General features: G+C 44.5%; 3 protein-coding genes, 1 long non-coding RNA gene and 1 pseudogene across 16 annotated transcripts; 4 read left to right on the forward strand and 1 right to left on the reverse strand.

Moving 5' to 3' along the window:
• Positions 1 to 2,212: 2,212 nt before the first annotated feature.
• On the reverse strand, positions 2,213 to 33,317 carry Ube2n (ubiquitin conjugating enzyme E2 N). The gene is made up of 4 exons (XM_048418267.3): positions 33,161 to 33,317; positions 6,845 to 7,091; positions 6,539 to 6,679; positions 2,213 to 5,944 (listed from the first exon to the last, which is right to left on the reverse strand). The coding sequence occupies exons 1-4, from the start codon at positions 33,188 to 33,190 to the stop codon at positions 5,904 to 5,906; spliced, it is 459 nt and encodes a 152-aa protein (XP_048274224.1). The 5' UTR covers positions 33,191 to 33,317; the 3' UTR covers positions 2,213 to 5,903.
• On the forward strand, positions 7,473 to 13,282 carry LOC125389654 (prolyl hydroxylase EGLN2 pseudogene; annotated as a pseudogene).
• Positions 33,318 to 45,097: 11,780 nt separating the features above from the next.
• Mrpl42 (mitochondrial ribosomal protein L42) lies at positions 45,098 to 66,858 on the forward strand. 9 transcript variants are annotated; one of them, XM_087901934.1, is made up of 8 exons: positions 45,098 to 45,247; positions 46,836 to 46,984; positions 48,348 to 48,419; positions 53,733 to 53,796; positions 56,721 to 56,801; positions 57,309 to 57,445; positions 61,831 to 61,994; positions 66,674 to 66,858. In XM_087901934.1, the coding sequence occupies exons 4-8, from the start codon at positions 53,733 to 53,735 to the stop codon at positions 66,717 to 66,719; spliced, it is 492 nt and encodes a 163-aa protein (XP_087758060.1). In that variant the 5' UTR covers positions 45,098 to 45,247; positions 46,836 to 46,984; positions 48,348 to 48,419; the 3' UTR covers positions 66,720 to 66,858. The 9 variants fall into 9 exon arrangements, 8 of the variants coding, with proteins under 8 accessions (XP_087758060.1, XP_087758057.1, XP_087758061.1 ...); XM_087901931.1 differs by lacking the exon at positions 57,309 to 57,445 and having other exon boundaries at positions 56,717 to 56,801; XM_087901935.1 differs by lacking the exon at positions 48,348 to 48,419.
• A 50,892-nt stretch (positions 66,859 to 117,750) lies between these two features.
• Positions 117,751 to 119,994, forward strand: LOC146889761 (uncharacterized). Of its 2 annotated transcripts, none has more exons than XR_014999723.2 (3): positions 117,751 to 117,991; positions 118,127 to 118,215; positions 119,492 to 119,994. It is a non-coding gene; the product is annotated as an uncharacterized LOC146889761 (long non-coding RNA). The 2 variants fall into 2 exon arrangements; XR_014999724.2 differs by having other exon boundaries at positions 119,904 to 119,994.
• Positions 119,995 to 130,318: 10,324 nt separating this feature from the next.
• Positions 130,319 to 136,512, forward strand: Socs2 (suppressor of cytokine signaling 2). 4 transcript variants are annotated; one of them, XM_087902131.1, is made up of 4 exons: positions 131,202 to 131,427; positions 131,878 to 132,051; positions 132,851 to 133,211; positions 135,018 to 136,512. In XM_087902131.1, the coding sequence occupies exons 3-4, from the start codon at positions 133,073 to 133,075 to the stop codon at positions 135,473 to 135,475; spliced, it is 597 nt and encodes a 198-aa protein (XP_087758257.1). In that variant the 5' UTR covers positions 131,202 to 131,427; positions 131,878 to 132,051; positions 132,851 to 133,072; the 3' UTR covers positions 135,476 to 136,512. The 4 variants fall into 4 exon arrangements, with proteins under 4 accessions (XP_087758258.1, XP_087758257.1, XP_087758256.1 ...); XM_087902132.1 differs by lacking the exons at positions 131,202 to 131,427; positions 131,878 to 132,051 and adding an exon at positions 130,319 to 130,337; XM_087902130.1 differs by lacking the exon at positions 131,878 to 132,051.
• The last annotated feature ends 6,867 nt before the right edge of the window (positions 136,513 to 143,379 follow it).

Raw genomic sequence — 143,379 nt, forward strand, 5'->3', positions numbered from 1 at the left:
ACTCAGGCCAGCAGGATTGTAGAGGAAAAGAACTAAGGCGATTCAGTTCTCTTAAGAATTAGTTGGATCTCCTAAAAGTGGTGTCTGCTATCTCAGCCCTCTGCAGTGTGCAGTGCTGAAACTGCTGTCTGTCTGTGCTTATTCGGGAAGTAGCTGAATGAAAATGGGCAGCTAAATTCTTCAGTTCCTGTGCCTCCTAAGTAAAACAAACACACACAAACAAAAACCAGAAAATAAGTTGTTATTGCAGAAAAGTAGCAACTGCCCTGTGTGGGGCTTTTGTAAAGAAATGGCGTTTTCCCACCAAGCACGTGCCATCCAGTTCTTTGTCAATCACACTGTAGGAAGCAGAAAAGGAAGATTGCTTTGCATGGTCTTGTAGAGATGGTCTCATTCTAACTGGTGTAAGAATCTTGACTTTTTTACATTTGGAAACATCAAATAAAAATGGAAACATAATTTGTGTGGATTTATTTTTTTATAGCATAAGTAGTGTTTTCAGAGTTAATCAGCTTTCTGAAAATTTGTGTCAGCTGCATGCTTTGCCCAGGAGACTAGAGATGACTTGGGTTACAGTGTTTGCTGCTCTTCCAAAGGGACAGACCTTGGTTTCCAGCACCCACATAAGAGAGGCCCATAACCTCTGTAACTCCAGCTCCACCATCCCTACCTCTGAGAACCTGCCTGGCACCTACAGTCAAACCTCTACTGTTTATTGAACCTCACATACCAAGGACTTGTGTTCTTCGTTTGTGAGTGACTGGGATCAGGGAGTTCGAAGGAGCTATCACGAAAGTGTTGCCAATCTTTTAGTTCATAGTATTTAAATAACTAGAAAAGTAATCAGAACATCAGCTTTATACTTTTGACCAACGATTAGATCAGTTTTGGAGGGCCCAGGTGGCGGCAGTGCACACCTTTAATCCCAGCACTCACAAGGCTACAGAACAAGTTCTAAGACAGCTAATAAGACTGTTAAACAGAAGTTTGGGCTGGGTATGGAGGGTAATGCACACCTTTAATCCCAGCAAAGGGAATCTGAGTTGGACTACACAGATAACTGCCTGCAAATCCAGCTGCAGGGGGGAGCCAACTAATGTGGCCTCTATAGGCAGGCACCTACACACATAAACTTTACAGGGAGATAGTCCGGTCGGTAATGTGTCTGCTAAGCAAGCATGGGACCCACATCTGTCTCCAGAAGCCATGTGAAAAGCCAGGTTGTGACAGTAATCCAGCATGGGATGGCAGAGACAGCCAGACTAGCCTAGGCTAATGGCAGCCTGTCTCAGAACAAAAACCAGTAGAAAGCAACTGAGTAGAAACAAAACCAAAGTTGTCCTGAGTTGGATCCTGAAGAATTTGAGCTAGAACCAGGCACAATGGCACACACCTTTAATTCTAACAGAGGCAAATGAAGTGGATCTTGCCTTGAGTCAGGCCAGTCTTGTTCCAGAACGATCCTGAGCCAGCAGGATCCCCAGCACTCAAGAGGCAAGCAAATCTCAATGGCCAGGACTACACAAAGAAGCCACCTCAAAAGAACAGAATCTTTGTGGTCATGAAGGATAGTATTCCCAATCACTTCAATAAAGCATATGCTCATGCCTGCCTGGCTAGCCCTGGAGTGGGCTCCTTGAGCCCGCAGTTCACTTACATACAAGCTTTCATGACAAGTGAATTTAGTAGCCAAAAGTACATTCCTAAAATCCAAAGTTTTATAGCATTTTTCCCTAGTTTCTTGCACTGATGTTATTTCAAATAAAAATTTAAAGACATGACCTACCAAATATTTTCAGCACATGAAAATCAAGCTACAAGTAACCTCCTGAGGCCAGAGATGGTTTGAGTTCAACGCTGGAAGGCATAGCCACTAAACCTAGCCTTTTCCCCATTTTAGTACCTTCCAGGCCAATGCCATTGGCTAAATTCCAGCAATAAGATGGCAGGTTCCTTAAGGCCTATGTTAAACTTGCATATCTTTTCTCATCTTTTAAAAGATTTTGTCCTATAAACAAATGGTTGACAGGACTGGAATGAAGATCCATAATAGTACTTGCCTAAACGTGCAATAAAGGTCCTGGGTTCAAGCCTCGGCACCACCACAAAAATGTGTAGCGGCAAAGGCTTATTCTTAGAACAAACACTATTCCCAGCCTCGGTATCAGAGAAACAATGAAGAGGAGGGTGCAGAGTGAAGGAAATAGACAAATTATCACATCCAATGGGTATAGATTTTTATTATTTATACTTCTTTGAAATTATTACATTCAACATGTTTTCCTTTTGTGTTACTTAAAATATAAACCCTGATAGAGTTCTTTAGGATAGGCTGCATGCTTTGTAGCTAAACAAAACGATGTTCCCAAAACCAGAAATACATTCCAATAAAATATAACATTTCTTATGGAATACTGAGTTAGGTACCCAATTTCTCATCTCATTTTGTAATTTGTATGTGGCCAGCTTTCCTATACGGTGTTCTAAAACTCTGCTGCTGCAGTAATACAAACTGATGTAGTCGCCAAAACTGTCAGAATGTCATACGGCACCACTTGGGTCTACCTGGCTGACTGGACACAAGCTATCTTACAGGACACCCGATGTTCTTCATCGCCCTCGAGAAATGCTGACCACAGCATCTGTGTGGTTTTAATATAGCAATTTGCACTGAGACTTATCTTACAAGTACATTCCTGGTCTAGTGTAAGGTTTTCAGTATTATATGCAGAAGACTTAAGATCTGAGAGAACCAAGAGTATCTAGTCTCACAGTGAGCGGAAAAACAGGTGACAAAGCAGAACCAAACCACAAAGCTCAAATTACACCTCAGGGCAGTGGTTCTAAACCTCTGAGTGGCAAGCCCTTTCCTGGGGGTCACCTAAGATCATCAGAAAACACAAATATTTGCATTACATTAACAGCACAATTGCAGTTATTAAGTATCAAAGAAAATAATTTTAATGGCTGGGGGTCACCACAACATGAAGAACTATACTAAAAGGTTGTATCATTAGGAAGGATGAGAATCCCTGGCCAGGGCTTCAAAATTGATTTCAAGATGCCAGTTGGGGAAGAGCTCTCTATGCAGTCTGCAGGTGTCTGTCTGGCCTGAGTCCTACACTGCCTTTCCCCAGGACAAGAGCTCCACTATTGTGCTGTGCCCAAGCCTATTGTTCCCATTGTCCCTTCAAGAAAAATGTCCAAGCTATTAATTCACATCCACATGCCCAACCAGTGAACTTGTCAAGTGAATTTCCTCCTTCAGCTGGGGCTACAAAGGTTTATAAGAAAACAGGTCCACACATGGGAACAGGTAGGCTGGGAATGACTTCAACCAACTCTAACAGAAAGGAGAGTGATACATGTTACCCTCGTGGGTTTCTGCTACTCGGTTCCTGCCAGTAGGCTCCCGAGATACGGTGGCTCAATCTACTACTGCCACATCGTCAGAGCATTCAAATGTTGCAAACTAGTTCTGTGTGAATATCCTGAGTTTCTGGAATACTGACATGTAACTCAAACCATTTTTAACCATTCAGTGTTGGCTAAGAAACCATGGGCCAGATGTAGTGGCTAGAATTCTACCTTGACATGTGGCCTATTATTAGTCTTTAAAGAAAAGTCCAGGCATATATGATGGTTCTGGCTTCTTAAAACAAGTTGAGTACAAGTCTCATCAAAACAATGGGGATTACAAAAAAAAAAAAAGTGATGCATGAAATCAGAAAATCATGATATAAAATGGAAGAACTAAAACCTCAGTGCATACTTGAACCCTATGTGTGGGTAACGTGTAAGTCACTGTGTGACACCAGCTGTGACCAGAGGCAGTTCTGGCTGCCTGATGGCTAATTACTTCAAGTCCTGTTCAGGTGGTTTGGGTTTTTTTTTTCTTTGTTCCGTTTTGTTTTTGAGAGAGAGCTTTCTTAGTTGTGGTCAAAGATGCCCTCTACCCAAGAATTGTAACATCTGCGTATAGAGTTTGAACATTTACAGTATCAGATAGGGCCATGAACAATTTTATTCTAAACAATATTTGTTAACGAAATGCATTTATGTGGAAAGATCCAGTTACCAGTCATCAAAAGCTCTTATATGTTGAAAATGTAATTTTAATAGATAATTCTTTATCGTACATAGGAACACAATAAAATACACCACATTCTGAAGAAACTCCAGAAGTTATGAGGTGGGGAAAATGCAGATGGGCAACAATATCCACTGCAGGAGACAAAGATCCTGACAGTAAGGTTAGCATTTACCTGGTTATGACTTAAAAATAACAACAATCAGAAAGTCAATGTGGAAAAAGGTGGAAAAGGATGATTTCACATGGGAAGAAAATTATTACTAATACCAAATTAAAAGATAAAAAGAAATAGCTGGGCATGGTGGCCTTTATAATCCTAGCAGAGGCAACTGGGTCTCTGAGTTGGAGGCTAGCCTGGTCTATATTGTGTGTTCTAGGACAGGAAAGGTTACACAGAAAGAAACATGCCCTCAAAAACAAAAATGAAGGAAGGAAGGAAGGAAGGAAGGAAGGAAGGAAGGAAGGAAGGAAGGAAGGAAGGAAGGAAAGGAAGGAGGAAAGGAAGGGGGAAGGAAGGGGGGAAGGGAGGGAGGGAATTCTCAAAGCAATGCACAGGAACTGAAGAGCTAACAAGCCTCCTGTAAGCTGGTTGCTTGGGATTCACTCATTAGATCTGCAAGACTCAAAACTGCCTCCACAAGGCTCAGCTGGCTTCCTAGTAGCACAAACAATACACACAGGTTTCCAGACAAGAACCAAGAGAAAAGTCATAACCTCCATCTGAGGCTCCATATGAGTCCTCTATGACATCCACTTGTCATTTTCATTGTGACTGTTGGGCACGCCCAACTTTCAAGCATGGCAAGACACCAATGATCACCTAATTAAATTAGGAAACATTTATTTAAAACTAGGAGGTTTTAGAAAAAAGGACAGATACTGATGCTTCATGCATGCTCAGAGCCAGTTTATAAATACTCATTCAGTAAAATCCTATCACAAATCTGCACCAGTGAAACAAACTGGTAAAATTCTCCATTTGCCAATCAATTTGTCAAATGAAGAATACCAAAACAGAATGTTCCATCTGTTTAAATTTTAAATACGATTGTCACATCGGGAAAGCGAAATAAACACAGTAAAATAAACTGTACAAAGGCAAAGTAGAATAACAAAAAATATTTTACTAAAACATAAGATTTACAGAAGTTTCCAGACAAGCCATACAAAATGGTCACAAGCTTTTTCTTCTTCTTCTTTTTCTTCTTCTTTTGGGGGGATGGGGCAGAGAATCTACACTTGACAGCAAAGTCACAATGTTATTAGTGAGGGCTGTGATGTTTATTTAATGTTCCCATTTTGGTTCAGACAATCAAGCTTGTCCATCTACAGCGTCTAAAGTTAGACCTGGCTAGAGAGCATATTCTAAGAAACTGGTTAGCTGCATTTAACCACTGCAATTAGATCCCATAAGAGGGGGAGGGAGAAAGGAAAACATAAAATTAAAATAAAACTTTCCCCCTAAAAAATAAAATAAAAACACCCATACCCTTGGCAGCTAACCCTGACAACTACCTTCATTCACAGTGCTTTGTACTTAAACCATGATGGGGAAATGAATCCAAGCAGAGTCACTGCTTTTAAACACTTCACAACAACCCGGATGACACTTCTAGCCTCTGCTCATGCTTTACAACAGTGAATCAGGACAAGACATAGATTTGCTAATGTGCATGTAATCACCAAAGATGAAAATGCCTGGGCTTTTATTCTGTAATGTTTCTAAGACTGTGTCCATTAAATGCAAACAAAAAAAGGAAGAGTCTTGGCAGAACAGGAGAAGTGATGTACACTTGATGATCTGATCGACTTAAATATTATTCATGGCATATAGCCTAGTCCATGCTCTCGCTGTAGATTAAAAACAAATAAGCAATTGTTAGTTTACTTAGTTCATTAGATTTCCAAACACCATAACCAGCAAACAAGCACAATTTGTAGAAATACTATACTATAAATACCCTCCTAAATTCATAGCACCTCCTATAAACTGGATCATAATCAGTTTTCTGAATGTCTTATCACCAAAGCAGTACAATTGTTTTCTAAGGTTCTCACTATTTAGACCAGACTAGCTCCAAACCTTTCATAAAATTCAACAGATGGACTGCATTGTTGTAGCTTTCCCTTCTGAATAGCTGATAATGTTCCTCACTGGTTTTGTTGTAACTGCAGCAGGAAGAAGTCTGTTGATTCCATACTCTACAAACTGCTATGTATTTTAAGTGGACCATAAAAATAGTACAAAACAGCTGCAAGCTTTCTATCTCTTCACATACTGCTGGTACAGTAGATACCCACTGTGAGATCCATGTGGTTAAACCCACAGTGCAAAATCACCTTTTCTAGATTATTTTTAATCTGAGCTCATTTTAAAAAAAAAAATCGAATGACAACAGACTTGTTTTGAAAAGCAGAAGCAGATAAAGAATAAATATGAAGTACCTGTTTCTATGGCTTGGGCTTCATTGGTCTTCCACTGCTCGGCTACATCATTTGCTAACGGATCATCTGGATTAGGAGCACTTAACAAAGCCTGGATTGATAGCAGAACTGTGCGAATCTGCAGTGCTGGGGACCATTTATCTATGAAGGTAACAGGCCCAATATAATATAATAAAGCATGAAAAACTTCCCTCCCACACATTGGTGTTAGCATAAAATGAGATTACAGTGTTTAGATTCTAAATATGGAATGCTTAAGACAGAGACGACATAGTAATATAGCGTAGGGTGACAAACAATACTTACCTTTCAAAATATCTAAACATATTCTTCCCAACTTGTCTACATTAGGATGATAAATTTTGGTCATGAAACGTACTTTAGGTGCTGCCATTGGGTATTCTTCTGGAAGGAATAGTTCAAGTTTAAAAGTCCCTCCCTCAAAGGGGGAATCCTGGGGGCCAGCAATGACCACATGAAAATAACGGGCGTTGCTCTCATCTGGTTCTGCTTTAATGCCAGGAACTGGTTCTGCCAGCAAACGCTGGGTCTCCTACAACAGAAAAACAAACACTCGTGAAACAAATGTCATTTCACTAGATACCAAAATTAAAAGTTCATCCTTTTTAATTAGACAGAATCTCCCAGTGAAACATTATTTATCAAACGTAAAATTCAAAAAAAAAGAGAATGTTTATTTGACCCCCAAACCATGCCAAAATACTATGTCATGCACAGGCACACACACAACACCCCAATAATAAATGCTAAAAAGGCGGTTTAAACTGGGTGTGGTGGTGCATGCCTTTAATTCCAGTACTTGGGAGGCAGGTGCAAATGGATCTCTAAGTTTGAGGTCAGCCTGATCTTCACAGTGAGTTCCAGATAGCCAGAAAATTGAAAAATTAAGAAAAATGACACCAGGATTGTTACAATGTACCGTAAGGCCACTTGTTTTAAACTTTACTAAAACCCAAGCCGCTGAACTCTCCCCTTCTAAATAAATTGATCATTTTTTGTATTTAAAAGCCAACTATGTCTAGAATGTTTAAGATTATCAAAATCTCTGGATTCTCAAATCTCTTACATAAAATAGTTCGGTATTTAAAGTACAGAAATCTTTTTATATATTCAAACCATCTCTGAATTTGCAGTGCCTAATACAATGTAAGTGTTATGTAAGTAGCTAGTACACAAACTAAGCAACAATGACAAAATTCTTTTTTATGTTCAATAAAGACATACTTTCCTCCCACAGGATTTTTTCCATCTGCATCTGGTGGAACCTATATACACAGACAGCTCACTATACTCAAGTACTGGAGATGAGAACAAGTCTAGGAAACCAGGTGTGGTGGCAATAGCACACTCGGATCCCAGTACTTGAGCAGATCTCTTGAGTTCAACGTCAACCAGACCTAGAGAGTATAATCCCTAGTGAGGTCTTTGGAGGAAGAGACAAAAACATGTCGAGGGCAAGCGGGGTTGTGGTGGCACACGCTTTTAATCCCAGTACTCAGGAGGCATAAGCAGGTGGATCTCTTTGAGTTCAAAACCAGCCTGGAGAGTGTTCTAGGACAGGCTCCAAAGCTACAGACAAACTTTGTCTCAAAAAGCCAAAAATCGATAGATAGATAGATAGACAGACAGACAGACAGAAAGAAAGAAAGAAAAAAATAAAAATAAAACTATCTAGGGCACCTAAAAGGGAAGAGAGGTAAGGGATGGAGGATACAAGGCAGGGTGCATTGATCTACACTGATAAGCCTAAAACTGACACTCCGTGAAGAGCCTTTAATGCTCCCCAATAATCATACCACCTTCTATTTTCCATGGCTATTAAACCTCAAAATACCCATCTTCACCCCTGCTTTAGATTGATGCTCCGCTGCCTACTTCATGAGAAGGTAAACATCTTTAAGTTTCCACGATGCCACCTGCACGCCTCCCCACATGCTGCTGGGCTTCTCACTTGTTCCTACCAGAGCATTTTGCCAAGGCCACCTTCTCCATTAGAGCACAGCTCTCTCCTCACCTCAACATGAACACAGTGCCAACATCTCTCTTGAATGAGTTTTCCTTTTTTGACCTTTCCTCAAACTATTCAAATTTCATGATATTTTTCCTAGCAGGTGGAGGTAACGAAGCTGGCTCTCCTCACAACAGACTGTTATAAAGTGAAGCCACAAGCTCGTCTTCTTCTGCACATGACCATTTTATATTCCAGCTTGTCTGCCATGTCGTAACACAGTGGGAAAGGTCCTCATGAAAGCAAAACACTGTCTGATCTTGCACTTTCAGCCTCTAAATGTGAGCTAAAATTCCTTTCTTTCTAAGTACTCAGCTTTAACACTTTAGTACAATGAAAGAAAATGGACTAGCACAGCAACCCAAACTCAACTTTCTGATCTTCCCCAAATATTAATATTCCCTATGTCAGTTAACCCATCACTGATCCATCTTCTCCTGTAGGCTAACTATCTAATCTGATTTAAACTTCCAAGTCTCACTGAGGTAATGCTCAAGAGCAAGAAAGAATATGTGTACCGCCCTGGGTTGGGTCCCCAGCAAAGACAGAAAAGATTCCAGAAGTCTACCGATGACTATGCTGTTTCTCACCTTCCTGCACCTCCGCTCAAGCCTTCACCAGCTCTCGAGCACAGACTAAAATAACCTATGTACTACCTCCTCCCCCGGCTTTTCACCTCAACCTTGCTTTCTTTTACTTCCTGGGTCTACCTTTCACACATATTTAAAAGTCAAAGCCTTGCAATAGACTTCTGCACTCTGCCTACCTTTCCAATTCCCCTTCAGCTATCCTCCACCCAACCTCTTGGTTCAATCCTTACAATTCCTCAACCTACTAAGTATACTTCCACTTCAGAAACCACACCATTCCTTTCCCCAGGAAACACAAGAGCTTGACCTTTCCTTTAAGGGGGGGGGGGGGGGTAGTAAAGATCAATGTAGGAGCAAAGACATGAAAAAGAACTAGATGGTAACATTTATTTTGGCCCTCCCTCAACCTTGTTTTATCCCAGGTTTCCATGACAAGAGAAGCTGGAAAAAGGGGACAGGGTCCAAAAATCTAAGGCACCACTCCCTGATTAGACATAGTAGCAGCTATTTAAAGCTCTAACAAGCGACCACCAAGACCAGATCCTAAAATAGCTCCAAAATCACTCTTCATCTTTGTCAGATGCCACATTCACACATATGTCATCAGTTTACCTACCCTAAGTCAGGCACTCTTCCCAAAGAATGCATTACTGGGGTGTGCGGTGTGTGCCTGCAGACTTCACACTCTCCAAGGTTAAGAGCACTTGCTGATCTTGCTTAACACCAGAGTTTGATTCCCAGCACTCAACCATCTGTCACTATTTCCAAGGGCTCCAATTCCCTCTTTTGGACTCTGTGGGCACCCAGAGACATGCACACAGATGTACATATATAACGACAAAAATAAACTCTTTTTGGTTTTTGCTGTTTCAAGACAGGGTTTCTGTGTGTGGCCCTGGATGTTCTGAGACTTACTCTGTAGACCAAGCTGGACTTGAACTTACACAAATTTGCCTGCCTCTGACTCCCAAGTGCAGAAAATTCATGTAAGCAATTTTCATACCTTAAAAAAATTTACTGAAATTACAAACTTTCACTGTCAATGTTTTTTCTCCCCCTTCCTATACTCCTGATTTGGGGCAAGGTCTCACGTAGTCAAGGATGACCTTGAACTTGTGATTTTCTTGCCTCTACTTCCAAGTTCTGGGGTTACAGGCCTGTGCTTCCATGCCCAGCTAATATGCTTGGGAACAAAGGTTTTGTGCAAGTTGGGAAAGCACTGTCAACTCCACTCTAACACAGCTTTTACCTTTTCACTAAGGAATTAAGGAAAACATCTTTTTTTTTCCTCTCTCAAACATTTTTTCCCCAGTGCTCTGGTGGCACACACCTTTAATCCATGCACTTGGGAGCCAGAGGCAGGCACATCTTTCTGAGCTCTAGGCCAGCCAAGGCTACACAGTGAGACTGTTTTATAAGGCAACAAAAACCTTCATCTATAGGTAAAATTGTGAAAGAAAAATAAATTTGCCAATTTTCCTGTCATACTTCAAATCATAAGTGGAAAAATTTCAAAGTTTAAGATACCCATATGAAATGAAATTTACATTTGTATTTTACTGAGACACACGGAAAAACGCCTCCCAACACACAAAAATATTTTTGTTTCATTTTGAGACAGGGTCTTATGTAGACCAAACTGGTCTCTAATTCGGAGATCAACCTACTTTAGCCTCCCAAGTGCTGGGATTAAAACTGGTGCACAATTTTAATTTTAATCCAACTGGCAAAACATAGTATTTTTAAGCAGCTGTTTGTTTACTTTGAAAGTCAGAGAGACAACATGTGGAAGTTGATTCTTTCCTTCCACCGTGTGAGTTCCAAGGAACTCAGGTCATCAGGCAAGTGACTCTACTAGCTAAGAGAACACACACAAACTCACTGTTCTTAGAATAGTAATTTATGTGAAAAATAAACTTCTAATATCTTTATCCAATCATTAACCCAATATATTCAAAATACTATCTGAACATGCTATCAATATAAATACTATCTCAACATGCATCAGTATAAAATAACTAACAGAACGGTTTAAATCTTTTTTCATACTGAGCCTTCACAAATTCGGGTTGTACTTTAAACTAAGCACAAATATCAATTCTCACCTGTCCCTTAGCTACAAGATGCTATCACCTACAGAGTAAAAAATCAAGATAATCTTATTACTGACATGCCATTAAGAATAAATTTACTGAATATAATGAGTAGGTAAATTTTTGTGGAGTAACTTAAATTATCACTGTTTTCCTTTCAAAGAATTGGAAAGTACTATAGAAGACTTGGAGTCACTAACAGGTACGTGTGAGAATTGCTGCTTCCTGCAGTCAAAACACTGTGTATAAAAATGACTCACATAAATAGGCAACTACAAAAAACACTGGTTAATTACCAAGAAATAATTTTAACTTTTCAAGTGAACACCACCCTCTAGTGGACAAAGACATCAACAGACAAAACAAAAACACAAACTACCCTTTAAAGCTCATTACTTCACCCCAGTAGCTTGTCTTCTTGTTTCTCTCCTCTTCAAATTGTAGCATATGGTCACTTCCCTATGCTAAGGGAAGGATAGCTCTAATTTAAGTATGTCCTAAAAAGGGACCCATTCTGATCTGGATTTCAAATGCACTTAAGAAAGCTAATGCTTGGGGGGGGGGGGGCGCAGCAGGCAGTGGGGGGCAGGGCATGGTGCCCTGTGAGGAGCCTAGGCTGGAGGAAAAAGCTTGCTACCCCCACCAGTCCCTTCTCAAGCTCCAAGGGACAACTGTGGACTTAGGGGCCAGCAAGCACCCCCAGGGCACTAGAGGAGCCCCTGCTGCCTGCCCTGCCTCACACCATGCCAAGTAGCCCCTGGCTGTATCAAGTGGAGGAAGAGAAGGCGGAGGAGGGTGACACCATGAGCCCAGGCAGTGCCCTCCATGCCCAGGGGATGAAGACACTGCTGCTGTGGACAGCCCATGGCCGCTGCAGGCCCTGAATCAGGCTCTTCCTCAGTTGCCAGGGTCTGTGTCAGAGCCTAGCCGAGCCAGGATGGAGATGGAGCCCTGCCCTCTGCTTCCCTTCTGCTACCGTCCAGGATCATCTGGTGAGGCCTCAGCTGGCAATGGGACCCCCAGAACCACAGCCACTGCTACCACTACCACTGCCAGCCCCCTTTGGGAGGATGGTGGTGAGCTGTAGCCACTGCAGAGTGAAGGCACTGCTGCCTTGGTCACCAAGGAGTGTCAGCGACTGGTGGCCCAGGGTGCCAGGCCTCAGACCCCCAAACGGAAGTGGGCCAACGGTGATGGGGATGCCGCTTTACCCAGCAAGCGACCATGGGACAGGCAAGAGAACCAGGAAGCCAAGGGGGAAAGTGCTGTGTGCTGTGACAGAGGTGGCGGCGGAGGCAGCAGCAACAACACTATCAGTAGCAACTGCTAGGCTGAGGGAGGAAGTGCAACCTTCTGCACCTGAACGCCTGGCCCTGGACTAGAATTGTATCTGCATCAAGGACAACTTCTTGGGGGCAACACTGGGTGGCCCTGTGCTGGCTGAAGGGGAGCGGGCATCTGCGAGATGGGCTATTAATGAGTCAGAGGGCGAACCCATCGGGCAGCATTCGTGGGAACCAGGTTGCCTAGGTAGAAGGCCACAAGCCAGGCTGCAGGAGCATGGTGTCCTCATGGCTCGTGTGTATACATATAGTACAGCTGAGCAACTAAGTCCTCAATGGGTGCACGAGGGCCACAGTGGCGTGTTACTCGGGCAATGGGCTCCAGGACGTGTGGCATGTTGACAATCCCCACCACTGACGGGCTGACAGGCGCTGCATCATCTCTATCTATTACCTGAATCAGAACTGGGATGTTAAGGTACATGTTAAGATCTTCCCTGAGAGTCATCCAGTGATAGCCAACATCAAGCCACTTGACAGGTTGCTCATTTTCTAGTCTGACCAACGGAATCCACATAAGGTGAAACCAGCCTATGTCATCAGGTACGCCATCACTGTCTGATGCCAAGGAGCGGGCGGCAGCCAGAGACAAGTATCTGCTAGCATTGGGTCAGAAAGGTGTCCAAGATCCTATATCACAGACAACTACCTGCTTCAGGAGAGCCCCGGGCCCAGCTGCAGCTCACTAGCTCGGTGCTGGCTCCCCACCTGTCACTACTGCTGCTTCTGGCTTGCCTCCGTGCTGTGTGGTGTGGAGGGCATAGGGGTCACTGAGGACCAACAAGGAGAGACCTCTGCTGCCCCGTGTTTGGGGCCAGGTTGTGACCTAGGCAGTGGCCGGTGTGGCTAGTGGCCTATGACCTGCCATGTCTGGTTCATTGTGTGTTGAGCAGAGAGAAGGCAGAAATTGAGGTTGAGGTCATGTGGCCTCACCAAAGGTCTGCTGGGGGGGGGGCATATTCATACCTCCTCCCCACTCCTCCAACCTGGAATGTGAAGTGACTCTCCAACCCATTGGCTGTGGCACTTTATGGACTGGGCTGCCATGGCTTGGGCAGACTAAGGTGCCATGAGGAACATGGGTATGGACGTCCTGCCAGCCCAGAAATAAAAATTTACCTCAGAGCTGTGGAAAAAAACAAAAACACGCCAGCGATCGCAATCTCAAAAACTAAGCTAAACCCTCAATTCCCTATGTGCTTGCCTTCTGTGCCCAGAAAAGCTACTGGCCCCAAAGGGATCCTGAATATGCTTATCCTGAAGTCAAAGGATGGTTCTCTCAACACACGCCCCATTTTCTTCTACCCCCTGGATGTTTTTAGGTGGCTAAAGAGACACTGACGCTCTTTCCAAGAGTTGGTACCAGGGACTAAATCTGAGAAGATTTTTAATCTAGTGTAAAGCTTTTCTCAAAATGTTTTATCTGGAGGCTGGAGATATGGCTCAGTTGGCATAGTGCTTGCATTCAGGAAGTCCTGATGTTCAATCCCTAGTATCATACACACCAGAGGGAAGAGGCTAGAGTAACAGGAATTCAGTCAGCCTGGGATACAGACCTTGTCTCCAAGCAAAATTCCCCAGAAATACAAATGATCTAGAACAACAACAAAAGGCCCTGTGCTCATTGTACAGTAAGTAGCAGGTAAGAAAGTATTCTACTCCACTTGAGTACTAAGCAATAGGTGGGGCCAGATGCTATTTATGGGTCAGAAACCTACACCCTAATTTTATCCCTCCCCAGTAAACTAAATCAATACTTCTGTGAGGTTCAAGGAAAAAGAAATGGACACTGGGGGAGCCAAAGTTAAGAATGTATAATCAGGTTGTTTCTCAGGTCTAAAACAGACCATCTCCACTTTCCTATTCTCCACCAGCACTCAAACTGGCACAATGGTTTTTGGCTCACTTGTCAAACTTTTAAACTATCAGATAACAAGAACCCCAGGTAGTAAATGGCATTAAATGCAAAATAAATGCAAGTGTCAATTGGTAAAGGCAGATGTGACTAATGCCTGTGATCCCAGCACTTGGGAAAGCTCAACCATGAGGACTGTTACAAAAGGGGCCCGAGTGGGTGAGGAGAGGAAGAAAGAGAAGCAGTGTAAGCAGCATTTATGATTAAACCAATCGTTGACAAGAAAAAGCCTAACAAAATGTCCTTGTAAATTACACTTATTTTCCTTGACTACCATCCCCAATTCTTTTTTCAACTAAGCATACCTAAACACATCAACTGCTATAGTTTACACACCTTATACTCCATAAGGACATGGATAATGCACTACTCCCAGATAAGAATGGATACAATGATCCATGCCAAATGTTGATGTGTTCTACATAAATTAATTCACTCAATCCTCATACTCAGTTAATAAATGAAGAACAGAGTAACCAGTTAAAACCAGGAAATAGCAGAACCAAGGCTTAATCCAGCTTTGGGCTCTACTCCATCTGGCTTCTTAATCTCACGGGTAATCACGGGTACAGACTAAACTATAAAGGTCCAACTGGCCTGCTGGGGCAGTAAAGCGCACAGGAGTTAAGAAGGGACTATTTTCTGGTCTTTATCATCACCAGTTCACGAAGGTATACACAGTAGTTACCATCACGGCAACAAAGAGTGGAAGAGTTCTAGCAGGAGCATCCTATACTGGACACCAGCAATCTAATGCATACATTCTATACATCAGCTCAATGAAATCTCTGCTGTCCAATTCTAAATCCTGTTACTTGGTCTTTGACTCTCCTGCAGATTGAGATGCCTAATGCAACAGATGATGCTCCTGCTTACAATACCTAAATAAAGCTGCCTTGGTTGCTTGGTAACGATATAGTCTAAAATTAGAGAAGTGAAAAGGGGACAAGCTGGCTAGTTTTTTTGTCAACTTGACACAAACGAGTTATCTGAGAAGAGGAACCTAAATTGAGAAAATGCCTCCCTCAGACTTCCTGAGGCAGGTCTGTGGGGACATTTTCTTGAATAATGATTGCTGTTGGAAGGCCTAGCTCACCTTGGGCGGGGGAGGGGGGGAGTTAAGTACAATCCCAGGTGGGTGGTCCGTGGTTGTATGAGAAAGCAAGCTAAGCCATGGGAAGCGACCCAGTAGGCACTGTTCCTCCATGGTCCCTGCTTCAGTTCCTGCCTTGGCTCCCCGCTTTCCTCCTCAAGTTGCTTTTGGCCATGGTGTTCACCACAGCAACAGAAACCAAAGTAGGACAGGAGGATAGCAGACTGGGAATAAGGAGAAAGAAGCACTCCTGTGGAACTGAATGGGGAAGAACAGATTATGTCAGCTACAGTCTTTTGTCAAAGACCTTCCGCGTAGTTTACAACCCTTTTTAAGATAGTACTAATTTCATAGTACAAAGCTGAAATCATCTAGGTAAAATGAAGTATTAAGGGGAGGGTGTCATAGCCAAAACACCTTAATTTTATTCCAATTTTAGTTGGACATGTTTGCTACAAAAACTTACACACTAGTCATCACCTTCTAAAATTGAGGCCTACCCTGAACAAAGACTCCCTGGCACTAAACTTACTAAGCATTCTATTATTAGAATGAATGATTAGAATGAATAACTGTTATTGGACACTCCCCTTTTGTAGTATCTCTTAAGCTAAGTACTGTTCAGTAGTCTTTCTGCCAAGAGGAAGAATATCATATATAGATTGTACCCCTAGTACATATATATATAAATGCTTAATATCTGAACAAGGAAGTAATTTATTGCTAATGAAATTGTTTTGGTATTTGTAGTTGCTGGTCTCTAAATCCTGACCCTGCTTCAGTTAAGTGAAGTACTAGATTACAGGCACATGTCACCACATCCAACTTCCAAGTTTTTTGTTTTATTAACCTGTTCACAGAATACAAGATTAATTTAAATAAAATCAGTCATATTCCTAGCACCAAACTCTAGTCACATTGGAGAATGTTATTCTTATACAGACAAAATCCCCAAAGCTGTTTAAGGTGTGCACTTGCTGGCAACTACGACACTGCCAGCTTCATACTGATAAACTGACATTTTTTGCAAACTGTACCACAAACCAATTTTCCTGGCTTAGGAGCTAGTGATCACACTTTCACAGGTAGAGCAGGGATGATGCGACTCTAAGCTTATCTGTACTGTTGGAGTTTCGGTCTATGCGCTACCAAAGCCAGCATAATGTATTATAAGTTCTTCTCTCAGCTCAATTTGGATCTCAAATGCAGCAACCACAGCACAATGTTGTACCTACAGATGTCCCTAACAGGTGCGACCTATACGTCTAGTAACAAACAGAATAAAAGAAGTAGGACAGCTCAATTTTTTGGTGAAGCATGAAAAGACACAATGGTCTAGCTCTGCACTCAATCCAATTATGCCAACAACATAATTTAGTTTCAGAAAAGAATTAAGAGCCCATGGGCTAATGAGATGGCTCAAAGGTAAATTCATTTGTCATCAAGCCTGATAATCTGCTCAAATCTGCCTTCCAGGACTTACAAAAGAAAAAAACTAACTCCTATAAATTTTCCTGATATCCACCCACCCCCAAAAATAAATGTAATAAAACCCAAAGCAAAGACTATGTCACACTAAAGATGAAGTAATATGGCTGAGTTGGTGGTGCACAACTTAATAGTCAAGGCTACAGAGAAGGCCTGCGCCCCCCCAAAAATTAAATTAAATAAATAAAAATAATAAAAGAGATAATAATGTAGGAAGCCCTAAGATTTTAAGGGGTTATCTCTCTCCAGACAAGTCCCCTTGGCAGGGCTGTACAACCTCAGGACAGTGACAATGTAGTCTGCAGGAATGGCAGCCTCTACTGGATGCCATTTTGCTGGTACCAAAGTCAACTTTTTTACAGTTTAACACATTAAAATGGATTTTACATGCTGATTTTTACACACAAAGTATCTCATTTTCCTAACTACTATTGGTAAGCAGGTATCATTGGCTTTCAAAATTGTTGGTTCATTTCAGAATTAAAGTTAGGGTTATATAGTCTGTGTAAACTGATTCAAAATTTTCACTCAGTAGGATACAGTGTATGTCTAGAGTGTAGTAGAATGCAAAAAAAAATCAGCTAATAGTAAGAACCAATACCACATAATGCTTAGTACTGTGTTAGGCTTTGTTTTTGCACTTTAACCACCCTAAAGTTAACAATGAGAGGGGGGAGAGGAGGAGAGAAGAGACAGACAGACAGACGCTGAGACTCAGTCAGTCAATCCATCCCCAAAAGGGTCAAATAAAGTTACTCAAGTACTACTTGGCAAAGGCAAAAGTCAAGCCAAAATAATCTGGCCCTGGGTTTTGTGTTTCTACTATACATAACAACAACCACAGAACATATTCCCTACAATCAGCATTTTGCTCTGGGGTATTAGGAGGATAAGGCTAAGTCATAAGTTGTATTTTAGCTCCACATATGCCAAAACTTCTACTATCTGGAAAATCTAATGACAGTTAAAATTAACCCGAAGTGCTGTTAAGTGCCATTGAGTGCACCTTCTATAGACCACCCCTTCCACAATTAGCTACTGTATGCTATATCTCCACCAACCAGCATGGGCCCAATCCCAAGTATTCACATATGTGTCTCAACCCTATACTAGTGGGAGAGATGAGTATCTCCATAAGGAAAAGAAAATGACCAACTAGGAATAGGTGATGTTCAAGAACTTATATGTAAGTCTAAGAATTTGGGAAGCCAGACAGTGGCTGTAAACGGTAGAAAAAGTGGTGGTAGGATGGCAGGAACAATGGGACACTGTTCAAACTTTCACAAATTTACACTTCTGCTCAATAGCTTTTTATAGTCTGCACAGGTTATACACTTACAAGAACCAAATCCAAGGACCAACAAAACCAGGCTCAATTTGTTTTTTGCTCTTCCACCAGCTTTAGTAATCCTTCTGCTGTGGGAGCTCCATCTGCTCCTTCAGCCAATAGCCTTTAAGATACCAGTCCACTTGGGCATGGTCTCTTATACTATAAATGGCACCTGTAAAGCCTGCCTGGCTCTCTTGCTTCAGGCTCTCTCTTCAGGCTGTGGACTGAGCTTTCCCCTTCCCCTAATTCTCATTGTCATGCCTCTACTGCCAGCCTGGTCGCCACCATCCAGCCTATACTTTCTGCCTGGCTACTGGCCAAGCACCATTTTATTAAAAATAATGCAAGTGACAGGATAAAAAAACATTGTCCCACAGAATCCGTCCACTTTCCTTCTCTCCTATCCCTCTCCCCATTTAGCTCTTTCCTTCCTCTATCATCCTTAGTTTTTTTTTTTTTAAGGCTATCTTACTATGTAGCTCTAGTTGGTGTCAAACTTAGGTTGGTCCTTCTCCTGTATCTCCTAGTTGTAATAACAAACATGGCCTCAATATTGACTGTTTATTTTATTAAAGATCTTAGGAATAGGGAGACAGCTTTGATCCCCTGCACTAGACTAAAGCCAAGCAGGTTCCAGGGTTCTCTCTCAACCAGCCTAGCCTAACAAGGCTTGTCTCAAAAAACAAGAGGGACAGTTCCTGAGGATTGACCCTTAAGATAAGCCCCTTGTTTCCACACAGATCACCGTTAACGTGTATACTCTACCTCAAAGTTTTTGTTTGGGCTTTTTGTTTTGTTTTGATTTTTTTTTAAGAATATGAAGGACTGGAGAGATGGCTCTGCATTCTCTTATAGAGAACCCAGGTTTGGTTCCCAGTATCCACATGGTGGATCACAAGCATCTGTAACTCCAGTTCCAGAGGATCTGATGCTCTTTTCTAGTCCCACAGGCAGTCCTGCACATACATTTATGCATGCAAAACTCATACATGTAAAATAAAAATAAACCTTAAGTGAAAGAATTGAAATGAAACACCATGAGAAAATCTGGAGCACTATCTGCTCTATTCCAACTATGGCAGGAGGACAGTAAATAAGGCCAGCCTGAGCAACTATCCTCATTCAAAGTAAAAGGAGACAATGGTGGGGGCAATGAAGCGGTTCAGCTCTTAAAGGCAAAGGCACAAGCCACCAAGCCTGACAACTTGAGTTCTACTCTGAAAATTCACATGGTTGAGAGAAATGACTCTTACAAGTTGCCTTCGGAGTTCCACATGTACACAGGGCACACACACAAGTACAATAAAATGTAAAAGAAAAGCATTTGAAGTATCAGGTTAAATTCAATCATGCCATGTGGATAGCCTAAAAATAACAATAACAAAGACCAACTGTGAAATAATTCAACAGTACATTTTAAAGAGATGAATGAATGTGGGGGTCAATGAGATGGTTCAGCAGGCAAAAGCACTAGCTGGTAGGCTTGATAACCTGAGCTGGATCCTCAAAACTCAGGGAGGAAAGCACCAACTCCCGAAGGCTGTCTTCTGACCTCCACAAACATGCCATGGCACTCACACACCTGCATTCACACACATAATAATAATAATTTTAAAATGGGCCAGTAGGATTGCTCAATGGATAAAGGGTGCTTGCCACTAAACTTGAAGACCTAACTTCAATTTCCTGAGCCCACAGGGTGGAAAGGGAGAACTGACTATCAAAAGTTCTTTTCTGCTCTCCACAAGCACACGAAAGAGTGTGTACACGCAAAGGTACATACACAAGTCAATAAAATGGACAAAATTAAAAATATAAATGTAGAACTCATTTCATGCTGCTTTTTTTTTTACAAAGTTGTAAAAAAAAATCACCCTTAGAATAATTTATTTAAGCCGGCAATGACAACGCACACCTTTAACCCGAGGACAGGAAGCAGAGGCTGGTGGATCCGAGTTTGAGGTCAGCCTAGTCTACATAGCAATTTCCTGGACAACCAGGGCTACATAGAGAACCCTGTCTCAAAAAAAAAAAAAAAAAAACAATAACAAAAATAAGTAGCTTCGGCTGCTCTTCCAGAGGACCCAGATTCAATTCCCAGCACCTATATGGCAGCTCACAAATATCTGTAGCTCCAGTTCTAGAGGATCAAAACATCCTCACACAGAGATACATGCAGACAAAATATCAATACACATGAAATAAAAATTAAAAACGTAGCAGCAGTTTGCAGCTGGTTTGACTCTGGAGTATTAGCACCTGGTCTAAGATAGTGTTAGATCTATCTTCTGTGACTCTACTTTTTTTTTTTTGTGCACACCCCCTATCTTCTGTTTGAAGTATGTAAATCTTACCAGAGCAGTTCCTAAAAGGTTCAAAGCCTATGCAAAACTTGGTTGTGGGAGGACTCAGAAAACTGAGATTTTTTTTTTTCCTACTGTGACTGGGAATTGCTTTGGCATTTGTCTCTTAAGGAGCTTCTGGTAAGAGGTTAAGGTGTCCGGAAATTGACTTGCCAAGGTGTAAATTGCATAACAATAAAAAAGCCTTTGTAAACTACAGTCAGTTCACCAGCCTCCAAAGGCTAAAAATCATTCTAGAGTGATCCTGTTTCTCCCACAGATCCACATGAGCAGAACATCCAACACAACATTTAAAAAAAATTGAAATAATATAAATAAAAGCAAAACCAAAAAGCTAGCTAGACTTAGCCAGAATACTTAAAGAGACCGAAGCTGGTTTAATCCTTGAAGCTGGCTTGTATCTTCAAGTTATTTAATCATCAGAACCATCTATGAAAACATTTGTTTACAAAAATGTAAATAAACACATCTACAATGGTGGAATATGGATTACATTAAGAGTCTTTAATATGTAATGATTACTTAAAGCTAGAAAAGCATAAACTGGGCATTGGTGGCGCATGCCTCTGATCCCAGCACTCAGGAGGCAGGAGCAGGTGGATCTCTGTGAGTTCAAGGTCAACCTGGTCTACAAGAGTTAGTTCCACAACAGGCTCCAAAGCTACAGAGAAACCCTGTCTTGAAAAACAAAAACAAAAAAGTAAAGAAAAGAAAGTATAGTAGCCTTCCCCTAAGCTTAACCAACATCCTACAGATCTCTACAGGACTGAAGCCAACCCAAGTACTGTAACATCACAAGAGCATCTTATTCCTATTTATTTATAAGCAGTGCCATGCATGTTAAGCACTTTTCTGCCTTTACAAAAGGCCTATACTGGAAAATTGGTGTTAGCTATAAAGTCAACATCTCTCACTTATCTTCCTATGACTGTTCAACTCTCAACAATGTGGTCAAGGGAAACAGAAAACTTGTTCCTCAAGGATTCTTTTCCTGTTGAGTATCACCTGACATTCATCCAATTTGGAATTTATCCAATATTGAAAGAACCAAGTAAAACATCATTTCCCACTAGACAGCCAGGAATGATTTAACTTAAGAGCAGGCAAATTCATCGCCGTGATTAATAAATATAGAAATTTCATAGGGAAGGAAGCACAGAAAGGACCTATCAATGAAATAAGATGACAAGGAAGATTGTGAGATTTTACATCTCACTTACTCTTTGTGTGCGCATGTCTGTGTATTGCACATGGGTGTGAATGTCAGAAGACAACTTGCAGAAGTCTGTCCTCATTCTTCACCAGGTTGGTTCCCAGGAAGTGAACTCAAGGTCACCAGGCTTGGCAGCAAACACCTTTGCCCACAGAGCCATCTAGCTCACCAGTCCAACTGTGAGGTTTAACACGGCAGATGGAGTTGGAACCCAAGCCTATCAACAATAGAGACCCCTTAAGATTACATTTTCAGATGTCTCACTGTGAAAAGTGTTTGTGAATGAAGAAAAGGTGATGGCGGAAAATGCAGAAGAGGACAAAAGCCCACATAAAAAAAATCTGGAAGAGCAATGGATCTCAGACACCTAAAACTAAGTTGGCACTGGTGAGGCTGGCAAAGAAAAGAAACACTAACAGTACTGATATACATATCAGAGAGGAAGTCCAGAAAATGTAAATCTTTTTCTGTAAAACAAAGTTGAATGAAATATACAAGGAAATGACATAAATCTAAAACCCAGTTTGTTCTATGTTTTGTTCAGTCACCCATAACCAAGGTCTGGAACTCACTATATAGCCAAAAATTACCTTGAACTTCTTTCTGGTCCTCTGTCTCTAATCCCTCAATGCTGAGACCACACGCATGCACCATGACATTCAGTATTTATATGAGCACCTGTTGGATTCATGGCCTTGTGCAAGCTAGGCAAGCATTTTTCCAACTGAGCTACATACATGTCCAGTCCTAGTAGATTTCTTTTGCAGGTTATGGAAATATTTCTTTTGGAATTAGTGGTATTGTTCACATGGCTCTGAATATATTTTAAAAAAAAACACTAAATTTCAAAACTTGAAAGTACTGAATTTTACATTATATAAATTATACCTTAAAATAAAACAAATGAAGTAGGCAGTGGTGGCACATGCCTTTAATCCCAGCACTCAGAGGCAGAGGCAGAATGATCTATGAGTTCAAGACCAGTCTGATCTACAGGGCAAGTTCCAGAACAGTCAAGGCTACAAAAAGAAACCCTGCCTCGAAAATCCAGAAAATAAACAAATTAAGCAATTAGTTTTTTCAATATTCAGTAAGAATATTGAATAAAAAATAGGATTTTCCCTATTACTACTTTTAGTATAGAACATTTGGTACAATAACTGGATTTTTAGCAATGTACTGACAACCTTCTAAAAGGAAAGAACTTTTTAAATTAAAATCTGAATATAGCAGCAGTGTATGTTGATAATGCCAACATACATAACTGGAGGCAGGAGGATCAGAAATTTAAGGTCATTCTATACAGCAAGTTCTAGGCCAATCTGAGATATGAGATTGAGGGTTTTTTTTTTTTTGAGACAGGGTTTCTGTGTAGCCTTGAACTCAGAGTTCCACTGGCTGAGTGCTGAGATTGAATAGGTGTGCCACCACCTCCTCACTAAGACCCAGTCTTAAAAACAAAGTAACAAAAAACCCAGCTGTGTAGAATATTCCTTTACATTTTGTGAATACATGTCACTATGACAGACTGGTTTAATAAAGAAGCTGACTGGCCAATAGCTAAACAGGTAGAGGTTAGGTGGGGCTGCCAGACAAAGAGATGGAAAAGAGGTGTCTAGAGAGTTGTGAAGAGATGCAGAGGAAGCAGATGGGAAACGAACTCGCTATACTGAGAAAAGGTGCCGAGACATGTGGCAGGGTGTAGCTAAGAAACATGGATTAGTTTAAAATATAAGAGCTTTCTAGTAACAAGCCTGAGTTACTGGCTGAGCATTTATAATTAGTAAGAAGTGTCCATATAGTTATTTGGGAGCAACAATAGAATACTTACATTCATGGGGTCCTAGCTTCAACTCTAGCACAATAAAAAGCAACAACAAAAACAAAGATAGACATGACTTGGGGGAGAGGGGGACTTAATGAGAATAGCTCTTCTACAGCCAACAGTAAGAAATGTCAAGTTTTTTTGTATTGTTTTGTTTCTTCGAGACAAGGTTTCTCTATAGCTTTGGAGCCTGTCCTGGAACTAGCTGTTGTAGACCAGGCTGGCCTCAAACTCACAGAAATACACCTGCCTCTGCCTCTGCTTCTCGAATGCTGGGATTAAAGGCATGCACCATCACTGCCTGGCAAGAAAAGCCAAGTTTTATAATTGTGAATCACTGTTTGCAACTGTGGAAAAAAAAATATCTCTAGGCTAATACCAAGAATTAGCTGCAGGCAGGAGAAAATTATAAGGAATGCAGTTTTTCTTATTCTCTCCGAATGGAAGTCAGATACAAATAAATACCTTCTCTGGAGTTGAAAACAAAATGGAAACCAAAAAAATAATCTGAATCCACTTTTAGACTTATTTTGTAGAACACAAAGGTGTTTTTGTTTGTTTGTTTTTTGGGGGGGGTGGGAGGGTGGTTTGAGACAGGGTTTCAACAGTTCTGGCTGTCCTAGAACACATTAGGTAGACCAGGCTGGCCTTGAACTCAAGAGGGATCTCCCGAGTAATGGGATTAAACCCAGCCAAAGACAGTTTTGTTTACAGTTAATATTCAAATGGTTTCATAGTGATATGACACTTGAATGTCTTCCTATTAAAAACAAAGTCAAATCTGGTACCACAGGGCTGTAATGAATCCTAGCATTTGGGAGTGCTGAGGCAAGACTCCTTGTTTGAGGATACTGGCCACACAGCAAGACCTTTTCTCATGGGGAAGGGAGGGATTCAAAGACAAGACAGGAAATAGCGAGTGACCTGGTGACAGCTGTTTTCTTGCCCAGTCTCAAAGAACCACAAACTGAATTCAGGGAACTCGAGCAAACCTACAACAAACTTCTATACTATATTAGGTAAAAGCCTGTGATTAAACAGTCAAGAATTTGATGGGGGGGGGCAAAAAGACAGAGCCTGGAGAGATGGCTCAGCAGATGAGCACTTGCTATTCTTACAGAGGAGCCAGATATGGTACCTAGTACCCGCAGAGCAATTTACAACTGTCCTTAACTCTAGTTCCAGGGGATCTAGCACCCTTTTCTATAGACACCACACGAGGTGCACATACTACAACATGTAGACAAAATACTCAAACACACACACAACTAAGATTCTTGTTTTAAAGCAAGAAAATGAAGTACCTAGATCCTTCACTTGAACATGTTTCCATTTCACTAGACCACATATAAAAATACATGCATTGCTATGTGTAGTACTTAGCCCAGTGAACTAAACCACTTGGGTTTAAATTAATACTCCATAAATCCCTGAACCCCCTGTGCAGGACAGCTATCTATAAAAAGGGATAACACAGTCACAGAATTATTGCTGGAATTAATGTATGTACTGTGTGCTTAGAACAATGACTAGTTTATTACCAGTAAGATACCACTATTATATAGAATAAAAAAACTGTATGGTCAACCTCATTTCAAGAATAGTTGCCACTGGGCTGGAGAGATGTCTCAGAGGTTAAGAGCACTGGCTGCTTTTCCAGAAGTTCTGACTTCAATTCCCAGCAACCACATAGTGGCTCATAATCATCTACAACGAGATCTGGTATCCTCTTCTGGAGTACACATATCAGCAGAACATTGTATGCATAATAAATAAATCTTTAAAAAAAATAGTTGCCACAATTTTGGGTATGGTGTCTCATGCCTATAATTCCATTATTTGAGGGGTTGACACTGGAAGGCTGCAGAGTTCAAGACCAGCTACACACTAAGTTCTGGGACAGCATGATTATGACAAATAAATATTGATTATCACTATGACAGGATCTGGTATCATCTAGAAGACAAATCTCTAGGCTATACCTACAAGAGATTATTTGGATTAAGTTAGCACATTGGGCATTCCCGTGAAGTATTACCTTCATTTGTTTAATTTGGTTGAGAAGACACACCCTAAAGAAAGGGCTTGCTTGCTTTCTGGGACATGTAAGCTAAGCATGGGATATTAACGGACCATGAACATTCACTGCTCTTGGCTTCCTGTGCATATACAACTTGACTAGGGGTCTCAAACTCCTGCCTTTAGCTTCCCTACCAGGATGAAATGTACTCTTGAACTGTGAGCAAAAATAAACCCTTTCTTGGGCTGGAGAAATGTCTCAGTGGTTAAGAGCACTGACTGCTCTTCCAGAGACCTGGGTTCAATTCCCAGCACCCACGTGACAGCTCAAAACCACGCTTAACTCCAGTTCCAGAGGATCTGACGCCCTCTTCCAGCTTCCATGGACACCAAACATACATACAGACAAAACACATGATGTGCAGACATACACATAGGCAAACACCTGTACAAATAAAATAATTTTTAAAAAATGAGCCTTTCTCTTTCCTTAAGTTTTATGGGGATTTTTGGTTTTTTTATCTGGTTTTTTGAGACAGGGTTTTTCTGTGTAGCCTTGGCTTTCCTCGAACTCACAGAGATCTGCCTGCCTCTGCCTCCCAAGTGCTGAGATTAAAGGCGTTTTGGTGAAATTTTTAATCACAGCAACAGAAAAAGAAACCAATACCCTGAGCTAGAGTATAAGAAAAAGTCATTGTATACTACAACTCTCTACTGAACATTATCCACAAACTAAATCTGAATTTAACAATCTAAAAATTGACAAAGCTTTGCCTGCCATGAGTTTGTTTTGTAGTACTAAATAGAGATCAAATACAGGGCCTCACATTAAACAAATACCGTACCCACTGAGCCACCTTCACCCCTTGTATAGCCAAGGTAGTACTCAAACTCACTATCTTCCTGGGAGGCCATAGCAGTGACACAGCACTATTTCTGGCTGCTCAACAGTGATTAACGTTCACTTTGACCGCAGTGACTAAACAGTAATGACTTTCAACAAATCCTAACCCTAAAGCTTTTAAGATGTTATACAATCACACAAACTGGACCACTGCTTTCTCTCTACCTTACTCCATTCGACTTTCCAGGAGAGGACATAAAGACAAATCAGTTAGGAGAGAACGAAATGTGCCCAAGGAGTCTTACTAGCCTACGAGTAAAGTTTTCTTAGCTACAATAGCTGTAATCCCTAAATCTGTAAAGACTGAGAATACAAATTGATTTGTCTAAAATTAACCAAACTGACAGAGACAAATGATAGCACTGAAAATTAAAGGAGAGCTTGCAAAGTTGAACAGCCAATTTTCTTTTTTAAACCAAGATGTATCAGTAATTAGATGCTGAAGTCAACATTTCAAAGTACGTTAGGGACTGGCTATGGATCAGCAAGTTTAAAATGTGTAAAGTGAGGCTAAACTACATAGTGAGCTGCAGGACTGAAAAAAATAAAAACGAAGAATGTGTCTGGGCAGGGCATACCTCCATAATCTCAACACTTAGGAAGCTGAAACAGGAGGACCACAAGGAAGAAACCATCCTGGGATACATTGCAAGGCCCTGACTCAAGAAGAAATAAAAGACAGTAAAAAGGAAAAAGAAGAGAAGAGAAGCAGAACACTCACCAAACAGGAAAACAGAAGGGAAAAAGAATGGCTAATCTCAAGAAACTGGCTTGCTAAGCCTATAGGCTGGCTGTTTGACAGGTTGGTTTTGAGACAGCCTTATGTATTCCAAGCTGGATGAAATGCAATGGAAGAGGATAACCTTGAAGTTCAGGATCTTCTGGCATCTACATCTTGAGTGCTCAAACTTACACCCCATGGGCCACCTAACCCAGGGCGTTTACAAGTTAAGCAAGCGACAACATCATCAGCTTATTAGATTTTAATCAAGTAAGTCAACTCCTTAAATCAGCTACCATTTTATCACAGTATTTTCTCATCCGTGACTAATTTTTAAAAGACAAAAGAATGTCACTATGGATGTTTCAGCATACTCGTGATCCCAACACTCTGGAAGCTGATGCAAGACGTTAAATTCAAGACCAACCTAGTCTCAAAAACAAATGGGATCAGAGATGGCTCAGTGAGTTGGCATAAACCTGCCAACCTAAGTTCTACCTCAGGACAGAACTCATGGTAGAAGAACCAACTCCCATAAATAGTCATCTGAGCTTCTAAATGTGCCATGGGCCATGTGAACACAAGCAAATACACACATACACACACACTTGAAAAAATTGGGGGGGGGGGGGTATCAAGACAGGGGTTCTCTGTATAGCACTGGCTGTCCTGGAATTTGCTCTATAAATCAGACTGGCCCAAAACTCAGAGATCCATAAGCCTCTAACTCCTGAGTGCTGAGATCAAAGGCATGCATCACCACACCCTGCTAAAATTAAGATTTTTAAGATCAGACTATCCTATCAGTGTAACATAAGGCTGAAATAGATTTATCTGTTCCCAATATCGTCAGTTCTTTATGATAAAAAGGGTGAGAGAAATCTCTCATTTTAGGAATACTTTTAAGTGGCCTTTGTTAGCTTTAAATTGAGAAAAAGTCTAATGCCAAATGATATGGTGATCTAGATCCTATAATCCCAGCATTCTGGAGGCTGAAGCAAGATCTCAAGTTTGAGAACCGTTCAGGGTAGTTAGCAAGACCTTGTTAGAGAGCAGCAAGGGGGTGGGAGTAGGGATTAGTAGCTTAAAAAAAAACTAACAATACCCAGTATCACTCACAAAAAATGCCATATAAATAAAACTATTAATACTGGAGAGCACAGTTTAAAAAGCTATCAACAAGCAAGTAGTTAAAATCCTACAAGGCAGCTCTATAGTGAATCACCTTGAAGCTAAATTGTTAACCCAGTGGGTGGAGAGGATATCAAGCATTTGCATGAGTAGAGGAAGAAGCAGAACACACATGAACTGAACTACTGTGGTCTTTCTGACAGGACACAAGTGTCTGTAGTGAAGAACTGAAATCCTGAAAGGTAGATGGGTGAATTTTAACTGTCTCTCTGCACACTTTAGAGCTTTTCACCTGTTTGGTCCTAGTCTTGTTTTTTGATGAACTGGGTGTGGAACACAAAAGACAGGTCAATTGGTAGAGGGCTTGTCTAGCATGGAAGCCTGAGTTCAATGCTCAGCACCACAGAAAACTAGGTGCAGAAAATTAGGAGGCAGGAAGATCAGGAGTTCAAGGACATCCTCAGCTAAAAAATGAAGTCTAAGGTCAGCCTGGTTTAATATGAAATCTTGGATACAAAGGAAAAAAAAGAATATATATATGAATATATATGAGGATACACACATATGTGTGTATGTATATATGTGCACATATCTTTTCAGACACTGCTGGTTCAAATGAACACTACTAAACACAGCAACATCAAATTATACAATCACAGTTCCTCTAAAGCATTTTCCAAACAAATTTCATTCATTGTATCAATTAGTATTGCAGTGTCTTATCATATATTTGCCAAAGATTCTCTTGACATTAAGCAGCAATGCTAGAATCACCCCGAAGTCATAAATACAACTTTAAGAAGTGCTAAGTGTCATACAGCAGAAAAGAGGGGACTATGTGGACACAGACACAAGACACTAAAATTAAGGTAGACCTCTCTTAGGACAGGATTTATGAGAAAAGAACACAATACATTACCAAAGTGAGCAAACCAACAACACTAATGAAGTCCCATGCCTGAAATAAGCTTAACCATTCGTTATCCAAGGTAGAGCAAAGCCAACACTGTAACTATAGGAAAATAACGTCAGTCAAGTACAAGAGGTGAGCTGACCCCAGACATGTGCAGGGCTTGTAGTTGGGGGCAGTTTGTCAATATGTTGTTCGTTTTATTCTGTGATGGAGAACAGCTATAGTTTTTGGCAGTACAGTATCTCTAAAACATAAAACTACCTGCTACTTACAAAGGCACTAATGCAACAAAGCAGGCAAAAGGACAGAACTGACCAGGGCTTCAGATGGGAAAATATGCCTAACACAGACAGCAGAGCCTATAGAATTTTTAATGGACTGAACACAGGAATCTGAGAGAGGTAGCCACTGGGTGAACAGTAACTCAAAAAAGTCATCTCATCTGGGTATGGTGGCACAAACCTTTAATCCCAGAAATCAGGAGGCAGAGCACTTGAGGCCAACAAAGGCTACACAGTGAGACCCTATATAAAGCAAAGGAGAGATTATCTTGCACTTTATTGCCATCAAGGTATCTGTACATTCTTTGTCATTTCCAAAGAGACAAGTCGGTCACACTTCAAATTTTAAGACCATAGGAAAGTCATTTTAATCACTAGTCTCTGAAACATGTTCTCTAGTTCACAAAATGTCATCAAGGATCAATGGCTTTAGAAACACACAAATATAATGACTATCATGAGGTAGGAAACATCATATTAATAACTGCCCAAAGTAAAGTGTCTAAATCTAAATCAAACTACTTAGCATTTGTGAGATAAGAACAGTAATACTGCCAGGTATAGTTTAATTATACTTTTAATACCACAAGAAGGCAGATGCAGGGAGATCTCTGAGCTTGAGACCAAGAGGAGTTACACAAAGAAGTACTGTCTCAAAAAAAAAAAAGACTATTAGCATTAATAAACCTTATCCTTTGAAAGCCAAAGGCTACCAAGAAATACAATAATAACCCAATAGAAGAAATTATGGCCTATGGCCTCAGCTATCCGCTACCCTTACCCACTGTTCTAGTCACATAAACCCCTACACAGTAGTAACCTGCTTGAAACAAGGTCTCATATATCCTGGGCTGACCTCAACCCCTTAAGCAGCCAAACCCTCCTGCCTCTATCACACTGGATCTTAAGTATTAAACACCATGACAGACAGGTGTGGTGGCACACACCTTTAAAGTCACAGACAAATCAGTTTGAGTTCCAGGTCAGACAGAACTACAGAGGAACCCCTGCATTAAAAGAACAAAAACAAACGAAGAAGTACCATGACTAATTGAGAATGGAACGCAATAGGCTTACAAGCACTCTACCTGAGCTACCTCCAATCCAAAAGTTACTTTTCCAAATAAACTTTAATGTAAATATGTTTTCTGCTGGGGTGTTGCTTGGTGGTAAGGCATTTGCAGAGCATGTACAAAGCCCTGACTAGTTTCAATCCAACTAGAAAATATTTTTTTCTTTATTGTAGAACCTACATAATATAAAAACAGGTACTAAAAACTATTCTAATCTCTTAATCTGCCCCAGTGATTGAAAAAAAAACACAGTTCTTTACAGCTGAAAGTACTAAAGCCAATTAAAATTAAATGAGTTAAAAGTGCCTGCGACGAAATACTGTAAAGATTATATTACAGCACGAGTTTATCACCACCTTGTTTTAAAATAGCAAAATGTCAACACTGAATATATTCATAAGCATTGTGTACCAAATGAATTGAACTATGAGCATTTCAACCTTCTACTTTAAGCCATTTCTGTACATTTATAACCAATATTCCACAGAATTCATTTTCTCATCCAATACTGCAGAATATTACTGCAGAATATTAACCTTCTGAATCAAGCAAAAGTGAAAAATAACATTAACTATTAGGTTTACTGTGCATTTTCAAGGGTTATATTCATATCAATCTGCTATGTTTAGTCCATACTCGATGGTCTGTGGTGGGAAGCAGTCATTTTTCTTTTCTTTTTTAGTTTTTCAAGACAGGTTTCTCTGTAGCTCTGGAGCCTGTCCTGCAACTAGCTTTTGTATACCAGGCTTGCCTTGAACTCACAGAGATCTGCCTGCCTCTGCCTCCCGAGTGCTGGGATTAAATGCATGTACCATCACCACCCGACTCAGCAATCATTTTTCAAATGGAATCCTGATTAATCCGCTCATTAGTGACCATGTGTCTGTATCAGAATTTAACGACAGTCAGGATCTCCCAGTGCACGACTTAACAACTACAACTTACTTGGAAAAACCCCGAGATTCATAATATAGAGGTAAAAGTCTACGTTAAGGCTCCAGTGCTCACAACTCATTCTTTCTTCCTAACGATTTTTGTCTTACAAATGGTCTTGTTTTTCTAATTCAAGTACCTTTCTGTCAGACACCCCATACTCTCACACAGTCGTGCCTGTCGGAGGGGCCCACACAGTGCATCACATCCTCCAAAGAGGCCGTCGATTCAAGTAGTACAAATCTCGCCTTAAACTTCCAGGAGTGAACGCTGCTATAAATACACGCTCACTAGATTACAGCAAGCAAAATGAAGCTTCCATTTGGGCAACTCACGGGCACACTGAGCGGTGCAGTTTTTCAATATCCTTCGTTAAAAAAAAAATGCCCCTCAAAAATTTAAGATCTAGTCTTCTTGGATTGCAACACCCATCGCGTCTGAAGACTCAACGGTGTGATGTAAAGACTTCAGAAAATCAAGATACGACTCTTTTCACGGTTCCAGATGTAGTAATCAAAACACAGTATTCCTCAACAGCCACGGAACTGCTTAATATTTAAGGCGCAGGAACCCGGCGAAGGCAAACTATTTCGCTCATCATCACCCCCGTAACCGAGGCCCTCCAGAAGCCGTGGATGAAACTAGTGCCTCGGAATAGAGAACACTTGGCACAAAAAAAAAAAAAAAAAAAAAAAGAGTTTGCCAACCGGAGTGAAATCACTTCGCGGCGATCACCAGCCGAAAGACACGGGAAGCGAACGCGGAAGCCGGGGCAACCGGGCGCCAAGCCCCCAGCGGCGCTGAGTGCGGGCAGCCGGGGCAAACATGTGCGGTCGGCGGCGACAGGGCGCGCGGCCCTTCTCCCGGAGCCGCCTCTTGCCAGCGGCTCCGCGGCCCCGCCCGGCTCCCGGGACCGGTTCATTCATTCTGCACCCGAGACCGACGCCGCCGGGAACCGGGGCTCCGCGGCGGAGCAGACGGTCCGGGCCACAACCCGCGCTCCGGAGCCCAGGCCACGCCGCGATTCCCGCCCGCGGATGTAGAAAGCCTGCCGAGGCCCGCGGCCGGTCCCGCTCCAGCCCGGGAGCCCGCAGCCCCGCCCTCCCTCCCGGCACCGGCCGGGCTTCCCCCTCCCCGGCCGCGGCCCCACGGTCCCGGAGCCCCCGGTGTCCGGCGTTCAGCGGCGGCCGGAAGTCTCCCGGCGCCCCCTCCTCAGCGCCCGACTTCCTCGCCGCCGAGGCCAGACCCTTCTCCGCGATGCCTCGGGCTCCTCGGCGGCTGCCGAGGCAAGCAGATGGCCGCGCGGCCCGACGCGCTGGCGGAGGGGAGCCGAGCGAGAGACCCGAAGCCCGCCTGGGCGGTTACCTTGATGATCCTGCGGGGCAGCCCGGCCATCTTGTCAGAACCCGAGTTCGGCCTCTGCTCTTGTCTCCGGCTCCGCTCGCCTCACGCACGAGTGGAAGTCCCGGGCTCCACTTCCGGGGGACGTCGCCGCGCCCGCCGCCGCCGCTGCTGCTGCCTCCGCCGAGGCCCCTCGGGAAATGTAGTCCCTGCTTGGGCGCGGGCTTCAGGCGGCCTTCCCTCCGACCTGCTGGCCCCCTCCCCCGCACTCCCCGCCCCAACCCCAGTCGTGGGTGGCGGAAGTGACGCTCCGCGGCGGGGCAGGGACTTGGGGGAGGCGGCGCCGAGCTGCTTCTTTGCCCGCGGCGGAATCTGCGCGAGACTGCGCGTCCGAACTTCACGAGCACCTACGTGCGGCCGTCCACGCCTGCGCCGGTGGGCGACGTCACAGAGACCCGGCCCCCGACGCGGCCCATTCATTCATCCGTTCCGTTTGTTCATTCAATGTCCCCGCATTGCGCGCGGCGGGCTGACGCTGCAGCTAGACCCCGCGGCCCGAGTGATCGCGCGCTTGTTCCAAGCGAGTGGCGGACCGGAACTCGATGGCAAAGCTTCTAACTGGGAAATTTGCTAATTATCAAGGCCCTGGCATATAATTTTAAACATTTAAATTTCACATTTAAAAGAGGGTGGCTTCTAACTCGCCCTCCCCCAAAGAGGAAGAAGCTAAAGGAATGTCCCTAAATGCCTGGGCCTAGCAGGATTTTTCTCCTTTAGGTTTATTGACTTTTCGGCGAAAGGGTTCGCTACGGAACCCAGTCTGACCTGGAGCTCTACTATACCCCTTCAGCTGCCTTTGAGCCCGTGATTCTTGTGCCTCTGCCCGCTGCGTGCTGGGATTGTAGGTCTGTGGCATCTCATAGAGCTGGGCCTAGCACTCGAGACTTTATTTCCTAAATATAGTGATCCACCTAGAGGATCGGAGAATTCAGTAATCCCTAAAGGAGTTGTATTACCTATAGAGTGAAGGCCCTAAAAGTGGAGGTGTCCCAAGAGAGATTGCTGGGTGTTTTCATTTCCTTTTGCTATGTCAAAATACCCCACGAGGGCAACTTAAAGGAAAAGGGGTTCATTTCAGCTCAAAATTACAGGCTACAGCCAGCAGCATACACAATCAGGAATTTTACACCCTAGTGCTCACCTTTCTGTTTGTACAGCCGGAAATCAAGACAATCCCCCACAGGCATGCCCAGAGGCCCTCGTCCTAGGTGTTTTCTAGATTCTATCAAGTTGACCACACTAATCAACACAGTCAAGATGTTGCTGCTTCCATTTTATCATGTGTTTTAGATGGGGTTTTTCCCTAAGATTATAGCAAAAAAGTGTAGCTGCTTTCCCGGGCAGGTCTGCCCAAACACAGGCCTCACCTAACAATGGCTCCCAGCATAGGCGCACAAACCAGTTGCTTGTTTTACTCTTCTGGTGTTGGGAGCTGTGAACCCCCAGATCCTGAATTTCTTGTAAACTTGTTATGCTTGCTGCTGCTCTGAGCAAAACAATTTGTTTTCCTGTGTTTGCAGCTGCTCTGAAAGCATGAGACCCTCAGGAGTTCCTGATGGCAGGGGAGTGGTTTCTGGTGGGTTTGACTAGGGGGTGGCTATCAGTTAAGGATCCCTATATAAGCTGCCCCTGGACACAATAAAGGGGGCATTCTTGTTTGAAGGATGACACCTGTCTCTGTGTCTTTAAATCTCCAGGCACTTTCCCGGCTCGCAAATGGTCCTGTAGTGCAGGCGCCGCAATACAGAGGTAGTACTGTACTGTCACATAGTACAGGTGGGCGGTACATTCTGTTTTTTTTGTTTTTTCCTGAAACAGGGTTTCTCTGGAGTTTTGGGTGCCCATCCTGGAACTAGCTCTTGTAGACCAGGCTGGCCTCGAACTCACAGAGATCCGCCTGCCTCTGCCTCCCAAGTGCTGGGATTAAAGGCGTGTGCCACTACCGCCCAGCTTAACTCTTCCATCCACCTCGCAAATAAATCACAGAAGGAAGCTTATTCTTTTTTATAAAGGCTCGGCCTTAGCCTGGCTCATTTCTAACCAGCTTTCCTTAAATTATCCCATCTACCTTTTGCCTCTGGCCCTTTTCCTTTTCTTCCTTCTGTATATCTTCCTTTCACTCTTACTCCTTGGCAGGCTGGGTCCTAGTGTCCTCCCCCACTTGTTCTCTATTCCTTCTTTTTCTATCTATACTCTGCCTGCCAGTCTCGCCTGTCCTTTCTTCTGCCTCCATATTGACTGTTTAGGTCTTTATTAGACCATCAGGTGTTTTAGACTGGCAAAGAATCGCCACTACTTCACAGAGTTAAACAAATGCAACATAAAAGAATGCAACACATGCCAGGTGGCGGTGGCGCATGCCTTTAATCTCAGCACTCGGGAGGCAGAAGCAGGCGGATCTCTGTGAGTTCGAGGCCAGCCTGGTCTACAGAGCAAGTTCCAGGCCTGGCTCCATAGTTACTGAGAAACCCTGTCTCAAAAATCAAAACAAAAAAAAAATATGCAACACATCTTTATTAAAATAAATATCATTAAAACAAATGCTCCACAGCATGCATAAATGAAACACATCTTAAAATAATTTGTAACGAGAATTTAATTAGTATTAATAATAAAAAGTTGGAGTCAGTTATGGGGTGAAAGCTGAAAGAATCAGAGATGCAGAGCAGCCAGTCACTGGAGAGTTCTTACTATCCAATGCTCAAACCAAAGGGGTGATCCTGTCCTCAGACTGCACTGAGCGCCTGTCTCCTCCCGCTGCCCATTGCTCCTATTTCCATCTCCCTAGTGCTGGGATTACCTCTGTGTGAGCTCTGTTTCTCTTTTCGACTGGATCAATTTCCAATTTCGCGTAGCCCAGAGATCCATCTCCCTGTCTCCCGAGTTCTGGGATTAAAGGTGTGCACCACCACTGCCTGGCCTCTATGGCTAGCTAGCGTGGCAAGCTCTGCGCTCTGATCCTCAGGCAAGCTTTGTTTGTAAGATGTGAACAAATATCACCACAAATATTCCACAACACAAACTGTCGATGATGAATGCATGTGTGATTGGCACAGCTTGGTGCAGGGTTACGGTAAAAGACTGCAGAAGAGGCGGATCATGCCCTGCTGCACTTAAGAGTCCGTCGTAGAAAAGACAGTGATTGCAGTCTAATATGTTAAGATGTAACAGGTTTTCCCAAGGTGCTATTGGAGCAGAGAGAAGCATTAACTGCCTTAGAATTCAAGGAAGTTGTTAAAATCTTAAAGGAGCTTCTAAATCAGCGGTGGCCCCAGCCTTCAAATTATATTTTCGTTACTGCTCCATAACTGTCATTTTGCTATTGAAATGAACCATAATGTAAATATCTGTGTTTTCTGATGGTCTTAGGCAATCCTTTGGGGGTCGAATGACCCACAGGTTGAGAACTGGTGTCCTAAATGGTGAGTTAGAGTCTAGGGGACACGAAATAGCCTGTAAACCAGCTCTGTACTATGAGAAAGGAGAGAAAATGCGATGAGGAAAACTCAGAATATGAGCACAGGAAATTCAGGAAGAATACGAGAAACGTTTTGTGCTGGGTTGTAATACATCTGTACTACATGTGTACTTTTTGCTACAGTATGGTTCGGGAGCCGGGCAAGGGGCCTGGAGATTTAAAATACAAAGACAAAAACACGGGTCATCCTGAATTCCCCCAAAATGCCCTCTTTATTGTGTTCCAGGGCAGCTTATGTAGGGATCTTTAGCTGATAGCCATTGCCGGGCCAAACCCACCAGAAACCTCTTCCCTGCCTTCAGGAGCTCCTGAGGGTCTCCTGCTCAGAGCAGCTGCAAACACAGGAAAACAAGTTTTTTTTTGCTCAGAGCAGCTGCAAGCATAACAAGTTGTTTACAGGAAATTCAGGATCTGGGTTCACAGCCCCCAACACTGGTGTGGAATTAAATGGTCACGTGGACTATCTGATATGCTTATAAACCATATGAAGAAGACACTGTCTCCAGCTCTTTTAAAAACAAATTATTTTTCAAGACAAAATTTCTCTTTGTAGTCCCAGTTGTCCTGGAACTCGCTTTGTAGACCAGGTTGGCCTCAAATTTAAGAAATCTGCCAGCCTCTGCTTCCTAAATGCTGGGATTAAAGGCGTTTGTTACTGTGCGTGTTTAAATCACCTGTCCTAATAAAGAGATAAATAGTCAATAGCAAGGCAGGAGCAAGGAAAGCCCAGAGGTAAAACGTAGTGGGGATAATTTAAGATAAGAAAAACTGACTAGAAACAAGTCAAGCTAAGGCCGGGAGTTTATAACTAAGAATAAGCCTCTGTGTGTATGATTTATTGAGAGTTGGTTGGCGGGTCCCTCATAAGGGAGCCCAAAAGAGTCAAACGTCCCACAACCTGGCTGAGCTCCAAGAGAGCAGGAATCCTGGTATGCAAAGCGAAAGCCAATGACATCACAGCATCATAATCAACTGGCCAACCAAAAACCCATGCAGTCTCAAGGGTGGGTGACATGGAGTGTACCTCTTGAAAGAGGAATGTCCAGGTTCAATGAGAGACATTGTCTAAGGGAAGTAAGGCACAGAGCGGTAGAACAGGACATCTGTTGGGAAATTATTCTCAGGTTGTGTGACTTTTGTGTCTGCTGCATTTGTTTAACTCTGTGAAGCTGTGATTCTTTGCCTGTCTAAAACACCTGATGGGTTAATAAAGAGCAGAACGGCCAATAGTGAGACAGGAAAAAAGGATAGGCAGGGCTGATAGGCAGAGAGAATAGGAGAAATCTGGGAGAGAGAAAGAAAAGGAACAAGAGGACGTCAGGGGCCAGCCACCCAGTCAGCCACAGAATAAGAAGGAAAATAAGATACACAGAAGTAAGAAAGATAAAAACCCAGAAGGAAAAAGGTAGACAGGAGAATATAAGAATGTAAGATAAACAAAACTGGTAAGAAACAAGCCAAGCTAAGGCAGGGCATTCGTAGCTAATAATAATATGCTTCCATGATTTATTTGGGAGCTGGTTGGTGAGCCACTCAAAAAGCCAAAAGAGTTAAGTATGCCACACCAGACATCCCGCCCGCATCCTCCTCTGTGAACTCCGTGTTACCTTTGTAGATGCTTCTGTTACAAAACGTCTGACACAATTTAAAAAGACGGAAGGTTGCCGGAGGTGATGGTGTTCACGGTGTAATTCTAAAGCAGGAGGCTGAGACAGGAGGGTTGTTTTGAATTCCAAGCCAATTTGGCTTACATAGTCGGTGTGTACAGAGCAAGATCCTGCCTCAAAAAAGGAAAAGAGGAGGAGAGGGGGAGGTTTAAATTCCTGAGCTGTTTTATTTGTTTTGGGCCTCTGGAGGGGGGTGGGGCATCATGACAGGAAACCACTTACCTAGGTGTCAGAGAAGCAATAAAGACAAGTAGCTAGTGTCCCAGTGTGGGTGTCCTGTGATCAAAAGACCTCCCGTAGAGGACCTAGGGAGATGACTCTGAGTTTATAGCATTTACTGCGAGAGTAAGAGAAACTGAGTTGAAATCTCCAATACTCATATAAGTAAAAAGCTAGACATGGCCAACCGTAACAGCGTTTCCACAGGCTTGTGCTTCAGAAAAGACAAGCGACAGACCTGAAATGATGGTGCAGATCTATAACCCTAGAATTCAGAAGGCGGTTAGAGGCCAGCCTGGGCTATATAGCAAGGCCTTTCAAAAAACGAGAGAGAGAGAGAAAGAACGAAAGAAAAGAAAATTCGTTTGGAAAATATTCGTCTACCCGTCCTCCTCAACAGAAGCCCTGTTTCAATCCACAGCAGTCTTCAGGAAGAAGTTATTTGTTTACAAGTTCCCTTATTGTTTCTGGCAGTGTTGGGGAAACTGTTTCGTGGGTGGTCAAGACAGAAGTGTCTGTGAGAGAAGGGTTCATGGCTGCTGACTCAGGCAAGCCGTGGGTGGGGAGGAAGAAAAGGCTAAATACCAACACAAAACAAGACAGGGAGATGCGCCTGCTGCCTTCCAGGCCTGCCTCCAACGTCAGAAGCCAAACTGTTAAGCAACCCAGGGAGGGCCTGAGGAATGTGAGGGGAGACTTCACGGGTCATCCCTAGTCCCTCATGACATTGTCTCAGTGGTCCTGAATGAGAGGAGATACATTTCAGGAGGTTCTGCATCATAACACTTGCCTTTGTTGGTACTTTCTGTTTTCTAAGACACTGGTGTTCTCGAGAGCCTTCCACGGGATGGTGACTCAGCTTTTGGCAAGGTTGGCAGGAGCAGGTAACTGCAGAGCCTCCCGACCGCCTCTGTGCACCACCCTCTCAGGTTCCCAGAAGTCCTGCATTCCATTCCCTGAGGTCTGCCGGTGACAGCACACTCAGCTCACCCAGCCTAAATGCTCCTGTCATTTCCTCCCACCTGGCACGCCCCACCCAACTTTGTTTTCCAGCCACTTCATTCCCAGTCTGTCCCCAATTTTCTCCGTCCCTCATTGCATCACCACCTTCAGGAGATGGCCCACTTCTAGAAGGACTAGACAGATCTTTAAAACCTTTGTTTGTTTTCTTCAATGGGAGTGTAGTTCACTGGAAGAGCGGTCTAATAGTTATGACTTCCTGGATTCGAACTCAGCACTGGAAAGAGAAAAAAAGATGAAGAAAGGAGGCCGGTGGTGGTGGTGGTACACACTTTTAATTTGGAGAATCTCTGTGAGCTCAAGGTCAGCTTGGTCTACAGAGTTTGTTCTTGGACAGCCAGGGCTGTTACACCAAGAAACCCTGTCTTGGAAAAAAAAAAAAAAGTAAATCAAATGCATCTAGTAACAGGGTTGTCTCGTTGGGTCTGAAACTATAACACACAGAGACACACATTGGCTCAGTCTAAATCTCCCACTGGCATCTGAAACAAGGGACAGTCTTGTAAGACCAAGTCTTCATTTGTAAGGGACAGGAAGTCTGGAGAAGTCGGGTAGTTCTTGTCTCTGGTCACTCCTCCAAAGTCACCTCATGCTGGCAGCTTTGGATAAAGGCCAGCTCCTCTCAAGGGGGCTGGAAATTGCCTCTCTCATACTTCCAGGCCTATGGGGACATAAAGGAATGTGTGCTTAGTGCAACTGAGCCTGAGGTATAGAAATACTAATGCCTGCAATTCTATTAAACCAGCCGTACCTCATTTGAATAATACCTTCTTGAATTATATCTCAGTTTTGGCATGTCTTCTGCTTTCTGTAAGTCCTAACACATGCACCAACTTCAAGCTAGATTTAGATTAAGACATTCCTGCTTTCATTTTTCTTTTCTTCTCCTCCTTTGCCTCTTCTTTTGAGGCAGGGTTTCTCTGTGTAACCCTGGCTGCCCTGGAACTCAGTCTGTAGACTGGGGTGGCTTCGAACTCAGAGATCCTTCTGCCTGTGCATCCCTAGTACAAGATTAAAGGCACACCCCACCCCAACATCTCTCCCCCATTTTATTACATTCATTATGTCATTCAAAAAGAAAAAGTACTTTAGGGCATAAGAAATAATCTAACTCCTTGGGGGTAGGTGCTCATAAATTTACTATGCAAATTTCTTCTAAATACCCATGAGGTGTAACTTTAACCAGCAGAGGTTGAGCCATTACTCAATGCCAAGCCCTCTGTTGAGCATTTTATTATTTAGTCTGTCCCTTGAGTCTAGGAAACAGGCAAAAACATAATTGTCTGCCTTTTTCACAGAATAAATAGAGACTTAAAACTATTACATAATTTAATTCACCCAAACTACTTAGTTAAGAAGTGGGAGAGTCCAGACTTAAATTTAGGATATTAATTTGGATTAAATTGATAAAGTCAAGGCCAGAATCCACTTGTTAACTTCTCTCTGCTACCTCTCTAACCTTCAGCATCTCTAGCAGTTACACAGACGGAAAAGAAGACAGTCTGACAGTAGAAAGCTTGAGATTCTTTTGCTGTTGTTATTTGTTTGTTTTAAGATAGGATCTCAGGGACTGGAGAGATGGCTCAGCAGTTAAGAGTATTGGTTGCTCTGCCAGAGGTCCTGAGTTCAATTCCCAGCAACCACAGGGTGGCTCACAACCATCATATAATGAAATATGGTACCCTCTGCAGGCAGAACATTGTATACAAAATAAATAAATAAACTCTTTAGAAAAAAGAGAGCTGTATACTACCCTACCTGACTGGTTTATGTCAATTTAAAAAAAAAAAAAGAAAGAAAGAAAAGAAAACCTCTGAAATTAAGGTAAATACCATTTAAAAAAAAAAGATAGGATCTCAGTAGGGAGGTGGTGGTGCACGCCTTTCATCCAGCATTTGGGAGGCAGAGGCAGGTGGATCTCTGTGAGTTCGAGGCCAACCTGGTCTACAAGAGCTAGTTTCAGGACAGGCTCCAAAGCTACAGAGAAGCCCTGTCTCGACAAAAAAATAAATAAACAAAAGATAGGATTTCACTATATTGTTCTGACTGGCCTGGAACTCATAGAGATCTTCCTGCCCCTGACTCTGCGTGCTGGGATTAAAATCACATGCCACCGTGCCTAGCTTCTAAATGCTTTAAGTATGGCAGAATTCCAGCTGGGCGACACCTGGCTGAGCATCAGAGTGTTAGTACCTAGCCTAGTATAGCCCTAAGCCCCACTGGGCTATACCTGGCCCAGCTGAAGTGTGCTTGCACCTAGCTCTAATCCAGATACCTCTTGTCACCCTATGTGAATCATGTTGAGAATTTCCCAAGGATACAAAGACTGTCGAGGACTGGCCTCAACAAAAATACTTCTTACCAGGATATGGGCATGGGAACTGAGAAAATATAAGTAAAGACTATGAAGATGCATAAGACAGAAAATATAGAAAGTATTGGGAGGGCGTTCCAGTGACTGGAATCCTGAAATTCACCCACATTTATTTCCACAACTTTTATACCCAACGTAAATGGAGTGGGGGAAGGGAACAAAAGACTTTATTAACATGATACAAAAGGATAACTCACAGTCAATGGCTTTATCACTCTGAGACATCAAATCATTAGCATTCTGTTGTCTAGGTAACCAAGGTGCTCTAGGTCCGTATTCTGAAGATGGCCCTTCCCTAGGTGACCTCACTGTAGGAGCAAAAGTACATGTGCATATTCTGACCGCCTAGTAGGATGGCAGAAACTTATCTTAATTTCGAAAAGAACCGAGCACTCAGCTCCTGAGTTAGGACAGGCAACTATGCTTGTCAAATTTCCGAACTCTCTGACCGTCAGACAAGGTGGAAAAGGGCCTGCGTTTTTCGGCCTCCACACAAGACTATGCAAAACTTGGTTCTGGAAATCTGGAAAACTGTGGCACCTGATGAATCGAGAATTTGCGTTTGGCATTGTATTGATCGTTTTGTGCATATGGAAACCAATTGTAAATGTGGAGCAAAATAAAACTGCCCTGGGCAAAGTGCTTTAGTCCACTGAGGCTGGACCCCTCTGCTGCTGCAAAAGTGTAAGTTCATTCTTACAGTGTCTCTGAGTCTTCTTTTTGATGGACCCGCTTGAACCCACATCCACACAGGTACACATGCTACATTTTGGCGCCCAATGTGTTAAGAATAAGAGCAGCTCCGCCGGCGCAAGAAATCCAATTAGGTCAAATCAAACCAAATCAAAATGCCCATCGTTTTATTAAGACGCTCTCGGGTGGCCGAGTGCCTGGCGGGGGAGACAGAACAGCAAGAAACCCATGCAGACCCAAAAGACCGTGCGTTCCTCCTCTAGGAGGCCCCTTAGATACCCTGTGGTACTGAGGGGTCAGGACCTTGCATGCTGGGATTTGGAGTCCAGAGCAAAGCAACTCCTAGGCCAGGGCCTGGGGCTATGCCCCCAACTTAACACAATGTGGGCCTGAAGAAGGACAAAGGACACACTAGAGGACAGAGGAGTCTGCCACTTTGAGACCTGGAAGGATAAGTGCCCTCAGGGTAAGTGGACTCCAGGGTTAGAAGGGTCATGGGAAACTTCCCGTCTCAGGAACCACAGTACGTGCAGTCATTAAAATGTCCGTTAAAAGGAAATGGAATGAAGGTGAAGGAAAAACAGATTACAGAGCTTTTGGTATGAAACGGCATTGCCATTGGTTATGAGAGCATCGAGGGAAAGTTCATCAGAAAGGAGAGCCCATAGTGTTAAACCCACACCCACGCTGCAACACATGCAACACTTAAGAAAAGACAGAAGTGCAAATATAATGTGGATTGTTCATAAGAACTTTGAAGGGAGAGTAAAGTATAACTCGTGGTCTGCATTAAATTTAGAAGCATGGAAAAATTTAAATTTCAATTAAATTAACCCAATTTTTGGATGTGCCGCCACAGTGTGGGTGAGGAAGTTATTGACCACCACACAAACTGCAGTCCTTTATTTTTGTTCCGTGACCAAAAGCAGGCTGCTGCCTCAGAAACAGTCTTGTGCCAAAGATGGGGGGTGGGGTGGGAGGGGGGTGGGGGGTGGGGGAGGCAGTGTTGTTAAAGGGAAGGGACCACACAACACAATTGTATCAATGTTAGATGAAGGTTAGAGTAAAATTGCAATATCTGTTTGGGCAGAACATAGTTATTTCAGACACAATGTGACAATTTTGATTTACACCCTTACCAGTTATTTTAGTTACATTTAGTTTACACAAACTTTAATTATTTTGGTTACTCTATCTGGACCATGGTCAGAGTCACTGACAACCCAAATGTGTTGCCTGTTGGAGGCAGGGTCTCTCTGTGTAGTCCTGGCTAGCCTGGAAGTTACTATGTAGTACAGACCTGCCTTGACCTCGCAGGAATCCTTCTGCTTCAGCCTCCTAACTGCTGAGATCTCAGGTCTGTCCACCCACCTGGCACTTTTCTACTTTGTAAAGTTTTGCGGCAGGAAGTCCCGAGCATAACTTTCTCACCATTTCCAGGGCAGTTATTCTGGCTCTATGATTTTTTTTTTTTTTTTTTTTTTACCATTTTATGACTCTGAATTTAAAACTTTTTTTTTTTTCTTAGACAGGCTTTTGCTGTATAGTCCTGGCTGTCCTAGAACTCTGTGTAGACTAGGCTGGCCTTGAACTCACAGAGATCCGCCTGCTTCTGCCTCCTGAGTGTTTCCGATTAAAGGTATTCACCATTATTCTAGGCCAAACTACTTTTATGTGCACCAATGTAAACTATTTGCTAGTGTTTTGAGCTTGTGTATTTATGTATGTATGTATATATGTATGTATGTATGTATTTGTTGGAATGTCTCTTTTCAGATATTCCCATGCTAGGTGACCTCTTACATTTGGTCTTCAAGTATTGGGAGTTCCTTGTCTTAGTTTGGAGCCACCTTCCATTTCATCTACTTCTTCTTCCTACACCAGCCCATCATTTATTAAGTTTTTGTGGCGCTGGAGATCAAACCCAGGGCCTCAGGCATGCTCTTGCACCAAGCTACACACCCAGCCCTCATTCCTACAGCTTTATATTCCTTTGTAGCCCAACCTCCCCTCTGGAAATAAATCTACCGGCCTGCTTCGTTTTATATCACCACTTGGGCATCTCAGATGACTCCCCAAATCAACAACTCCCAAATGGAATTCACCCCCACCCTTATCAGACAACTCCCAATCCGCTCTCTTAGTCTCTTCTCTCTGATGCTTTGACTAACCTTCAAGCTAGTCAACAAAGCCACACCCGGAATGTCTCCCTCTCAGCTCTTAACATCCACATTTGAGTTCTCTGATGTCTTGTCTTCCCTGAGAAAACTTAATTCATCCATCATGGGATAATAGTCTAGTGTCTCTCTGAGTATTAACATAAAATTGTTTTTGCTGTTGTTATTTTAAGCACTACCTGCTACCAGAAATGGGAGGGTGGCGATTGTGTTGTCTGAGCACCTTTTGCAACCCAAGAAGCCATAACAAATGCTGGCCATAGGGACCCGCCCGTCCGCCCTTCCCGTCTTCCATCTGAGACCAAGGCTACTTTCCCCACAGAAACTACGACTCCCAGAATACCTTGCGGGCCTGTGGCGCGCGCGCTGGACGCCGTCTTTAGGACCCGGATTGAAGCAAGATGGCGGGCCGGCGGTGAGTAGGTGGGTATATAACCGCTGCCTTCTCTTCCTTTGGGACAGGCCTGGAAGGCTTGTCCGTAGTCATTGAGGCTTTTCTGTCTGTCGCTGCCCACAGGGCGAGGCTGCCGGTGTCCAGCAGAAGGGCTGGCGTATGGTTGCGCCTCCTCCGTAGCTCACAACCCGTGTGCTGGTGCACGTTCGGCTGCACCATGCTCTTGGCAACTCCTGAGATCAGTCCTGGTACAAGTCTTTCTGTTGGTCCATGGGTCATAGTCCCTGTGCACCTGTTCCTCCAACAGACCCACCAGGGTGTTTGATTTGGAACGGAATTCGGTGCCAAGGGGCTCACCCTCGAAAGTCTTTATGCAGCAGTGGTTGGACCCTCTGCCGGGTATATCAGCATCGAGCCGAGGAAACTTGCTGTCTCCCACAAATGTTTTGATTTTGGACCTGTAATCGGAAGACGTGGGTTTGTGTGCCATGCAGGCCACCAGTTATATAGTGGACTACTAAAATAATAAATCATTAGACTTCTTTCGGCCTTTGTTCCTATCACCTGCCTGAAAGAGCGCAGAATGTAAGGAAATCCACAATAGTGCAAGCCACTATTGCACACCACTATCGCATGCTGAATGAACTCTGGGTTAGCAAGTCGCCCTGTTCTGACAGTGCCAGGAATCAACCTGCAAATAGTGACTATTCCCTTTGATGCCTACTGAGCTATTGAAAGGCATAGATAGCCATTGAGACAAATTGAAAGTAGGGGCATGGTCATTATATACGATTTATTTACAGCATTCATAAAAATTGTGATTGTTTCCCTCAGTTTACCATGGAGTACTTGAAAGGTCGTTTGTTTAATGATTTGCCTCAGATTTTCCAGTTTCTAAGTGAGCTCCAAAGTCTTTGGAAGCAAGTCCTTTAAATTTTTATGGTTTAATATAAATATGTTTTGACATATCTTTAAATGTTAAGTGACAGTAAGATGAAATGGCGAGGAGGGCACTTTATTTAAAACCTGTAAGATGGTTCCTCTTACACTTTTCATGGGCCAAAGATAGGTCTTGTTGAATATTTCATTTCATCAGAAACACTATTACCGTAAGTGATATGGTCTTATGTGGTACTTGGGAGTTATTACGTAGACACACTGGTGTTTGAGGAGTAGTCTGTGTGAATGGCTTCCTAAGTAATTGCACTTTTACTGACCACTCAACTGAAACAGACTATATTGAGTGCTGAGAAGGTTGCAGTTAGGAGAAATGATAGTGGACTTAGTTCTTGGGTTTCCTTTCTTTTTATTATTATTTATTTTATTGGTGTTTTAACCTGTATGTATAAATGTGTGAGGGTGCTGCTTCCTGGTGCTGGGAATTGAACCCGGGTCCTCTAGAAGAGCAGTCAGTGCTCTTAACCACTGAGCCATCTCTCCAGCCCGGGTTTCCTTTCTTATAGTTTGATGTCATAGCTCTTTGTCCCATTGTTGAATTGTGTGGAACTGAAAAGTTGAAAAGCCGTGTTTCAAAAGACTAGTGTTAGTTAATAGTTCCGATCCTATTGTAGTGTTTGCATTCATCTTTACGTGATTTTTCTTTTATCTCTTAAGCAGGAATGAAAATCTGTGTGCCTAGAAACAGATGTGAGAAGCGGTTTCTCCTCACAGTATCTTTGTCCACGTCACCTAATAGATCATGGCCGCAGTAGCGAAATGGGTGACATCAAGCAGGACTGTCTGCAAACATTTATTTCCAATCCAAAGTAAGTGAAGCTTTTGGGAAAAAATGTTTTAAAAAGTTTTATGCCTCTTCGAGTATAGAATATTTAAGATATTTGGTTATTCTACATGCCTGTTGTTTGCAACAATTAAAAAGTGACAGGATTTAATTGTCAGTCAAAAGGGGACTGGATAAATTATGCTACATCTTAACTGAATATCGTGCGGCTGTTACCAACACGAACAGATCATCAAATAGATAGAGAAAAGAACCTGATATATCAGAGAGAGAATGATCCTTTTTATGGGTTTAGAAGATGATTTTTGTGTGTGTACATGCATAAATGCTGAGTAAAAGATCAAGGGTAATCATTGGCTGTCTTTAAACCACAAGTAGGATTTAGATGAACTGGTGTACTGGTAGAAGGTAATGTCTCCTTTAGGAAGAACATTTATACTTAGCATATTTTACAGCTGTTACTTTTTTTCAGTAGTTCTCAAAATTTGGAAATAAAAAGCAAATCCACAGACCCACCCATCTCTCAGGGACAATCATTTGTTAATACTGTGGGAGTTTTTTCCCTTATGAATATAGCAATTAAACAAATAAATGTGTTTTCTTTCTGAAGATCCTTGCAAACGTGTGTTAATACATGCTTAATAGTCAATCTGTTGACACAAATAATAGAGTGTAAAAGTCCTGCTTCTCACAGCGATCTGCTTTCATCCCCCTCACCCCCCAGCAATGAATAGGGGCATTGGACCCAAGACAAACCTTTGCTCACTTAGCTCCTTTTTAAGACAGTGTTCAAATTTACTAAAATCCCACTTTTCTTTTTTTTTTTCATTAATTAGATATTTTATTTTGAAATAATTTCATAGCAAATTGTGGAATTGTACATCTGCAATCCCAATGGCTAAGGAGTTTGAGGCTGGGAGGTCATGAGTTGGGGTTTAGCCTGGGCTACATAGTTAGACCATATTTTGAAAAAAGGAGAAAGTTTAGGGTTATAAGAAGTACAACAGTACAAACAGTTTTATGTACTTTGTATCCAACTCTGGATTCCCAAAGAATAACACTTTTACATAATTATCAAGTGTCACCAAATCCAGAAAATTAATATTGGTGCAATATCAGTCTATTACAGAACTGGACAGGACTTTTACCAGTTTGCACACACGTGTGCATGTGCAGATACACAAGTGTAGTTCTAGGAGCTTTTGCCCCATGTGAGGCTCCCCAGAACCCCTGGTAAGTTGAACAGTTTCCTCAGGCTGCCTTTGCACATGCTTTAGGTTTGTCCCAAAGTTGTTTCCATATAGAGTGAATCATAACCTAATTGTAAATGGACTGCATCCATTAGCTAAGACAGCCAATCATATCAGCCAAGCCTCCTTCATCCACAGCCCGCCGCTGGTCCTTGTTCTTGTCTTGGAAGGCAAATACCAGGTATCAACCAATGCAAATGGCAAATTCAGGTATTCAAAAGTACACTAAATCCCACTTTTCTATTTGCTTACCTGCTCCTCATTTTTAGGGCTCTGGATATTTTATTTATCACATTCTATTTACAATAAGAATAAAAACAAAACACTTTTAGCTTTTGATTATCTAGGCTTTTAAAAGTTACTATAGTGTTGGGTGGTGGTGCATGCCTTTAATCCCAGCACTCGGGAGGCAGAGGCAGGTGGATCTCTGTGAGTTCGAGGCCAGCTTGGTCTACATAGAGAGTTCCAGACCAGCCAGTGCTACAGTGAAACCTTGTCTCAAAATAATAATAACACTAATGAAAATCTCAATATATGATGTGTGCTATAAGATAATATATGGATTTTTAGGTCATTTTTAAAAAACAACCAGCTGGGTGGTGGTGGCACACTCTTTTAATCCCAGAATTTGGGAGGCAGAGACAGACAGATCTCTGTGAGTTCGAGTCCAGCCTGGTCTACAGAACAAGTTCCAGGACAGACTCCAGAGTTACACAGAAAAACCGTGCCTTGAAAAAGTCATAAATAAATAAATAAATAAATAAATAAATAGCTATACTGAACTGTGCATGGTGATGCAGGCCTTTGATCCTAGCTAGCACTCAAGAGGTAAAGGCAGGGGAATCTCTGTGAGTTTGAAGTCAGCCTAGACTAGTATAGTGAGTTTCAGGGTAACTAGGGCTATATAGAGAAACCCTGTCTCAAAACAACAAAAAGTTACTGAGTGAGATGGGCATGGTAACACAAGCCTATAATCCCAAGCATTTGGGAAGTAGAGGTAGCATTTGGGTCTCTCTGAGTTCCAGGCTAATCTGGTATACTTAGTGAATTTCGGGCCAGCCACGACTACATAGTGAGAGTCTGTCTCAAAATACCGATAATAAACAATAAAATTGCTGTAATGCTTTTTACTTTCTAGTTAATCGTCTGGTCAGCATACAAAACGAGTTTCATTATGACATTTCATGTATACATAGTCCCTTTGCTGGTTCGTTCCTCTCCCTAAATAGCCCCCTTTGGCTTTCATGTCATGTATTTGTACATATATTTAAACCTAGATTTCCACAGGAGAGAATACATGGAATATTCCTCCCCTCATCATCCTCCTTTATTTCCCCTCTCCCTTCTCTTTAAACCTCTTTCTCTAGTTCCCTTCTGCGTTCACATTATCTGCAAGCAGGCTGGGCATGGGACACACACCTGTAGTCCAGTACTCTGGAGGCAGAGGCAGGAAGATTGCAGGAAGTTGGAGGCCAGCCTGGGCTGCATACTATAACCCTGTCTCAAAAACAAACAAAAAACCATAATCCCCATGTATGTATATATTCTGTATGCATATTAGGGAAAATATGCAGTTTTTATCTTTTCTGTATGTGTTTTAATTTTTAATTTTAATTTTTTTGCTTTGTGGGGTGGGTATGAATGTTGGTGTGAGTGTACTTGTGAGGCCAGAGAACTTTGGGTTGTTTTCCATTGGCACCATCAATCTTTTGCTGAGATGGTCTCTCACTAGGACCTGAAGATCTTCGGTTAGCCTAGGCTGTCTGGGGTCTGCTATGCACGCTCTCCAGCATGGGTATTAGAAGCGCACACCATTGTTCCTACCTTTCATGGGTGCTGGGGTTTTAACTCAGGTCCTCATTGTGAACAAGCATTTTACCAACCAAGTCATCTCCTCAGCCCCCTTTTTATATGCTGTGTGTTATTTGTGTGTGTGGTATGTGCGTGGGTGTGCTTACCTGGGCATGTGTATGGGGCTGGAGGTCAACTTGGGTGTGATGAGTCCAGACGCGGGTCCTCACACTTGTACAATGTGTGCTTTACACACTGAGCTATATCCCTAGTCCAGAATCTTTAGCTTTGTTTTTGTGGTGTTGGGAACTGAAATTATGCATGCTAAGTCATTGCCCTGACACTGAGCTACATCTGGTTCTGGTGTGGGAGGTCCTTCTCTATATGTGTTGCTTTTATTGGTTAAAGAAAAAGAAACTGTTTGGCCTGTGATAGGGCAGAATAGAGCTAGGTGGGAAAACTAAACTGAATGCTGGGAGAAAGAAGGCAGAGTCAGGGAGCCTCCATGTAGCCCCTTTGGAGACAGCCGCTAGGGATGGAACTTTACCCGGTTAGCCACAGCCACATGGTGATACACAGATTAATGGAGATGGGTTAATTTAAGATATAAGAATTCGCCAGAAATACGCTTAAGCTATTGGCCAAACAGTATTGCAAATAGTATGGTTTTGAGTAATTATTTCAGGTCTGGCCAGCTGGGAACGAATAAGTGGCCTCCTGCAACACGGCTCTGTTTTTTGTTTGGTTGAGGCAATTTCATTAGCCCAGGCTGGTCTTGAACTTGCTACGTAGGTGAGGCTGACCTTGGTGAATACCTAATCTTTCTGCCTCCACTTCCCAAGCACTAGGATTTCTACTACACTAGGGATTTTGTTGTTACTGTTTTCAGTGTTTCACTCTCACCCAGCCTGCTTTCAAACTTTTTGGATTCCTGCCTCAGTTTCCCTGATAATAGAGTTACAATTGTGAGGGCCACACCCAGCTGTCCGTCCTTCAGAGTGTGACTTACTCCACTTACCATTATGACCTGAATTCCATCCATTTTTTTGCAAGTGGCATAATTTCGTTCTTTATGCCTGAATGAAGTGTATACATGCTACATTTTCTTTACCCCTTGCCTGTTGATGACTGTCTTGACTGTTGTGCACAGTGCAGCAGTGGGGTGGATGTGCAAGTATCTCATGTGCTGACTTGGACCCCTTAGGGTCTGTGTCAGCAGTACATGGGGTCAGGTGCTAGTGATTGTTTTGTTGTCTTGGGACAGGGCCTCGCTGTGTGGCCCCGTGGCTCTCACATGGATTATATGAAAACCACAGGCCCAGCTTTGATAATTTTCCTTTTAGTTGGTCTGTTTTTCATGTGTTTTTAAAAATTGCACATTTGTCTGTGGAATTGGTTCTCTTCTATCGTGTGGGTCTCAGAGATGGAACTTGGTGGCAAGTTGAGAGAAAGATCCCTGCTACCTAGACTCCTCTCTCCCTAAGTGATGCCCAGCCCCAGGGTGGTGAGAACTCAGACCTAACACAGCCCTTAGTCTTCACAGGAGTTAACATGGGACTACTTATTTGTCTCTCTTACTGAAATAATGTTTTTACTGTTAGGTTGCTCATTACATTTATACTGTGGCCCTAGTCCACATTTGATATCCTCAGTCCCTCTTGTACCCAGCAGGAGATTAGAAATGGTTAACTAATTTGAGTTGACTGGGATTGTAAGCATATTCAGTTAACTGTGAACAAACTTAAATTGTCCTATTTTTGACATTTTATATGAAAAAGTAGGATATTAAGCAAAACCAACAGTTAGAAAGTACAAAGAGGGGCTGGAGAGATGGCTCAGTGGTTAAGAATACTGAGTGCTCTTGCAGAGGACACGGGTTCAATTCCCAGCACCCACATGGCAGCTCACAACTGTCTGAAGATCCAGTTTCAGGGGATCTGACACCTTCACACCAATGCACATAAAATAAAGTTAAATAAACCACAAAAATATTTAAAAAAAAAAAGAGTTGCAAGAAAGTACAAAGAGCATCCAGAAAAATCAGTCAGGTGGTGGCGGCCACACCTTTAATACGAGCACTCAGGTGGCAGAGGTAGGCTGATCTCTGTGAGTTCAAGGCTGGCTTGATTTACAGAGCAAGTTCCAGGACAGACTCCAAAGCTAGAGAGAAACCCTGTCTCAAAAAACCAAAAAAAGGGGGCTGGAGAGATGGCTCAGCGGTTAAGAGCTCTGCCTGTTCTTTCAAAGGTCCTGAGTTCAATTCCCAGCAACCATATGGTGGCTTACAGCCATCTGTAATGAGTCTTGGTACCCTCTTCTGGCCTGCACTGTATGCATAATCAATAAATAAATATTAAAAAAAAAAAAAAAAAAAAAAAAAAAAGAAAGAAAAAGAAAAAAGGAAAAGCCCTTCCTTGTAAGAGAACATTAAAAACTCCTGTATGTGATCAGCATCAGGTAAGGACTTGGTGTTTTTTAAAGCTTATGAAGCTATTTGATCTGATGATAACTTAGGGGCAGAGGAGAGCAGAGACACTGTGAGTGAGGTCATATGAACACTGCGTGCACCACGGCCACCTGCTTCAGAACTTACTTTTATCATATGAGCTGCCTCTGGATTTTTCCTTTGTATTTAGAGGAATATCAAATTAATGTTCAAATTATTTTGAACATTAAAAAACTTTTTACAGATTAAAAAAATGCATAGCTTGCCTGGCCTTTATCCCAGCACTTGGAAGGAAGATACAGGCGGATCTCTGTAAACTCAAGGCTAGTCTGGTCTACAGAGCAAATTCCAGGACAGCCAGGGCTGCACAGAGAAGTCCATTTGACAAAGAATAACAACTAAGAGAACAAAGGCATAGCTATTGCGTCTGTAAGTGTTCTGAAAATGAAATTGCTCTTTGAAGTGTGAGCAGTTTAAGACAATTTTGAACAAATTATTCCGTATTTCGTCACTGAAAGAATGTCCAAATATTTTATGTTCTTTTTGGAAAGGTTGGAATATCCAAATGTTTTTATTTTCTCTTTTTATCCCTGATCTGAGCTATTCCTCGTCTGTAGGGAACATTGTATTCTCCTCTTAGCACTGCCTCGTTTCTTCATCCTCAGGGCAGCAGAGACAGCTGCACTAGAAAGGTGTTCTGGAATGTGCAAGCTCGCCTTTCTCCCAGAGCTTACCCACCTTGACAGCACAGACCCTGTGTACTGAAGCTTCTTGTCTGTCTCCCAGAGCAGACCTGCTCATTTCTCATGTGAAGCAGGAATGGTCATACTTGTTGAGTCCCTAGCACTACCACAAGCCTGTTTTATAACCAACAGCAGACATTGGTGGTGTCACATCCAGCATGGCGGTGCACGCCTTTCGTCCCAGCACGCAGAGGCAGAGGCAGGTGGGTCTCTGAGTGAGGCCAGCCCGGTCTACAAAGACTGTTCCAGGATAAATTGAAGACTATATAGAGAGACCTTGCTTTGAAAATAACCAAAAAATAAAAAAAAAGAAAAAGAAAATATGAAGCATTTAAGAAAGATGTGGTGGCACATGCCTTTAATCCTAGCACTAGGGAGGCAGAGGCAGGCTAATATCTGACCTCAAGGGCACCCTGATTTACAGAGTGAGTTCCAGGACACTCAGGGCTGCATAGTGAGATCCTGTCTCAATAAACAGCAACAAAAAAAGAAACAAATATTGGTTAATGTTTAAATTTGCTTTTATGCTGATGTTTTTTGCAGATGGAGCCTTATCTAGTGTTTGTCGAAAGTCTACCTACTCTTCTCTTCCAGATGACTACAACTGGTATGTGTCACATCCGCATCTGAAATGATTTTGTGTTTGCTCTCCTGATTAATCTTTCTTTAATTTTGTTTTTAAAATTGTGTCTTGTGTGTATGGATTAAGTATGTATCTGGATTATACACGTTCTACATTTTAGATCAAATCTATTGCTATTGTGTTGCAGTGAAGGCTCACATTTGTTAACAGACTTGCTTTGTCTGCAGCAGGCTTTAACTTTTTATAAAAGCTAATTTGTTTTTATAATTTTATGTTAGGGCTTATATCTATTAGATTAGGTATTTATCTGTCTTTTGTTTGGCACTGAATAATTCCAGACTGCACTGTTGAATGCAGCACCGCTTTGGTGTTTATCCAGCTTAGTCATTATTCTGAGAAGTAGAACAGCATATGATAGGGTTTTGTGGTTTTTTTTTTTTTGAGCAGAGTGGATTTGCAAAAAATGCATTTTATTTTCTTAAGTTATGTGTGTTTTATCGCAGGTTTTAGTAAATAAAAATAAACAAACAAAAAACAGCCCAGGCTAGGCTCAAACTCACCGTGTAGCTGAGTCTGGCCTTGGATTCCTGATCCTCTTCTTAGTGCTTGGATGTGTGCCACCATGCTGAGGAATTTTTACTTTTTTTTAAAAAAATTTATTGTGTGGATGAGTGCTTTGTCTGCATGTATGTATGTGCACCACATGCATTCCTGGTGCCTGAGGTGGTCAGAAGAGGGCATCAGATCCGGAACTGGAGCTACTTACTTGTGAGTGACTGTGTGGGTCTGGGAACTGAACCAGGGTCCTTTGCAAGACCAACAAGCCTTCTCGACAGCCATACTTTCTGATACTGGTTTTAACTGTACATTTGATGAGTACTAAGTTAAGTAGCTAGTGATGAATAAGACTGGGTTATGTTTCTTTGAACCTGAACAGATTGAGTGATGTCAGTGTATAAATTATGCAAAACCCCCTAAAGCTTCTGTTGTGGTCATCCTGGCACATGGAAAGCTAAAGCAAAAGGATCATGAGTTCAAGGCCAGCCTGGACTGTCTAGTGAGACATTGGCTCAAAAAGGAGTGATGGTGGTGGAAAGATGCTGACTTAGTGGTTAAAAGCGCTGCTCGTACAGACCTGGGTTTGGCTCCCCGCACCCACGTGATGACTTGTAACTTATTCATATCTCCAGTTCCAGGGGATCTGATAACCTCATCTGACCTCTGAGGACACCAGGAACACGCATGATGTGCATACATACATGCAGGCAAAACATTCAGACACAAAATGAATCTTAAAAAAAACTTGTTTGGGCTGGCCATGGTGCTGCTCTTATTTAATCCCAGCCCTGAAGAGGCAGACGCAGGTGAAGCTTTGAGTTCTAGGCTAGCCAGAGGTATAAAGTGAGACTTTTCCTTATGTAAAAAAATGAAAAATAGATGAATTAATTAACTAATATCAGAAGTGTTATTGCAATTATGTATAGAGTTCAGTGATAAGATCATAGTAAAATAATGTAGTATACAGTTTATATTCACTACTGTTTCTTACGGTGGTTAAAGCTGAAAATTTCTGTTACAGTCCTGTCACTTGTTATACAACGTGTCCCCTTTAGCATTTGTGATTAATTTTGCATTCAAATTGAATATTTTATTATTGTAGCATAAAAGTATATTCAACATAGTCTCTCAACCTGTAATTAGCAACCTTATGTAAATACATTTTTTATTCCATTTGTTTATTCGTGTGTGTGCGTGTATGGGCTATGACATGCATATAGAGGTTAGAAGACAACTCTCCGTGTGGGTCCTGGGGATCAAACTCAGGTCGTCATCTTAGCAGCGAGCGCCTTTGCCCACTGAGCCATCACACCAGCCCCAGTCAGCTTCTAAACTTCCAGTTCTATAGTGCATGAACCTCTTTTATCTTACACAAATTTGCTCAGAACCAATTCAAATTAACACTGTTAGATTCAGTTGTAAGAATTGTCAGTTAACATTTCAGTTAGGTCTGAAAAGTTCAGTAATGATTTTCAATATTTTTCTCTTTGTCTAGAATAGTCTGTCTTAAGCTTAAAACTTTTTGTTTGTGTTTGTTTGTTTTTGTTTTTTGAGACAGGTTTCCTCTGGGTAGCCCTGGGTGTCCTGGAACTTGCTCTATAAACTAGGCTGGGCCTGGAGCTTAGAGGTTGGCCTGTTGGGACTGGGGGTGCGTGCCACCGTGCCTGGCTTAAAGTAGCATCTTGAAACCAGGATTTTAGGGCTGATGTGTTCTGGAAGTCTTAGAAAGCGTCCTCTAAAGGCCCCAGCCTCTTCTGTGATGTGGAACTTCCACATTGGTTGACTGGGGTGGCAAATGGATGGCTGTCATCCATGGCTTTATAAAAGTCATCCTAGAAACACTTGCTTTGTCCTCAGATGCCATGTGCAGCAGTAGCCATGTCCTCGGGGCTGCCCTTGCTCCTGTGGCTCACTCTAACCCAAACTGTCTTAGCACGCGGGCACATGTGCGTGCAGCTTGTACCTTCTTGCCCTTGCCCTTCTCCAGCAGCCAGAGGCCTTGCTTTCAGTGTGGCGTCTGGGTTGATTTCTAATTAGTTTTCTCTTTAAGGGTAATTATTCTTGCTGGGTATAATCTTAAGGATCAAGAGTTAAGGGTCATCCTTGACTACATAGTAAGTTCAAAATCAGCCTGGAGCACATGATAGCCTATCTCAAAACGAAAGTCATTCTGCCAGATTTGATGGTATATATCTCTTATCCATTCACTTTGGAGGCAGAGGCAAGAGGATTGCCGTGTGTTTGTGACCAGCATGGCCTATGTAGTGAGTTCCATGACTACCTGGGCTCCAGTGAGACCTTGTCTCAAAAAAAACTAAAACCAAACATGAAAGTACTCATGCTGCCTTGAGCGCAGGCTAACTGTATTCCAAATGTCCCTTTCCAGCAAGGTGGAGCTCGCTTTGACATCCGATGGCCGGACAGTAGTGTGCTACCACCCTTCCGTGGACATCCCGTACGAGCACACAAAAGTATGTAAGGAATTGTCTGCTAACCTTTGTTTGCTTTGGGTCTTTTAGCTTCTCGAGTTCACTGTCTTGATTTTTCCTTTTTGTCTTTTTTCCTTTAGTTTTGTTTTCTTTTTTCCTTTAAAGTTTCTTAGTATACAAGGGAACTATTTAAGGGCAATTAGGACATCCTTTTCTGACCTAATAATTTGATAAAAACTAGACCTGGTAGCGGGGACCTGTAATCCCGACCTGTTGGCCTGAAGCAGGAGGACATTCCATTCTTCCTAGTGAGACCTTGTCTAAAATTTAAAGTTGTTGGAAGTTTTGGACATAGAAGATTGGTAGAGCTCACACCTAGTGTTTGTGAGGCTGTGGGTTGAATTCCCAGCACCACATGCGCTCACACGCTCCTCCAAGTAAAACGAAACGTGTTCAATCTGATCCTCCCATGAATCACGACAGACTGTGTTTTAGAGTGCTGTTCCATAGCTTTTGTGCTGTTGATTCCAACCATCTTTTTAATTGTAGGATTCCATTCATTTGTCTGTGTGCATGTCCATACCCTGGTATTTGTGTGGAAGCTAGAGGATTCCTGTGGAAGTCGGTTACCTCCAGCCACCATGTGGGTTTCAGGAATTAACTCAAGGCATCAGGCCTGGGGGCAGGTGTGTTCTCCTGCTGGGCCATTTCAAAAGTCCAAATCATCTTTTTAATGTTTGGTGAAGTTAGCAATTTAAAAAAAAAATGTCTGTTTTTATCTCATGTGTATGTGTGAGTGAGTGCTGAATGTGTGTGGGTGCCCAAAGCATCCAAAAGGGTGTGTTGGATCTCTTGGAACTGGAGTTACAGGTGTTTGTGAGGTGCCTGATAGGGGTGCCGAGATTTGAACTTGAGTCCTCTGGAAGAACAGGGCTCATTCTTAACCACTGAGCCATATCTCTAGCCCTATGCCATTTTTATTTTTATTTTTTTTGTGATAAGCCAAAATGAACAAAACTTTTCCACTTTTATTTATATAGGAATGAGTGTTTTGTCTGCCTGTGTGTCTGTACCAAGTATAGGCCTGATGTCTGCAGAGGTCAAAAAATGGCTTTGGATCCCCTGGAACTAGAGTTCCTCATGGTTGAGGCACCTTGTGGGTTGCTGGGAATTGAACCTGAGTCCTCTGAAAGAGCTGCCAGTGCTCTTAACCGCTAGGCATCTTTCTAGCCCCCAGTGGGTAAATATTTTTAATTACTTCGCTTAAATTTTTTCCTGTTCAAAAAATTTTTTTCCTATCATCAGGCACAAGATAAAAACTACTTTAGTATATCTTATTTTAGTTTGCCCTAAGTCTTTATCATTTTTTTTTGTTGAAAATGTTTATTTTTTTAGTGTTTGTTTTATTTGTGTATTTGAAACAGAGTCTCACTCTCAGCTGTGATGGCCCAGAACTAACTGTACAGACCAGGCCTGACTGACTTTTTTTTTACCACCTCATGCTGTCTATTATTTTTTCTAAATTAAAAAAAATATTTTTGAGTTCTTACTTTAAAAAACGTAGATATTTCTCTTGATAACTTTTCGTGCTTTTGTTTTACTTTTTGATAATACTCTATCTGCTGCTGTCATCGGTCATCCTGGTATTATTTCTCTTCCCTTCTTGCCCCTGTCTTACTCTCACACCAATGCAGCTGAATCTAGAACAGATTCTTTTTCTTTCTTTCCTTCTTTCTTTCTTTCTTTCTTTCTTTCTTTCTTTCTTTTTTTTCCTTTTTTCTGTATTTTGTTTTTGTTTTGTTTGTTTTGGTTTTTGGTTTGTTTTTTTTGAGATAGGTTTCTCTGCATCAGCCCTGGCTGTTCTGGAACTCAATCTCTAGACCGGGTTGACATTGAATTCATCTGTCTCTGCTTCCTGAGTGCTGGAATTAAAAGTGTGCACCACCACTGCCCAGGTCAAAAACAAATTTTAATTTTTTTTTTATTTTAAAAAACTTTTTAACTATTTATTTTTTTATTTGGTTCTTGTTTTTTGTTTTTTCGAGACAGGGTTTCTCTGTAGCTTTGGAGCCTGTCCTGGAACTAGCTCTTGTAGACCAGGCTGCCTGCCTCTGCCTCCCAAGTGCTGGGATTAAAGGCGTGCATCACAACCACCTGGCAAAGATTTATTTATTATATATACAATATTCTGCTTGCATGTATCCCTGTGGGCCAGAAGAGTGCACCAGATCTCATTACAGATGGTTATGAGCCACCATGTGGTTGCTAGGAATTGAGCAGCCAGTGCTCTTATCCTCTGAGCCACCTTTCCAGTGCCTTAAAAAGCTTTTTAATTTTTATTTTATGCATATGGATGTTCCTTCTGCATATATGTCTATGCACTAACAGTACTTGCAGAGGCCAGAAAAGGGTGTTGGATTCCCTAGGACTGGAGTTAGAGACAGTTGTGAGCTACCATGTAGATGCTAGAAATCAAATCCAGGTCGTTTGGAAGACCAACCAGTGGTCTTAACCACTGAACCATTTCTCTAGCGCAGTGTTTGAACTTCTAACTAAAACAAGGAAGCCCAGTTAGAATGGTGTATACCTGTAATCTTAGCACCTGGAAGATAGGGGCAAGAGGGTCAGGAGAGCCAGGTAGTTCTCTGGCTACATATCAGGTTTAGATTACTTATTTATTTATATTTTATATGCATTGGTGTTTTGCCTACATGTATGTCTGTGTGAGAGTGTCAGATCTTGGAGTTACAGACAGTTGTGAGCTGCCGTGTGAGTGCTAGAAATTGAACCCAGGCCCTTTGGAAGAACAGCCAGTGCACTTAACTCCTGAGCCATTGCTCCAGCCCCTACACCTGAGCTACATAAGACTGCCTCAAGAAACAGATGTCAGTAAGATGGTCCCATGGGTAAAACGTGTGATCTGAGTTCAGTCCCTCTGACCCATACAGTAGAAGAAGGGGAGAGCCAGTTCCTGAGTTATCCTCTTACCTCCACGTGATCGTCATGGTGGAGCACACACATGCACACAAGATGTAAATAAATGTGACAAAATAAAAGAAGGGAAAAGGAAAACACGGGAATTCAGGCTGAGAGCTTTGAGTGCTTCAGTGCTTAGTTTCATGTTAGCTTCTCTGTCTTCCTGAGACACACCCTCTAAAGCTGGTCCAGGAGAACTGCAGTTTAAAAAATTCTGAGTCTGCTAGTGGTGTTGGTATAGACTTCAGCATTTATTCCCATGTCCTTTTTATCTGTACACTTGAAAATAAATGTGTTTGTTTTTTGAGACAGGGTCTCACTGTGTAGCTACAGCTCTCTGACTCTGTCCACCAGACTGACCTCAAGTCCACAGAGATCTACCTGCCTTTGGTTCCCAAGTGCTGGTGGTAAAGATGTGTACTGTCATGCCAGGCAAATATTTCAAGCTACAGTGAAAATTAGAATATTCTAGAATTAAAACTGCTAGGGAATGAGAACCAGTGTTTATTAACGCTTGACATTAGTTTTTTATTCATTTTTTATTGTACATTTCTATATGATGTGTATGGCTCATATGTTTGCTCTGTGGTGGTTTGAATGAGAATGGCCCCATAGGCTCATATATTTGAACGTTTAGTCATTAGGGAATGGCACTACTTGAGATGGGTTAGGAGGTGTGGCCTTGTTGCCTTGTTGGAGGAAGTGTGTCATTGGTGGGCTTTGTGGTTTCAAAAGCTGAAGGCAGTCCCAGTGTCTCTCTTCCTGCTGCCCGGATCCAGATGTAGAACTCTCAGCCCCTTCTCCAGCTACTGCCCAGATGCTGTCATTCTTCCTGCCATGACGGTAGTGGACTAAACCTCTAAACTGTGAGCCACCTCAATGAAATGTTCCTTTATAAGAGTTGTCATGGTCATGGGTCTCTTCACAGCGACAGAACAGTGACTAAGATGCACAGCGTGAGGGTGGGGTCCAGAGGGTAACTTTGTAGTCTCAGTTCTCTCCGTCTGTCTCCATGTGGGTCCCAGGGAGCAAACTTGGGTTGCCAGGCTTTCTCAGGGAGCACTTTTATCCATGAGGCATCTTGCCGGCCCCAAACACCTTGTTTATAAATAAGTTTTTTAAGTGGGGAAGTCTTTTGAGGCAAAGATTCACTATGCCCCAGGCTGGATCTCTTTATTTTCCAGACTTTTCTGGAACTTACTCTGTTGTTCAGTGTCCTCAATGACAGCCCTTTTGTCTCAGCTTCCCTGGTGTTGAGATGACAGGTGAGTTCTAACATGCCTGGCTTTAGACATTTGACCTTTAGAAACAAACAGCAAACCCAAGAGAAAAGCCTTATCTAAAGGCTCTGTTGTCTTAGGTACTGTCCCATTGCGGTGAAAAGACACCCTGGTCAAGGCAACTTCTAAAAGAAAGCATGTCATTGGGAGCTTGTTACAGTTTCATAGGGTTAGTTCGTGATCATCATGGCAGGGGCATCATGGTAGAGGCATCATGGCAGGGGCATCATGGCAGGGAGCGTGGCAGCAGGGAGGCAGGCGTGATGCTGGAGCAGTAGCTAAGAACTTGTGTTTACAAGCAGAGGGAGAAACTAAGCCTGGTGTGGGCTCTTGAAACCTCAGCGACCACCTCCAGTGACACACCTCATCCACCAGGACCACACCTTCTAACCTTTCCTAAACAGTCCTCCTGGGAAGCAAACATTCAAGTCCAGGGGCCATTCTTAGTCAAACCATTCTTAGTCAAAAAGTCCAGAGGTCTTTTATATATTTTTCATTGTTCTCTCCTTAATAACATAAGGTAGACTCTCAAATTCAAGTTAAAAAAGTACTATGGACCCTAGAATGACACTTTAGGGAAATAGGAAAAAAAGTAACAAGTACCTTATTACTGATGGAAAAGAATTAAGAACTTTTATTATTGGAAAAGAAACCCACAATTTTTCTGTGAGTCGAAGAGTATTTCTAATTTGAATAATATAACTGAAAGTGCTGGCTGCTTCCCCACGTCAGGAAGTCTAATCAATTGCTGAGTGTGCTCGTTGTTCTGTCCTGGCTTCCATTTCCACACTTGTTTGTTATTTCTTATTTTATAGCCTATCCCTCCACCAGACATTTTGCGTAATAATGAAGAAACACATGAACAAGTGCTGAAAACCAAGTTAGAAATAAAAAGTGAACGACTTGAGCAAGGGCCCATGATAGAACAACTCAGCAAGGTGTTCTTCACCACAAAGCACCGCTGGTACCCGCACGGACAGTAAGTTTCACTCCTTTTCACCTGACCTTGCTCTAGCCTTTCCTTTATGTAGTTTTTCTGTTATGTGTGTGAGTGATTTGTCTGTGTGTAAGCATGCTCACTACATGTGTTCCTGGTGCCCATGGAGACCAGAGGAGCACCCAGAGCCCCTGGGATGGGAGCCACCATGTAATGGGAACCAAACCTACATCCTTTGCAAGAGCAGCGAGTTCTCTTAACCTCTGAGCCATCTCCCCAGGCTCCCTTTATCCATTTTTAGCAAATTTTGCATTATTACACAAAAAATAGTTGTGCAGGGTCTGACTGGTCAGTAAATAGCGTCCCTGAATCTTTTAGAAACCAGTTGCCTCTCTGCTTACAGTGCTCAGCCTGTATCTGACTGTGGCTCTAGCTCTCTTTTGTGGCTGTTTTGAATTAATCTTTCTTTGTGTGTGTGTGTGTTTATGTATTTTCATGCTACTGTGTGAGTGCATGGAGGCCAGAGGTCAGTGTCGGCCCTTCCTCCGTCTCCCCTCCCCTCACTTACTGGTTTTCTTCCCTTTCTCCTGATACTTAGTTATTTTTATTTTATATAATGTATGAGTGTTTGGCCTACTTTCATGTTTATGCACCACATGCATACTGTGCCCTAGGAGGTAAGAGGGGGGAGGTCATTGGATCCCCTGCAACTGGAGTTAGAGATGGTCGTGAGCCACCAGAAGGGTGCTGGGAGTCAAACCCAGTTCTTCTAGAACAGCCAGTGCTCTTACCCCCTGAGTCATCACTCCAGCTCCTACCTTGTTTTTGAGACAGACCTCACCGATTACCTAGACTGTCTCTGCCTCCTCGGTTCTAAGATGACAGGTGTCCACTACAATACTGGTTGGCTTTTTATGTAGACAATGGGGATTTGAACCCAGATTCTCATACTTCCATGGAAGGCACTTTAAAGATTGAGCCAGGTCCCACTATCTACCTACCTACCTACCTACCATTTTCCCCTCTGTTTCCTTTTGTTTGTTTTTTTTGTTTTATTAAGACAGGGTTTTACTATGTATCCCTGGCTGTCCTGAAACTCTCTCTGTAGACCAGGCTGGCCTTGAACTCAGAGATCCACCTGCTTCTGGCTCCCAAGTATTGGGATTAAAGATGTGTGCCACAACAGCCTGGCTTCTCTCTTCTTTTCAAATAAAATTTTATTAAATTTATTTATTTGTTTGTTTATTTGGGGTGGGGAGGCGTGTGGCAGTCAGAGGATAACTTGGGGGAGTTGGTGATCACCTTCCATATGCGTCCCAAAGATCAAACTTAGGTTTTGAGGCTTGGTGGCAAGGACCTTTACCCACTAAGCCATTTGCCACCCTTCCTTTTAAATAAAAGCATTTTTACTTTATTCATTTTTTGGTTCTTGAAGTGTTGAGAATTGAACCCAGGGCCTTCTGAATTAGAGGCAGTCTCTGTATTCTGAGATACACTCCCTTTCTCTTCCTCCACCCCTGATCAAGTCCTTATTTCCTTTTTTGTAATGCTAGGGATCAAACCTAGGGCCCCACAGTGTGGTTCACTGTTGAGCTATACTCCTGGCCCAGAGTCATCTTTCATGTCTTTCTTCTTCCAGACCAAGCCATGAAGTGTTCCTTGTTGTTTATGTTTGTTTGTCTGAGCGAGCTCTGTTCTCATTCCCTGGTGCAATTGGGTAACCACCCCTGAGCTGACTCTTGTGCAGGCTGCATCCACCGGAGCTCCTGAGTGTAGGCACCAGATTGCTCCAGTACTGGCTAGCTTATGAAAACCTGTTCCTTGTTTGCAAGTTGTTAGAGTTGAGGGCTGAGGACAGTGGAATATAAACAATTAAAAGTGTCAGTGAACCTTGAAAGATGGTTCAGAGATATATACAGGAAGTGGTAACAACTTCCCAGACATGAAAGACTAGCCTGCCACATAAAATGTGGAGGAAACTCAAGCAGCTCTGGTTGGGCGGAGTGCTGGTGCATGTGGATCTGAAACTCTGTGTCTCTGCACTTGGTCCCCAACCCTTCAGGAGATGGGGTCTGTCTGGGCTTCTGGGGTGAAAAGCCTGACCCCCTCTGTTGTCTTCTCTGTTTCTCGATCACACCATCAGGGGAAAGTGCCAGCTTCCAACTCCCGCTGCCGCAGGCTGGAACCAGCACGGCCTTTCTGTGCTTTCCTCACTGTTGTGGACCACCCCTCTACAGCTGGGCCAAACCAACCTCTTCCCTTAGGCTGCTTCTCTCAGGCATTTGACCCCAGTGACAAGAAAGAGACCCCGATGGATGTGACGGGGAACCAGGGAATGGGGAGCATGGTGGGGAGAGGAGGCAGTTGTGATTGGGTGTCCTGGTGAGTGGTCACCTTTCATATGGATGGGGAAGGAGGAAGAAGAAGCCATTGTTGTGTGTGTTGGATCTGAGTGGTCATCATTTGAGTACCTAGGTGACTCTGGCTCCTGGAGCTCTGTTAACTGCCTCAGTTTCTCTTCAGGGGGTCTCTTCTCTCTTCTCCTTCAGTAGACAGGATTCCCACGGTTACTACTTTACACTAACTTCTTGGTGAGGTTGGCCTGACATTATTTTTTATTAGAGAAGGGAATGGGTACATACCGTACTGAGCAGGTGGAGGTCGGAGGACAACTTACAGGCGCTGGTACTCTCCTGCCATCGTTTTGGTCCCAGAGACGGGACCGTTGTTAAACCTGGCATCAAGCGCCTTTACCAACTGAATCATTTTGCCAGCCCAGCTCTTAACTTTTTTTTTTTTTCTAAAGATAATGTTTCATTATGTAGCTAGCCCTGGCTCACCTGTAATACTCTGTAGACCAGGTTAGCCTCAAGGTGTATGCCACCACTGCCTGTTATTCATTTATTTACTTTTTATTTAGACTTTCCCCAAAGTTTTTGGTTCTGTGTAGTAAAACAGCCTTTCTTTTCCCTGTCTAAACAAGTTCCTCACTTAACTACCTCTCTGTAAGAACGTGTGTGTGTGTGCGTGTGTGTTTCTTTTTTCTTGTATGCTTTGTTTTGAGACAAGTTATTACTGTATAGGCCAGTCTGTCCTGGAACTCCTTTGTAGTCCAGGTAGCTCTTGACCTTGTCACAATCCTGCTTCAGCTTCTGAATGCTGGAATTCCGACCTAAAGGTGATAATTTCTGTGTCTTTTCCAAGAAAAAAGTTAGAGGTTTTAGCCAACACAGTCTGTCTTAATGTACAAATGTCATAAGTAATTTTTATTGTGTTTGAATAAGCAAGTTGTTGTAGGATAACCCATTTTAGTACTCTTACATTTATTCTTCGATAATTTCATACATGTGTGTGTTGATCGTATCTCCCTCCAACCCCTCCCAACTTCCAGTCTTTCCATTCTTATTCCTTTTTATGTTCTAGTCTCCTTTGATTTTTATTTCTTAGTGCTCACATCGTTTTTGCGTACTGTTAGATGGTCACCCGTCTTTGTCACTGTTAAGTTAGCGATCGTGAAAGTAAATTAAGCCATCCCATAGCTCTGTGTCTTTAGTCACACTGTTCTTAGGTGTGCTCCTGTGATTCGTGGCCTTATTGCATCTCCTGTTTGTCTTTTATTTTCATTTTACTTAAGAAGTTTTTGTTTTATTATTAGTGTTGTGTGTGTGGATGTGTGCGTGCCATGCTGATAATGTGGATGGCAGAGGACAGCTGTCAGGAGTCAGTCTTCTGCCGTGGTTCCAGGGACGTAGTTACACAGCAAGTGCTTTTACTGCCTGTGCCGTCTCACCAGCTCTACTGTTTGTCTGTGTATCTACTTATGTGGCGGGATGTGTGCAGGTGTGCGGAGGTTATTGGTCAGCTTCAGGTCTCAAGTGCCATTATCAGAAGCTGCCCACTGTTGTTTTGAGACAGTCTCTCAGTAGCCTGGAGCTCGCCAACTAGGTTAGGCTGGTCAGCAAGCCCCAGGATCTTACCTGTCTCCACTGCCTACTGCTGGGACTAAAAGCATGTGCCCTCGTGGTTGGTTTTTTTTACATGGGTGCTGGGACTTGAACTCGGTGCTTATGCTTGCAGGGCAGATGCTTTCCTGACTGAGCTCTTTTCCCAGCCTCTTGTTATTGCACATTATCCAGAGACCTGAATTCAAGCCTCTTTTGAACTTCCTTACCGGCTATCATTACTTGCTTCCTTCCTGTGCATTCCAGATTGCTTTAATCTTCATAAACATTCATAACCAAGTCATTGAAGTTGTGAAAATCCCCTGACTATTCATTGGAAGGGACAGGCTGAAGGCAAGGGGACTATTCAGAGCCGTACAACCAAGCATGTTATCTAGGATCTTACCTATGTTTAATCTTATTTACTTATTTAATCTTATTGCTAGTAATTAGCTTTTGGCTGCTAATTAATGTAATCTCCTAGCATATCTTTTCCCATCAGGATTGTGAAGCACTTTGAATTGTAAGCAGACTTTAATTAGGTGGAATTGATTGTCCCAATACCTCTCTCAGTAAAGAACTCAGCAGAAAACCCCAGATACTAGTTTGTGTGCATAAAGAAAAAAATCTAACCTGTCGTTATTGTCCTTTCAGAACATTCAGAACACATTTGCTTAGTGTCTGTGTGTTTACACATACGTGCACACGTACACACACGCACACATGTACACACACACAGAGACAAATTGTACTTACCTCTAATATTTTCTTCTTCTCCAGGTATCACAGACGTCGTAAGAAACCAAATCCTCCCAGAGACAGGTGACGGCTCTTGACTTCCCAAGCATAAGGAAGTTTTGCTGTGTGTCTTATTTGCCAGCTGAGAAAACGCACCTGGTGTATTCATTACGATATTATGTAAGAAAATAATAAAAGTACCCCTTCATATTTTTAAATGTACCTCATTACGTTGATTGTGAATTTGAAGTTCTTATTTAGAGAAGCCTGCTTGATCTTATTTTCCTTTAGAAACATTGAAGTCTTTTTTCCCCTCTGTTTCATTTACTTATTTTGTTTTTTTAAGACAGAGTCTATCTCTGTGTAGCCCTGGCTGACTTGTTCTTCCATATAGATCAAGCTGGCCTTGAACCCACGGAAATCTACCTGCTTCTACCTCTTTATTTTATTTTTAATTATTTTTAATGATGTGTAAATATGTGTACAGATGAGTACAGGTGACCACAGAGGCTCTGGCTCGCTAGACTTAAAAGCAGTTGTGAGCCAACCAACATGGTTTCTGGGAGTGTAACTCAGGTCCTCTGGAGGTGAAGTTCGTGCTTCTAACTGAGCCATCTAGCTGGGTATATTGGCAGTGTTTTTAATCCCAGCACTCAGGAGGCAAAGGCAGGCAGATCTCTGTGTTTGAGGTCAGCCTGGTCTCCAGAGTGAGGGCTGTACAAAGAAACTGTCTTGAATAACAACAACAACAACAAAACGCTGAGCCATTCCTTCAGCCCTACCTGCCTTTGCTCTTAAGTACTGGGGTTAAAGTCTTTTTTGACAGAGTCATTACATAGTGTGAGCTGTCTCTGGACTCACATACTCCTTCTACCTGAACTTCAAGTACTGGGATTGCAGGAATGAGCCACCATACAGCCCTATTCTTCGAGACAGGGTTTCTCTGTAACAGCCCTGGCTGTCCTGGAGTTCACTTTGTAGACCAGGATAGTCTTGAATTCACAGAGTTCTGCTGCCTGCCTCTACCTCTCGAGTGCTGGGACTAAAGGCGTGTGCCACCACCCTCTGGCTCTATCATTATTTTCATAAGTCCAGTATAATTAAATATTTTTACATCATCAGCAAAATATTGTTAATATGTCAATATAGTTAAAATGTACATGATTTTCTTGAGTTTTATTATTTCTCTCTCACGCACATAAACATGCACACACACACACGCCAGTATATATATTGGTCATTTTCATTCCCCTTCTTCCCCTTTTCCCCTCTCATCCCACTCCCTCTGAACCCTGTCTTTCCAGGCCCACTTCCTACTTTCAAGTCTTACAGTGTGTGACCCACTGAGTCCGACAGGGTTGTTTGCATGAACACGGTTGGGAAGTTATGTACTGGAGCATGGGCAACTTGCTAGCTGGCCACACCACTCCCCTCCCTCCAGCAGCCACCAGTACCAATAGCTCCTCAGCGGGGGTGAAGCCCCATCCCCCGTCGTGCTAGTTGTTTTTAATTTGTTTAATGAGTTAGTGTCTTGCTGTTTTGCCTTCATGCACGTCTCTATACCACATGCATGCCTGGTGTCCCTGGAAGCCAAATGGCATTAAGTTGCCTGGAAGTGGAGTTACAGATTGGTTATACGCCACCATATGGGTGCTAGGAATTGAACCTGGATCCTTTGGAAGAGCAGCAAATGCTTTTAACCACTGAGTTATTTCCCAAACTCCTCCCCAATGCTGGAGTTTTTGACTGGCTTGATTTTGCGCAGATAATCACACCCGCTCTGACTTCATGAGCGCAGTGGCTGTGTCATGTCTAAAAGGCAGCACTTGTCTGCATCTTTGGGCTCTTCCATTCTTCCTGGCCTATTCTCAATGTTTCTCGAGCCTCGGAAGCTGTGTTACAGGTGCTACGTTTAGGGATAAGCACTCAGCAGGCTCTTGATCTTAGAACTGTGATCAGTTACAAGTCCTGGTGCTAACCATTGCCTGTTGTAAATAGAAACTTGTGAGGCCGAGAGTAGCACTGAAGTGTATATGTGTGTACGCGTAAGTATTTAGAAGGTAGTTGGACCACATGAACATTTACAAAACAGTAATGGGTTCTCCCTAGAGTCTGTGACCTTAGCTGTGGCCTCTTGCCCAAGTTTAGAGGACCCAGTATTAATTCTATCCTGGTAGTGGCCCTCGGATCCCGTTAGAAAGTGGTTTTCCTTTTGTCAGTCATGCTACGGCTGCACATATGGGTACATCCTGCTTGAGTTTTGTGAAGAAACTTAGGACACGATTCACCTGAAAAAGATGCTTGGCTCTAGGAAGCAGTTCCAGGTTGATCATCTACTATTTGCTAGGCCCTGCCCATAGGTTTTTAAATTCTCAAGATGATCCTTTTGAGGAGCAACTTCACCTTCTTTATATAGCTGAGGCTGGATGACTTGAACCCCACCCAGCAAATAGGAGGGCCAGCATCCCAACTTAAACTCCAGACCTCTCTTTCAGTCTATTATGTGTTATCTTATCACTCAAGAATGCACTTTCCAAGGCGGGACCGTGGGGACGCACGCCTTTAATCCCAGCACTTGGGAGGCAAAGGCAGGTGTATGTGAGTTCGAGGCCAGCCTGGTCTACAGAGCCTGTTCCAGGACAGGCTCCAAAGCTACAGAGAAACCCTGTCTCAACCCACGCCCCCAAAAGAAAGCACTTTCTAGAAAAAAAATCAAATCTTTTTCTTTTCTGGATATCTTAAAATTTAGCACTGGGGGGCTAAGGACACTTACTCTCCCAGAGGATCTCGGTTTGATTCTCAGTACGCTTGTCATTTCACAACTATCTATATTTCCAGTACTAAGGACTTTTTTGACACCTACATTTACACATACACATAAATTCAAAACACAAAATAGCTTTCGAGCCTGTCCCAACCGCTGCAACCCTGTGATTAATATTAATTACTATGATCTTTGATAGCATCACTGCCCTGGGGTTTCTGCTTAGCTGGTAAGGAATCTTTTTTTCTTTTTTTTTTGTTTTGTTTTTTGATTTTTCGAAACAGGGTTTCTCTGTAGTTTTTGGTGCCTGTCCTGGAACTAGCTCTTGTAGACCAGGCTGGCCTCGAACTCACAGGGATTCGCCTGCCTCTGCCTCCCGAGTGCTGGGATTAAAGGCGTGCGCCACCACCGCCCGGCTCTTTTTTTCTTTTTGGCTTTTCAAGATGGTTTTTCTGTGTAGCTCTGGCTGTCCTGGAACGCACTATGTAGACCAGGCTGATTTCGAACTCACAGGGATCCTCCTGCCTCTGCCTCCTGAGTGCTGGGATTAAAAGCACGCGCCACCGTTGCCTGGCAGGAATCTTTTTGAAAAGCATTTTTATTTATGTATTTGTGTGGGTGTTTGTATGTGTTGCCATAGTACTCATTATTTACTTTATATGTGTTTTTTGTCTGCTTGTATATCTGTCTATGATGTGCATTTCTGGTTCCTGTGGAGGCCAGAAAAAGGCTTGGATCCTCTGGAACTAGAGTTAACAGATAGTTGTGAGGCACCATGTGGGTGCTAGGAATCAAACCTGGGTCCTCTGGAAGAGTAGCCAGTTTTTTTAACTGTTAAGCTAGCTCTCTAGACCCCCAGTAAGGTCAGAAGACAACTTGAAGTCACCAGACTTGGGAGTTGGCAAAGTTCTAGTCACACTAATATTGGAGCATTTGTGTGAATGTAAAATTGAGTGAAAATTAATTTTTTATTCAAAAATCTATTTTTTAAAAAATTGTTTTTAATATTTATTTATTTATTTATTTATTATGTATATATAATATTCTGTCTGTGTATCTGTCTGCAGGCCAGAAGAGGGCACCAGACCTCATTACAGATGGTTGTGAGCCACCATGTGGTTGCCGGGAATTGAACTCAGGACCTTTGGAAGAGCAGGCAATGCTCTTAACCACTGAGCCATCTCTCCAGCCCCTCAAAAAATCTATTTTTAACCTAGTTTATTTAGCACAGGAGATGTAACTGGACATCTAAGCAGGCCATTGTAGTTTAAAGAGTAGTAAATAGAAGAAAAATAAAGGTTAATAACTGATAACAATGTGACCCTGTTACCAAAAGGGAATATTTGAAGTGCTCTATGTTTTTCTTTCTTCTTGTTTGTTTTGTTTGTTTGTTTTCTGAGACGGGGTTCCTTTGTGTAGTTCTTTCTGTCTTGAAATTATCTCTGTACTCTGTAGATAATGCTGGCCTCAAACTCAATGATCCTCCTGCTTTGCCAGAAAGTATGTCTACCAGTGGTGGTGGCACACACCACTAATCCCAGCACTGGGAAAGCAGAGGCAGGTGAGTTTGAGGCCAATCTGGTCTATAGAGAGTGCGGTCCGGGATAACCAAGGCTATCCAGAGAAACCCTGTCTCTAAAAGCCACCACCAACAAAAGTTAAGTCTGATACAGCTAGTCAGAAATACTTACCTAATGTATTCATGCTGCCCATGGTGGTTTGCCCAGGATGGGCGGGAAGAAGCTAATGACTGGTGCCATTATGGTGAGCAAATACATAGACGGATATGGGTAGGAGAGAAGCAGAGGGGTCCCTGTCCTGTAGAGGTCCGCACATCTGTAGAGGTACGCACATCTGTAGAGGTGAAGGGGATGTGATTGGGCAGATGTGGGAGGCCTGCTTGCCGACTGGGGCCATGGCGATGTCGGGTCCTGGGCTGCTGCCAGGGTACACGTCCAGGTCCTGGCCCTGCTGCAGCTGGCCCTGTGTTTATATCCATGGATCCTGTTGACCACCGAAGGCTGTGAGGATGCCTGGGGCTTGGGCCGCCACATGTGGTATCATTGGTGCCCAAGATCCGTGCCACAGCAGAGGCTATCCCGATCTGAGTGGCCGGGGCTGCCACCTGGGGCCCCAGACTGGCCCGTGCTGCAGCCGGGGGCCATGTCTGGGTTCCGTGTCCCTACCGCACCGAGGGTCTGTGCTGATGTCCATGGTTCCTGGTACCATTGAAGGCCTTGTGGATGCTTGAGGTCTGGGTCGTCACTTGGGGCCATATTGTCCAAGGGCCACCTTGTGATGCTGATCTGAGGGGCCTGTTTAGTCACCTAGTGCCATGGTGACATCCTCCCCGAGGCTGCCAATGCCAAGGACCACACTGTGGCTAGGGTCCGCACTGATGTCTGTGGCTCAGGTTACCACTGAAGGCAGTCCAGATGCCCGGGGTCTGGGCAGATACCTGAAGCCATGTTGGTGCCAGAGGATCGTGGGCCCATCCGGATCTGAGAGGCCTAAGCTGCCACCCAGGGCCATTGTGACATCCAGGCCCAAGCTGCTGCAGTGTCTGGGTCAATGATCCTGCTGCAGCTGGGATGTGTTGGTCACTGTTGTCCGTGTTACCACAGGGACCATGAACTGAAGTACAAGGACCTTGCTGAGCTGGTCCCGACCCTCACTGACCCAGGGAGAACTGACCCTGTCCCTCTCTGATCCCGGGGTATTGGACCTCCATACTTGGGAAAGATGGCCCCACCCCTCACCACAGGAGTGGGAGAGTTCTCACTGTCCCTCACCTGAGGGGAGGACTCCCAGAGACCCAACTCTGCAGTCTCCCAAGTATCCATCCAGTACTTTGAGCTGGCACACCCCAGTATCTACCCCATCTATGACAAAGGGACTGGTCCAAAGGGACTGGTCCCCCAGAACCGAGACTGCGTGGTCTACATAACTTGAAGCAACATTGGAATGTCCCCAGAGTTTCTGTGGGGGTCCAGTGTTGATGGTCTGCCAAGGTAAGAGGCTTTGAACCTGACCAACAAATTACGCAGTGAACATTTGTAAGAGAAGCTGTTCAGACAAAAGGGTCTATTCCATGGTACACAGCAGCTCACGGCGCCGCTGTGATGCCGCTATGATGACCGGAGAGGGATGGAGAGGCAAAGAGAAAGGAGCAAAGTTTTTGTTTGCTGTTTTCTGTTTTTTGTTTTCTGTTTTGTTTGTTTGCTTGTTTTTTCCCTTTGGTTGGTTTGTTTTTTAATTGAAATTGATATTTCTATTTGTATTTATTTTTTTAATATTTATTTATTTATTTATTTATTATGTATACAATGTTCTGTCTGCGTGTATGCCTGCAGGCCAGAAGAGGATACCAGACCTCACTACAGATGATTGTGAGCCACCATGTGGTTGCTGGGAATTGAACTCAGGACCTTTGGAAGAGCAGGCAATGCTCTTTTTTTTTTTTTTTTTGTAAATTTTATTAAATTATAAAAGTTTCCATTTCCGCCCCTCTTCCCAACACCCTCCCACTCCCCCCACTCCCTCTCCTCCTCCCTCTTCGTCCCTTAGGGCAGTCAGGGTTTCCTGCCCTGCAGGCAATGCTCTTAACCACTGAGCCATCTCTCCAGCCCCCTGTGTTGCTAACTTTGAAACATGATTAATTTTGTTCAAATTTTTACTGAACAAAGTTATATTGAAAAAATTTATGCTGGACGGTGGCGGCGCATGCCTTTAATCCTAGCACTCAGGAGGCACAGGAAGACAGTTCTCTGAGTTCGAGGCCAGCATACTCTATAGAGTGAGTTCAGAGCAGCCAGGGCTACACAGAGAAACCCTGTTGCAAACCCTCCTCCAAATTATGTTGATTTCTCCTGAAAAATTTTTGAAGATCAATATATGCTATAAATGTGGAAGAATAAGATCAGTAGGTCAGGGGCTGGAGAGATGGCTCAGAGGTTAAGAGCACTGGCTGCTCTTCCAGAGGTCCTGAGTTCTTTTCCCAGCAACCACATGGTGGCTCACAACCATCAATAATGAGATCTGGTGTCCTCTTCTGGAGTGCACATATCAGCAGAACATTGTATGCATAATAAATAAATCTTAAAAAGAAAGACTCGTAGCTCAGATAAAGTGATTTAAAAAAAGCATGCTACTATGAGTCCAGATTCGACTTCTAGAGAGTACAGAGCTCCAGAATTCTGGGAGCACACAGTTGCGTGTCAGTGCTTTGGGGAATTAGACTTCAATGCACTGAAAATGTAGATTAAAGTAGTTACTGCAATGTTATTTTCATGTGTTGCCGGTGTTGGGTTTTCTCCATCTCCAGCCTCTCTTCCCTGTATCTTCCTCCGTCTCCCATAGCGGGGACAGACTCGTTTATCGCCTCACTGACCCTCCCAGGAAATACCACTTGTGGGTTTTAGTGGGCGTTTTGAGTTGGGGTTGTGGGATGATGCTCCTTTCAAAACAGCTCTTTGAAAAGCTTGTGAAGCAAAGTGCCTTGTGATGCCCCGGCCTGCAGAACACATTCCCAATAAAAGCCACCAGAGGGCACTGTGACATAGCGTTCAGCCGGACTGCTCACCCTGTGCTTGTCACTTTGAAGAACCTGATTGGCAGAGAATTTGAATATTCCTACTTGAGAAGGGGTGGTTCAATAAATATCACTGTCAGAAGCCATTCTACTAGTCTATCATTAAATATTTATATAACTGCTAGTTGTGAGAAAAAACCTGTTTTTTAGTTTTTTTTTTTTTAGTTGGACAACAGCCAAGCTCTGTAAGATCCATGGTAATGTCAAGGAGGCTATTTTGTTTTTCTTTTCTGTTTTTTTGCGACAGGGTTTCTCTGTGTAACAGCCCTAGCTTTTCTAGAACTAGCTCTTGTAGACCAGGCTGGCCTCAAACTCACAGAGATCCGTCTGCCTCTGTCTCCCCAGTGCTGGGATTAAAGGCGTGCATCACGCCTTTAGGTATAGGTTTGTGCTCCAGAAGATGAAGTCAAATTGATTATCACACACTCATGAACACTATTAGTTAGCAAACTTTTATTTATTAAAGGCATAAATGAACAAGCCCATTGTTTTAAGAAAAAAATTTATTGGATCTTCTTTAAATAGAAATCTGAAAAAGAAACTTTCTAGTATAATTACTAAAACAATTTGCAAATAAACGAAATCAGGATTGCACCTGGTTTTATGCAGTGCCGAGAGGGCCTACATAAACCCAGGGTTTGGTTAAGGATGGTTGTTTCATGGGAAACCATTTTTAAATCCCCTTTAATGGGGTATAACGGTGCATCATAAAATATACAGGGTTTACAGAGATGTGACTAGTGTATCTATCCATGTAATTACCACCTAAGTCAAGATAAACATTTCATCATCTCCCAAAGTTAAAGCTGCCCATCACCCTGACTTCCCACCCTAAACCACCATTCTGCTTCCTGTCACTGTCAACTAGACTTTTATACAGTAGAATTTCAGAGTAGGTCCCAGTGCCTGTTTATTTTTTCTTCCAGGTAGTATATAGACTCTTTGTGGCTTCTCCGTGCAGTTGCATGCATTAGTTTCCATTTTACTGTCCATCTTAATTGCTTTAATTGCTCTTCTGTTACTGTGAGAAGACCCCGGGACCTAGCCTAGTTACAACAGAAAGCATTGAAGGGGGCGGGGCTTGCTTACAGTTTCAGAGGTGAGTCCCTGGCAGGAAGCCTGGCAGGAGACAGGCCCGTGCAGTGCTGGAACAGGAACTGAGACCTTACCTACCCGAGGCTGGAGGCAGACAGAGCAGAGACTATGCCTGGCATAGGCTTTTGAAACCTCAAGACCCATTTCCAGCCACACACTTCCTCCAACAAGGCCACACCTCCTAATCCTTCCGAAACAGTCCACCAACTGTGAACCAAACATTCAAATATACAGGCCTATGGGACCATTCTTATTCAAATCATCACACATGCTAAGAAGCATTACTTATATGGATATACCACAGTTTGTTTATCCAGTCACCTGTACATGGACCTTTGAGTTCTCCTTAGGTTTGGATTTTCATGAACAAACCACCCATTAAAAAGATTTACTTTATCTTGGGAAGGAATAGTTGGGGTTCATGTTTGACTTTGAAAGAAACTTGTTTTTCAGTCTTTCTCTCTCACATACACACATTCCTTATAATTTATATCTAGACATAATCTCCATTTAGGATAAGGTTTCGTAGTGCAGGCTGGCCCCAAACTTGCTATATGCAGCCGGAGATGACTTTGAATGTCTGGTCACCCTCCCTCCCCTGCGTGAGTGCTGGAATTATAGGCGAGAATGTTCACACCTGGTTTTATGTTGCACTGAAGAACCAGAGGCCTCCTGTGTGCTTAGCAAGCACTCTGTGAACTGTGTACCAGATCTCACTTCATAAATTTTTTTTAAATCATATTTCTGGAGGCTGGAGAGATGGCACAGCAGGGAAGCATGCTTGCTGTTCTTATAAAGGACTGAAGGTCAGACCCCAGCACTCAGGCAGCATACAACCACCTGTACCTCTAGCTCCGGGGATGTAATACTCTCTTCTGGCCTCCATGGGGACCTGTATACACTAAAAACGAAAATGGGGACTGGAGAGATGGCTCAGCAGTTAAGAACACTGGCTGTTTTTTCTGAGGACCTGGGTTCAATTCCCAGCACCCACTTGGCTTGATCCCTTTTTCAGTGAGGCAGTCACATCTTGCTTGCTCTGTGTCTGGCTTCTTCTGTGTCTGGGTGATGACTGCAGACTGACTCTCTCTTCCCAGAATTCCCCTGTTCTGGTCGCCCCACCTATGCTTCCTGCATGGCCACTGGCCAACTAGCATTTTATTAAAATAAAATTGGCAGGGTACAGAACATTGTCCCACAGCAGAATAGAATGTAATATGACTTTCAATGGTGGATAAAATCAGAGGACAGTGTGGTAAGTTTGCTTTCTTTTGGGGGTATATACCCAGAAGTTGTAGGGCTAGATCGTATAGAAGTTCTCTTTATGACTCCTTTTAAAGACAGCTTCCATACTACTCTCCATAGGGTTAGATTAATTCTTTCTTTCACTGGCAGAGTAAGGGCTACTTTTCTTCCTATCTTGTCAGCATTCATTATTGTTTATTTTTTCTTCTTTTCTTCTTCTTTCTCCTCTTTTTCCTCTTCCTCCTTCTTCCCGCCTCCTTTTTTTTTTTTTCTGAGACAGGGTTTTTTTGTGTAACCCTGGCTGTCCTGGAACTTGTGCTGTAGACCAGGCTGGCCTCGAACTCACAGAGATCTGCCTGCTTCTGTGTCCCTAGTGCTGGGATTAAAAGGATGCACTTTAATTTAGTTGATCAGTATCTCTTCTGTTCACTTGCTCACTCATTGGTTGGGTTATTTGTTCTCTCGTTTGCTCTTTTTTTTATTTTTTATTTTTTTGGCGTTCTTTATATATTCTAGATATTAGCTCCTTACCAGATGAATAAGATTTTATTTTCTCATTTTGTGGGCTAGGACTTCATGCTTTCATGCTTCCGATTGTTTCTTTTGCCGTGTAGAAACATTTTCATTTGATTTAATCCATTATCAGTTCTTCCTCTTATTGCCTGAGCTATTGGAGTCTTTGAGAAAGTGGGACCAGTGAGGCGGCTCGGTGGGTAAAGGCAGGCACTGTTCAAGCACAAGCAAACCGACTGTGGTTCCCACGTCGATGTGGGAGGAGGCTACTGACTCCACAGAGAAAGTTATCGTCTGCACACATTACCCTGTCTTTCTCTAGCAATATGAATGTTTCTAGTAGTTAGAAGTCTCTGCCCTTTACAGGACGCTAACTCCATTATTAGAGTCTTACTAGAAAGTGTTGAGGGTAGTGTCCCTATGGCTTGCCATCCTCAAACCTGATCCTACCCCTAGAACTACAAAATAAGTGGACTCCATTTTACAAATGACAGCTCTTTAGACATTCAAAAACCCTTGTCAGATTTCTTCATATTTTGAATTGATTTTTTTTCTGGTTATCCATATGACATGTTCTCCGAACCTCTCCTCTCTTGGTTGCTGGTCTATGGGCCCATGCATCCATTCATGCCATTCTTTTAATAGCATCTCTCTGAAAATGTGTTACTTAGAACTGAGCACTTTTTTTTTCTTGCTCAAGACACTCTACGTGTACTGACGGTGCCAATAACACATTCAAGTTTTTTTTTTTTTTTTCGCAGTCATGTCATCCAGTGGATTCTCAATGAGTCATAATTTCTTAAGAGTGAATCAGACTATCAAAATAGGCTCTAAATGCAGATAATTCTTTATGCAAATACACTTTCTGCCCTTCTCGATTCCTTGCTGGGAAGGAAAGAGAAAGTTTATTTGCATTGCTAACCACGCTGATTTTTATTTTTGCCGTGCAAATGCTAGAACACAGCTGTCGATACCACCGAGGAAGAATTTTCGGGAGGGAGGACATTTTTAGAAGCTTCATTCTGTCTAAAGGGTGGAGAGAGGAGGGCAGGCTGGAACAGAAGCAGGAGAGGGCATGCTGGAGGCACCATCATGTGACTGATGTAGTGATTAGGGTGGCAACTGACAAGGGCCTGGATTAGGGAACCAGCACAGAGGATTAAGGGGAGCTTGATCTCAGAGATCCACAGTGGGATGAGCAGGACTTGGTGATTGATTTGTATGGGGAGGAACATGAGTGATGATTAGTGAGACAGGGAACACGGACACGCACGCGCGTGCGCACACACACACACACACGTACACAACTCTTTACATCCAGATGACCCAGCATTCACAGTGAGGGTTGTGTCTTTCCTCACTTATAGAATAAAGATCTTATAGAATTCCAGCATTCAAGCAACTTCTCTGGAGCCTGAATGAATGAAGACAGTGTAAGTCCACATCACAACTTACCTAAGCACAGTTAAGAATAAAAAAAAAAAAAAAAAAAAAAAAAGGCATCCTCTTCTCTGGGAAAATGGGCACCGGCTGCTCCACCACGCACGGCTCTGCCCTTTCTTTGGTTTGCCCTTGCCTTCGGGTTCCTATGGCTGTGAAGAGACACCATGACCACAGCCACTCTTATAAAGGAAAAACGTGTCACTGGGTGGCTTACATTTTCAGAGGTTTAGTCCATTACGATCATGGTGTGACATGGTGGCCTGCAGGCAGACTTGGTGTGGGAACTGAGAGTCCTACTAAGAGGCAGGTAAGAGGAGGCTCACTGGGCACGGCTTGAGCCTATGTGAGATTTGAAAGCCCGCCTCCACAGTGATAGATAGTGAAAAGTAGAAAGGGGTGGGGGAAGAGTGTTTGGATGGAAACTTCAATCCAGCCCCTGGTATCCATATATCCAAAGAGTCTGGAATGTTTGGATGGAAGCCTCACCCTAGACCCTGGCATTCATATATCCTAAGAGTCTGGAATGTTCTCTCCCCTGGAGCTGCCTCAGTCCAGAGTCTGCCCCTGAGAAAGCCTGCCAAACGATGACCCTCCCCAGAGAGGCTCAAGACCATTCCCACAGGGTATTTAAACCGCTCCCCAGAGAATAAGCACATGGTTTTCTACTCTTCCTTTTCTGACTCCTCTCTGGGGGCAGACTGGAAAGCCATCTGGGAGGGTTTGTATCCATTAAACCTGGGCTTTTTCTAATTCAGTTTGATTTGGTCTGATTTGGATTGTTGCGCCGGCAGAGAGGCTTATTGGGGTGCAGAAACCTTTCAAAGGTCATAAGATGAGGGGAATACCTACGTGAAGGTTAGGCAGAAGTCTGACCCACAGTTTCAAGATGAAGAGGGCTGATGCAAAACGAAGGCCCGATGCCGGGCTTTGCTCTGCTTGTAGTTTCTTTGTAGGCCCGGGGAGGAAGTGGTGCTTTTAGCCAAAGCGGTTGCTGAGTCCCTGCTGTCACTATAGCTCACACACGAGTGCACCCAGAAACAGTGTGGCTGAGAGTCTTCATACAACAACCCAGGCTAGGATTGGCCAAGATTGCCTAAGAGGAAGCAGAAAAAGAAAAAAGAAAAAAGAAAAAAAGCTGAAAAGGCTGAGGTCAGAAAGCCAAGAAAAATCCCATATATTTAGGGGACAGGCAAGGCTCGAGAAGAAGATATCTGAAGAATGGGGGTTGAAGGTGGCGGCCAAGAGTTGAAGGATGGCGCTTCTAGAAGGAGGATGGGATTGATCCTCCTTCAGACGCAGGCTTTCCTGCAGCTGCCTGGCACATCGTCCATCACTTTTGGGTCCTCCCTTTCTCCTGCTGTGCAGCATGCTGGTGCAGACACGCTTCCAGCCCTAGCTCTGGAATCAGCCTTTCTTCTAAGGAGTTCTGCTTTCTTTTAGTGGAGCACAACATCTAGAAACCAGGAACCTGTTCCCTATTTCTTGTACAACAACAACAACAAAAAACCCCTGTAAGAAGCTGTGGGTATCACTAGGTGTGGTGGTGCACGCCTTTGATTCCAGCACTTGGAAGGCAGAGGCAGGTGGAGTTTTGTGAGTTCAAGGCCAGCCTAGTCTACATAGTGAGTTTCAGGACAGCCGGACTGGGTCCGGGAAAAAAAAAAAGCAGCTATGATTATATTCTATCATGCAGGTATGAAAGGAGAGAGGGAAAATGTAACCTTGTCAAAGGACAGCAAGGGCCGGGTGTATAGCTCAGTTAGCAGAGGGCTTGCCTTGAAAGACTGGATGCCTGGGTGAAGCCTAGGACCACACAAGCCAGATAAGGTGATACACACCTGAAATCACAGGAAGAAGAAGGAGGAGGAGGAGGAGGAAGAGGAGGAGGAGGAAAAGGAGGAGGAGGAGGAGGAAAAGGAGGAGGAGGAGGAGGAGGAGAAAAGGAGAAGGAGAAGAAGAAGGAAGGAGATTGGCAGTTTAAGGTCATCCTCAACAGTGTAGCAAGATTAAAACCAGCCAAGATGTGAAGTCATGTCTTTTTTCTTTTTGACTAACAAAATATAGATCCAACTCAGAGCTCAGAGTCCATCTGAGTCCCAGAGCAGCAAAGGGAGCCCCTGAGGTCGCAGAACAGAGAGATTTTGTTTTTGAAAGATTGGAGCCACCTGGAAGCATTTGGGGCATCTGTACCAAGAATTTATCTCGCGCTGGAGCTCTCCTATGGCTACGATAGCTTTCTTATGAATGGAAGTGCTTTTGCTGACTTACTTACTGTACATTATTACTGAGCAGCAAACTTGAGGACCCAGCTTTCCAACTCTTTTCTTTTAGAAAGGACCCATGTCAAGGGGATCCCCTACCTCCTACCATAGCTGATTAGGGTGGAGAAAAGTAAACACAGCCTACAGCTGGCCCAATCACACTTTAGTGTCTGATGCTGAGCAAGCACCAAGAGCCCATCTTCAGCATTTGAAAAGATAGAGCTAGGTCAACAGACTTCTTTTCTATCTGAGACAATTGTGCGTGTGGGGGGGGATGGTAGAGCCAACTTACGTGTGGTGTGATTGCCCATGAAGAAAACAGGTGCTAAGGAGCCAGATGAAACAAGAAGATTCTGGGGCTAGGGCGAGGGCTCAGTGGGTGAAGTGCTTGTCACACACACCGGAGGTCAGGTCCCCAGAACCAATATAAAACTGGACTCAGGAATGCATGCATCTATAACCCTATCGCTCCTTCAGAGAGATGGGAGGTGGGGGCAAGCACTTCCCTGAAGGCCCTGGCCTGCTCCGCAGCAGCAGCAGCAGCAGCAGCAGCAACAACAACAATAACAACAAACCTCAATAAGAGAATCTGGTCTCTGAGAGGTGGTGGAAGACAAGCACCAACACCCGAGCTTGTCCTGTGCCCTTGAGAGGAGGGTGAGGTGAGAGAAGATTCCAGACATTAGGGTGAGGTGAGAGAAGATTCCAGACATCATAGACAGCTCTGCTTCATTGTCTGCAGGTCACACAATCTCCCTACAGAGACCCCCTTCCGCCTACGCTGGCTTGACTCGAGTTTCTGATACATTTGGCCTAGAGAGAAATCTCACTCCTGCCTGCAGTGACTTGGTATGAGTCTGGCTTTAATTTACATAGTCAAGAGCTAATTTTGTTTTTATTGTTAAAAGTTAACTTCGTTTTCATAAGTGTCCCCAACATCTTATTCAAAATGACATAAGACACAGTGACCACACCACAAATGACTTGCCTTTCCCCTAATAAAAGTGGCCGATGTTTGAAATGCCTCTTGCTTTATATGTAGTGTTGGTCTGTATCGATTCAGGCGCGTCCCAAGTGTCTTTTTCATAGAGACAGCCTTAGTCTAAATCAGTGGTTCTCAACTTTCCTAATGCTGTGACCCCTTAATACAGTTCCTCATGTTGTGGTGAGCCCCCCAGCCATAAGATTATTTTCGTTGCTACTCCATAACTGTAATTCTGCTACTGCTGTGAGTCGTTGTGTAAATATCTGAAATTCCACCCCTGTGGAAGGATTGTGGGAGCCCCAAAGGGGTCTTGACCCACAGGTTGAAAGCCGCTACTCTAAATCGTGGTTTGATTCCTCATCTCTCAATCTCGCTATTCACACTCTTCACACCTTCTCTGTCTCTCACTATTCACACCCTTCGAACCTTCTCTATCTCACTATTCACACTCTTCAAACCTTCTCCATCTCACTATTCACACTCTTCACACCTTCTCCCTCTATTCATACTCTTCAACCCTTCCCTATATCACTATTCACACTCTTCAACCCTTCTCTATCTCACTATTCACACTCTTCAAACCTTCTCCATCTCACTATTCACATTCTTCAAACCTTCTCCATTTCACTATCCACACTCTTCAAACCTTCTCCCTCTATTCACACTCTTCAGCCCTTCCCTATCTCACTATTCACACTCTTCAAACCTTCTCCATTTCACTATTCATACTCTTCAAACCTTTCTTCTGTAAGCTAGAAAGGCATCTTTGGTAAAGAGAAAGTAAGTGTTTTGTTTTTGTTTGTTTGTTTTTCTTTCTTTCCTGTTTGTTCCATACATACAACGTTCCAAGGGCCTCCTCAAGTCTAACCAGGACTTGTTTGCACAGGTCCGACTGTCCCTGTTTACTTTCTGCTGGCCAAGCTCTTGGGGCGGAAAGGAAATCTGATCTTGGTGTCTACCCAGATGCACACTGATTTCAAGGACAGCTGTCCACGATGACTAATAGTCGACTTCTTAGAAGAGAGTCCTGGGTCTGAGGCAAAGCTAACGACACCACCACCAGAGGTTTTCTTAGCCTGCTCTGCCTCAGAGAATGAACTTCCTGTTTCCTCCCGGGGGAATTCCCCTTCCTCAACTCCAAGTCTAGATCCCAGCAACACTAGGAACTCTTCCATCAAGAGCAGAGTCATGGTCCAGCCTCAAGGCATCCCGCGCATGTGCTCCTGTGCAACAGAGGAGACTTCAAGACCTTTACGAATGCCACCATCAAGCAAGTCCACTGTCTCTGCTGACTGTGAATTTGAAGACATGTTAAGGCTGGCATTTCTGCAGCCGTTTTATGGCTATGAGGAGATAAGTCACCATACATGAACAGAGAAACCAAGTCCTAGTTACTTGGCTAGAAAATAATTATCATTATTATTTTGCAAATACATTTAAATGCATTTTAGTGTTACAACAGAAAGAATATTGACTGATATTAAAAAAAAATCATGGGCAAGTCACTTGGACAAGAGGAAAATTTGGACACACACACACACACACACACACACACATGTTTGTGGTTGTGGGACAAGCTCCCAGAGGCGAATTAAAACTCAGAATCTTTTGGACTAACCAACCAGAAGAGATGTGCTTGTCGTACCGTTTGTCTGTAAAAGAGTGATGTGTTAGTAACAAGGCCTGAGCGCTTCCCCCCTAAAAACCCAGTAAGCTGTCAGGATAGGAACAGTATGAGAGGGAGGACCCAGTCTGCTGTGGTCTCTATGGCAACAATCCATTCCAATGAGACAGCCGCCCTGATTAGTGACTTTGAGACACCAGGAAAATCCACTGCAAAGTTGTACTAGGCGTCTCCAGAGGAGCAGAACTGATGGCGTGCACACACAGCCCTAACAGGATTCATTAGATGCCTGACATGAGCAGAGGCCCAACGTCCCACAGCGGCCATCTGCAGTCAGAAGAGTGGGGAGACCACAGCTGCTTAAAAGCTGCAAGCCTTGGAATGAACGGGACAGCGCACGAAGCCCCCATGTAAGGCTGGAGTCCTAAAAGCTGCAGATCAGGGGTTCTCAACCTGGGGTCACGACCCGCTGGGGGGTTGGACAACTTTCACAGGGGTCACATATCAGATACCCAGCACATCAGATATTTACATTATAATTCATAACAGTAGCAAAATCACAGTTAAGAAGTAGCAAAGAGGGCTGGAGAGATGGCTCAGAGGTTAAGAGCACTGACTGCTCTTCCAGAGGTCGTGAGTTCAATTCCCAGCAACCACATGGTGGCTCACAACCATCTATAATGAGATCTGGTGCTCTCTTCTGGCATACAAACATACATGAAAGGAATGTTGTATACATAATAAATAAATAAATCTTAAAAAGCAAAGAAGTAGCAGAGAAATAATTTTATGGTCGGGGGTCACTACAGCCTGAGGGACTGTATTACAGGGTCGCAGCCTTAGGAAGGTTGAGAATCACCGCTCTAGGCTGTTATTGGTGACGTCTAGGCAAGTATTCTACCAACTGACAGATATCCGTAGCTGCAGATTTCTAAGTTTCCAAATTTCAGAAGAAATTTGTAACTATGAGTGAGAGAGTCTGACAAAGTGTTTGGTGGAATTGAAAGACATGTAAAACAAGCATGATGATGATGATGATGGTGATGATGATGGTGATGGTGATGATGGTGACGGTGATGGTGATGATGATGATGATGATGGTGACGATGATGATGATGGTGATGATGATGATGGTGATGATGGTGATGATGATAATTGGTTTTTCGAGACAGGGTTTCTTTGTGGCTTTAGAGCCTGTTCTGGAACTAACTTTTGTAAACCAGGCTGGCCTTGAACTCACACAGATCCGCTTACCTCTGCCTCCCAAGTGCTGGGATTAAAGGTGTGTGCCCGGTTTAACATGATTCTTTTTTGTTCTGGTTTGCGAGCTTCCATATACAATTAGTTTAATCTGTCTCTTTTTTTTCCCCCTGTGGTTTCCTTAATTCTTGTACTTCAGCTTCCCATTTTTTAATTTTTCTGCAGCAAAATTTTCTTTGTGATCTATTGACAACTTTTCTTTTTTTTTTTTCCCACAGCTCTTAGTGGTGATCAGCAAGGAACAGTTTGGGGTTTTGTATGCTAAATTCAGATGGGGAGTTGAGATCTATTAATGTTCATGGATTTCCTAGATCCCGGGTAATCCACAGGCACAGCTAACCCCTTTCCGTTCTGGCCCTTCTGAACCACAGCAAGGGGGCTCTGCTTGCATTACAAATCACAATGATGTTATTCTTGTGCTTACAACGATAAATATGCATATTTTGGGGGTGTGGGTAGATGTCTTAGCAGGTAAGAGCACCTGCTGCTCAAGCTTGAAGATGGATCCCCAACACCTCAGGAAAAAAGCCAGGTGTGGCCTTGTGCCTGTAACCCCAGTGCAGAAACAGGAGGATCACTTGGACTTTACTGCCAGCATAGCCCCAAAATGGGAAGGTCGGGGTTCACCAAGAGGACCTGGAGAATGAGGTGGAGGTTGATAGAAGGGACATCCCATGTTCTCCTCTGACTTCTATATGCACACATGTGTACACACAAATGAATATTTTGCATTTTTTGTTTTGTTTTGCGATAGGGTCTTGCTCTTCTGGTTAGAGTGGTCTCAAACATGGAAATGTCTTGCCTCAACCTCCTAGTGAGTGTTGAGATTACATGTGTATGTTACCACCTTGTATTTATTTATTCATTTTTATTTTATGTGTATTAATGTTTTGCTAGTGTATATGTTTTTTTGTTTGTTTTTGTGTTGTTTTTCAAGACAGGGCTTCTCAGTAGTTTTGGAGCCAGTCTTAGAACTCACTCTGTAGGCCAGGCTGGTCTTGAACCCCCAGAGATCCGTCTGCCTCTGCCTTCTGTATGCTGGGATTAAAGATGTGCACCACCACCACCTGACTTGCTGGAATATATGTAAGAATATTAAAATGTGCCTGGTGCTCCTATAGGCCAGAAAATAGGAACTGGATGATGGTGAGCTGCCTTATAGGTACTGGAAACCAAGCTCAGTTCCTCTGCAGAAGAAATAATAATGCTTTTATTTTTTATTTTTGGTTTTTTGAGACAGGGTTTCTCTGTGTAGCTTTGGAGACTGTCCTGAAACTTGCTCTGTACACCACCAGGCTGGCCTCTGACTCACAGAGATCCTCCTGTCTCTGCCTTCCAAGTACTGGGATTAAAGGTGTGCACCACCACCGTCCAGCTGAAATAATGCTCTTAATGGATGAATCATCTCTCCAGCACCGTAGTTTGCTTTTAAAAGTCTCTGATAAGTGCCAGGCACATACCTCTAATTTTAGCGTTCAGGAGGCAGTAGCTGGCAGATCTCTGTGAGTTTAAGGCTAGCCTGGTCTGCATAGCCAGTTCCAGGCCAGTCAAGGCTAGTAATAAGACCCTGTTTTTAAAAAACAAAACAACAAAAACATAGAGTGGCTGAAGAGACGGCTCAGCAGTTAGGAGCTCATACTGTTCTCACAGAGGACGTACAACATGTGACTTATAACTGACCCCCTTTCTATCCTCTAAGGACACCTGCACACATGACTTACAGGTACATACATGCCACACATGCCTTAGCTCGGGTTTCTGTTGCAGTGAAGAGACACTGACCATGGCAACTCTTGTAAAGGAAAACCTTTAACTGAAGTGGCATCTTACAAGTCAGAGAGAAGGGTGTGTCTTTTCCTCATTCAGAACCTGCCTTAGTTTCTGACACCTTCTGCAGTTTAGAACCAAAAGGTTCTCCACAGATTCCTGCATCAAATTCTTAGTCTTCAGTTTGTGATCTAGGTCACAACCTTGGTGAGTTGAGTGGTGCTCAACTTTCCTAACGCTGTAGTCCTTTAATACAGTTCTGTAGGCAGGATTTTCTGTCCCACCAGCCAACTCAGATACTTACTATTAATTATAAATGCATGGCGATAGCTTAGGCTTGTTGCTAACTAGCTCTTACTTCTTAACTTAACCAATATTTCTTTTTTTTAATATTTATTTATTTATTATATATACAATATTCTGTGTGTGTGTATGCCTGCTGACCAGAAGACCTCATTACCAGACCTCATTACAGATGGTTGTGAGCTACCATGTGGTTGCTGGGAATTGAACTCAGGACCTTTGGAAAAGCAGGCAATGCTCTTAACTGCTGAGTCATCTCTCCAGCCCCCTTAACCAATATATCTTAGCCATGCCCTACCACATGGTGTTACCTTTGTTCAACATGGCATGTTTATCTCCTGTTCCCTCTGTGTCTGACTGGTGACTCCCCAAGACCCACTCTTCTTCCCAGCATGCTCTCAGTTTAGCTCTCCTGCCTAACCTCTTCCTGCCTAGCCATTGGCTGATCAACTCTTTATTAAACCGATGAGAGTAATACATATTCACAGGGTACAAAAAGGATTATTCCACAACACATTCCTCATGTTGTGATGACCCCAACCTTACAAGGTTCATTTTTGGATGACTAAAAGAGATTTGATCAGAGCAAAGAGTAAAATCTACAGCAAGATGTAGGCCTGTCCACTCATTCTTCCAAAGTGACATTGTGTATTTCGTTTGCACATTAGTCTGTCTTCTATCTCTCTAACAAACACCTCAACAAACCAACTATATGTGTGATGTATGCAATGGGTTTGCTTGCCCATGCATGTACATGCCAATGTCGACACATGTAGAAGACAGAGGTCAACATTTGGTATCTTCTTTCTGCTTTGTGTTTTGAAACAGATTCTCTCACCAAACCTGTACTGTGGGATAATGCTCTTGTACCCTGTAAAGATTTGTCAGTTGCATTGGTTTAGTAAAATGTTTATTGGCCAGTGGCCAGGCAGGAAGTATAGGAGGGGCAGCCAGACTAGGAAAATTCTGTGAAGAGGAAAGGCTCAGTCTGTAGTTGTCACCCAGATACAGAGGAAGCAAGATGAGAATGCCTCACTGAGTAAGGTCCCAAGCCACATGGCTAACCATAGATAAGAATCATGGATTAATTTAAGTTGTAAGAGCTAGTTAGTAATAAGTCTGAGCTAATAGACCAGTATATCAACCAGTTTATAATTAATATACGCCTCTGTGTGTTTTGTTGGGACTGAACAGAAACTTGCATTTCCAATCTGGATCTCACTGATTCAACCACACTGGCTGGCCAACAAGCCATTGGGATCTGCCTTAACTCCGGAAGTGTGGACATGTCCTTGATGCTCAGCTTTTACATGAGTACTAGGGATGGAACTCAGCTCCTCATGTCTGCACAATAAAACTTCAACCACTGAGTCATCTCCTCAGCCCAGGAAAAGAGCTATTTTGGTTCCAAGCTTTGGAAGTCTTGTTCTATGATGGATTCACCTCACTCCCTTGGACCAGAGGGAAGGGACCACACCATGGTGGGCTCATGGAAAGAGATTACTGTAGAGCAAATCACTTCCCCTGTAGTAAGGAAATGAAAAGGAAGAAGAGAGAAGATTCTATTATCCTTTTCAAGAATGTTCACTGTTGAGGTTAGAGAGAGAGCCCAGCAGCTACAAGAATTTTCTGCTCTTCTAAAAGACCAGAGATTGGTTCCCAGCACCTACATCCGTTGGCTTACAACCACCAGTAACTTCAACTCCAGGGGATCTAATATCTTCTGCTGACACACACACACACACACACACACACACACACACACAGAGAGAGAGAGAGAGAGAGAGAGAGAGAGAGAGAGAGAGAGCTGGTTTGTTCAGGCATTTGTTAGACAGATGGAAGGCAGACTAATATGTAAACGAGACGTACAGTACCATTTTGGATGAGTGAGTGAACTGGCCTGTATCTCGCTGTAGATTCTACTTTTTGCTCTGCTCAAATCTCTTTTGGTCATCCAGAAAGGGACCTTTGTGTGCTCTCATTATGGATTTCTCCAGGCTGCACATAGTCCTAGGGAAAAGACCAGACAATCAGTTTTATTTAGCTTTGTGGGAAGAGAAAAAGTCATTTCCATCTTAATACTTCTCATCTAAATCAGACCATTGTGTAAAGAAAAATTCCTGCCAAACCGGCTCCCGATCCAAACATGACATCCAAACAATGTACCGCACTCAGCAAATCCTCAACCCTGCACTGGGGCAAAGGAACCGTTTGCTTCCTTTGAGCACGCTGCACTGATAGATAGCACTGTCAAGATTGACAGCGCTGGGTTTCTTAGAAAGAGGGTATCTTTCGGAGAACTGTTTCAGAAGAAAAGATTAAGCTAGAAGATAAAATGTTATGCAGTAGGGACCAGGCAGATGGTTCTGTGGGTAAGAGCACTTGCTATGCAAGCACAAGGGCCTGAGTTCAAACCCTCCTCATCCACAGAAAAAGCTGGGAGTGGCCAGCAGGAGATTGCTGGGATTTGCTGGCTGCCGGCCTAGCTCCAGGTAAGATCTCCTGCTCCAAAGGAGTGAGGCCGACTGTGATAGAGCAGGACAGCAGATGTCCCCTGGCCTTCACTCCTATTCACCTCCCCAACATGGGCAGATACCACGCACTTCTACGCACGCACGCACGCACGCAGACAGAGGAAAAAAGAAGCGGAGGAACACTCTGCAGTAAAATAGGCTTCCGGAATGAAAAGCGTCACTGTGAGGCGTTTCACCGCTTGACTGACCAAAGTGAGGTGCTCAGGGTTTTGTTTTAATAAGCAAACTGTTTATTACCGCTGTTCAGGGATATTTCGGTCACACTTCCTCCTCAAACCTCCACGTGCATATGGTGGTGAAATGATTCATCTAAGGACTGGAGAGATGACTCAGTTCTTAAGAGCACGGGCTGTATTTCCAGAAGACCCGGGTTAGATTCCCAGAACTCACCTGCTGGCTCACGATCGTCTGTACCTCCAGTTCCAGGGGATCCAGTGCCCTTTTCTGGCCTCTATGGGCACTAGGTACACACATGGAAGCCAACAAAATACCCGTACACATAAAATGAAATAAGAAATTTAAAAGATGATTAATCCAATCTTATATCCATCCACATAACAGACAGTGAGAAGAAAAAGAAGCCACTTCCCTGCTTGACTCTATAAAGAACAAAAGGACGTGAGAACCGTCTCCCTTCTGTAGCTGTGACTGTGATTCTAATAAGGAGAGAGCAGAGGAAGGACTAGTATGTGAAAGAAGAGGCTAATGCCAATCTTTACCGCCCCTCAGTTACTTTGACTCACATCAGAAAATGGGTTATTTTGAAAACTCGTATAGAAAGAATAGTAGGATGCTTGCCTAGCCTTTATTCGGGGACACATAATCCTGGAAGAGAGAATCAAGACTGATGATATACTTTAGAAACTCTTTCAATTTTTTCTTTTTTTTTCTTTTTTATCTAAGATTTATTTATTTATTTATTTATTTATTTATTTATTTATTTATTGTGTATACAACATTCTGCCTCCATGTATGCCCACGCACCAGAAGAGGGCACCAGATCTCATTACAGACGGTTGTGAGTCACCATGTGGTTGCTGGGAATTGAACTCACGACCTCTGGAAGAGCAGCCAGTGCTCTTAACCTCTGAGCCATCTCTCCAGCCCTCTTTTTTTTTTTTAGTTATAAACTGATTGACCCATTAGCTCAGACTTCTTATTAACTCTTATAACTTATATTAGCCCACTATTCTCGTCTATGTTAGCCACGTGGCTCGGTATCTTATTTGGCAAGGCAGTCACGTCTTGCTTCTTCTGTGGCTGGGTCACGACTGCCTTTCTTTGGTTTTTCAAAACAGGATTTCTCTGTGTAGCTTTGGAGCCTGTCTAAGAACTCACTCTGTAGACCAGGTTGGCCTCAAACTCACAGAGATCTGCCTGCCTCTGCCTCCTGAGTGCTGGGATTAAAGGCGTGCGCCACCACTACCCGGCCATGCCCAAATAGTCTTAAGTTTCTCAGATCTATTAATACAGAGAGTATGGTGGTGAGGGTGAATGGCCCGCAGAGGCTCATTGGTGTGGGAGAATTGTCTGTATTCTGTCAATCATATTTTAATAAAACGCTGATTGGCCAGGCAGGCAGTATAGGCGGGAAAGCCAGACAGGAAGTAGAGGTGGAGCAAAGAGACTGGGAGTATTCTGGAAAGCAGGAAGCTCCCTCCGCACTCCTGCGTAGACCACTGAAGAGGCAGCATGTAACTTGGCCAGCTGAAAAAGGTACCAAGCCATATGGCTAACGTAGATAAGGATAATGGGGTAATATGTGTCATAAGAACTAATAAGTAGCCTGACCTAATGGGCCAATCAACTTTATAATCTTATGGAGTCCTGTGTGTGATTTTCCTTGGGGTATGCCGTCAGTGGGGTACCAGGTGGGACAGAAACCCCAACAAGCCGGCCCTCGTGTTACAGCTCATGTGTTTGACTTCATCCCCAGTTAATGAAACTTTTGGGGAAGGGTTGGGACATAAGACTGGCTTTGTAGGAGGAGGTGTGTCACAGGGAGGGATGTAGACTCTGAGATGTCAGAAGTGTCCCGCCATCCGCCGTGTGCTGTCTGTCCGCTCAGTGTTTTAACTGTTCTATGCCATCACTAAGCCACTGTAGACTCTAACCTTGCGGATCTGCAATCTGAATTAAACTTTCTTTTACGAGTTTCTTTAGTCGTAGTGTTTTATTCCAGCAATAGAAAGGTAACTAGTACATATAGTAATTCTATTCTTTGTGGTTTATTTTTTTGAATTTTATTTTTGTTTTATGTGCATTGGTGTTTTGCCTGCCTGTATGTCTGTGTGAGGATGTCAGGTCCCCTAGAACTGAAGTTACAGACAGTTGCAAGCTGCCATGTGGGTGCTGAGAATTGAACCTGTTTGTTTTGGAAGAGCAACCAGTGTCCTTAACCACTGAGCCATCTCTCCTGCCTCAGTAATTCTATTCTTGCATGTTTATTCTGGAGAATGAATAATAAATATAGACAGGCTCTATAACAGTCAGTCCTTGCTTATCACAGATGATGTGTTCCAATACTTCCAGTGTTATCTGAAACTGCAGATAGTACCAAGTCCCTTTAATCCATTGATACTTATGACAGTTTAATTTACAAAGTAGGCAAAATAAGGTATTAACTACAATAAATAGTTATAAAGAGAATGATTGTAATATACTGTAATAAAAGTTACTTCAAGGGGGCTGGAGAGATGGCTCAGAGGTTAAGAGCACTGACTGCTTTTCCAGAGGTCCTGAGTTCAATTCCCAGCAACCACATGGTGGCTCACAACCATCTATAATGAGATCTGGTGCCCTCTTCTGGCCTGCAAGCATACATGGAGGCAGAATGTTGTATACATAATAAATAAATAAATCTAAAAAAAAATAAATTTATAAAAAAAAAAGTTACTTCAAAATTATGAATTATTTACTTCTAGAAATTTCCATCTAATGTTTTTGGACTATGACTGACTACAGGGAACCAACATGAATGTATATCACTTTATAATCAGAAACGGTTATTTAAAATTAGCTGGAGAGAAGACAAGTTGCATCTTCCCGGCTTCTCATGCTATAGGCCCTGGTTGCTCCTAACAAGATTGAGGGCCAGGTGTTCTCCTCCTTACTGAATTTGGTGATTGAGAACCTCCAGCCCGTGGTCCCCACGGAGAGAGCCGTTTTGTAGGAAAATGGAAGTAGTCAGGAGTATAATAGGGGTGCAGAAATGTGATAGGGGACCATTTACGTTGACAACAAGATGATGAAACACTTTAATACCTCGACAGGAAGAAAAGCATCCCACCCAATGCGTTTTCTCTCCTATTCAAGAAAACCTGAAAACAGCTGAGTGTCCCCAGCCATCACTGCCAGGAGACTATAATCTGGGAGACATTTTCCCAGGACCACAGTGGATCTTCTGGAAGCACAAAGATCACGTGACGGTCACAACATCCTGACTGGGCTGATTGAAGGGCTGTATCTTCCTGCTGCAGTCTGCCCAGAAGTGGATCGACATCCAGTGCACACAAGTCTCTCCTTCCTCCGAGGATGGGCTTCTGAGGAGAAGCAGGCTGGAACGAGGTGGTTCTTTCTGACGCTAGAAGCTCTGTGACTTGAACCTCAGACAGTCTGCTCCTAAGAGCCACCTCGAGCCCTCGCCTTTCCTGAGGCATTGGCTTGAAAGTCCCCAGATGTCAGGAAATCCTGGCATCTAAGGGGTAGAGGACAGGAATCCTCTTCCAGGTTCCAGATCTATTTATCTTTCTTTCTTTCTTCCTTCCTTTCTTCCTTCCTTCCTTCCTCCCTTTCTTTCTTTCTTTCTTTCTTTCTTTCTTTCTTTCTTTCTTTCTATTTATTTATTTATAATGAAAAAATGGCCTGAGAAATAAAGATCAACATTTAAGAAAGTATCCTAGGTCAAGATGACACTTCTGGACTGGCCTTATACAGAGGGAAGATGATAAAGACAACCCCATGAAACCCCAAACTTGACCTTGGGACATCGTGGACTCTCTCAGTGGAAGCAGGCTCCATTTCTAGTATCAAGGGAAGCTTTTATACAAAGACAGTTGTTAATAATAGTTATTGAGCATTAGGGAGTGTTTCCCCCCCCCTCTGCGAGGTTGGCTTCAGGGTCTTTTAAAAATTATAAGTGTTTCTCTCTTTCACCGTTTTGATGGGCACGGAGTTAGAAACTTTTGAACCTCATTAGCCTCAATTCAAAGACTCATTTGAGACGCCTGCCACTTCAGCCTGGTTTCCTATTTTTAAGACAGCAATTGTGGGCATTCTTGAAAAACATCTGCCTGTACATTTCAGTTCGTTTTCAAGAAAGTAGCTCCTGGCCAATGTGTGCTGCAGTGTGTGATTTAAATAGGAGATGCAACAGAACTAGACAAAGAAGCCCATCCCCCCCCCCCGTGTGTGTGTGTGTGTGTGTGTGTGTGTGTGTGTGTGTGTGTGTATGTGTGAAGATAGTGGGTTGAAAGCCGTATCTGAATCACGGGCTACACATGTTAAGTAGATCTGGATATAAATAGATTGTTAAATAAAATGTTAAAACATGAGATCAGGACAGAGCTATTAAAGTCCAGAGTCATCCCTATCCCTGAAGCCTGTACTACACCTTGTGGGTCCCCCATATTGTGAAGCTGGTACTGCGTCTTATGGGTTCCCCATATTGTGAAGCTGGTACTGCATCTTATGGGTTCCCCATATTGTGAAGCTGGTACTGCACCTTATGGGTTCCCCATATTGTGAAGCCTGTACTGCACCTTGTGGGTCCCCCATATTGTGAAGGTTGGAGAAAGTGTTACCATTTTTGGAAATTCTCTTTAAGAAAGTGATTCCAAGTCAGACAATGGTGGCACATGTCTTTAATCCCAGAACTTGGGAGGGAGGCAGAGGCAGGTGGGTTTCTGTGAGTTCAAGACCAGCCTGGTCTATAGAGTGAGTTCCAGAACAGCTCGTGCTGTTATACAGAGAAACTCTGTCTCAAAAAATACAAAACAAAACAAAAGAAGGAAAGAGAAGAAAAAGAAAGAAAGAAAGGAAGGAAGGAAGGGAGAAAGGAAGAAAGAAAAAAAGAAAGAAAGAAAGAAAGAGTCAATTTCGGATGTAGAACAAAAGACATAAGATATGGCATGATTAATAAACACAGCATATGTTAAACTCAGCTGCATGTTCTCAGGCAAACTTCCTCTTGGCTGGGTCCCCAAAAGTCCAGCACTATTCCAAAGTCCATACCAATCAATACATACTTTACAAGAACACACAGAGACAGCCAATGCATTTAAACATACAGTGAGGTGTTGGTGGAGAGTGCTTGTTCATTCCCGGCTGCCCAGAACCAAAATAGCCACACAGAAACTGTATTAATTAAATCGCTGCTTGGCCTATTAGCTTGTGCATATTTCTAGCTAGCTCTTACATCTTAAATTAACCCATTTCCATTAATCTGTTTATCACCTTGAGGCTGTGGCCTACTGGCAAGGTTCTGACATCTGTCTCCTCTGGCGGCTACATGGCTTCTCCCTGACTCTGCCTACTCTCTTCTCCTCTATCTGCTTAGAACTCCTGCCTTGCCCTACTCTGTGTTGTAAAAGGCCCAAAGCAACTTCTTTATTTATTTACTTGTTTTTTCAAGTAAGTGTTTCTCTGTAGCTTTGGAGCCTGTCCTGGAACTAGCTCTCATAGACACCCTAAGATTCATAATATTGTCAACCAGATAGGATCTAGAATCACTTTTGAAACAAATCTCTAGGCAAGTTTGTGAGTGATCATGTAGATTAGCTTAGCTGAATTTGTTACATACATATAGGATGAGGTACATACATGTATACAACAAAATTCGAAATGCAGTTTCTATTGAAAAAATATCACTTGCACCACCATGAAGTTAAAAAAAAATTTTAGGCACTCTGTGTATAATAATGAAAAACGGAGACACAAATGTGGGTGGCAGTATTCCCTAGACTGATGTCTTTCATTAAACGGAGGCAGCTGGCTGGCCACCAGGGTTAACGACTCACTGCTTGCTGACTGTGGACCCAACAGGACGAGCTGGCTCAGACTCCTGCCTCCACGACTTTGCCATCATGGTGAGCAGTATCCTCAAACCCTTAAGCCAGAATTAACCCTTCTCTTAAGCTGTTGCTTGCCACTACTGTGGCAGCGACAAGATTGGTAATCAATAACAAGCCCCAGATGGCTTTTAAGACCTCCCGCCAGGTCCCATCTTTTAAAGGTTTCGCTGCTTCCCAACAGCGGTACAGGCTGGGCACCGAGATTTAACATGGGGGCAATGGCACAGGCTGGGCACCGAGATTTAACATGAGGGCAACGGCACAGGCTGGGCACCGAGATTTAACATGAGGGCAATGGCACAGGCTGGGCACCGAGATTTAACATGAGGGCAATGGCACAGGCTGGGCACCGAGATTTAACATGAGGGCAATGGCACAGGCTGGGCACCGAGATTTAACATGGGGGCAATGGCACAGGCTGGGCACCGAGATTTAACATGGGGGCTTGGGTAGACTTTCGAGTTCCGATGACAACACTCCCTCACTCCATAATAAAATTCTCCAATAGCAACCTAAAGAAAGCCCTCCAAGAGCAATGAATGGACTCGTGTGTGTGTGTGTGTGTGTGTGTGGCTCAGTAATGGGTTAGATGGGAACAGTTTTAAGCAGTTCATTGAAGCTGCTTCCAATTTTTCATTATTATACACAGAGTGCCTGACTTACAATGGCTTGACTGAAAAAAAAAACGCATTAACTTTATGGTGGTGTGAGTACTCTATTGTTCAATAGAAACTACACATTGAATTTTGAATTTGGTTGTATATAGGTATGTATCCTGATAGTATGGGCTTGTCACTCCCGACTGGTGAACCAGTTCCTTAAATAAATCTCTCTCCATATGTGTGTATGTGTGTGTGTGTACACACACACATAAAGATATATATGCTATTGGTTTGTTGTACCTGAAAAATCCATTGTTCATTGGGTTGAAATGTTAATCGGCAGCTATCTGTTCTCTTTCTCTCTCCATGCGTGTGTGCGAGCACACACACACACACACACTCACACCTTTTACCCCTCTGACCTTTTGCCATAATTACCATCTGGAGACCTCCTGAAAGGCTCTGGCATATATACCTTACTTATCTGAGAGTAAGGAGTCTTTCTGATTAGGGACATGAGCAGATTAAAGATGTTAAATGCATAAAGCCAAGTATTGGGAATTTGCTTTGTGGACCTGCTTCTCCTCTGTTATCAGTCGAATGCAGAATTTCCTCTTTCTTCCTTTTTCTCCCCTTCCCTTTTCTATCTCCAAGAAAGGGCAGAAAGAAGCTGTTCTGGGTGGCCGTGAAGCAATGGAGGTTCTTGATGACCCTGGGATCGCGAAAGTGGGCACGGAAATTTGCTGTCAGTGTTTGTGACCAGATATTATGGTGCAGAGCAAGTTTAAGCTTTCTTGGAAAGTGGCTTTTCAGTGAAACTAGGACAGTATTCTTAATTTATTACGCGATGAAAAGTATCTGCCAGAAAGAGGATGGCTTCAAGGGCCTGACAACCTGGGAGATAAAAGAGCCGGTTTTACTTTCTGGACACATTGTAAGCCATCTGCTCAAAGAATAACTGTCCCCTGGTGAATTGACCACTTTTTAAAATTCAACTATTTATTTTACATCCCAGCTGGAGCCTTCTCCCAAATCCTCCCCTCCCAGTCCCGCACCCCATTCTCCCCCTCCCACCACCCAAACCCCTCCCCTTCCATCTCCACCCAGGAAAGGGCAGGGCTCCTATGAGTATCAATAAAACATGGCATATCAGGTCGCAGTAAGAGTAATCACTGCCCCATGTATTAAGACTGAGCAAAGAGGCCCAGCATGAGGAGTAGGGTCCCACAAGCCAGTAGAAGAGGACTTGACCACTTTTTATCTCACCAAGACCTGTCCAGAGGAAGCTTTGAAACGCCCCCCTTTCTATAACTCTCTGGTAGCCCCCCACCATTTTACAAAGGAAACTGGAATCATTAGCTTCTTTTCTCTTTCTTTCTTTCTTTCTTTCTTTCTTTCTTTCTTTCTTTCTTTCTTTCTTTCTTTCTTTCTTTCTCTGTCTCTCTGTCTCTGTCTCTCTCTCTTTCTTTCTTTCTATCTATCATAAGCAATCATCACACACCGGGTAACTTAGAAACATGGAAACTTATTTTCTCACAGTTCTAAAGGCCAAGAGCCTATCAGGTGCCAGCAAGATCGGATCCATTCTCAGGTCCCGAGGGACAATCAATTCCCCGCCTCGCTCAGAGTCTCTGGTGGCTGCTGCAAGATTTGTGATCCAGAAATCAGGGAGCTTTCTCCAGGGGATCGTTGAGATTAAAACTAAGGCTAAAACGTGGCACCGTTTTATCTGGAAGGAAATGGGAGGTGAGGAAAAGGGGCCACACTGATGGTGGGAGGTTTAAGCTGTCCCCAGAGAGAGGAAAGGCAATCTGTTCAGTTTCGGGGGGTGGTCTGAGGGTTTGATAGTCATGAGGAAGTTTCGTCATGGTTTGAGCGGACTTTCCTGTGCAAGACACTGATCCGTGTCCAGTTTGTCCTTGAAGACATCCTGACATGATCTTGGATCTTTTGCCATAAGAGAAAGACCGGCGACAAGCGTGTTTCATCCGTTGTTGACAAGGAGGAGGGAAACTCGTGGTGGACAACAGGTTTGATGGTTTAAGGGCATGAGAACCTATGTCTGCTCTTCCATGAAAGCTCCCCACTCTGTCTCATTTGCACGTATCGTTGCTCCTCCATCTTCAGTGTCTTCTCTGCCGGTCTTCCTGCCTCTCTTGCTCCCTCCACTTTCCCCTTCTCTTCACACCGTCTATGGACTTAGGATCTAACCTCAGCCAGCACGCTCTCTTCTGGAGAGCACCCTTCATTAATGACGCCTGCAAAGATCCTTTTTTTTTTTTTTTTTTTTTTTCAAATTAAGTCACATTCACAGGTTCCAGGGAGTGGAACACGGACGTATCTTTTGAGGGACAACTCAACCCACTTCTTAAATCTTCCTAATTATCCAGTTCTATATTCCCCAGATGGGGGAGTGAGGTAGATTCTTCCAGGGGTAGCACGCTGCCGCTTCCCAAGTTACTCCACTGACTGCGGCTGTGTTGGTGAATTGCAAGCCCCCCCCCCCGCCTCTTCCGCCCTCACCCCTGCATTTGAAGATGTTACAATCTTTAGCGAGGTGATTAGATTAAATGAAGTCACTGGGGGTGGTTCCCTAACGCAATCTGACTGGTGTCTTTAGCAGAGAGGGAAATGAGGTCACAGGAAAAGATGGCTATCTGCAAGCCAAAGAGAAGTCTCAGGCGGAATCATCTTTGCTGGGAACCTGACCTCAGGCTCCCAGCCTCCGAGACCATGCCAATGCAAATTGCTGTTCCTTTAGTCTTTCCGTCTGTGGTGCTTGGCTATGACAGTTCTTCCAGTGAACCCAAGTGCTACAAACCCACTCTCTGCGCAGAGGCACGTGCTGCCAGGCTCTCTGGAGAGAGCTACCACGTTAGAAAAGAAAGACATTCTGTTTCTTGTAACGTCTCAAGGATGGGGCTTGTTATTCTCTTTTTGGTGGAGTAGATGACAGGGTCTCACTATGTAGTCTGGGCTGGCCTGGGACTCAGTGTGTAGATCAGGCTGGCATCAGATTCATAGAGATCTACCTGCTTCAGTCTCCCTTGTCCTAGGATTAAAGATGTGGCCACCATGCTTCATTTATGTCGTCTGTTTTTCTGACTAACAGTGTTGTTTCCTGGTGTACGTAACATAACTGAGTGGATCCTTAGGCATAGTGCTTCTCTGCCTCGGCGGATCCTGTGGTGTATGGAACGGTTTATGAAATTCTAGAAAAGGATTAATTGGTTTGATGTGAGTTTTGGTTCCAGAGCCAATGTTTGTGATGTAAGAGCTCGGGTAATATCTTTATCACTATAGGAAGGCACACTCATCCCTGTAGCCAGCAAATTAGGGCGTCACACCTGGAAATTCTATCTGAACTCTACCTCATCAGCCCTAAGCATTCAGTGAGAATGTCTCAGGTGGAGTGTAGGCTTGGAAGTCGATGGAGGAGCTAAGGAGTGAGGGAAAAATGAGGAACGGGAGAGGAAGAGTCAGAAGCCAAAGAGAATTGGGGCTTGTGGGGAACAGCGTGAAGGCCAGAGGTGCGCTTTCACCCTTAATGGCCCCTAGATCAGGAGTCTCAAAGGATGATAACCTAACTCCAAGGATGCAGCACTGAGAACTTAGGAGACAAAAAAAACAGCACATCTTGGGGGGTGTGCTGACTAATTTTGTGTAAACTTGATACAGGCTAGAATCATCTGAAATTGAGAAAATGTCTCCATAACATTGGGCTGTAAGCAAGCCCACAGGGCATTTTCTTAACTAGTGATTGAGTGGGAGGGCACAGACCATTGTGGGTGGGACCACCCCTGGGTTGGTGGACCTGGGTTCTAGAAGCAAGCAGGTTGAGCAAGCTAAGAGGAGCAAGTCAGGAAGCAGCATCCTTCGTGGCCTCTGTATCAGCTCCAACCTCCAGGTTCCTGTTCTGTTTGAGTTCTTGTCCTGACGTCCTTCAGTGATGGACTAAGTATGTAAGCCAAATAATCCCTTTCCTCCCCAGCTAGCTTTCGGTCATGGTGTTTCATCACAGCAATACAAATTCTAACAAGACAGGGGGCCTACCTAACATTTAGTGAATCAGAAGCTCTATGGTAGGGCCCTAGCTTTCACTTGGCTTGTTTCTAGCCAGTTTTTCTAACTTAAATTATCCTATATTATGTTAACTACATTTTGCTTCTGGGCTTTTTACCTTTCTTTATTCTATATGTCTTTCTTTCCTTCTTACTCCGTGGCTGGCTGTGTGCCTTGGGTTTCTGGCCCTGGCATCCTCCTCCCCTCCTTTTCTTGCTGCTTGCTCTTCCCTAGGTTTCTACTTCTGGTTATTTCCTCTGCCTGCCAGGCCCGCCTATCCTTTATTAGACCAATCAGGTGTTTTAGACAGACAAAGTAACACAGCTTCACAGAGTCAAACAAATGCAACATAAAAGAAGGCAGCGCATCTGTGCATCATTAAGCAAATGTTCCACAGAATAAACAAAGGTAACACATCTTAAACTAATATTCCACAATAAGGAGGTGTGCTCTTGATGGAGGAGGTGTGTCACTGTGTGCCAGCTTTGAGATTTCCAAACCATTCCCAGTTGACTCTTTCTTTGCCTCGTGCTTGTGGATCAGATGTAAGCTCGCAGTTACTGCTCCAGCTCCATGCCCGTCTGCCTGCTGCCGTGCTCCTTGCCATGATGGCCATGGACTCCAACCCTCAGGAACTGTGGAGCTCCCAAATTAAATGCTGTCTTTTGTAAGTTGCCTTGCTCATGGTGTCTCTTCACACCAACAGAAAAGTAACTTAAGACACCTTCATAGAGTGAGTTGTATCCAGGAAAGTGAGGAAAGACCTTACTTGTTTTGCATAGCTTAAGCCACAGTTCCTGGCATGAAACCGCCATCCCCAGCCCTCGAATTTGATTCACAGAAGATCCTGAGTTAGATCCATGCTTCAAGGACATGGGAGGGGTTCGCCAAAGAGCAATGGAGACTATAACAGAATGACAAATCGAGGTAGGCTTCTGCCTTTCTGGACTTGTCTAAATGCCTTGAGTATCCCTCAAGCAGATTTCTTGGTGACTCTGTGCATTCCGAAGGCCATTCCTACAGTGTCTGCATATTAAAATGTCCATTGTCTAGACATTGGTCATATCCCATCGAGTCTAGGTCAGTACAGATGTGCAGGTCTCTGACAATGCTATAGATTGGCTGTCCAGAATACTTAGAGTTGTATAAAGAGTTTGAAGAGGATGTATTCAAACACAATCTTTCCTTTTTTTTAAAGCCTGTAGGGAGCCACCTGGAGAAATCGCCATTATAAGATGGCTCAGGTGGTCCTGCAGCTTGGAGGTAAACAAATCCCTTTGATGTTGCCGCGTGGGACTGAACACCCTTTGCCTACATTTGCACAATTGAGCCTTGTCCCTAGCCAATCCCAGGGCCCTGGACTCCAGCAGAATGGTATTCACCAATCAGGACAGTACCCAAGTCCCTCCACCCTATAGAAGCAGCTGCCGCTTGGTTTTTTGCTCTCTCTCGCTTCCTGCTCTCCCTTCAACCAAGAGGCTCCAATAAAGTGTGATTTGAGAAGAATCCTCGACTTCATGGTCGTTCTTCCTTGCTGGTCAAGGGACGCGCCACAAAAGCCCTGGTACATATTTGTTATATTATAGCATTAGATTTCACAAAGACAATTTCTTTCAAATATATCATGTATGTTAACTATATTCATGTCTCTCATTCCTCCCCTTAGTCGCCTCTCCCCCTTTCTGTCCCTCCTAGTCCCCTTCCTTGCCCCATCTCCCTTCTGCTTCCATGTCATACATGCATATGTACATACATATGCATACATGTATATGTGTGTGTGCTTTCTGTCTCTGTTAAAAAAAAAAAACTAGGACCCACAAATATAAGCAAGTATTGTTTTGTTTAAAGAAAAGCCTTATCATTTTCACAGAATATGTAAACTGGTAGCTGGATTCTAGTTTGCTTGCTGTTCACAAGCCTGCCAAGAGAAAGGGCTTTTGCGGGGGCACCACTAAATAGATCTCATTTTATTTTTATTATGTTTTTTTATTTTTGAGAATTCCACATGTATACAATGAAATATGATTGTAGCCAACCCTAGGAGACCTTATTTAGTTGTAAAATATGTTTATGTTTTGTACTATATATTATAGTTTCTTTTTTAAAAAAACGATTTCCAGGACCCCGTAGTCTCTCCCTGGAGAAATAGCAGGGAAAGCCTGTGTTTTAGGCAGGTTCATCCCACGTTTGGGTGCTGGTGGGCACAGCAGCTCCCAGCAGGAAGGAGAGTCATTTACAATTGACCCAGAGGTATTCCGAGCTGAAGAGGAAGAGGCCCCACCCCCGCCCCATCAGCTTGATTCGTGGGAACGGAAGTGTTATTCCATTGGGACACTTTAAGAACTAACCACGCCCATCCCAGCCACTTTGACCCTCCCCTCGCCGCCATCTTCCTCTCTCTCTCTCGCGTGTGTGCGTGTGTGTGCGTGCGCACATGGGTGCATATGTGTATGTATGTGTGTCTTTGTTTTATGTTTGTCTATATCTCCCTTTTTAAGTAATAAATGTCTAGCTTTATATATAGCCTTATGTCCATTTACTTTGCCGTTCACCGCATCCAGCCGCTTGACTCTGCCGCTCGCCCGGGGACCCTGACTCCCCCCCCCCCCCCCCCCCCCCCCCCCCCCGCATGGCGCTTCCACTTGCAGCTGCTCCGTAAGCTGCCCAGGACATTCCATCATCATATTCTTTAAAAAAGAACAAAATTGGTGCTGCAGACTCGAGAGATTCACCTGCCAAAGGTCAGAGTTCACCTTTCTTTCGGGACTCTGACCACCAACTTCCGGGATTGAATCGGACCGAGGACTTCTCAACCCCGCCAACTGCCTGGACCACATTTCTACAAACAACACCGGCTTCTAATTGTAAGTTTCCTCACTCCAGCCAGCTTATCTGAGCCTTTTTACCCGTGATTGACCGGTCCTCCCGGTGTTTCTGGGCTCGGGGAGGGGTACTTTCTGCCCCGTCGCTGGCATCCATTACGGCTTGTGTCCTCTGTTAAGCCCGTGCATTCCCGCACCTGGGGACCCGGGGTTCCCAGGCTTCTTCCTCTTTATTTCAGTCTTTTCTTCCTTCCAACCTTTCTCGTGGACGTAATTGGCTGATCCGGTTCGGCCTATACCCCCCACATGTGGATGGAGGACGCTCCACCAACATGTCCTGGGTGGTCGATTTGCATCTCACCTAAACGGGGAGCCGTTCCCCATAGGCTCAAGATGCCACGGTTTTTTTTGTGGGTTTTTCACGGTCTTGACCTGAGAAAGCAAGTTGTACCAGCCTAAATATGCCTTAAATTGTCTGTTTATGCAGGTTTTTCACGATTCAGACTCCGGATAACAACCAGGTGGCCCCCGGCTTTTAAAATTCCCGCGGTCTTTCCATTCAACCCGCAACACGTGGCCGCCGCCATGTTCATTGGGGTCAGGTGACTTTATCACTAGATTCACTGAGAGTCAGATCACGCGACCAAGCTTTCTCATTCTTATGTATGTCCTGCCTTTCCTCTCCCTCTCTTCGGTGTTCTCATTAACTCTGATTACAGGTGTTTTGCATAGTGACATGCTTTCTGATAGGGCCCATCAGAAACATACACTTTGCCTAATTCCTGTTCTCTATGTATAATGATTGTTCATTTCATCTCGTTTCAGACTACAAAATCATAAACTGGTATGTGCTTTTAAGCTGTTTTTTTCCATTGTCAGTTCTGCCACTAATCTTAATGTTACAGTTTTTTTTTCTTTCTTTCTGTCTTTTTACAAATGTGGATCTTACCTATTAAGAGTCAATACAGTCAAACTCAAACAAAATCTTCCAGATAGATTCTATACTGCAGCTACACCTAATAATCAGCCCTCAACTGCTCAGAGATCTGGGAAATGCGATATTTAAATGTTTAATTATTTAAAAAACTTTTCATAACCAAAAGAGACAGGTTGGCTCCTAGCAAACACTCTGTTTCCTCCAAGAAGACAAAAGACAGATGGTTACGTCACTGACCAACGTCCATCTGCAGTTTGTTTCGACTGCCTAGCGCTGACCATTGGGCAAAAACTGCCTATCACCTAAACTGGAGACCTCCAAACGTGGACAGGATCACTGGAATCGACAGTCTAGCTGCGCAGGTAAGGTAGACCTGTCTTCCTAAAGATTTCTTAGTTCACAGGGTCTTCAAAAGCCTGGCAGCTCTACATTAAACAACAAAGGTCAAATGCAACCTTCAGCGACCAGGGAGGACCAAAGAGTAGCTCTAGGTGCCAACCAAGTAAGTTCTCTGTCATTTTTTAATCAATAACTCAAGTAAAATCTTATCCTTCTCAAAGATCTCTGACAGTCTGATAGCTGAGAGGTTTTGCCAGGTTGTCTCACCAAATAAAAATATTTTTCATTATAATTTCTGTTTTTACAAACCCAAGGAGTTCTTAATACAATGTATATGTCTAAAACTTCTGTTTTTCTTATGAGTTCCAGGGAGCCAAATTAAAAAACCCATCATAAACAGGTTAGATACAAACTTCTCAATTCCCTGGTCCTAAAAAATTTTTCCTCAATTTAACTTTGTCCTCTGTTCTGCCAACACCCTAACCAGGTACAAGAGACACCAGACATTTCCATGCCACAGACACCTGTCGGGAGCAGAAACCAACTATGCCAGGATGTGACCAGCACCCAGCTTCTCTCGGATCTCCCTCACCCCCACACCCCCCGAAAGACGACGCCCACAAATCAGCTGGAAGCAGTCTTGAGAATTTGTCGCCCCAATTCCTTCAACCTGTAATGTCTAACCTTCTACTTTTTATTATAAAAAGGATCCGGGAATGTTATTCCATTGGGACACTTTAAGAACTAACCACGCCCATCCCAGCCACTTTTGGACCCTCCCCCCGCCGCCATCCCCTCTCTCTCTCTCTCTCTCTCTCTCTGGTGTGTGTGTGTGTGTGTGTGTGTGTCTTTGTTTTATGTTTGTCTATATCTCCCTTTTAAAGTAATAAATGTCTAGCTTTATGTATAGCCTTATGTCCATTTACTCTGCCGTTCACTGCATCCAGCCGCTTGACTCTGCCGCTCGCCCAGGAACCCTGACTCCCCCCCCCCCCCCCCCCCCCCCCCCGCATGGCGCTTCCACTTGCAGCTGCTCTGTAAGCTGCCCCGGGACATTTTATCATCATATTCTTTTAAAAAGAACAAAAGGAAGTAACTCTTCCCCGTGAAGTCTAGTCAAAGTTAAAAGCCTGTTCTCTGAGTCAAGGTTATTGAGTTATCTGCTTTGAAAAGAAAGAGAGAGACGGGGAGCAAGGGAGAAAGGGACGGATAGAAAGAGAAAATGTCAGAATCTCAGATAGCTCTGACTGGTCTCCAACAAGGTGTATAGCCAAGGATAACATTGAACTGGTAATTCCCCCCTGCCTCCACCTTCCAAGTTCTAAGATTACAGAGTATACATTGTACTCTTTGAGCTGATGTTCTGATCTGGAGTATATGGTGTAAGAGTAGGGAGGGGAAGCCCCCTGTGGGAAGCAGAGCAAAGTCTCCTAGACTGCCCACAGAGATCTTTTCCCAGCCACTGGAACTTGTTTGAGGGCCACATGGCAAAGGGAGGTCACCTTAAAATGAGGAGAGTATCCTGGACCACTGGGGAGCCACAGCGGGATCCTAGGGGGTCCTTCAAAGTGGAAAGGAATAAGCAGAGATAAAGGAGAGAGAAAAGACTATGCCTGGGTGCTGTTAGCTTTGAAGGGCGGCTCTATAGCCAAGGAATGTGGGAAGCCACTAGAAACCAAAGAGGGCAAGCAAAGACACTTTACACCAGGCTTCTAGAAGGAGCAGAGCCCTGTTGGCACCTTCACGCTAGTCTAGTGAGACCCAGTTTGGATTTCTGAGTTCCAGAACTCTAAGATTCTCAACCTGTGTTGTCTGGAGTCACTGCTTTGACCGACATTGTGATAGTAACAACCGAAAACTACAACACCTCCAACAACAAAAAAGAAACGGTGTTCTTTCCAGAAGGAAGGAGGTGCTGGACGGGGAAGTACGCTCGAGCAGCTGCATCTTTGGACCAGTCTCTGGGCATCCTGTTAGGTATTTTCTAAGAGGAGAAGAAATCTGCTTCTCGTCACATCCATGGTCGTGCGCATCTGTTCCTTAAAGAAATGCTCACAGAAAAGCAAAGGCAGAAAAGTCTGTGTGCCCTGCACAACCTGGGCAGCTGTTTCCTTCCTCCACTGCTGGTTGCCAGGAGCAAGTTACCCAATCTTTGTAGGCGTCGGTAAGGTGATGACAGTTATCTGATAGTTTTTTTTTTTTATGACGATTAAAGATGTACACATATGAAGAACTCTGCCTCACTGCTGGCACATAGGGGACACTTACGAAATCTTACTAGGAATTCTAGTGACATCTGGTAATATAGTATAATTCTGGCCTCGGAGCCAGACTGCCTGGGTGGGGAAGCCACCTTGGCCTCTCAGAATGTCTGTTAGGGCAAGTGACATTATCTCTTCACCCCGTTTTGTTCTTATGCAAAACACAAACGTTATGAGCATTACCCCACAGAGCTGCAAGGAGGAGCAGGATTAAGACAATTAGAGCTGCAATTAATACAATGAAAGCACCAGCTAGCGCTTGATAGATACGATACACACCATCTTCCACCATCATTGTCTCCTTTAGCCCAGCGTCACCCTCACTCTGGCGGTTAATAACTAAACAAGCTTGGTAGCGTCTTGCACAGTCCCTAAGACCTTTCCAGGTGGGGAGAACGGCAATAGCGACACTGTGGAGGAACATTATTATCTTTCTTCCAATCAGGAAGCAAGATGTGGTAATACTCCGTCACCCTGCTGCAAAGGACAGTGGGAAGTCCATTATCCTAAACACCTCCCACCCCCCACGTTGGGACTGGGATGCAGGGAGTGTTCAACGACGTCATGTTTTTCTCTGCAGTCCTGTAGAAGCGTCTGGCTGACCTGTCGATTTCACGCTTGGTAACGCGGTGAGGTTAAGAAGCCCTGCGAACTTCCTGTTGAGAGAAATCCTTTCCACGCTACCAAGAACTCTCACTCAAGTAGATAACCCACAGGAAATACGACAGCCCATTCGTAAACCAGCCTTTGATGGCAACAGCTGATTTAATCAAAACATTCTGGTGCTTCCCCCCCCCTCCGCCCCACGTGAGCCCACACAAAGGATGAGCCCATCCAGCTGCGAAAAAAATATTTGACTTTGCCACATTTGTTTACTCGCCGGGACTGTTTAACTTGATCGGGCGGAGCAGTTGGAAAGAGCGGAATACCCGAGGCCTTCTATGACTCTGACAACTAGCAGGGATGGCAGCGACCTGGCAGCATCTCCCTTTCAACCTGTGGGTCACAGTTCCTCAAGTTCCTTGCCTTCATCCTCTGAGCCAGAGAACTGGCCCGGTTCTGCATCAGGCTTTGGGGGCAGGAGTGTAGAGCATGAACTTGAGAAAATAAATATTGTGTACTTGCCTAGCTGTGCAGATGATTTTAATAGATGATGCTTGTTCTACAAAGTCTATCGAAGCATTTGTGCAAGGCGTTGTCTGGGCAGGGCGTTGTCTGTCTGCTCAGGGCTAGGTGTCCCAGGAAAGTGATGTTCCCAGTTAGACACAGGTTAAATCTCAGAATTTCCAGTGTCATTAAGACCCACGCCAGTCACACGAATCCCCATCAGGAGCAGCAGATCCTGTGATCTGTGGTTGGGCTCTCTAGAAGCTTCTGGACAGGTTCTACGTTGAGGGCAGCTCTCCAAGTTTAAAGGCTTTGAGTGAGGCAGAGGGAGCAGAGGAGGGTCGACAAGATGGCTCAGTGGGTGAAACGGCTTCCATCAAGACAGATGATATCAGTTGGATCCCCAGAACCCAGGGTGCACTCTGAGCTCTCCATGGACAACGCGGCACATATGTGTACAGCCACGTCCCCTACAGAAATAAAATCAATGTCAACAGTTTTCACCTTTAAGGACAAAGTGGAGACAAGCCAGAGGAGGAGGTGGCTGTAGCTACAACTGATCTTTTCTGAGCTGGGGAGGATAAAAACACATGCAGTCGACAGACCCACGTCTGCTGGTTCAACTAACCGAAGTCTGAAAGTACTCAAACCAAAACTGCACCTGCCAGAACACATGGCAAAAATTGCATACCTTTCTTTTCTTCTTTCTTTTTTTTTGTTTTTCAAGGCAGGGTATCTCTGTGTAGCCCTGGCTGTCCTGGAGCTCACTCTGTAGACCAGGCTGGCCTCAAACCCACAGGGATCCACCTGCCTCTGCTTTCTGGGTACTAGGATTGAAGGTGTGCACCACCACTATCCAGCAAATTATAAAGTAATTGTTTTAAAAATTGTTTTTACAAGTATGCATTAATCATATGTAACATTGGTTTCATTGTGGCGTTTTCATAAAGACACAATGTCTTTTATTCATTGCCATCCTCCTGCCTCCCACCCACTCTCTTTCCCACTCGCCCTCCCTGCTTTCAATGTCTTTTTTTTTTTTCTTAAGTGACCAATGACTTCCGTTAGGGTTATGCACAGGACTGTGGGTGGGAGTCATGTACAGGATGGTGTGCACCTCACCAGTGTAGTGTCTACACCACTGAAGAAAATGTCTCTTCCTCCCTTATGAACTCTTCACTGTGTGTAAGTCCTTCTGACTGCTGGCAGGTTCAATCTTGTAGCAATCTAAGGCTGATAATCACAGCCGCTGTGTGTTCAGCGGTGCAACAGGCGATTCACGTCCAAAAGTCAGCGTTGCACCCTGTTTCCCCATCTCCTCCAGTTCCTCTACCTTCCTACCCCTTTCTTCTACCCCTCTTCTGTGATATTTCCCAGGCCTTGGATGGACGAGGTGATACGGATGTCCCACTATGGCTAGACTGTCAATGATAGTTTATTCCCACTGCTTTGACCAGTTAGGAGTCTTGGGGGTCACTGGGCAGCTGCAAAGAGAAGTTTCTCTTTAGCTGGGTAAGTGGTACCTAGAACTGATGGCTTGCGTGCCATCCCTGGCAGCCAGGTGAAGGCAGAAGGAAAGAACCAACTACTCAAAGTTGTGTTCTGTTCTCCATACATGTACCGAGGTTCCTCCACACACACACCCTCACTCACATACACACATGCACACATGGACACATGCACACACATGCATGCATACACACACACGCACATACACGCATACATACACACATGCAAACAATATAAAATTACATGAAGAAAAGGAGCAGCAGCTCCACTGATCATAGCTGACAGGAGAACTATCCTATGGGCATAAACATACTTCTTTAAAGGTCAATTTAATAGGTTCATTTTAGAAGTAACATCTCATATAGCCCTAGGAGGCTTTGAATTTATCTACATAGTTGGGGATGGCCTTGAACTTTTGCTTCTCCTGCTTTGATGTCCTAAATGCTCAGATTGCAGACCTGTACTTGGTTTACACAGCTCCAGCCATGGAACCAGGGCCTGTGTATGTTGAGTTGTTGAGTGAGCATCCGCGATTCCAAAACTATTGTGAAGAGGCAGAAGAATTGGCTTGGAGTTCATGGACCATCTAACATGCAGTATGAGGCACATGGAAGAAATGACTATGGCCTGGGCACTGGTGCATTACATATGCACTGATACGTGCACATACTTGCACACACACACACACACACACACACACACACACACACACACAAATAAATAAGAAACTTCTGTTCCCTAGTTCCTAGGGAGGAATAGAGGCTGCAGACTGCATTCGATAACTATTATAGTTTGGCATCTTAAATGCCTCCAAGACCATATGCTGACGTGATCCCAAGACTAGCAGAGTCAGGTTGTAGAACTTTTAAGAGGTGGGGACTAGGAGAAGGAGGTTAGCTCATTTGTGATTGTGCCCTTGAAAGGGACAGCAACACCCCAACATCTTCCCTTCCTAGTTACTTCCTGATTGTCATCAGATGAACAGTTTTTCTCTGTCCTGAAGTTACCACCACTCCATGGAGCACACATGACCATGGACTGGAGGCTCTGGAAATGTGACTAGTAAACTCATTATTTCTAGTATTTTGTTACAACAACAGAAAGCTAACACAATGACGGATGAGCAACCATGTCTGCTTAGCAAAGCTGCCACCAGCACCTCAGCAACAGGGTTTAAAGAACCTCTGGAGTGAAAAGCACCTTTACCCTTCAAGAGGCTAACGCATGCCAAACCCCCAGAGGCTTCTGCAAGAGCACCCCCTCCTCGGGTCCCCTCAACTGACTGTTCATTTGCATATTGTATGACGGACTACATAGTGTTAAGTAAAAATTGTTGGTCATCGTGGACCAGGTTCCTGAACCACACTAAAGTTCAATTTACTAAACTGAAACTAAATTGGCATCTGGCTTTCCAAGAAATCAGGTGAAAGATAACAGCTGAATTTCCCCAGAGGCAGCTTCAGCTGGCTCAACAATGGCACTCTTTTTGCCTTAATCCCTCTTCAAAATCGGTAACCTGAAGTGATCCAATATTAATTATATATTTTCCTATTCCTGTGTCTCTCAGCCCGATGTTTTTCCAGGAAAGCAGTCTGATGTGACAAATTCACTTTTCTTTCTTTCCTTCTTTCTTTCCTCCTTCCTTTCTTTTTTTAAACTTTTATTTATTTTAGATCTTTCAACCTACGGGAAGGATCAAGCCCCTTCTGCCGAGCTTATGAAAACCCTTCTATGGAATGAAGTGTTGCCTGATTCTAGAATCAGTTTTAGCTCAATCAGCAACTGTCCAGAATGCACAAGGCACTAGATTTGATTCTTAGCATCTCATAAAATTGGGCATGGCTGTGTACACGTGTAATCCCAGTGTATAGAATTAGAGGTGTAGGTTGGAGGATTGGCAGGTCAAGGATAATTATCCTCATGAGGTTCTAGGTCCAATCTGCTATTGTTGTTTTGCTGAATAGTCATGTTGTCAAAACTGCCTTCTAAATATTTCTGTTCATACCCATAGTTTGATGTTTCTCTCCACCTTAGTCATAGAAGCTTCTTTTTCCAGTGGGCAATGGCTACTACAGACACTCACAACTGGTCAGAGTAGAGAGAACAAGGGACTGTGAGTGCTCATGCCTGAAGGAGACACATCTATAGCCATGCCTCTCACCAGGTTAAGGGAGCATCGCAGAAGAGAGTGCAAAGGCCTGAGGATGGAAAGGTGAGCTGTAAAGGGCTATGTTTTGGACATGGCGTGGCCATTGCCTTTCAGATCTCAGAGCATCTGTCACTACTTGGGCAAGATTGAGCCAGTCAAAATTCCACCAAATGGATAGGGGAGGAACTTTGGTGCTATTGGCTGTAAGTGACTGCTGGAGAAGTGGTGTGGGACAATTCTGTATTCTGACAATTATGTTTTAAATAAACACTAATTGGCCAGTAGCCAGGCAGGAAGTATAGGCGGGACAACCAGACAGGAAGTAGAGGCAGGGCAATGAGAATAGGAGAATTCTGAGAAAGAGGAAGCCCATTCCTCTGCAGTCCTGTCCAGACACCGAAGAAGCAAGATGTTACCATGCCATTGAAAAAGGTACTGAACCATGTGGCTAACACAGATAAGAATAATGGACTAATATAAGTTATAAGAGTTAAAAAGAAGCCCGATAAATGGGCCAATCAGTTTATAGTTCATGTAGACCTCTGTGTGATTTCTCTGGGACTAAATGGCTAGGGAACTGGGCAGACAGAAACTCAGTCAATAAAGAAGGGAGAGTTGTTGTGGAATATTTGTTTACATTGTGTGAAGATGTGTCACTGTGATTGGTTTAATAAAGAGCTGAATGGTCAATAGCTAGGCAGGAGAGAAGAGACAGGATATCGTATGCAGTACAGAGGAGAGGTAACCGAGCCATGTGACAGAACACAGATAATAGAAACATGTTAATTTAAGTTTTAAGAGCTAATCAGGAATAAGCCTAAGCTAAGATCAAGCTTTCATAATTAATAACAAGTCTCTGTGTCATTATTTGGGGGCTGGTGGTCCAAGAAAGTCCAATGAAAAAGATCTACTATAGACTTCTCTCAGTGGTAGGCCATGACCTGGAAGTGTAACCCCAATATATCTTTTCATCCCTTAAGTTGCTTTTGGTCAGAGTGTGTTTTCCACAGCAACAGAAAGGAAACCAGAACAGCGCATTATTGAAGGAAAGAGATGAGAAGAAAGAGGAGAAGAAGGAGGGGGAGGAAGAAGAAGAGGAGACATGGAGTTGGGAGGGGGACAGGGTAATGTATATTATATTAGGAAATGATCATGTGCTGTTTGAGCTCACTTAGAAGCTGACTCTGAAAGTGGGCCTGTGTTGAGGACTATTTGATCACACTGTGAACCCCAAGATTGAGTTATTTAAATAAAATCAACCATAGGTCAAGAGGCATAGCAAGGAACTAGTTGACTGGAAGGAACCATAGAGAGTGAGGGGAAGTCAGGACGTTGGAGAGGGAGAGAGAGAGAGAGAGAGAGAGAGAGAGAGAGAGAGAAAAGCACAGGAAGTAGAAGGGAGGGACATCCAATTAGAGGAGTTTTTGTTTCAGATGGGTTAGGAGAGCTCTCTTTCTGAGATGATGGCAGAGGAGGAAGGCAGAGAGGAAGAGGTGATAGCAGAGAGGAAGCCAGTTGCTTCTTCTGCCTTTCTGAGCTAGCAGGTTTTCACCATAGCATCTGGCTCCTGTGTCTTATTGGTAAAATGAAAAGAGTGAGACTTAGTTAAAACAGAATTTGACTCCCTATGTGGAGGTAGCTGCAGTGGTGGGCTGAGAAGACTCTGCCTGGCCCTTGGTCTCAAAGTAAGGCCACAGCAGCAGTTGTGGAGGCTCAGTCAGCAGCTGAGGCAGCAGTAAGGTCAGGAGCAGCTGTTGAGCTCCTCAGTTAATTTCTGATGGATACTTTGTGTGTCCAATTAGATGATGTTTTGCTATCTATCTATCTATCTATCTATCTATCTATCTATCTATCTATCCATCTACATACCTACCTGTCTATCATCTATCACCCACTTATTACTTGCTGTTCATCTTTCACTTTGGCTTGCTGTAAACTTAATAAACCCACTCATTCAAAACACCAAATATGGGTATTCATAGGTCACTCTCTGGATCCCTCAGAGATTTTTTTTTTATTCTGGTGGCAATTGGAGGAGGGAGAATAGGGGATAGATACAAAATGCACTGTATATATGTATGAAATTCTCAAGAAATAAGTTAAAATTTTTTTAAAATGGTAATGCCTTACTCTGTCCGATGCAGTGGCGCACACTTTGAATCCTAGCACTTGGGAGGAAGAGGCAGGCAGATCTCTGTGAGTTCAAGGCCAACCTGGTCTACAGAGTGAGTTCCAGGACAGCCAGGGCTATATAGTGACATCCTGTCTAGGGGAAAAAAAGAAAACAACCAAACAACAGCAAAAATAAAACCTAAATAAATAAATATTAAAAAGAAATAAAAAGAAAATGAATCACTGCTATCACAAAGGGTTTGTCCTAGTCCGAGGCCTTTTGTTCCCCCAGCGATCACTTTTATTGGGATGATTTTTTTTTTTAAAAAAGAATATGAAATTGGAAGGGACATATATTTGGGCACCAGGGACGGGAGGAACTGGAGGGCATAGTAGTGTGTGGATATCATCCAAATACATTGTATGCACCTATAAAACTTTCAAAGAATAAATAAATATTATTAAAAAGAGATGAAGCCAAGAGCAGACTCAGCTAACATGCTTGGGGTGGCTGGGCATTTTTGTTCGATGTGTCATAAGGAGAGGGAGCTTGCTTCTGGGCCCTCATCCTGTGTTGAGGAGGTCAATCTTTCCTCCCACAGATCCAGTAGCGTGTCGTCCCCCCCCCCCCCCCCCCCCCCCCCGCCCATGGCGGATTGGCGGATGGGCAGCCCTGCTCACAGAAACTTAACTTCAAGCCGGCTCATGTTCAGAATCTGGCTGAGGGCGTGGCACCTGGTTCCAGAGAAACGGCCCCAGAGAAGGAGGCTGGACAGGCAGCCTACGGCGAGGACGGCACAGGCTCGGCACTATGTGATGAACATTGAACACCCTCCGTCTCCGTGTTGTGTCCAGGCCACAGAAACAGGCCCCGTTCTCGCCACAAGCCCTCATGGTGGCTGAGAAATGCTCCAGGATGCAGCTGGAGGTAGGGACTGTTATGAACTGAAGCCCCAAGACCCATTTCAGTAGCTCTGGTCAGATCTCCCTCGAGAAATGTCTATTCGCAATGGTGTGGCTTGGGCAGTATGTGGAGCTGGGACCAGGATCTAAACCTGACTTTGTGGAGAGATATCTTGCTCAGCCTAGGCATGGGGGTGGGGAGGTGGGTGGAGGGGGGCCTTGGTCCTGCCTTAACTGGGAACTGGAATTGGTGTGTAAAAATAATAATACATAAATAAAAATAAACAAACAAAAGAAATGTCTATTCCAAAAGTACAATAAAATTCCAGATGTGTGAGCACACACAGCCTGCACACTCAGGGATGCGGTGGTAGCTTGAATGTAATTGACCCCCATCATCTTATAGACAGTGGCACTATTAGGAGGTGTGACTTTGTTGGAGTGGGTATGGCCTTGTTGGAGGAAGTGTGTCACTGTGGGGGCGGGCTTTGAGGTTTCTTATGCTCAGGATACTGCCGAGTGTCTCAGACTACTTCCTGTTGCCTATGAGATGTAGAATGATCAGCTACTCCTCCAGCACCACGTCTGCCTGCATGCCCCCCTAAAGAGGATAATGGGCTGAACCTCTGAACTGTAAGCGAGTCATCCCACTTAAATGTTTCCTTTATAAGTGTTGCCCTGGCCAGGGTGTCTTTTTGCAGCAATAGAAACCTTAACTAAGACAGATGTGGACCTGCCAGAGAACATCTGCTTTTCTAACAAGTTCCCAGGTGTAACACCCAATTCTGTGTTACCCCCTTGGTACAGTTCGCGTGCCACTGTACCATACGTGAATTGGGCAAGGGCCTGGAGATTGAAAGAACGTACAAGAGACCTGGGTCATTCGAAATGAGATCAGCATGGAATGCCATTTATTCAACTTTGGGGAAATCCTTATGTACCTAGCTGCTGTACAAGGATTTCTGCCCAGGCAGGTGGGAAATTACCTGGACTGAACAATGCCCTACAGCTAATCACCAGGCGGGGCAGAGGGAGCACAGGAACAAACAAAATGTTTTAGTTAGCTGACCAGAAATTGTCCTCAAGATGAACCCCAGGAGCAGGGGCAGACCCAGGCCCTACACCCAGGTGACTCTCAGCTCCACCTATTAACACTTGTTTTTAAAAAGATCAAAGAATTGCTCAGCTGTGTGACTAGAGAACAGGAAAAGGTGATACTGTCCTCCACCCATACAAAAGCCAAGGGCAACACTCTCATAGCAGAAGACAGGAGACTAAGGCTGTGAGGTTGATCTAATCATGGTATTACCTGATGTGGGATCCTTCAGAATCCCGCACCCCAAAACCTGTAGATTTCAGGTAAGTCTGTAGGTTTTGGGAAGGCTGGATATCTGTGTCAAATTGCGATGATACATTGGGAATAGAGAGAGGGATAGGAATCCAGCAAGGCCTGTCTGTTCAGGTTTCTCTTGCTTGCTCCTCCTGTGTGTGGAACAGGATCCTTCTAGAAGGATCTTATGATCTACTGCCACACAAGAAGCTCAGAGAATTTCCTCATGGCCACATCACAGAAGGCGAAGAACTTTGAGTGACATAGGGTTCATGGATGCCTTTTGGAGGAAGGGCTTCTAGTTTCTGGGACTCATTTTGAGGAAGAAAGACGGTTTCTTTAATTTTTCCTTGGAGTAAAAGCCACAGAAGGGGGCGGGGATGAAGGAGGACAGAGAGGGATTTGGTCTCAGATCTTTCAGTGCCCTTTAGTTCAAGGTATTCAGGCTACCAAGGTATCAGACTTAGATTTATTTTCTGAGAAGCAACACTTTACTTTGACTTTAAAATGGGGGCAGTATTTCCTTCCTTGCGTGCTTGGGTGAGACACAAAATCAGGCCTGCATGGAGTGTGTGTGTGTGCGCACGCGTGTGCACACACGGACAAAGCGTGTGATAAATGCTAGCAAAGGACCAGCCTTAGTTGTGATTTTTCTGTTATTGTAACTACCTGTGTCCAAGCTACTGCGTCCAATGGCTTATGTGGTAGCCCCTCACCTCCCCTAAGCTATCTTTCACTCCAGTTGGAGAAGAGAGTAGAGAAGGAAGGGTAATGGTGGGAGGGATAATCAGGTCAAAGTCAATTATGGTCAAGAGGCAAGCCAGAAGGAAGTATGGAAGGGGTACCCCTGCTGACCTTAACATACTTAAAAGTCAGATCCTCTAAAACGGGAGCCAGAGAGAGAATATGAGTGAATGTGTATGGAGTATTGAACACCCTAATTTCCTGCAAACTGAGTCTTCAGGTTGTGGAAGACATGTATTAACGAGGACCAGGTGGTAGAGATTCAGTCTCTAATATCACCCTGTCCTGTCTGTTCAGGAGTGAATAGTGTAGGATGTCATTTTCCCTTCACCAGCTAGACCAGGGTGTGTGATCCAAAAGCACAGGACCACAGGACCGCTGGTCACAAAGGGCTGCCTGGTTTCTATGAGGCTCTCTGTATACAACCATATACAAGGCAGGATTACACGATCTTCTATTCCTCAGGGGCCATCTGTCCTGTCCAATATAGAAAGTGTCCACTGTTTCTAGCTCTGTGTCAGGAAGTGTTGTGAGATACTCAGTCACGCTGTGAACCCCGAGTTTGCATGCATTAATTAAATAAAACCTTGGATCAAGAGGTGGAACCAGCAACTAGTTGACAGGAAGTACCCATAGAGAGTTAGAGGGAGTCCAGAAAATGGAGAGAGAAATGTACAGGAAGTAGTAAGGAGGGACTTTGAGTGTGGTGGTCCTTTTTGGTTTGGGATGTCAGAAGAAAATCTTTTTTGTTGTTGTTGTTGTTGTTGTTGCTGTTGTTTTTTGAGACAATGTTTTGCTCAATGTTTTGAGCCTGTCCTGGCACTAGCTCTTGTAGACCAGGCTGGCCTCGAATGCACAGAGATCCTCCTGCCTCTGCCTCCCAAGTGCTGGAATTAAAGACGTGTACCACCACTGCCCACCCGACTGAAGGTTTTTTATGGAGTCGAATTTTCCTTTGGGCTGCCAGCTCACAAAAATGACATGGAGACTTATTAGCAATTACGAAGACTCGACCTTAGCTTAGGCTTGTTCCTAGCTAGCTCTTATAGCTAAATTAAATTAGCCCATATTTTTAATCTACCAGGAGGTCATTACCTCATTTCCGTTTTGCCTATCCTGCATCTGGCTGGCAACTCTGCCTTTTCTTCCCAAATTTTATTAAACCAAATCAGAGGGACACATCCTCACAGTCTATAAAAAGATTATTTCACAACACCTTCTTGCTGGGTCCCTGGCTAAGGAGAAGGGTCAGCTGGTTGCTTCTCAGCCTCTCTGAGCTAGCAGGCTTTCACCCCAGTTTTGACTCCCGAGTCTTTATTGGTAAAATGGAAAGATAGAGACTCAGTTAAAAACTACCCTTGGCTGCAGGGGCAGGGGCGGTTCTGGGACACCAAGGTCCCTCTGGGCTTTGCCCTGAGCAGTGGGACAGTGATTATGAAGCTGCAGTCAGTAACTGAAATAACAGTAGACTCAGGCGCTCCCTAGACAGAAAACAGCTACTGTATGGGGTTGGTACCCTCTTTTTCACAGCACTCAAGTAGGAGTACTGAGAGTGTTTCCAGCCCTGAATCACCCGGCCCTAACCCTGACGTGGACCCAAGTTCATGAACATTTGCCTTCCCCCACCCTCTCTTCCCTGCCAGGCCGAGCTGCTATTCCAGGTACAACCTCAGATCAATTCTGCAAATATTATTGGAAGTCTATTTACTGACAAGCGTCATACCAGGAAACTGGAGGTGTGGCGATCCCTGTTTTGTTTATCAGTATCGTTCTTGGAATGCTCATATCGCACAAGTTATGGCTTCTTTGAAGTTCAGGTTCTTGATCTATATACAATTGATGTGGGGTTCCCCTCTGAATGCTGTGAATATGTTTTGTTACCCTTGGTTAATAAAGAAGTTGCTTTGGCCCGTAGCAGGGCAGAATAGAGCTAGGTGGGAAAACTAAACTGAAGGCGGAGAGAAAGAAGATGGAGTCAGGGAGATGCCATGTACCTGCTGAAGGAGAGAGACACCAGAACGTTGCTGGTAAGCCACAGCCTCGTGGTGATGCACAGACTAATAGGAATGGGATAATTTAAGATGTAAGAGCTAGCTAGGGATACGCCTGAGTCATCGGCCAAGCAATGTTGTAATTAATATGGTTTTTGTGTGATTATTCAGGTCTGGGCAGCCGGGAAACAAAGCACAACCTCTGTTTACAGTACAACGTGATCTTAACAAGGCCTCTGTGGAAAGATTGTGGAATGCCAGTGAGTCAAAAACCCTTAGAACAGTGTTTCTCAACCTGTGGGTCACAACCCTTAGGTCAAATGACCTTTTCACAGGGGTCGCCTAAGAGCACCAGAAAACACAGATACTTACATTATGATTCATAAAAGTAGCAAAATTATAGTTATGAACTAGCAGTGAAATAATTTTATGGTGGGGGGGGGTCACCAGAACATGAGGAATTGTATTAGGGCCACAGCATTAGGAAGGTTGAGAACCACTATCTTAGAAGGATGTGTGGCCCGCATTAAGTACCTAATCAATAATAACTAATCTAATGTTCTTTTAAAACTTATCACTCACCGCAGTCTGAATACTTGTGTTCTCTTGCAGCTCACTACTCTCCAAGGGAGCAACTTGGAGATGATTAGGGCAGGACCCTCAAAATGAAATTCATGTTTTTGTAAAGCAGTCTGAGAGATTGCGCTCGCCCTTGGGGTTGTGTGAGGTCACAATCAGGAGCTGCTACCCTTGAAGGAGAAAGAACAAGCCCTCAGGAGATGGGGAATCTGCAGGCACAAGATCTTATTTTCCTAGGGCCAGGACTGTGAGTAATACATCTCTGTAGTTTCTGAACGTCTCAGGGCAAAGAATTTTATTTTCCAGTATGAATGGATGAAGGCATGATTATTACCACTGCCACCAGAGTAACCGAAACACTTGGAGCCTTCAAGCTGATGGAAGGCACAGGGTAGCTGGGAAAACAAGCAATTTGAATAGCAGGCTAGGTCTCAACCTACGTGGACCTGCATGCAGAGGCACTGTTGAAAACATTTGGGGCGGGGAGGGGGGGCTGGACAGGCTTAGGGACTGCATAAGTCAGAATGAGAATGGCCTTCAGAAGCTCATAGATTTGAATGCTTGGTTCTCTGGGGACAGTTGGGAAGGATTAGGAAGTGTGGCCTTGTTGGAGGAGGTAGGTCACTGGGGGTGGCTTTTGAAGTTTCAAAAGCTTGCACCAGGCCCAGCTCCTCTCTGTGTCGGCTACCTGTGGATCAGCACCATGCCTATGTGTCTGCTGCCATGCTCCCCATCCTCTGAAGCTGTAACCCCAATTAAACAGTCTCTTCTATAACTCACCTTGGCCATGTTGCCCCTTCATAGCAACAGAGCAGTAACTAAGACAGGGAGTTAGGGTTAAAGGAAAGAGTGGCTTGGAAGAGACCAAGAAATGACGAATGCGATTATTAGATATGGGAGGAATTTGGAGGAGAGGGATCGTTCTGGGAAGGGGGACAAGCGCTGTTTGGTTTGTAGGTGACAAAGGACCGGCCCTGGAGAAGCAGAGAGGTAAAGACGGGAGAAGGACACAAGGCTGAGATCATGCAGGCCCCGAAACTGATCGCCGATTTACTCTGGAAGTAGAGGAAGCATTGACTTTCTTGTTGAACTTTAAGTCAGGCAGGAGAGATGGAATATAACAGATCATTTGCTATTCTACTTTAAAATGTCATCTTGTATGCATGGGGAGAAGGGGCTTCATGGGTGAGTTCTGTCCAACACCCTATGTGAGCTTTCTAAAATAAATAACAAAACACCTGACAGGGTCTTGTCACTGTAAACGTCCACTTATTTTCTGACCCAGTGTGCCATTTCAAGGTTCTTACGCAAGAGGAGCAATCTCCACTTCACTTCCACTTTATGCTTGCTTTCTGTTTTGTGTTTACAGTTGAAGGTGTAATTCCTTAGCTTCCTGCTCTGGTCTCCCGATGTTGGTTCTTCTCGGGCACTGTAACCCGCAAATAAAGCCTTCCTTCTTTGAGGTATGGTGTTCGGGGTGTTTTCTCACAGCAATAGAAAAATGACAAACACACACATGATCCCAGAGCTTACCAGTTTGGCCTGACTGCCTAGCCAATGTGTCCCTGGGACCCTTCTTTCTCTGGCCAACACTCCTTGACCAGCGCTGGGGTTACACACACATATCCTCTGGTGCCTAACTTTTATGTGGGTGCTGGGATCCACACTCAGGTTCTCATACTTGTATGGCAATAACTGACCAACTAAGTCACTTCCTTGCTCCTTATTGCCATGCTTATTCATGTGATTCTGCAGCTGGAATCAACCAGGCGCAATAAAATTAATCTAGTTGACAATAAGTATGTGGTAGGGTAAAGCTTGGGAGTTGTGGCAGAGTAGAATGCATTGTAGACTGCGGGCTTAAAATATTATGTTGAGAACGACAAGTAATTGCCTGTTGATTTTGCCAGACAAATTTGCCTCTTCTAAGAATGTGTTTTTTTAATGGGAGGGAGAGAGAGAAAAAAAATGTTCAGAGGAATTTGTAATAAAAATCTTTCCAGAAAGTATTGGAAAAGCCAAAGGAAAAGGCAGAATTTATCACCTTGATGTCTAGAGGGCTATTTGCAAAGATTTATTTTTAATTGTATGTGTATGTGCATGTGTGTGCACGTGCGTGTGCGTGTGCGTGTGTGTGTATGTGCATAGGAGACCAGGGAGACCAAAAGTGGGTCTTGAATCCCCTGGAGCTGAAGCTACATGTAGTTGTGAACCATTCCCCATGGGTCCTGGGAGCCAAATTCTAAAGAGATTTGTGTGTGTTTTGTGTGTTTCATAAGAAACAAGACTTTAATGTTTATTTTAGGATTTTTGGCATACAGATACTCACATACTTCTTGTCTGGGAACATATTAAAACAAAACAGAAAAGATACGACTTTTCCCTAGATAATTCTTAATAATTTCTGAGAAAACCAGGTGTTGTGATTTTGGCTTGTAATCTTAACACTCTGGAGGCTGATGCAGGAGAATGGCTGTGAGTTCTAGGCCAACCAGAGCTACAGTGTGAGCTCCTGTCTTAGAAAACAAACAGAGAGACAGACAGACAGACAGACATGTTCTGGAGGGACTTGCAGAGATGGCTCTGTGATTAAGAGCACTTTATGCTCTTCCAGAGGATCCAGGTTCAGTTCCCAGAACCCACCTGGTGCATCCATCCATTTGTTTCTCCAGTTCCAGGCTCTGATGCCCTCCTCTGACCCCTGCAGGCACGAGGCATTCATGCTGCTTACATGCAGACAAAACACTCAAACACACGAAATAAACACGTTTTTAACCCCTTTGGGCTAGCTTTCACAGTTATTTGAAGGACCCTTTATAAAAGCAGTTTTCTCTCCCAACTTTTTTCCCATATAAAGTGTTACCCTTGTGCAGACCATTCTACTGTTTCTGATATGCTTGCAACTACAGAACCGTCTGAGTAACGTATTTTAGCTTAGTTTTGCTTACCTTTTTGTTGTTGTTGTTGTTGTTTCAATTATCATCAAAGGGTGGTTACAAAAGCCAGGAATATATAATGCCCTGGAGGAGAGTGATTGCAGCCATCATATAAAGGGAAGCCCTTGTTTGTAGACTCTCCTCCTCCTTTTTGGTTTTGTGAGACAAGACTTCTCTGTATAGTCCTGGCTGTCATGAAACCCTCTCTGTAGACCAGGCTGGACTTGAACTCACAGAGATCCTCCTGACTCTGCCTCCAAGTGCTGGGATCAAAGGCTTGCACCACCACTGCCTGCCGGGCTAAGCTTTCTTTGTGGTGAGGCAGGCATAATATAACCTTACCAGGTTAGGTTTCAGAAAATATTGATATATGATCAGCTGGCTTTCCTTTTTAGAAGGTGCATGCAGCTTTTCCTGTGGTGTGTGGAGGGAGCTGCTTTTTTGGCTCTGCCATGTTTGTGCCTAAAGTTAGTCTCCCCCTTGATAGGTTGATCTGCGGCTGTTGTTTCTCAGAATTCCATGATTGAGCCAGGAATGGCATGTGTTGTTTAAGGATACGCATTTATTTCACCTGTCTGGATTACCACACCGTCACAGAAGACTTTGACCTTTGTGAATGTGTCTGGAAAGTCAAAAACATTTAGAAGCCTAGGGCTATTGACACTATCAACTGTTCTTTGGGAGGTTATGGAGCAGGAGTTGGAGGTAATTCAAATGAGAAGAAAACTTGTGTAGTGTGTGTGTGTGTGTGTGTGTGTGTGTGTGTGTGTGAATGTACAAATTTGTATGTATGTCAATAAATAGTGTGTAATGGCCAAAGGACAATCTTTGCTGTCATTCCTTGAACACTGTCAATCATGCCAGTAAGAGATAGGTTCTCTTACTGGCATGGAGCACACCAATTAGCCTGGGTGGTCAGTGAGCCCAAAGGACCCGCCTGTCTTTGCCTCCCGGCACTCCAGTTCCTGCGGGTGCCACCAAACCTGGCTTCTTTTCACATGGGCTCTGGGGATCAAACTCAGGTCTTTGTGCTACCAAGGCCACCATGTTTCTAACTGAACTATTCCTCCAGCCTGACGAGGAAACATAATCATGTATTCAACCCACCTGTTTTTCATGATGCTAAAAGGAAAACAAAAGCTTAGAGGAAGTCCAGAGAGATGGCTCAGAGGGTAAAGACCTTGCTGTAGAAGTCTGACAAGCAGGGTTTGATCTCTGGGACCCACATAGAAGTGAAAGGAGAGAGCCGACCCCACAAAATGCCAACCGCATGCTGTAGTTAGGGTTCCAATTGCTGTGAAGAGACTTTTATAAAGGAATACATTTAATTTGGGCGGTTTACAGTTTCAGAGGTTTAGTCCGTGATCATCATATCAGGAAACACTGGAAACAGGCAGACACAGTGCTAGAGAAGGAGCTGAGAGTTCTACATCTTCATCCACCGGCAACAGGAAGTAAACTGTGACACTGGGCACAGCTTGAGCACAGGAGACCTCAAAGCCCGCCCCCACAGTGACTCACTTCCTCCAACAAGGCCATACCTACTCCAACAAGGCCACACTTCCTAATAATAGTGCCACTCCCTTTTGGGGGCCAATTCCATTCAGACCACCACACCACACAAAGGTGGAACTGAGTCCTTTGACTCCCACACATGCATCGTTTAACTCTCTTGACCCCCATACAGGCACCATGGCATGTCTACTGGTGTCATTCAGAAGAACAGCAACAATATTAATATCCACCAAGGGTCTTGATCAAGGTGCCCTCTTCCATGAGGCTAACTGAGACCTTCCAAAGCTTCTGCGGAGCTTTTCTATCTCGCATGAGGTCTCGCCCCTTGTTGGAATCATCCCAAGATGGAGACCCTCGCACAGCCCCTGAGATGTTCTCAGGGGGTAAACCCAAAAGGCCCAGAACATTGGAAGAATGTGCTGTGTTGATCAGGTGAGTCTTGTCCATGTTCTTGACTAGATACTAATTTTAGGTGGTCAGACTCACAAAGGATTGGGGCAAAGCTTCATGAAAGCTGAGCTCCTCTTGGTTGTAGGTCTAAGAGTAAAGTTAATCACAAGAGCAAGCCAAAAAAAAGCACATCAAAGCATAAGATGAAAAAGTTAAGGGGACCCAAGCCAGAAAGAAGATAATAATAATAGTAATAGTAATAATAATGATGATGATGATGATAATGATAATAGTAATTGTAACATGAGGGCTGGCTTGTTGGGGTTTCTGTCCTGCCCGGTACCCCAACAGCCGGCAAATCCCAAAAGAAAATCACACACAGGACTCCATAAGATTATAAACTGATTGGCCCATTAGGTCAGGCTACTTATTAGCTCTTATAACATATATTACCCCATTATCCTTATCTATTTTAGCCACATGGGCTCAGTACCTTTCTCAGTGTGACAGCTTACATGTTGCCTCTTCGGTGATCTGTGCAGGAGTGGCTGAGAGAGAGCTTCTGCTTCCAGAATACTCCCAGTCTCTTTGCTCCACCCCTACTTCCTGTCTGGCTTTCCCGCCTATACTGCCTGCCTGGCCAATCAGCGTTTTATTAAAATATGATTGACAGAATACAGATAATTCTCCCGCACCAAGTAATAATAATAATTATAATAATTATAACAATGATAATAAAAGGCTCATTTTGTTCATTTGTTCTCCCAGTGTCTGAGTTCTGGAGAATGCCTACCATAGCCAGGGTTGGAGGGAGTTTGGAGTATTCGGGATATAGCAGTGAGGACACAGACCAGGTTTCTACTTACATCTCCAGGGAAAAGATAGGGAACACAGCAAATGAACAACCGCTGGAGTGACAAGTACCAGCAAATTCATAGGTGAAAGTTAAGCCTGAAAGAAAGGAAGAATCACTGGACAGGGCGGAAAAGTGGGAGAAGCAGCCTTTCTGAACAAAAGCCCTCGAGTTCAGTGATGGCCTGACGGATATTGGGGAAAGAGCATCTGGGAAGGAACAATGGCCCTGAGGCGTGTGTGATGTGTTGAGAAAAAAGGAGAGGAAAGGTTAGAGCACCGTGGGGGAGGAGAAAGGAGATTAAAAACTGTCTTGCACTGGCGAAATGGTATCTTTCTCAGAATTAAAGTCTTGCGATGAACCTCGGATGGCACAGGCCAATCCTGTCACAGAGTCCCCACAGCAGCCGAAGGCAACCTCCATTTCTCAGAAGTACTTACATAGAGTCGCTCCTGCACAGCCTACGCAAGCAAGCAATCTGGATTCTCACCTGAGGCTAATCCGCCCCGGGATTTACAGTGACCCTTGAAGAGGCTTTTTTTTTTTTTTTTTTTTTTTTTTTTTTTTTTTTTTTTTGTGATTGTTGTTGTTAAACAGGGTCTCCTTAGGTAGCCCTGCCTGGCCTGAAGCTCACTATGTAGAGCATGCTGGCTTCAAACTCATAGAAATTCTCTTGCTCCTGTCTCCTGAGCACTAGGATTGAAGGTGTCTGCCTCTGCGCCCAGCAGTTTTTGTGTGTTTTTGTGGTTTTCTTCCCCCAGAGAAAATCTTAGTTGCAACTTGTACCCAAAAGCCTGTAAGACTAGGCAGGAATATAAAAGAACGAAATAAGTCAGCCATGAGAACTCAGTCTCCTCCCTCTCCTTGTCTCTCCTGTTTGTTTGTTTGTTTTTCGAGACAGGGTTTCTCTGTGTAACAGCCCTGGCTGCCCTGGAACTCCTTTGTAGACCAGGCTGGCCTGGAACTCACAGAGATCTGCCTGCCTCTGCCTTCAAGCTAGTATTAAAGGCATGTGAGCCACCACCCCCACAGCGAGAATCCAGTCTCTTCAACACAATGAGTTACTTCACTTCCGTGGACAAATATGCTTTCTTCCTCTTGCCATGATATAATTAGTCTTTTAAAATATCTTTAAATTATGTGTGTGTGTGTGTGTGTGTGTGTGCACGTGCGCACCCGTGCATGCGTGTGTGCGTGCCACGGCATAAACCTGCAAAGGGATATCTTTGAAGGTCAGAGGACAACTTGTGGGAGTTGGTCCTCTCCCTCCACTCTGTGGGGTCAAGGGTTAGAACTCAGTTGTCAGGCTCCATGGCAAGTATCTTCGCCCACTGAGCCATCTCATGGACTCTGTATTCAATGCTTTTGGGGCTTTCTCTTATTTCCTCACTACGGACGGACACTAAGGTATAGAGAATTATTCCTCCACCATAAGATAAAACCACAAAGGTTTCCCACAAACAACAATTTATGTGCAATGCTGGGGACATCACGGAATGGGGGAGGCCTGCAGCCAATGGGATGACCGTGTGCTGGCCAAAGAAGGCAGTCACTGCTCTGTTTCTGCTGATGCTGTCCTGAGGGAACGCGACATCACGTTGACAGATCATATGCTTAGGCAAGAGAGGGGGTTAAGCTGGATATTTGTGGGGGGAATGAAATCCATCGATTTTTTTAAACTTTCTGGTATTGAATGGTGGTGTGCCCACCAACCAGTCTGAAGAAGTCAGCTCATAGGCAGGTGGTTTGCGGTTTCTGCTTTTACAAGAATTCCCGAGAGAGCTCTGATATGAATAACACTAACAAGCTGTAATGGCGAATCAATCCCACACCAGTTATGTTTTAAGGGGTTATTTATTTTGGGGGGTAAAACTTACATACACCATAAACCGTCAGGAAGGGAGCCTAGTCGCTGGAGCAGGAGCCGGGACCAAGCGCCTGATCCGGGATCTGTGGCTCTTTTTAAAAGAGAAATATACCACGCCCCCAGTGGGCTGGTATTTCAGCAGCTATTGGCTGACTGAGTGGAAGGCGCTGCCCGCCACACTGTGGGCTCGTGCTTCAGCGACTATTGGTTGAGGCAGCGGAAGATACTCCCGCAACAAAGCTGCACCCATCAGCCAACACTGTTGTGGGAAAATCTGAGGGCACAGCCGGCCACCTGCTATGTTCTCAGGTCTCAGAAGTCTGGAGGATGACTTCTATCTGCCTCACTACTCCTGAACCTCAACCCTGGCTGGGGGTGCTGATTCCAGGGGTAACCTCCTCTTCTCCTTTCTTTGACCTCCGGTGAGTCCTCTGCTATAGGGATGCCACAAGTAGGACATTAGGAAAGGGACATGGGAGGGCTGGAGAGATGGCTCAGCGGTTAAGAGCACTGGCTGCTCTTCCAGAGGACCCAGGTTCAATTCCCAGCACCCACATGGCAGCTCACAGTTGTCTGTAACTCCAGTTCCAAGGGCATCTGACACCTTCACACCAATGCACATAAAATGAATTTAAATGAACTTTTTTTTTTTTTTTAAAAAAAGGAGGAATGTGGGAATGAAAAGTGGGAGATGCTTCTTAGCATGGATAAATAGCTCCCGTCTTCCTCTTTTTAGTACTTTACTTCACTCCTTCCTTTTAAACCCCTCCACACTTAGCCCAGAGACAGCATGAGAGTGTCCCGGCTTATAGTTACCAAAGTCCAAATCAAACGAGGACAGGGGAAGATTCAAAAGTCATTGGTTCCCATACCCACGAATCCCAAGGGAAGGAGGACAGCTTCATGCAGGTCGGGTTCCAAGGCGCAGGAATCTTTTCCTGCCCCTCCAGTCCCAGCTTCCTTCTCCTGTCTTCGTTCTGACTTACTTGGTCATCATTGCTGATTCTCCTGAAGCGTTTCTACTCAGTCTTGAAGACGAGGGTCTAACTGCCTGAGGGGGTTGTGACACTAGACAGGGCCTTGTGTCCCCGGCCCAAGTTACTCCCGTGGATAAACTAGGCTTATGTGTGCTCTAGAAGAGTGAATGATCCCAGAACCAGAGAGGGCTGAGGATGCTCTGTGTTGCTGCTGTAAAGATGTGGGATGGGAGACATTTAAAGAGGAGGGGTAGAGGACCCTTAAATACGTACTTTAGGCCTACGAGTACATGAGACTCATCCTTATCAGACTTAGTTGCCAAAGAACACCTATCGGTCACCCAACTTCTGTAAATTGGTAGAGACGTGTCAATTACAGTATTAGCATATCCTCATTGCAGAACAAACATGTCTGGTTTGGAGCCCTTAGAAGGATTGTTCAAGTCCAGGCTATTCCCCAAGGCAGGGAATGGAAGGGGCTCTTTAATTTTGTGAACAACACTCCCAACCTCTCCTTGTACCATAGGAAGGAACCAGTTTCACCATATTTACTCTTGGTTCTCTGACAAGAGTCTGCAAAAGGGCAAGGAAGTCACGTAACAGACACCACAGTGACCCGGGCGGTTTGTCCTGGTGTGCACTAGACGTGTTGCAAGCCCTTCAAGTCTAAGTTTGTTGGGAAATCAGAGTGGGAAGATTGGCCCACAGGTGTACAGGAAAGCAATCGGGTGGGCGATGCTCTGAGGCCTTTGACCCGAGACTCTGAGCCCTGGAACGAGTGGCAGGAGTGGTAGGGAGGGTGCAAAGCCAGGGTGTGCTCTTCTCCTAAGTGGGAGGGACCATCAGGACTCAGTCTGGGACATTTAATTGGAGATACCTATGAGATGTCTCCAAAGATGATGCTGAAGGACAGGGTGAGAGCTCAGGAGAGGGGTCCCTTCAACAGTGAAGTCCAAGGTCAATAAGATATACTCTATGTCAGGGCAATTGAAGATATTGACTCACATGTGACTTTGGCAAAATCATGACTATCAAAAATACTAGATTAAAGAATGTCCGATTTTAAAATTCACCCCTATTCGGTTACCCCCAAATACTTACTTTCCCTTTCTCCACATCCACTCCTGGTTTTGCCCAGATGCTTGCATAATTGCATACTTTTGTTTTTCCTTCCCTTTTTGCTTGCCAGGATCTCATAGACATTTCCGGCATGGCTCACACAGTGTTTGTAGAGGATGTTTAAGAGATTGACAAAACACTGGACCTGAAACAGTCTAGAAACAAAAGGTTCTCAATCACTCTAGTGCTGGGACCTTTTAATACAGTTCCTGAATAAAACAACCATAGGGTTGGGCTGGAGAGATGGCTCAGCGGTTAAGAGCACTGCCTGTTCTTCCAAAGGTCCTGAGTTCAATTCCCAGCAACCACATGGTGGCTCACAACCATCTGTAATGAGATCTGGTGCCCTCTTCTGGCCTGCAGGCATACATGCGGACAGAATATTGCACACATAATAAATAAATTTTAAAAAATTTCGTAGGTTTTTCAAAACCCTACATAGCTTGGTGTCACGGCAGTAAACCGTGTGCCTACAGGAATCTTTGTGGACAGGGACTCTTGGTTGAGGTGACTGAGGTGGATGATCACAGTCTGCCCTGACCTGGATCAGGGAGAGACATTCTAGAAACACATCTGTGCAAAGGCCCAGGAGGCAAAAACGGAGAAATATCTCCTCCAGACTTATGAGTTTGAATACTGCTTCCTAACTGGCGGCACTAATTAGAACAATGGTTCTCAACCTGTGGGTCGAGGGTCTCCAAAAAATGCTTGCGTCGCGATTCATAACAGAAGTAACATCACGGTTATGGAGTGGCAACGAAAATAATCTTATGGCTGGGGGGCGTCACCACAACAATGCTGTATTAAAAGGTCACAGCATTGACCATAGGGCGATTGAGAACCTCTAGGTTTTAGGAGGTGGAGTTTCGCTGAAGGAAGTGGGTTGCTGGAGTGGGGTTCTCGGGTGGTAGAAGTAACCGATTATACCTGTTTCGGGGCCCCTTCTCCAGCAGACGGCACCACTAACTCCCATCTATGTGGAGGGAATCCTCCAGCTCCCAGGCCTTCCTTGGCCACGTCCTGTAAACCATGAAACAAAATCAATCCTTCTGCCCCTAAGCTGCCAGGTGTTTGGGCACAGAAATCAGTAAAATAACACAGTCACAGTTGGAAGATTTAGTCCAACTGATAAGCAGGAATTGATTTGTTTAATTTCTGCACACATGTGCGTGCACGCGCGCGCGCACACACGTACACTTTATGAGTTCATAAGCATAGGCACACATTTTCTCTAAGGTTCTTTACCAAGAAACTATCACCCATACAAAAAATGTTAGCCTTTGTGAACCCGAGACATTTTAGTGGTTTAAAGTTTAATTTGGACCTCCGACAACACGGAGACGCTATGGGGGAATCTGATTTGTTCATCCGTGTTCACCTGCCCCCAACAACTTGCATCTAGCTTTTAATTTTACGGAAAAGGTTAGGGGTGTAAAGGAGGCGAGCGCCCTGTTCGGTTACTCAACCGCTTTGTGCAGACTTTCTCAAACTTCAGTAGGCTCCACCCTTCTCATCGAAGAGTCCAAGAAAACAAACAGCTCCAGGCTTACGAATCCATCGCCGACAAAGCTCCTCTAAGCTGCGTTATGCCCCCTCGTTCACCGTCCTGTCACGTGTAGAGGATTATTTAAGAGGAAAAAATTACTGTGGATAAAAATTGGTCCAGGGCTCCTGACCTTGGAGCTGGTTGGTTGTTTTTCCTTCCAGGGCCGGCAGGCGGGGCACCAGGAAAGGCTTGGAAACCGCGCCTCCCCCACCCTCTCCTGGCCTCCCTTGCCCAACTTCCCCATAGCCGCAGCTTCAACTAAAAGTGGCCATTGACCTTTCAGGCTTTTGAGCAGTGATGCAACAGAACAGTATTTCAAAGAAAAGTGGTTATCGAAGTTTTGAATCTGGTTTTCCCATGAGTGACATTTTGCTTGTTTGTTTGTTTGTTTTTCTGGAAAAAGTAGGTCACATTTAAAGTGGGTCACTTTTCAGGGCCCGGCGTTCATGAATGTAGGATGAGAGGCCAGGTGACCCCCAACAGTGTGCAAGGTGAGGGTCCCATTAGAAAAGAGGTGCTGGGATCCTGGTCCCCGGTTTTGCAGAGAATCACAGAGACAGACGCACGGGGTCCGTCACCCCGCAACCCACCGGGGCACAGGTAAAGGCATCTCCTCTGTGGGTCCGAACAGGTGGGCCGGGTGGGCCTCTCGGGGCCTCCGGAAACACACGTTGGAGTTGAGCGGAGGAGGAAGGGAGGAGCTGGGCAAGGCTGGTGCAGGGGACTACCCGCCCGAACTCCAGGGGGGCGGGATTGAGAGCAGTGCGCGGCGCGGCTTTAAGGAGGCGCTGGTCTCCGCTCGCTCTAGGTCTTCTAGGACACTGGCGGAGAGGGGACCGCCTCTGGTTCGCTTCCCGAGGCCCCAAGGAGGGGTCATCGACCTGGGCAGTAGCCTGCTTTTCCTAGCCTGCTTTCCCCCGCTCCGTGTCTTAGAGAGGGAGGGACCGACTTCTGGGCCACCCCCACCGCCGCCCCGCCTCCCGCCTGTCCATGCACCCGGGACTGCAGAGGGTCGGGTCTGGCAGGGCGGTGGTGGTGTGGATGGCTGGAAAAAAGATCCCCTCCTCCATGGCTAGCCGGAGAGAGGGGCTACTGCTACTCGGGGGGGGGGGGCGGGGGAGACCAAGGTGCTCAGCTGCTGCGGATAGGGGCAAACACTGACCGCCTAAAAGGCACTGGCTAGGGACTTCTCCCACTTGTCCCGAGCACCCGGAGGTGCAGGGTCAAAGGAGGGCGGAGTCCCAGACCGCCACCCCGCAGCCACCGGCACCCGCACCGGCTCTCAGGCCGGCTCCCTTGAAGCCTGCGCATTAGCGCCGGAGCCTCTTTAAAGCGCTGGCGGGGGCTGCGGTCACGTGAGACGGATTCCTGGAAAGTTCCTGGAAAGCGGCCTCCGCAGCGGCCGGGCGGGGCGCAAGGGGCGGAGGGAGGCGGGGAGCAAGCGAGCGCGCGAGGGAGGGAGGCGCGCCGGGCTGGGAAGTCGCGCGCACACACTCTGCTCCGGGGACAGACGGTTAACTCTTGCCAAGTCTCGCCGCCGCTGCGGCTCGCGGGCCTTGGGCTTCCCTTGAAGCATGAGCCTTCCCTCCCGCAGCCGCCGACGCTGCGCGGGTCGCGGAGAGTGCGCGCCGGGTCTCCGGGCGCGCGGACTCAAGATCCCTTGTGCCCCGAGCCCGGAAGCTTGCGGCAGGTACCGCTCGCGAAGCCCAAAGGCTCCGCCCGGGGCACAGTGGCGGGAGGGTGGAGCGGGGGAGGGCGGCGGGGTGAGAGCGCTGGAGCAGGCGTACTGCCTGGGCTTCCTCAGTCAGTTTAGGGCTCTCGGGGAAGAGTTCGAGTCGCGGCTCTGCCCCATCCGGATGCAACTGCCTCCTCTCCTGGGTTCCTTCTCAGCCTCGCGAAGTCTTCGGAGCCCCCAACCCCCCAACCACTGCTATCCAAATTTATAATCCTAATAACCTGATCTCCCGCTCCTCCCCGCCAGCCTCCGCCCTTGCTCCCCCCACCCCTTCTCTTTCGCCCATCTCCTCCGCCACAGCTGGGAGGGAAACCCGGCACTAGCGAGCAGGGGTGTCAGCCTGGGGTGACTGGGGAGAGCTAGGAGACAATCCCTGGGATTTTTTTTTGTCTGCTTTCGGCGCAGCGAAGTCAGGCTGCTTCTACCGAGCGCAGAGCCGGTTGCATCCCCAGTCATCTCGTTCTTCAAATAAACATCAGCGGGGGAACTCAGACGGGCACCCCTCCTCTCCCCGGCTCCCCCGCCCCATGTCCGCTGGGGAGGCTTCCTGGTGCGGAGGCGGCAGTCGCCGCGGCGGAGGTAAGACCTCGGTGTTGGTTGATGGCACGACCCGCTGCGCTCGCTGCTGCGGGATCAACCCCGGGCCTCTTCTGGAGCTCGGGCGGGGGTTGCCCACTCCGGCCGATTCCTCGACAGCGCCCGCGGCGGCAGCTGCAGGAGCAGCGTTCCGCGTCTTGGAGCGACCGCCGCTGTGCCCCCCGTCCTTGTCCCGAGCATGCTCCGGGAAGCCGTAGGAATGGGGCCGAGGCCGCCCTCGCGGCGGGGATGCAGCGGCTGGCGCACCGCTAGCGCACCGCAGCACCCTCGGCTGGCGACCCAGGAGCCCTGCGGCGCTTTAGGGCGTGGAACCAGGTTTTGCCGGATGCATCCTCCTTAGGGCCACGGGGCTGCTCGAAGTGTGGGATGGCAATGCCAAGTGCAGAAAACTGCCATGTTCTTTGCATTTATTATGCTTTTTTTCCTGTTTGCCCTTGACAAAGGCCTATCCCGACCCGCAGGTGACTGTTCCCTAGGCTGCCTGTGTGTGATTCCAGCACAGTTCTTGGGCGGGAAAACACCTTGTTTAACCTCACCCTGTCTCCCACCTCACCCTCTCCACTCAGGCCAACTCTAGCGTCTTGGGTCTGGGCTCTCTTTTTTCCCGTCTTTCCCCTAGAGCTGGGCAGGGCGTTGACTGGATGCCTGGGGTTAAATGGTACAGAAGCACGCAGGCGGAGGAGTCCCTGGGATTTTCCACGTGTCTGTTTCCCCACCCCCACCTCGGTCGTAGGGGTCCAGTCCAGACTGACCCAATCTCTGCCCCATTGTCTCTTCCCAGGCGATCTGTGGGTGACCGTGTCTGCGAGATACTTTGCCACACCATTCTGCCGGAATTTGGAGAGAAGGAACCAGCTGCTTCCAGTCCCCTCCCCCTCCGCCACCATTTCGGACACCCCGCAGAGACTCGTTTTGGGATACCCTGTGACTTCCAAGGAGGACGCGAGGTTCTCTGGCCCCAGCTCGGGCGACCACCTGTCTCTGACGTGTTGATTCCTCTCCCATGACCCTGCGGTGCCTGGAGCCCTCCGGGAATGGCGCGGACAGGACGCGGAGCCAGTGGGGGACCGCGGGGTCGGCGGAGGAGCAGTCACCGGAGGCGGCACGGCTGGCCAAGGCCCTGCGCGAGCTCAGTCAAACAGGTAGGGAGCTGGCGGCTGGCAAGGAGTGCGAGACCGGGCGCCTCCCGCAAGGCGGTGGAGAGAGCGCGGCTGGGACGCCGGCTCAGGTGGGGAGCATTGAGAAAGAGATGGGACTAGTCTCCTGGGGTCCGGTCCCGGTCTCCGGAGCCGGGGACCCTCATAGAGGGATGCCCGCCGGCTCGGCGGGATCTTAGGTGACGACAAAAAGCAAAGAGGAGGGACGCTGAGGCTTGGGTGGAGGGCAGAACGCGAGCTGGGAATGGTGTCCCAGTGCGGTGACCCTGGGCTGCTTTCGGCCGGGGTTCGGGCTTAGACGCTCCAGCTCGCACCCGCGTGGGAGAAAAGCGGCCGGCGCCTCCCTGAACGCAGGGCGAGCCGGCGGCCAGTGGGGCTGCGCTGCCTCCGGACTGGGCTGCGTGCGCTCCCGGGGCTCAGCCTCCGCCGCAGCCCGGGACGGTGGCGGCCAAGTTCGGAGACAGACAGTCTGCGTGGAGCGCAGCTGCAGGGTAGCCTGGCTGAGAGCAGCTGGCAAGGGCCATGCCCAGGACAGCCTCCAGGTACAGCTTGGTCTCAGGCGGCGCTCTGCGCAGTGCGGAAGCGGTTCCCTGCATCTGCAGGAAAAGAAAAGGAAAAAGTATATATAGTATTTTTTCTCCCGAAAACAACTCTTGTAGTTAAAATCTGTCTTGAGGCAAGACAACTTTTGGTAGCAATAAGATTGTGGGAAGGAGGGGAAAAAGTTCCAGTCTTTAATTTCTGCTCCCCCCCTCCCGCCTCCGGCTTTCCCTCCTCGGGAAAGTTTCCCGGATATATACTGGCGGTATGGGTGTGTTGTTTGAGGAGGGGTGTCGGCCGAAATGGAAGGCACGTTGGTCAAACTTACTAAATGAAATGTCTTGAGCCCCTTCTGTAAGTGAGATTCTGGATATGACCAAAACAACTAAATAGAGATTTCAGAGAACAGGGGTTGTAATTGGGGTTGTAATACAATTTGAACCAGGGCAAAGTCCAAAAGAATATAGTGAAGACTGTCAATTTAAAGTGCCAGATAATATGCACACTCTCCCCCAAACTTAGCTAGTTTTAATCAAAGCAGTCCACAAAGTAGTGCTTTCTATGGCTTCTAAAAGAGGCCAAACATTACAAGTTCTTTGGAGGCAGCTCTGGGGGCTACCAACCGTTCAAAAAAGATGCTTCTGTTTTTATTGGAAATACTGGAGATAAGTTTCCCAATTTTTTCCTAACTTCGAATTTATTTCTAATTTACTAATTGAGGTTTTTGTCTCAATTTAACTATACTGAAAGTATCATATTTTTTTTCTCAGCCAACATGCCTATCATATTGCAAATGTTCTTTTGGCTCATTAGAAGAAAATCTTAACGTAGTTTAAAGAGCTACAGAAAATCTTTTTTTTTTCAGTTTCAAAAGAAATTGGCTTACCGTTGTGCCTAGAATTGACTTAAGTGTTTATTAAATACCCGTCAAAGGATTTGTGATAGTTCCTGATAAACTTTCACCAGCAGGCATTTTTTTTTTAAAAAAAAAAAAGGTATAACAAGAATTAGTTGAGCATGATGGTGCAGGCCTGTAAATCCCAGGATTTGGGAGGTGATCACAGAAGAATCAAAAGTTCAAGGTTATCCTTGGCTACAAAGTAAAATTGAGGCCAGCCTATGCTACATGCGGCCCTGTCTCAAACAAAACAAGTAGAAAAATGAACTGCCAAGTGCAGACCCTATTTTAAAAAATTCTTATAATTAACTGTTTCACTTTCTTTTCTTTTTCTTTGTGAACGAAAACCCCAGGATGGTACTGGGGAAGTATGACTGTTAATGAAGCCAAAGAGAAACTAAAAGAGACGCCCGAAGGAACTTTCTTGGTTAGAGATAGCTCGCATTCAGACTACCTACTAACTATATCTGTTAAGACGTCAGCCGGACCGACTAACTTGCGGATTGAGTACCAAGATGGGAAATTCCGGTTGGACTCCATCATATGTGTCAAGTCCAAGCTTAAGCAGTTTGACAGTGTGGTTCACCTGATTGACTACTATGTTGAGATGTGCAAGGATAAGCAGACAGGCCCGGAAGCCCCCCGGAATGGGACTGTTCACTTGTATCTGACCAAACCTCTGTACACGTCAGCGCCGTCTCTGCAGCATTTCTGTCGCCTCACCATTAACAAATGTACCGGTGCCATCTGGGGACTGCCTTTACCAACAAGACTAAAAGATTACTTGGAAGAATATAAATTCCAGGTATAAGTATTTCTTTTTTTTTTTTTTTTAAATACATGCCTCATATAGACTATCTCCGAATGCAGCTATGTATAAGAGAACCCGGAGGCCCTTCTCTGGATAACGGCGCAGAACTCTTTCTTAAGGACAATCAAGCTCAATCTAATTTAAAGGTGTGAAGATGTAGCTAGGTATTTTTAAATTCCCCTAGGTAGTTTTAGCTGAGTGATGCCTCCTTTCCTATGGCTGATCAAGACCAAATGACCCTTTAAAATTAAAAATAGAACGTCCCAAGTAAAGGTGAGGGAATCTTGCTACCAAAATGACTTGCCTTTTTCGGGTTCCTATGCACTGGGTCAAAAGTCCAAGCTCCATAGGTGAGAAAGTCCCATGGGAGTTACTGAAGGAGGAAAAGACCCTGGCTGACCCAGGCTTAGCTCCACTTCTAGATGCCTGGCGATCAGTCTGCGTTAGAACATGGGATGCTTTACATCCTGATGTATCCGGTAGGAGTTTTGTTAAACCGATCATACTTGTATTTACCCCACATTTTATGCAATTAATAACCAAATCAACCAAAAACCAGTCACCGTGAGATCCTGTATTTGTCTTTTTACTACACGTATGAACTCTCCCGTGAATGAGTACTGTAGTAATCCTTTTCGAGGCAGCCTTACTTACAGAAACATTTCAAACTGGTGCAAACAGAAGAGACTTCTCTCTTTTCCTTTAAGGCTAAAGACAAGAATGTCATGCTATACAGGTGCAACTCAATCCTCGATAATAAAACCCAATGTAGATAGAGACATTTTACCCCTTGAAGTAGCTGTGAGTCTTAACCTATTGCCATTGATTTTTGGAAATGGCTTTAGAAGTTTCCAAGTTGTCCTTGAATTGTCTGACCACGGACATCAGCAGCTCTCTCCCTTCTACCATGTAGAATACTGACTTACTTTTCTTCCAGATATAGGGGGTAACTTGCCTGTTTCTCAAAAGTGTTTATTTACTGCTGTTACTATTTGATTAGAATGTATTAAATAATAAAGAGAAACCTCTGACTTTTACAGCTTGCATTTATTACTTTGAGTTGTAGATGGACATTTCCGTGGTAATAAAGGGTTGTCATAAAAACTTATATCAAGCGAAACAGACTAAGCAATCAGCACAGGGTAGAATATTAACTCGCCCGCCTCCAAATTAGGCCTGCACCTGCGCTTCATGTTTTAGAAAGCATGGTTTACAGACGAGGAATTGTCAGACAGCCTGGTCCTGTGGAAGCTGGACGGGTATAATCCTCATGCCTTCGGTGTTTTCAAAAGGAATGGTTGAAGTGATGTCAGGGTCTTCTCTTTCACAAGCTAAGCAGACCCAATACTAAACAAAAGTGGCAAAGCTTCCGGCCACTTTCTTTGGATCACAGTCCCATGGCTGCTGTCGATGGGCCATCTTTTCTGGAGTCTAGACGTCCGTTCTTCTGCTACCTTTTCCATTTTCCCTGCCAGCCCATAGACTCCAGTGTTCCAGGTGAAAGGTGAACCTGGTATGAACCTGGTATGCCATGGGTGCCCTCGGAGTGAGCAGAAAGCTATCAAGTACAGAATAAGAGACCTTGCTTCTCACGTATCGTACTACCTTGCAGGTTTTGAAATCCCTAAGTCGCTTTAGCACCTAGAAGGAATTATTAAGTCTACCCAACACCAAGGATTGCTGGGTGTGGCGTCGGAACAGCCTCTGTACCTAATCTTGAAATAAGAGTTAGTTTTATAGAGTCTAGTCAACGGTGGGGCAGTAACCTTCTCATTAGGACGTTTAGATGCTGCGTCTTTGCTTCTTCATGACACGGACCTTCTTTGGTAGAATGCCTGACTCCTGGCCGATCTCTTACATGATGAGGAGCAAGGGGCTTTGTGGAATGCCTTCACCGGTCTCCCGCCACTTCTCAGCTGAGGGGGGCGAGACAGGAGTGCCTGTGGCGTTAGGACAAGTTCCACATTATGGCAGCAAGTGACCTGCCGCTGGAGGCGGCCCAGACTTCTCTGCCTTGGGCTGTGAAACCGATCGCTTTATTTTCCCAGTCCAACAAAGTCGAGAGGCATCAGGAGACAACGTTTTTGCTCTACAGCTTCTAATATTTCTTTATTGAGTTCCTTGTGTACCAGTTTCTTAGTCAGTACCTTATCCATATTATCTTGTTCGGTCCGCACAAGGACCGAAAGAGCAAAGTACAGTACTTACGGGAGGTGATTATTTTCTACATTGAGTTAACCCGTTAGAGCAGGCTGTGGTAGCAGCCGTTGCCTCCACCAGACTAGTACAGATACCTTAATTAGTGGTGCACTCTGTGTGAGGTTCTAACTCAGTCTCTTAAAAAAGAATCAAGAAATGTTTTATTCGTATCTACGCACGTGAGTGTGTATACGCATGTGCCAGGCTGTATATGGGGAGCTACAGGGCAATTGGATTGTTCTCTCCTTTCATTGTGGGGGTCCCAGAGATTGAACGCAGGTCTTCGGGCTTGCTGGCAAGCGCCTTTACCCACTGAGACACCTCGCCGGCCCTCCAGCCAATCTTGTCAGTGGCTTTTTTTTCCTTGAGCACCTCCTAAAGGGGGGGGGATCATAATAAGTGGTGAAGGGGTCAGAGGGGAGGAAGTTTACCCCTATACTGGATGGCTGCTAAATGATGCCAGTTACCAGTGATTACCCCATTTTAGATCCAGTAAAACACGAACAAGGAACATATTCACCTAAATGATCCTCAGCAGAGGCTGGAAAAATTTTCAGGGTTGTCTTTCTGTTGGAGGGGGGGGGGAGTATGAAGCATTAGTAAGGGTATTTATTATTGTTATTCTAATTGTTGCTGCTGTTGTGGGGTATCCTGTGCAGGGTTTGGCTGCCCCCGCCCCGCCCCCAGACTTAAGTGACTGCTCTGACTGAGCAGAGATGAATGTCATTCCTTCTGGTGGCCAGTGACAACTGTTTTTGTAGGGCCGTCCTCTGGCTTGTATGTGCTTGGAGGTCTTGCTTTGTGTAGCCGGTATGAAAGTCTGACTTCGTCGCAGTTACATAATCCGAATAGGTGACAGGAAGGGACTGTTGGTTGTTCCATGCTGTTTATTTTCTTGGGAAGGGATCCCCCTGCTTTTAGAAAATTGTACCCTGCTTGGCGGAGGGTAGAGACAGAGACGTCATCAAGTAATCCAAGGGATGGAATGTCCCGAGAGCAGACTGTGCCCTTCTGGTTGTGGGTTTGGGCACAGGGCAGGAGGGGGTGAGTGGCTGTGACTCTAACAGCTGGGCTGAAGCCTCTCTGGCTCCCAGTAGTCCTGTCCTTCTTCGGGTCCTTCCTACCCTCCCAAGGAAAGAATGTGGCCCTGAGCCTGTCATTTCCTTAGAGGCCCTGTATTCTCTCTTCCAGTTGTTAACTCCCTAGAACCCTGATGTTTGAACACACTGTTTGGATCCATAGTTTAGGTCCTTTATATTGCCAGAACTTTCAGGTTCATAGATTAGGTTTCTGCCCCGTGCCGTAGCCGACAAACCGGCAACCTCCCAGCAGTTCTCAGGTTCTTGTAGCGGTAGACACGGTACACGTCTTCCCTTTGTTCAAACGGCCTGGACTCTTCCTTGCTGCAGTTAATGCAACTCAAAATTTTCTCCCTCTGACATGTGAAATCAGGCTTTGGAATAACACCACAGTGGGATACTTTCAATTCTTGGCTCCTCTGCCTCCCTCACAAGGATTAGCTAGCTACTCTGCTGGATTTCAACATGTCTTGATCCACTGTAGTGTTTTGCGTTCATTTGCAATTCAGGCATCTTTTTTTTTTTTTTGGCGGCGGGGTGGGGGGGTTGGAGATTGAACGTAGGGCTTTCCTCAGTGCTTGGCAAGCATTCTCCTGCAGAGCCACATCTCCAGCCCGTCTCAGCGTTTCTAATCTCCATGCTGTTTTAAAATCTCAGCCCTCCCATCCATGCTGTCTGATGAGTTCAGGATGCCCCTGGCAGATATAACTCCCTCACAGCCATGGTGCTAAGGTGACTGTCTGCTTTCCGGTGCTCACCAGTAGAGTCTGTTTTGGCTCTTGTCCCCTCTTGGGCACAGTTCCTTCCTTTCTTTTTCATTTTCTTATCACGGCCCGTTAGATTTTAAATTCTTGGTGGCTGTATCATGGGCCTTTGAAAGAGGGAAGCAGTCCTCTTCTTGGGCTAAGTAACTGACAGATTTAGGATCCTTAGGATTAAACCTCTGTTTCTCTGTAGCTCCCTTAAGGTTTTTAAGCACAGCCAGTCCCAAACACCGCACTTCGAACTTTTTTTTTTTTTTTTTAGCTTGTTTATTTAAACAAGCAGAGGCTTCTTTTCCACGAGTTTATGCTCTGTCGGGAAGGAAGGAAGAGGGCCTTCTTCAGTTTGTTTGCTGCTGAGAGCAGTTCTTCTGGCTTTGGCTTGCTCATCTTCTCCGGCCTCTTTTAAAGAATTCCTTTTCCCAGTTTCTCTCCTGCATGGCTGCAGTCTAAGTCATTTCACCTCACACTCAGCGTCGGTGACAGCTGTTGCTGGAGCCGGCCTGGAAAAGCCTCCTTGTCCCAAATGCTTGAATAGGTCAGCTGAGGCAGAGGCCTGCTGTCTTCCTGCCCCTTCCCCAGCTCCGGTCCACAAGGGAGGTTGGGCCTGCCAAGTGCCTTCACAGGGAAGGGGACTCGCTCACTTCAATAAACATTTACTGAGTCATAAACGTAAAACTGCTTTTATAGACGACTCTCACTTTGAACTCCATCCTTCACCTAGAGAGACCGCATCACCCTAGAGCAGGAGCAAGCTTTGGGGTGGCTGGAATGGGTTACAGCGCTTCTGAGGGCCTTGTCTCTGTTAGGAACGGGGGAAGGGAAAGCCAAGCCAGAGGCTTGGTGAGAGCTGAGAAAATTATGCCAGCTGCCTCCTTCTCTGTCCAAGCCCACGTTCCTCCCAGGGAGCCCCTTTGCTGCACGGAGTGAGACATATTTGCTAGTTAAATCATCACAGGGCATCATAGACTTTCCTGGATTGTCCCGTTCCCAGTGGTGTTAAGATAAAAAGATAGCCTTTTTGCCAAATGGTTTTCCCCCTTCTGTTCATCTTGCAGCCCTTTTCCTGTTCAGATTTTGATCTTGTATTGCTGTGATCTTCATCTTTCAGGAAAACCGTCTCCCTCTTGTTTCTTCCCCTGGAAGTTTTCCTATTTTAACTTCTGCCACCTCGATGAACGTCACTCTCTGAGGTTGCCAGCTTCTTTTCTCTGTCCTCCTAGGTAGTAGACCTTCCTTCTGGGTCGGCCAGAAAGTGTGTTTGTGTTTTGCAAACCCTTTATTTGCTTCTCTGCTCTCCATTGCCCGTGGGAATAAGGGGTGGAGAAAGTCGGGTTAAGGCGAACCCATGAAAACATGAAAATAGCCCGGCAATCGTTTCCAACAGCTTCTGCTTCCTCTCTGTTCATCCGCATTTCCTGGAACCACTGACAGAGAAATGACTTCTTCTCCTGCTTGTCCTTCTTATTTAAGGATATTGATAAGCCACCAAAGAATTGGGCGAAAAGTAAAGGGTTGAAGCCTCACTAGTGTGGTCGGGGGGGCTCTCTCGAGTACATCATTAGGTACCCTATTAGCTCTCCTAAAATTAGGACCAACTTCTTTCTTTAAAAAAAAAAATAAACAACTTTATTTTATGTGCATTGGTGTGAAGGTGTCAGATCTCCTGGAACTGGAATTACACAATTAGTTGTGAGCTGTCTGTTGACTGAGTTTTCTGTCCTGCCCAGTTCCTGCAGTCATTAAGTCCCAAAGAAATCACACAGAGATCTACATTAGTTATAAACTGATTGGCCCATTAGCTCAGGCTTTTTATTAACTCTTATAACGTATATTAACCCATTATTCTTGTCCATGTTAGCCATGTGGCTCGGTACCTTTTTTGGCAAGGCAGTCACATCTTGCTTGCTCTGTCTGCGGCTGGGTCACGACTGTGGACTGTTCTTTCTTCTTCCCAGAATTCTAGTTGCCCCACCTCTACTTCCTGCCTGGTCACCCCGCCTCTACTTCCTGCCTGGCTATTGGCCAATCAGCATTTATTTAAAATATAAGTGACAGGGTACAGACCATTGTCCTACAGCAGCTGTCATGTGGGTGCTAGGAATTGAACCCAGGTCCTCTGGGAGAGCAGCCCATGCTCTCAACAGCTAAGCCATCTCTCCAGCCCCAACCAATTCATTTCTCTCGTCCTTGGTACCAATCCTAGTTCTGAAGATGGGGTAGGAGTGAGCAATTTTAGGAGAAAAATCCTTCTGAAGCAGGGTCTTGGGTACCTAGACTCAAACTCCCCATATAGCTAAGGGTGATCTCGAACTTCTGATCCTCCTGCCACTGCCTTCCAGTTGCCGAGATTACAGGTAGGTGCCAAACCCTGGTTGATGCAGCTCCAGGGAGTAAAAACAGGGCTTCCTGGACTCCAGGCAAGCACTGTTACCAAGGGAGTTACTTTCTCAGAAACAGGAGTCATTTTTAATAAAAACCGGGTTCTACCTTTATATCGGGCAACGGTACCTCGTCCTGGTGAACCAGGCACTTTCTCCCTCAGCATATTTTCCTCATCAGCGTGATGATGTTTAGAGCTGGGAAGAATATCTCATTTTTATCCACATGTATGCATGTGTATCTGTGTGTGCATGGATGCCCAAGAGAGGTCAGACTTCAGAGGATAGGTATGAGCTACCCATATGTGGGTGCTGGGATCTGAGTAAGGGTCCTTGGAAGAGCAATGAATGCTCATGACACTGAGCCATCTCTCCAGTCTCCATCCTCTAAGCCTTGTGGCCAGTACTTATACTCACCCAGGTCTAATAAATCAGGGGTTTTCTTTTGCTTCTATTTATATTCATTTATTCCATGACCTCCCCTCCAATCTTCTTTCTCACCTGCGTGCTTCCCTGCCCCCCTCCTTCCTGGCAACATTTATTGGGCACCTGTTGTATTATTCACAAGGAACCCAGAAAAGAAAGTCCTCTTACACTAAAGGAGCCGCTTTTCCCTTATGGGTGGAGATGGAGAAGATGGGATTTAGATTTATTCAATAGTTTGACCCGCCTCTTGCCCTATGGCGCCATTCCATTTCATCTCCACAACAACCCGGGAAAGCGTTACATGCTTCTTTTATTGAAAATAAAACAGGAGCTTGAAGGTGGAAAACAATGCCCAGTTATCCTGCCGGAGATTCTAACATGTATGCAGAGATAGAGTCATAATAGTTACCGTGTGGATGGGAGCCCCGAACTTGCCTTGAGGGCTAGGGAAGGCCTATGAGTAGGAACCTTACTTCCTAATACTTGGGTATTAAGGCAGGAAGGAGTCTTTGGATGAGGTACGTCTCTTCGGTGAGGAAGATCTTTTGGTCATGAGGTTGAAGAGGGTAGAGCCAAGGCTTGTGGGGTTGTGCTCTCAGAGAGAGCTGGGACTGACCTTACCTTGATGAAAAATTTAGATGTATCCCGTGGAGAGTAGGGAACTGATCAAAAGCTGTTTCCTTCTCCTCTTCTTCTTCTTCTTCCTCCTCCTTTTTTCCCCCAGACTCTTCCAATAGGATTTCTTTATTGTTACCAGATAATCACTGCACACAGTAAGGGGTTCACTATGATATTCTGATCCACGTATATAATATACCTGTTATCTACCCTTCTCTCCTGGTCTGATATGAAGCTCCTTATATGAACGAACAGCTGGCTTCGTGGCTTGCGCTGTGTGCTGTCCTCCTGGAATCCCTGAGGGCTGGGGTTTCGAACCAGGAGAGTGGACTTAAGGAGAGGGATGGGTATGTGGCAGACAGGAAGGCAGTAGGTGCCTATGAGGAACGGAGACGCAAATGGTGATCTCGTTTGCCGCTCCTCCTTTTACAACAGGGTCA

This window comes from Myodes glareolus, chromosome 26 (assembly GCF_982192425.1).
Source record: "Myodes glareolus chromosome 26, mMyoGla1.1, whole genome shotgun sequence".
Classification (NCBI taxonomy): domain Eukaryota; kingdom Metazoa; phylum Chordata; class Mammalia; order Rodentia; family Cricetidae; genus Myodes; species Myodes glareolus.

Excerpts from the sequence above, each read along its gene's own strand:
- Ube2n (XM_048418267.3), bottom strand. The coding sequence starts at position 33,190 with ATGGCCGGGCTGCCCCGCAGGATCATCAAG. Across the intron at positions 7,092-33,160 it reads TGCCCCGCAGGATCATCAAG|GAGACCCAGCGTTTGCTGGC; the intron begins GTAACCGCCCAG and ends TTTCTGTTGTAG. Across the intron at positions 6,680-6,844 it reads ATGTTTAGATATTTTGAAAG|ATAAATGGTCCCCAGCACTG; the intron begins GTAAGTATTGTT and ends TTACCTTCATAG.
- Mrpl42 (XM_087901931.1), top strand. The coding sequence starts at position 46,918 with ATGGCCGCAGTAGCGAAATGGGTGACATCAAGCAGGACTGTCTGCAAA. Across the intron at positions 46,985-48,347 it reads ACATTTATTTCCAATCCAAA|CCCGCCGCTGGTCCTTGTTC; the intron begins GTAAGTGAAGCT and ends CTTCATCCACAG. Across the intron at positions 56,802-61,830 it reads TCCCGTACGAGCACACAAAA|CCTATCCCTCCACCAGACAT; the intron begins GTATGTAAGGAA and ends CTTATTTTATAG.
- Socs2 (XM_087902132.1), top strand. The coding sequence starts at position 133,073 with ATGACCCTGCGGTGCCTGGAGCCCTCCGGGAATGGCGCGGACAGGACG. Across the intron at positions 133,212-135,017 it reads GCGCGAGCTCAGTCAAACAG|GATGGTACTGGGGAAGTATG; the intron begins GTAGGGAGCTGG and ends CGAAAACCCCAG.